The sequence below is a fragment of the Zingiber officinale genome, chromosome 3B (assembly GCF_018446385.1).
Source record: "Zingiber officinale cultivar Zhangliang chromosome 3B, Zo_v1.1, whole genome shotgun sequence".
NCBI lineage: Eukaryota > Viridiplantae > Streptophyta > Magnoliopsida > Zingiberales > Zingiberaceae > Zingiber > Zingiber officinale.
This window is the reverse complement of record NC_055991.1, coordinates 1,856,592-1,997,959: the sequence shown is the minus strand read 5'-3', so window position 1 is coordinate 1,997,959 and position 141,368 is coordinate 1,856,592. Positions and strand designations below refer to the sequence as shown.

At 39.3% G+C, this 141,368-nt stretch overlaps 12 protein-coding genes and 2 long non-coding RNA genes across 20 annotated transcripts; 8 read left to right on the top strand and 6 right to left on the bottom strand.

The window, feature by feature from the left end:
- Window positions 1–35,809: 35,809 nt before the first annotated feature.
- Window positions 35,810–55,643, top strand: LOC121967947. Its single transcript, XM_042518485.1, has 5 exons — window positions 35,810–36,546; window positions 36,638–36,789; window positions 53,906–54,019; window positions 54,237–54,781; window positions 54,912–55,643. The coding sequence occupies exons 1-5, from the start codon at window positions 35,810–35,812 to the stop codon at window positions 55,422–55,424; spliced, it is 2,061 nt and encodes a 686-aa protein (XP_042374419.1). The 3' UTR covers window positions 55,425–55,643.
- Window positions 55,644–58,805: 3,162 nt separating this feature from the next.
- LOC121967998 lies at window positions 58,806–60,363 on the bottom strand. Its single transcript, XR_006107892.1, has 2 exons — window positions 60,130–60,363; window positions 58,806–59,028 (listed from the first exon to the last, which is right to left on the bottom strand). It is a non-coding gene; the product is annotated as an uncharacterized LOC121967998 (long non-coding RNA).
- Window positions 60,364–65,696: 5,333 nt separating this feature from the next.
- Window positions 65,697–69,967, bottom strand: LOC122055476 (TATA box-binding protein-associated factor RNA polymerase I subunit B-like). Its single transcript, XM_042616932.1, has 4 exons — window positions 69,209–69,967; window positions 68,331–69,134; window positions 67,295–67,419; window positions 65,697–66,366 (listed from the first exon to the last, which is right to left on the bottom strand). The coding sequence occupies exons 1-4, from the start codon at window positions 69,864–69,866 to the stop codon at window positions 65,803–65,805; spliced, it is 2,151 nt and encodes a 716-aa protein (XP_042472866.1). The 5' UTR covers window positions 69,867–69,967; the 3' UTR covers window positions 65,697–65,802.
- A 298-nt stretch (window positions 69,968–70,265) lies between these two features.
- Window positions 70,266–77,685, top strand: LOC122055478 (protein SMG9-like). Of its 3 annotated transcripts, XR_006132880.1 has the most exons (9): window positions 70,266–70,577; window positions 70,778–70,886; window positions 72,499–72,614; window positions 73,313–73,432; window positions 73,542–73,631; window positions 74,614–74,744; window positions 75,198–75,441; window positions 76,033–76,264; window positions 77,552–77,685. XR_006132880.1 is itself a non-coding variant. In XM_042616934.1 (8 exons), exons 1-8 carry the CDS (start codon window positions 70,320–70,322, stop codon window positions 76,183–76,185), a joined length of 1,218 nt encoding a protein of 405 aa, XP_042472868.1. In that variant the 5' UTR covers window positions 70,266–70,319; the 3' UTR covers window positions 76,186–76,431. The 3 variants fall into 3 exon arrangements, 2 of the variants coding, with proteins under 2 accessions (XP_042472868.1, XP_042472867.1); XM_042616934.1 differs by lacking the exon at window positions 77,552–77,685 and having other exon boundaries at window positions 74,617–74,744; window positions 76,033–76,431; XM_042616933.1 differs by lacking the exon at window positions 77,552–77,685 and having other exon boundaries at window positions 76,033–76,431.
- LOC122055479 (cell division protein FtsZ homolog 1, chloroplastic-like) lies at window positions 77,673–81,758 on the top strand. The gene is made up of 6 exons (XM_042616935.1): window positions 77,673–77,917; window positions 78,646–78,745; window positions 79,277–79,506; window positions 80,683–80,850; window positions 80,933–81,166; window positions 81,282–81,758. Exons 1-6 carry the CDS (start codon window positions 77,687–77,689, stop codon window positions 81,528–81,530), a joined length of 1,212 nt encoding a protein of 403 aa, XP_042472869.1. The 5' UTR covers window positions 77,673–77,686; the 3' UTR covers window positions 81,531–81,758.
- Window positions 81,759–81,814: 56 nt separating this feature from the next.
- On the bottom strand, window positions 81,815–87,713 carry LOC122055480 (polyadenylate-binding protein-interacting protein 11-like). Of its 3 annotated transcripts, XR_006132881.1 has the most exons (11): window positions 87,173–87,713; window positions 86,983–87,093; window positions 85,037–85,081; window positions 84,887–84,959; window positions 84,682–84,794; window positions 84,531–84,590; window positions 83,681–83,728; window positions 83,517–83,585; window positions 83,067–83,128; window positions 82,119–82,345; window positions 81,815–82,031 (listed from the first exon to the last, which is right to left on the bottom strand). XR_006132881.1 is itself a non-coding variant. In XM_042616937.1 (10 exons), the coding sequence occupies exons 1-10, from the start codon at window positions 87,623–87,625 to the stop codon at window positions 82,288–82,290; spliced, it is 1,092 nt and encodes a 363-aa protein (XP_042472871.1). In that variant the 5' UTR covers window positions 87,626–87,713; the 3' UTR covers window positions 82,033–82,287. The 3 variants fall into 3 exon arrangements, 2 of the variants coding, with proteins under 2 accessions (XP_042472871.1, XP_042472872.1); XM_042616937.1 differs by lacking the exon at window positions 81,815–82,031 and having other exon boundaries at window positions 82,033–82,345; XM_042616938.1 differs by lacking the exon at window positions 81,815–82,031 and having other exon boundaries at window positions 82,033–82,345; window positions 86,983–87,090.
- A 240-nt stretch (window positions 87,714–87,953) lies between these two features.
- LOC122055481 (40S ribosomal protein S20-2-like) lies at window positions 87,954–90,787 on the bottom strand. Of its 2 annotated transcripts, XM_042616940.1 has the most exons (5): window positions 90,649–90,787; window positions 90,390–90,550; window positions 90,188–90,301; window positions 88,733–88,776; window positions 87,954–88,254 (listed from the first exon to the last, which is right to left on the bottom strand). In XM_042616940.1, exons 2-5 carry the CDS (start codon window positions 90,514–90,516, stop codon window positions 88,156–88,158), a joined length of 384 nt encoding a protein of 127 aa, XP_042472874.1. In that variant the 5' UTR covers window positions 90,517–90,550; window positions 90,649–90,787; the 3' UTR covers window positions 87,954–88,155. The 2 variants fall into 2 exon arrangements, with proteins under 2 accessions (XP_042472874.1, XP_042472873.1); XM_042616939.1 differs by lacking the exon at window positions 87,954–88,254 and having other exon boundaries at window positions 88,432–88,776.
- A 709-nt stretch (window positions 90,788–91,496) lies between these two features.
- LOC122055482 (auxin-responsive protein SAUR50-like) lies at window positions 91,497–91,967 on the top strand. The gene has a single exon (XM_042616941.1). The coding sequence runs from the start codon at window positions 91,538–91,540 to the stop codon at window positions 91,874–91,876; it is 339 nt and encodes a 112-aa protein (XP_042472875.1). The 5' UTR covers window positions 91,497–91,537; the 3' UTR covers window positions 91,877–91,967.
- A 2,862-nt stretch (window positions 91,968–94,829) lies between these two features.
- On the bottom strand, window positions 94,830–97,162 carry LOC122055475 (ubiquitin-conjugating enzyme E2 variant 1D). The gene is made up of 4 exons (XM_042616931.1): window positions 96,978–97,162; window positions 95,485–95,624; window positions 95,289–95,414; window positions 94,830–95,205 (listed from the first exon to the last, which is right to left on the bottom strand). Exons 1-4 carry the CDS (start codon window positions 97,012–97,014, stop codon window positions 95,065–95,067), a joined length of 444 nt encoding a protein of 147 aa, XP_042472865.1. The 5' UTR covers window positions 97,015–97,162; the 3' UTR covers window positions 94,830–95,064.
- Window positions 97,163–98,805: 1,643 nt separating this feature from the next.
- On the top strand, window positions 98,806–105,200 carry LOC122055474 (autophagy-related protein 16-like). 2 transcript variants are annotated; one of them, XM_042616929.1, is made up of 6 exons: window positions 98,806–99,227; window positions 101,079–101,219; window positions 101,307–101,433; window positions 102,853–103,034; window positions 103,129–103,324; window positions 104,096–105,200. In XM_042616929.1, exons 2-6 carry the CDS (start codon window positions 101,200–101,202, stop codon window positions 105,116–105,118), a joined length of 1,548 nt encoding a protein of 515 aa, XP_042472863.1. In that variant the 5' UTR covers window positions 98,806–99,227; window positions 101,079–101,199; the 3' UTR covers window positions 105,119–105,200. The 2 variants fall into 2 exon arrangements, with proteins under 2 accessions (XP_042472863.1, XP_042472864.1); XM_042616930.1 differs by lacking the exon at window positions 98,806–99,227 and having other exon boundaries at window positions 101,060–101,219.
- Window positions 105,201–107,073: 1,873 nt separating this feature from the next.
- Window positions 107,074–109,354, top strand: LOC121967997 (NAC domain-containing protein 7-like). Its single transcript, XM_042518523.1, has 4 exons — window positions 107,074–107,347; window positions 108,065–108,261; window positions 108,366–108,637; window positions 108,757–109,354. Exons 2-4 carry the CDS (start codon window positions 108,102–108,104, stop codon window positions 109,312–109,314), a joined length of 990 nt encoding a protein of 329 aa, XP_042374457.1. The 5' UTR covers window positions 107,074–107,347; window positions 108,065–108,101; the 3' UTR covers window positions 109,315–109,354.
- A 2,469-nt stretch (window positions 109,355–111,823) lies between these two features.
- On the bottom strand, window positions 111,824–117,229 carry LOC122055473 (phosphatidate cytidylyltransferase 4, chloroplastic-like). Its single transcript, XM_042616928.1, has 7 exons — window positions 116,824–117,229; window positions 116,458–116,735; window positions 115,594–115,784; window positions 114,916–115,040; window positions 114,053–114,186; window positions 112,612–112,727; window positions 111,824–112,148 (listed from the first exon to the last, which is right to left on the bottom strand). Exons 1-7 carry the CDS (start codon window positions 117,085–117,087, stop codon window positions 112,057–112,059), a joined length of 1,200 nt encoding a protein of 399 aa, XP_042472862.1. The 5' UTR covers window positions 117,088–117,229; the 3' UTR covers window positions 111,824–112,056.
- A 220-nt stretch (window positions 117,230–117,449) lies between these two features.
- Window positions 117,450–121,760, top strand: LOC122055472. Its single transcript, XM_042616927.1, has 5 exons — window positions 117,450–117,635; window positions 118,644–118,717; window positions 118,856–120,505; window positions 120,644–120,770; window positions 120,878–121,760. Exons 2-5 carry the CDS (start codon window positions 118,673–118,675, stop codon window positions 121,540–121,542), a joined length of 2,487 nt encoding a protein of 828 aa, XP_042472861.1. The 5' UTR covers window positions 117,450–117,635; window positions 118,644–118,672; the 3' UTR covers window positions 121,543–121,760.
- A 9,025-nt stretch (window positions 121,761–130,785) lies between these two features.
- On the top strand, window positions 130,786–131,054 carry LOC121967996. Its single transcript, XR_006107891.1, has 2 exons — window positions 130,786–130,938; window positions 131,024–131,054. It is a non-coding gene; the product is annotated as an uncharacterized LOC121967996 (long non-coding RNA).
- The last annotated feature ends 10,314 nt before the right edge of the window (window positions 131,055–141,368 follow it).

Here is a 141,368-nt window from a genome sequence, read left to right as displayed (position 1 = left end):
AAGTTGACTTGGGGGAGACAAGTTGAATTTTGAAAAGTATAAATTTAAAGTTAATCAAGTTTAACTTTTCAAGCGTGTAAAATTTTTAAATCAGGTTTTTCAAATTTTCTTTTCAAGTTTAAGTAACATTTACTTTTCAAAAAGGTAAATTTTCAACTTCAATTTTTCAAAACAAAGCAAAAATTAAACAAGTAAGATTAAATTTACCAAAATAAATTTTTAAGGCTAATTTTGATAAAAGCTAAATTTGGAAAGTTTAATTTTCAAGCATATGTTACAAAACTGAATAAGTTTAAATTTGCAATAGTCAACTTTTTAAATCATGTTTAAAAATTAGGTGGGATTAAACCTCCAATTTTGCAAACACTCATTAAATTTAACTTTTTTTTTTTTTTTGAAAAATAGTGTTCTAAGAATAAATTAGTTTTAAAATAGATTTAAGAAAATTTTAATTAATTTCTCCGCCTGAACTTGACACTTAAAATTAAACAACTGTCTAACCAATTAGGTACTAACTAACTATCAGAAGATAGTAGCTTTCACTTGGTTAGTCAGATTAAGGTGATTATAAACAGTCAGTGTTTGACTTGACTGATGATCTTAATCTGATCACTGTCTGATTTGTATTTAACGTCCAGACTTATGCTGATGCACTGAAATAAGCATCTTAAGTCCAGACAGTTGGCCTATGCATCTCACCCCTTTTTATGTTTGTCAAACACAAGCAAGGTAAACCTAAGGTGTTGGTGAGATGCTCAAAAACTAGTCCTATGGGTACATGCTTTTTAAGGATTCAAAACTAGTCTAAGGCCAAAACTGTTTTTGAAAATCTAAAAATGGAAAGTTTTGAAAACAAACAAGTTTAACTTATAATTTGATAAAACCATTTTTGAAAGTATTTTTGAAAAATCCTAGTCTATCAAGATAGAACATAATCAATGTAAGTCTGAAATATCACTAGATAGATCCAAAATATTTTACAGGTAGTGTAGCTACAGAAGTGAGTCATAACTAGATCTACTGAGATGATGAAGGGGGTGGTCCAGATCCCAAGGATCGGAGAAGCGCCATCAGCTCAGTGTGTCGGATATCCCCGGCAGCTCGTAACTCGGCAACCTCTTGCCGAATGTCCCGATGAAAATCAGAGTTCTCCTGCTGGAGACTCGCCATAGCTCTCTCTAGTCCGGTCATACGATCGACTAGAGTGCGGGGAGCGTGACGTGGTGCTCGAGCTAGGGGCGGTGGTGGAGCCGGTGCGGCTTCCTCTGGAAATAGTGCGAGCATGAACTCGTCCACCTGTGCGTCTGGATCGGGCTGGTGCTGTGCCCCCCTCCGCCAAGACATAGTCTCGTCATCCCTATCTATCTGGACACCAGCTAGGGAGAAGTTCCGAGTTGCTATAACATCGAACTCGGTCATATGGGCAATGTCTCCTCTAGTGACATCAATGTGCAACGAGGACATATAGGCTGTCAAAATGTGACAAAATGGCATGTGGACTCGTTTATCAGTCACGAATCCAGCTGAGTAGATGATGGTGGAGAAGATATGTAGGCTGATGTCAATATCTAACCTATGACTCAGGGCATAGAGTAAGAACGAATGGAATGGGCGCATCACAACGATGTCCCGAGTAGTCAGTGGTAAAATGCAAAGGACTAAAACCCTATAAAGAGCGTAGTCCTGGACCCGAAGTTCTACCGACCTAAACTGTGTCACAGTGGGATCTCGCTCTCCCCCCAAAAAATACAAATAAATCGTATCGAGAGTAATATGTGAGTAGGGATCTCCGAATGGTAGATCCCTGGGAGGATAGCATAAAAAGGAACAAGTAAATGGACGCAACTCTAAAAACTCTCGGATAGTCGTAGGGGAAAATGTGATATCAGTGCCTGCTGCCCTAGTGGTATAGGTGAGATTGTCTACTTTCACTAGGTTATTGCAAAATTCGACACACAGACTTATGTTTATTGGACTGGTACATTCGACAAGGTTCCTTAAGTTATAGTGGTCTATAACCTCTAAAACGGAGGGACATGACCCTAGAAAGAACGATCTATCTATGCAGGTAGTCCTAATGGCCTTATAAATGGTTGACTCAAACTTAATCCTTAGTTCATCTGTGGGAAATCTAGGGTCAATGCTAGCATTAGAGGGTCCAGCACCAGTATTTGTTCGTTTCCTACTGTATATATATAAGAAATATTCTAAGAAAAACTTGAGAAGACAAATTCTAAAAACTTTTAAAGAGGGGAAGAGGTTTTACCGAGGAGCCATCGACAAATATAGATCTGACGACTTCGGTTGAATCGCAGCAGCGTTCACCGCAAGAAAATTTTGATTTAAAGTACTTTCGCACTGAGGTTCGGAGTGAACCTTGGCAAAAGTGAGAATTGGTGGGGCAAAGGTTGGGGGCGTCTGCTGCCCCTAATTTATAGGGGACTCCGGGTGCCCGGGGTTGATTCAGGGCGGGGCGCCCGGATCCCCTTCCGGGCGCCCCGGAGGGGAATACCAGGGGCGCCCGCCCCTGGTTTTTTTTTTTTTTTTAATTTAGAGATTAGGTTTGAAGTTAAGTTTTAAAAATTTTGAAATTAAAATTTTGAAATTAAAATTTTGAAATTAATTTTTAAGTTTTTAAATTAAAATTTTGAATTTTTTTTTTAAGTTTAAAATTAAAATTTTGAATTTAATTTTTAAGTTTAAAATTAAAATTTTGAAATTAATTAAATTAAAATTTTGAAATTAATTAAATTAAAATTTTGAAATTAATTTTTAAGTTTAAAATTAAAATTTTGAAAATAATTTTTAAGTTTAAAATTAAAATTTTGAAATTAATTTTTAAGTTTAAAATTAAAATTTTGAAAATAATTTTTAAGTTTAAAATTAAAATTTTGAATTTAATTTTTAAGTTTAAAATTGAAATTTTGAAATTAATTTTTAAGTTTAAAATTGAAATTTTGAAATTAATTTTTAAGTTTAAAATTGAAATTTTGAAATTAAAATTAATTTTTAAGTTTAAAATTGAAATTTTGAAAATAATTTTTAAGTTTAAAATTGAAAATTTGAAATTAATTTTTAAGTTTAAAATTGAAATTTTGAAATTAATTTTTAAGTTTAAAAATAATTTTTAAGTTTAAAAATAATTTTTAAGTTTAAAAATTAAAATTTTGAAATTAATTTTTAAGTTTAAAAATAATTTTTAAGTTTAAAAATTAAAATTTTGAAATTAATTTTTAAGTTTAAAATTAAAATTTTGAAAATAATTTTTAAGTTTAAAAATTAAAATTTTGAAATTAATTTTTAAGTTTAAAATTAAAATTTTGAAATTAATTTTTAAGTTTAAAATTAAAATTTTTAAGCCTTATTCATCTCACCCGATTTATATTATCAATCAGGGAATCCTATGATTTTGCGAGATGAAATTAATTATGGAGTTTTGGTTTAACTTGTGTTAGATTCAGATTTAGCTTTGGTCTCCACAAATAGGCATTTTTCGGATAAACCTCTAAGCTTGGTGAGTTACATGGACATCATTAGAAGTAACCAACCTTTCGAGGTTTTCCGAATAGTCCTGTCCACGGAGCTTAGTACTCAACCTTGGTCTAACTGATTAGGATCCATTTAAGGGTAGCTTCGGTCAGTTCCACTTGGCCAAATGCACCAGATCGAAACCATATCTTTCTAGACATGCGATGCCCAAGTTTTCCTAACGTACTATCATCCAAAAACTTCACCAGTATCATGATTCAAGTTAAACTTGGTCTCTAATCCTAATTACCCTGCCGGGTTAGTTTATTTTAGATTACCCTGTCGGGTAAGTTATTTTTGGAGGTGCCAGCTATTCTGAAGCCTCCCCCTGAATTATTGACCTTTTAATTTAAATTTTCTTTTTAGGTTTGTGTCTGTTTCTTTTATAGTTATAATCAACTTGGTGATAGTTTATATTTTGTTGAGTTTTAAAGTGTTTAGACTTTGAATTTGATTTAGGTTTGTATTTTGGTTTTGGTTTGGTTTATTTATATAATGTATTTTTTCTTCAGGTATATAATATTGATTAAGTCCTACTTGTGTGGTCAGACACGCTTTTGGAACCCAAGCTTGATTAGTTGATTTGTATTGAGTTATTAATGACTTGAAGGTTTTATTTGAATTCGACTTATATCCCAGTCCGATTTTATTATAGCATGCCTTTTGATTATTTAGGATTAAGTCTAGATTTTTTGATCTTGATGTAAATTTTTCTAGCATTTCTTTTAAATTGTTAATATCATTTTTTAATGATAGATTCTCCTCCTCAAGTGTTGAATTTTGAGTTGGATTTGAGTTTTTGATTTGTTCTTTGAGGTTTTGATTTTCCTCAAGAAGTGATTTGTTTTCATTTTCTATTTTAATTAATTTACTATTTAAACAGGAAATAATTCTAAATTTTTTTTTGTTTAAATTAAAATATACCTCATTCGGGTCTTCGGAAACGAGTACGGACTCGTGGCTTGTTTCGGGTTCAGACCCGTCTTCATCTTCCGACTCGTCTTCTGTTTCAGCTTCGCGGGCCATCAGTGCGAGGTGGCTCTGATGTTTCTGCTCTTCTTTTTCTGATTCGTCCGAGGAGTCGTCCCACGTTGCTTTGAGGGCCTTCTTTTTGGTTGGCTTCGGTTTATCGAACTTCAGTTTTGGGCATTCGTTCTTGTAATGTCCCTTTTTGTTGCAGCCGAAGCAAGTCACGTTCTTTTGATCTGAGGGAGAACTGATCTTCTGAAGGTCCTTTGTGCTGAAGCTCCTTTTTCTCCTGGTGAACATTTTTCTTTCACCAGGTGTTCTTCATCTTCGGAGTCTTGGTCGGAATTTTCTTCATACTCAGGCTTGCTCTTCTTTTCTTTGGAGGAACCTGCAAACAAAGCTATACCTTTTTCGGCTCCAGCATTAGTTTGTTCATGTAATTCTAATTCACAGAAAATCTCATCTAATTTTAATTTAGAAAGATTTTTAGAAATTTTGTAGGCATCTACGATTGATGCCCACAAACTATTACGTGGAAAAGCATTTAATGCGTACCTTATTAAGTCTCTATTTTCCATCTGGTGGCCTATCGCATGAAGCCCGTTAAGGATGTCCTTGATTCTTGTGTGGAGCTGATTCGCCGTTTCACCTTCCTGCATTTTTATATTAAAATTTTTATTTAAAAGCAGGTCTCGTTTTGTTACCTTGGCGTCGCTCGTTCCCTCGTGCAGTTCGATCAATTTGTCCCATAGCTCTTTAGCGTTTTTGTGTGGACCGACTCTGTTAAGTTCTTCTCTTGTCAATCCGCACTGTAGAGTGTTGATCGCTTTATTTTCTGTTGATGCCTTTTTCTTCAAGTCTGCTGTCCAGTCTTCAGGATCCAGTAGATTCCCGGAGTTGTCCACTGGAATTTTGTAGGGTCTTGTAATGCTCATCCACTGGTCGAAGTCTGTTTTGAGGTAGACCTCCATCCGCTTTTTCCAGTACGGAAAATCATCCCTGTTGAAGAGTGGAGGTCGTACTGTGCTGAATCCTTCTGTCTGAGACATTTTAGTCCTGCGCACAGACGAAAGAAAAGAGAAAAAAAATCCCAAGACTTGGTCTTGGATTAATAGTGCGGGAAGACAGAGATAAATAGTAGTAAAAAAATCTAGATTCGTGTTGCACCAATTTAGATTAATTAAAAAATATTAAAGTAATAATACACCAGTTTTAGAATTAAGCGTCGAACTGAAAACAAAAAAAGAAAAAAAAATTTCACCCCCTGTCTGATTGGTGGTTGCACCAAATCAGAGCGGTACCTGCTCTGATACCACTTGTAGGACCGTGATCGTTCGATAGAGGGGAGGGGTGAATATCGATTCGAAAAGTCGAGTAAAAATAAGCAGCGGAAAAGTAAATGAACACAGTTGTTTTTACTTCGTTCGGAGCCTGTGACGACTCCTACTCGAAGGCTCGTGGTCCTTGACCACTTTCGTTGGGCAATCACTAGCAATTCGAATATAATTACAAAATGAATACAGGAAATGCTAATGAAACAAAGTAATACCGATAAAGAAATTAACTAAAAACCGAAGGAGCACTTTGTCGGAGCTTTGTCGGCGTCGCAGGAACGTAGAGCAGCAGGATCAGCAGTAGAAGAGTTCTCAGATTGATGATTGATGATTGCTGATTGATTATTGATGATCTGAAGCTCCTGCCTGGGGCTTCTTTTATATGTTGCTCCGGGCGCCTGGATTCCTTCCGGGCGCCTGAAATGTGACGTAGCTGCTCAAACCGAGATGCTCCACGTGGCGACGACTTGGCTGGATATAATTTGCTTTCCGGGCGCTCGGATCCCCTCCGGGCGCCCGGACCACCTTGTTCCAGAAAACTCCCTTTTCCTGCAAAACAAAGTTAGTCCGAGGCAATATATATCCTGCAAAATAGATTGTTAGCACATTTTATAATAGTATGAATTAGCACAAATAGTATGACTTAGATTCCGTCTTTCCGAGACCGGAATCTAGTCACGATCTCGACTTAGATATCCGAAATGGATCTAAGCCGGATCGACGCCTAATGTTCCCTTCCCGGGAACGCGTCCTCGCAGTCACTCCCCTCCAGTGACTTACCTCACTTACCTGCCAGACGTCCGGTCAGCCCGTCGACCCGTCTGGACTTCTCCTGCACACTCGATCAAAGTGTCAGACAACAACAGAACTAACTTAACCTATTTGTCATTCATCAAAACCTAAGTTAGACCGTTAGTGCTACCCGCACCAAGGGACTAATGATTCCTCAACCATGGTGAAAAATAGAAACACTTATGGAATAGACAACTTACTGGGTCCTTAAAGAAAGAGGGTAGGAGAAGAAGATTTGGGAAGATGAAGAAGCACGGGGTGTTGAGGAGAGTCGGAAAAGAGAATCGCCAGAAAGTAATGGGAGGAAGACAAAGAGTAAAGAATTAAAAAAGATTTAGGGTTTTAGGACAGTATACGAATCTCTGTTAAATTAAAACAGCTCAACATAGGAGAGTCGTTGATCTGCTAAGAGGAATATGTGATAGGACATGAACAAAAAAGTATGATAAAGGTTGCGTCAAGAAATAGGAAAAAATGCTGCGTGGTGTTCATCCAGGAAGAGGCATTTATGATGGATATGACAGATCAAATCATAGGCTGAGACACCATATCTCTTTCCATTGAAGGACTAATTACCAATGAAATAATTTTAAAAAACTGCTTGACTATCAAGGTATAAAACAATAAGTTAGATAATTATAGCAAGTAAACAAAATTGAGACTCGTGTCTAGTCAATCGGTCATACCTCCTTCGACTAGACTTGAAGGGGCGACTAGTGATATGAGTTATGATAGACTGGCATGGTGGATGAGGTAGAAGTCATGGGTGAGTGGATAAGTAATAGGATATGGGATGACCAAATAAAGGCTTTCTGCAAATGCTTGGCCTGGCAAACCCCGATCGAGTATAAAGGTACTTAGCCTTACAAAGCTTTTAGTATATTCCCGGTCGAGTTAAGGCCGAGCGAGCATCCATGTGCTCATATACGCTCAGTCGGGCAAAGCCCGATCGAGCTCAAAGGTACTTAACCTTGTACAACTTTTAGTACATTCCCGGTCGAGTTAAGGTTGAGCGAGCATCAATGTGCTCATATACGCTCGGCATGGCAAAACCCGATCAAGTATAAAGACACTTAGCCTTACAAAGCTCTTAGTACATTCCCAACCGAGTGAAGCCCGAGCGAGCACCGATGTGTTCACATGCGCTCGGTCGAACAAAGCCCGATCGAGTGTAAAGACACTTAGTCTTATATAGCTTATAATATATTACCGGTTGAGTGAAGGCCTAGCGAGCACCAATGTGCTCATACACGCTCGTCTGGACAAAACCCAATCGAGTGTAAAGGCACTTAGCCTTATACAACTTTTAGTACATTCCCGGTCGAGTTAAGGCTGAGCGAGCATCAATGTGCTCATACACACTCGTCCGGACAAAGCTCGACCGAGTGTAAAGACACTTAACCTTATACAACTTTTAGTACATTCCCGGTCGAGTTAAGGACGAGCGAGCACCCATATGCTCATATACGTTCATCCGGATAAAGTCCCACCGAGCGTAAAGGTACTTATCCTTATACATCTTATAATATATTACTGGCCGAGTGAAGGCCGAGCGAGCACCAATGTGCTTATATACGCTCGGCCGGGCAAAGCCCGACCAAGCTCAAAGGCACTTAGTCTTATACAAATCATGGTACAGTCTCAGCGAAAATATGTTCAGCAGAAGGTATTCTCAATGCATATTATGACCGGCTTGAATGACTGGTCGAGACACATTTAACAAAAGGTATTCTTATTATATATGCGGTCGGCTTAAATGACCGACTAGAACATGCTTAACAGAGGGTATTCTCATTATATATGCGATCGGCTAAATGACCGGTCGAGACATGCTCTACTGAAGTACAAAAGTATGACATCTTGGTAAATTTGACGGGAAATATCTTCTAGAAGCTTCTTCAGTTATAGTGACGTGTTCCTATGCATACTTCATCAGAAATACGAGTCACAAACGACAAAAGAGGTACATCTGGGGTACAAAAAGGATTACTTAAAAGATTATTGCACGAAGCCTAGAAGATGACTTCATCTTCTAATAAACTCTAACAAACCGGGGATCACCTTATGACTACGTAGGTTATATAAGATATTATAAAAAGGGGGATCCTCCCTGTTGGCAAAGTAAGTAAGTTCTAGCATTCAAACTCTATTTCCAAGTACTTGAGTTATTGTTCTTCTTCTTTTTCTTCTCTTTCTCTTTCTTCTTCCACCTTCGAGAGAGGAGCTGACTTGAGCGTCGGAGGGCCTAGCCAGGGATCCCCACCCCAGTCTTAGGTCACTAACGCTTTGTTGGCTCTTCTCACTGTGAGCAGGATCGTTGAGGAGTTCTTCCGGATCTTCAAGAGATGGTCTACATCAGAGATCACTGTTCACTGGCACCAGCACACCACCTCGCAGGTTTCAGATAAGATCACTTGTATATGCTGGACCCCGTGGGTGTTTTGATGCGATCAACCAAGTTAGGTTAGATCCTGCTTGTTATTTGATCCATGTGTCTAAGTGTGCAGGAACTTAGGAGCGCAAGAAGTCGAGCGGAAGACGCAGCTAGCGAGAAGGACGGCAAGAGAAGGGAGTCGACGGGTTCGGTGCGTCTGAAGGACGAGAGAGCTGCGGAAGAGTACACCGGTGGATGAGAAGAACGTGCTCGTCGTTCGAGGGATGAGAAGCCGAGACGGAAGCCTGCTCGAGGAGAAGGCCAAGAATTGGGTTCGGGTGAGTCCTATTCCGGTTGGCCGAAATCACCCAAGCAAACGGAGCTTCGGAATCCAAAGCGAAGAAAAAGAGGAGCTGAAAACTATTTATACCATGCAAGTAGGAAACTATTTATACTAGCCTTGAAGGCACCTTCATCAAGCATTGAGGGTGCCTTCAACATTGAAGGCACCCTCATTGCTTGTTGAAGGCGTCTTCATCCAGGTCAAAGTGATCGTTCGAGCACCGGATAGAGTTTTATCCATTCACCGAGCTGGAGGCGCCCTCAAGGCTATTGGAGGTGCCTTGAACCCTCGAGATAAAATTTTCAGGAGCTATATAAAGGCCCCTGGAGCTTGTAATTAATAATTCAACTGCATTCAACTCTTGTATTCCATTCCTAGCAATAGTTCTGAGCTTTTAGTGTGTAAAAGGTTTCTCCGCCTTCAGAGAAGGAGATCGTTAGTGCGCTTTTCATCGCTTTGGATTAACAACCATCATGGTTGTAACCAAGTCAACTCTTGGTCTTCTCTAATTCTTTGTGTTTTATTATTTTATTATTATTGTATATTTTTAGAGTTGAAAGAACGAGGAGGGTATCTTTAATTTTGCAGGAAATTCACCCCCTATTGCTGGCCCCGCTGCACCAACATTATATAGTTGATTTTTGGTTTCACCTTCCTTCATTTTAATATTAAGTAATTGATTTAAAAGGAGGTCTCGTTTAGTTAACTTGGTTTCATTAGTACCCTTATGTGGCTCAACTAATTGGTCCCACGGATCTTTGACGTTGTCATATGGGCCAACTCGGTTGAACTCTTCCTTTGTTAGTCCGCACTGGAGTGTGTTAAGCATCTTTGAGTCGACTTGGATCTTCCTCTTTATTTTGTTAATCCATTTCTCTGGTGGGAGGACTGTTGGATATAAGAGATGTGAATGGAGAAGAGGTGGAAGAGGAAAGAGCCTGCAACTAGCTTGGCAGAAGCCTTCGATTCGCTTGGTCGGCCTTAAATTCACTCGGTAGGCCATTTCGCTCAGTCAGACTCTTCGTTCGGCCGGCCTTAAGCTTCGCTCGGTCGGCCTCTTCACTCGGTTGGCCTCTTCACTCGATCGGCCTTAAGCTTCGCTTGGTTGGCCTCTTCGCTCGGTTGACCTCTTCGCTCAGTCGGGCTTAAGCTTCACTTGGTCGGCCTTTTCACTCGGTCGGCTTTAAGCTTCGCTCGATCGGCCTCTTCGGTCGTTCGGCTTTAAGCTTCGCTCGATTGGCCTAAGCCTCTACTATCGGTCGACCTTAGCCTCTTCGCTCGGTCAACCTAAGCCTCTATTTTCGGTTGGCCTTAGCCCCTTCTCTTGGTCGACCTTAGCCTATTTCGCCCGGTCGACCACTTTAAAGCCTACCTTCAGCACTTGATGTTGGTCCCCGTTGGTGTTTTGATGTGATCAACCAAGTTGGTTAGGTCCTGCTTTGTGTTTGATCCCTGTGTCTGAGTGTGCAGGATCTTAGGAGCGCAGGAAGTCGAGTGGAAGACGCAGCTAGCGAGAAGGACGACACGGGAAGGGAGCCGACTGGCTTGGTGCGTCCGAAGGACGAGATAGCTACGGAAGAGTACTCTGGTGGACGAGAAGAATGTGCGTGGCGTTCGAGGGACGAGAAGCCGGACGGAAGCCTGCTCGAGGAGAAGGCCGGAAATTGGGTTCGGGTGAGCTCTATTTCGGTTGGCCGGAATCACCCAAAAGAACGAGACTTCGGAAGACGAAGCAAAGAAATAGAGCTTTTGAAGGCGCCTCGGACCCGACAGATTTGAACGTTGAGCTTTTGAATAAAGTTTTATCCACCCACTCGATGGAGGCGCCTTGGACCCCTGTTGGAGGCACCCTGGACCCTCGAGATCAGATTTTGAGAGGCTATTTAAAGGCCCCTGGAGCTAGGAATTCAATATCGATTATTCATTCAACTCTGTAACAACTTCCTAGCAATAGTTCTGAGCCGTTAGTGTGTAAATGACTTCTCCGCCTTCAGCAAAGGAGATTTTTCTACTGCGCTTTTCTTATTACCCTGGATTAACAACCCTCTTGGTTGTAACCATGTTAAATTTCTGTCTTCTTATTTCTTTACTGCTTTATCATTTTATTTACTATTGCACTAGTTGAGTTGAAAGCACGAGGAGGGTATAATTTTTATTTGCAGGCAATTGACCCCCTCTTGTCGGCCTCCGCTGCACCTATAATTGGTATCAGAGCTAGACCGTCTCAGAAGGACTAACCGCCGACTGAAGCACAACGATCAAGATGATGGCCGGAGTAAATTTTCATCCTCCAAAGTTCGACGGAGATTTCGCCACATGGAAGCAAAAAATGGAGGTATTTTTTAAAACTGAATTTGATATACTTTTAATAATGAAATATGGATGTGCAGCGCCGAAAGATAAAGAAGAAAACACGTGGAGCAAGAAGGAGCAAGCCGATTTTGTCGCCAACGGAAAGGCTGAGTTCTACCTGCTCAGCGTTCTGCCACCTCAGGAGGTAAATCGGATCGGAAGCTATGACTCAGCGAAAGATCTCTCAGAAAAATTCCTGGAGCTTCACGAAGGTACCTCCGAAGCGAAACTAGCAAGGCGCGATATCCTCCGGACCCAGTTGACGAACCTCCGGATGAACCAAGGCGAGAAGGTAGCGCAACTCCAAGCGAGGATTAAAGAGCTGATCACGCAATTAAGCAACCTTGGAGAAGAAGTAAAGAACCGGGACTCGATCTGGTATGCGCTCAACGCTTTCCCTAGAACTCCAGAGTGGGCCTCCTTAGTAGATGCGTACTACATCTCTAAGGACTTCGAGGTAAGTACTCTAGAACAACTGTTTTCTACTTTTGAACTTCACGAATCTCGAGTTGCAGAGCCCAATGGAGTAGAAAAGACTAGTTAGAACATTGCCTTAAAGGCAAAAATAAACAGTTCTGACTCCGTAGCCTCGGTCGACGAATCTGAAGCAACACTATTGGTAAGATGCTTCAATAGTTTTTTTAAATCTAATAAATTTAGATCGCAGACAAAGAGGCATCAGTAAAGAAAAAGGACGGTCCGTTGCTACAACTGCAACGAAGAAGGGCATATCAAAGATGACTGCCCGAACTTGAAGAAAAAGGGGAAAGAGAAGGAAAAGACAAAGTACAAGAAACTAGAATCCTCCAAGCACAAGAATATGAAGGCCACCTGGTCAGATTCGCCTTCTTCCGAATAAGACATCTAAGTCTTCTCCGGATTGGCGTTGGCAGCCAACCATCTTCCTGAAGATGACTCAAGTTCAGAGATGAGCATAGATGAAGGGGGAGGATCATCAGAAGAAGAAAGCGACGATGAAGGGGGAGAATCACCGAGTCAGGTAAGTAAGGTAAGTAACCTAACCCCGACTCAGTCCTTTCAATTTATTAAATGTCTTTCTAGAGATTTATTCAAATTAGAAAAAGAAAATGCTGAATTGAAATTAAACCTAGCAAAAGCATGCCCACTAGAAATGTATGATAATCTAAAATTAGAAAATGAAAAATTAAAAGTTGAAATTAAGAAATTGAAAGATAATGATGCAAGCCTAAATAGATTTCCAAAATCAAAAGTTAGAATTTATGGGAAATTAAACTGGTATATTAGAAAGTATCAAGGTCAATTTAGGAAAATTCCTAAAACTAATGTACCCCCTAGATTTTTAACCAATCCTATAGGAAGGAACCTTTATTGGGTTCCAAAATCTTTGCTAGTTTAATTTGCTCTTTTAGTTAAAAGCTTCCAGTGAGAAAATTAAACTTTGAGTTTCTTTATGGAAGCTTTGTCTAAGGAAGTAGTTGTTGCTCCAATAACCAAAAATGCCTAGTGACTCGCCATGACTTGGAAGCCGAAATATCGAAATAAAAATGTTTAATTAACTTTTTGATAAAAGCATTAAAATTGAAATTAAATAATGCCTTGAAAAGTTTTTAAACATTGCCTTAGAAATTCTTTACAATTTGTTTTGGAAATTATCTTCAAAATTATTTTTTGACTTAGAATTATCTTAAAAAAAAATTCAAACAAATCATTTTAGTTAGAATTCTTTTATCACTTAGAAATTTTACTTAGATTTTTTTGAAAACTTTTGCTAAAATATTTTCTGTTACCCCATTTTTGCTGTGATCAAAGGGAGAGAGAGAAGTACAAGTTTAGGGGGAGAGTATTTTTTTGAGAGTATTTTTTTAAAAATTACAAAATATTTTTTTGTTAACTCTTAATTAAGTAGTTGCAATTTTATTTATTGCAAACTGATGCTTAACATGTTAGTTTAAGTGATTTTTTAAATTACTTTTCTGTCTATTTTTATCCTAACTTGAACTTGGGTTGATGCACATCAAAAAAGGGGAGATTGTTGGACCCCGTGGGTGTTTTGATGTTATCAACCAAGTTGGTTAGGTCCTGCTTTGTGTTTGATCCCTGTGTCTGAGTGTGCAGGAGCTTAGGAGCGCAGGAAGTCGAGCGGAAGACGCAGCTAGCGAGAAGGACGACACGGGAAGGGAGCCGATGGGCTCGGTGTGTCCGAAGGACAAAACAGCCGCGGAAGAGTACTCCGGTGGACGAGAAGAACGTGTGTGACGTTTGAGGGACGAGAAGTCGGACGGAAGCCTGCTCGAGGAGAAGGCCTGAAATTGGGTTCGGGTGAGCCCTATTTCGGTTGGCCGGAATCACCCAAAAGAACGAGACTTCGGAAGACGAAGCAAAGAAGCAACCAAGCTGGAAATGCTGCCAGCCAGCTTGGAGGTGCCTCCAGCTTGAGGGCGCCTTCAACCCCTGTTGAAGGCACCTCGGACCCGGCAGATTTGAACGTTGAGCTTTTGAATAAAGTTTTATCCACCCACTCGATGGAGGTGCCTTGGACCCCTGTTGGAGGCACCCTGGACTCTCGAGATCAGATTTCCATAGGCTATTTAAAGACCCCTGGAGCTAGGATTTCAATATCAATTATTCATTCAACTTTGTAACAACTTCCTAGCAATAGTTCTGAGCCGTTAGTGTGTAAAAGGCTTCTCCGCCTTCAGCAAAGGAGATTTTTCTACTGTGCTTTTCTTACTGCCCTGGATTAACAACCCTCTTGGTTGTAACCAGGTTAAATTTCTGTCTTCTTATTTCTTTACTGCTTTATCATTTTATTTACTATTGCACTAGTTGAGTTGAAAGCACGAGGAGGGTATAATTTTTATTTGCAGGCAATTCACCCCCTTCTTGTCGGCCTCCGCTGCACCTACACTTAACAGACACCAGCTCCTGCTGGTAGCTTGAGATTATCAACTCAGGTCATTTCAACAGATAAGTTGAATTTATTTCGTGTAATTTAAATTCAACTAAGTCCCTGAAAATCTCCGACAATAGATTATTTTTGGCTAACAAAGACTTCTCCAGATTTGATTGGAATGTTGTAGCTTTGGCAGATGCAGAACCATTGTTCAATGTCCGTTTTGAGGAAGACTTCCATCCTCCTTTTCCAGTAGGAAAAGTCATTTCCGTTGAAGAGTGGAGGATGTACGGTTGAATATCCTTCAGATTGAGCCATTGTACTTGCAAAGAAAACTTAACAGAAATTCCAAGACTTTTATCTTGGGATAAGTAATGCAATAGAAATAATAACACCTTAATACATAAAAGCAAAGAAAAGAAATTCTTGATTGGTGGTTGTACCAAAATCTAAAGCCCTTGCTCTGGTACCAATTGAAGGATCGTTGAGGGCGAGGGGGGGGGGGGGGGAATCTCGTCGCTTTGAAACTTTCTTTTCTTTTATTAAAACACGAGTTCGCAATGGAAATAAAAATAAAGAAGACAAGAGACAAGTGCTTTTTAACTTGATTCGGAGCATTGTGTTTTGTGATCCGATCTGAAATCAAGTTGTTATGTTGACTGATCCACCTGATCTGTCGACGGGACCTTTGCCCTTCCTCGTTTGCTTCGATCTGATTTGTGCAATGCCGGAAATCAAGTTGTTCCGTTGACCGATCCACCTGATCCATCGAAGGGACCTATGCCCTTCCTTGTATGCTTTGATCCAGTCCATCAGTTCCCGTAAATCAAACTGTTCTGTCGATTGAATCACCTGATCCGTTGACTGAACCTTGCTTTCCTTGTATGCTATGATCTGATCCGTTGGATGAGCATGATTCGTCGACTGAACACTCTATTTCATTGACGGAACAATCTGTGGATTCGTCGACTGAACAATACTTTCCGTCGATAGAATACATGTAAAACAAAGTTAGAGAATTTTATCCTGCAAAATAAAGTTAGAACAAATATAGCATTTACAATGCAAAACAATGTTAGAATAGATATAATATGCAATATGAAGACAATATGGACTGCCTTGATCTCAACGTAGAAACCTCCATTGATTTTTTCAGTTGGATAAGTACCTAGGTTTTATCCCTGATGGGGTCGGAGCTCACTGCACTCACTCTAGGAGCTTACCTCACTTACTATATGTCAGATTTTCATGCTTGATGTCTAATCCCAGACCCACCAGCTGGTGTTACTGACCCACCGAATCCTCTTGCTAGATTTGGTCCTTCTGACCTATCTGGGCTTTTTGTCGGTCTAGTCCTCCTAACCTATTTGAACTTTCTGCCTAGTGGCTGGTCTTGTAGATCCATCAAGGCATTTGAGTCTGCACATTTAAGAAGCATATTAGATACATGTGTTCTGATTTTAAACTATTTGTTATATATCAAAATACAAGTTTGATTATCAGTGCATTATACACTAATAGTATTTGCTCCATTTGGCAAATCAAGAAGAAATGATTCTTGTTGGCTAGTTATTTTAACTCCATATAATATTCCACTGGGATGAGCATGAAATCACCCTATATATTTTTAACATTATTTGTTGTACCTGACCCACAAAATCCGAAGAAGTTAATAGATGCTTATATGCAACTATTGATTGTAGAACTGAAACAACTAATAAGTCATTTTAGATTTTATAGAGATAAAGGGGTAGGATATAAGACCTATTTTAGAATACCCTATTTAATTGAGGAGTTGATTGAACCTTTTGTCTTAAGTTCGTAACTAAAACCTAAGTTTCATTTAATCCTTCTCCCATGTGCCGGTTTCCCTTCCTCTCGCACGCAGCGCTCAACCACCATCGCCAACCACAACCTTGGCCCCTCTGTCCGTGCACGACACTTGCTCTTGACGGAGCCGACGTCGCCGCAGCCGCCACCTCACACTGGACCGCCCCGTTGCAACCGGCAACCCTCCTCGATCGGGATCCCCGATCTTGGTATACGGCCTCAACAACCTGCTGCCTGCCGACGTCGCGCACCGCCACCGTCGCGACCCACCACCGACCATCTTCCGCTCTGACCACGTGCCATGGTTGGCTGCTTCCCGCCGTGAGTCGCCACCTCTAGGAGCAATGCCATCACTTCCTCCCTCCTTGGGCGGCAGTCGCTGCATCCCTCTACTCATCAGTCGCACCACCGCCTACAGGTGCCGTCGATCATCGTTCAACCCCCACTGCTATCGATGCCGCCACTGTCATCTCACGCACCACCCTTGACCGTCGCCTGCCTCCACTGCTGAAGAAAAAAGAAGAAACGGTGAACACTAGCTAAGGGAATGGTTAAAAATTTTATAATTAGAGATTAATTATTAATAGGTTAATTAATTAATCAGATTAATTCGATAGATTAATAATTGATGTTAATTGAATTTAATTGGGAAGATAATGGATGATTATATAATTAGCTATGTTATTAATCCTTTTATTAAATGACGTCGAAGTAGATTGAATTTTTTTTTATAAATTGATTAAAAAATTAATGTAGTGATTAACTAGTCCACTAATTGATTTATTTAATTAACACAACAAGGAGTTGATTGAACCTTTTGCCCTAAGTTCCTTAATTAAAATCTAAGTTTCATTTTATCCTTCTCCCGTGTGCCGTTTTTCCTTCCTCTAGCACGTGACGGTCGATCATTGCTGCTAACCACAACCTCGGCTCATTCGCCCGAGGTTAATAAATTGGCAAATTAATTAATAGATTGGTTAATTAATTAATAGATTAATTAATTATCTGATTAATTAATAGGTTAATTATATGAGTTATAGATATATATCCTTAGATCGGCTTCGTGTCGTATACTTGTAGGATTCGAGTCCGATATGACTCCCAGACGTGAAGACAGTTAACATAATCTACAGATCAGGTGGATAATTTCTGCTTTGATATCTTTAGTTCTTTAATTTTAGTATATGATTATTTATTGTCATTTATTGATTAGATAGTTGTTATTACTTATCTTTACTCGACTCTATTTGTTTCTTGAGTTGATATTTTATTGCTTACCCTTATGTTTAGTCTATTTGATATTTATGCAGTCTTTTTTGTTTTCATGTATGTATTGTTTGAGTATTACCGTAGTATAGTTACAAATTTATGCTCGGACATAGTGATACACTTATTGACCATATGTTAGCGGTATTATAGTATAGTTGTATACTATATAAGTGCCTATATGATAGTGAGACCATACTATAGTGTAGCTAGCAAAATTTACTCTTAGAGGTGACTATCATTGTTTATGTATCATTTTTGACTGGTACACTTATACATTCTGTCTGTCCACAGGATCATCCGTGGTAGAGCGTTCTCCCGCAGACAGTGACTGTTACATATCCTGACTGTCCATGAGACCATCCATGGTAGAGCGTTCTCCCGCAGTCAGTGATAGGGGAGTTAGATAACTACCTCATCTTGTCCACCCACGGGACCATCTATGATAAAGCATTCTCTCACAAATAGTGATTAGTTATTTACCCTGACTATACACGGGACCATCTGTGGTAGAGCGTTTCTCCTACAACCAGGGCTTGTTATATGCTTGCTACATGTCGGTCATGTATTTGTTAGTGCAGGTTTGGAGGTACTGTATGCATTCCCGATATATTGGTTGTACTTGGTTGAGCAAGTTAGTGTAATGTTATGTTATTAGTTAGCATGTGATTATATTGGGGCATTTACGTTGGTTAGTAAGTATTTTACTCGAGACTATATCCTTTGATCCTCTTATATATAGTATCATACACTATCTTCTTATATCTACTGAGTTGTTGTACTCACTACCCATTGTTTTTCCTCTATTTCCATGTTTGCAAGTAGAGGATGTGTTGTGTCACTCAGATGTTCAGATTTTTGTTCGAGTTGTTTTATTCTTCTGTTCTGCTGCCTTTGTTTATGGTTGTATTTCCTAGCTGAATCTTTGAGTTTTGTTATAATAGTTTAACTGTTTAGTCTAGTATGATTACATGTACATGTATACATACACGTATTGACATTTGTACCTTGTTAATGTTGTATTGGCTTGAATGTGTTCGGTATCGAGTAGTTTTTATATTGTCACTAGGGGGTACCATCCGGTTTGACAGACAAGTATACTCTTGGGTTATGAAAAATTCACTAAGAATAAAATTGAAAGAGCACCTCCGCCATTGAGATTAACAGGTCAGCAGATTTGGTACAGAGTGCTTAACTTTCCATCAGTTATTGAAAAGCCACATGATACAATATATGAATATGGAAGTACATATAAATGGACTAAATAGAATATATTTTGGGATTTATCATATTGGTTTAGTCATTTAATTCATCATAATCTTGATATAATGCTTATTGAATTTTTTTTTTTGATAATATGATAAATACAATGATGGATCGGAAAAATAAAAGACAATTTGTATGTAAGAAAAGATATGAAACTCCTTTGTAAAAGATCAATTCTTGATGTCGATGAAAGTAGCAGGGGACCAAAGCTAAAGATAATTTATATATTGAATAATGATCATAGACGTGTTATTTGTGAATAATTGAAATCATTGAAATTTTCAGATGATTATGTCTCTAATATTGAAAGATAGGTTGATATGAAGGAATGCAAATTGATTGGTTTGAAAAGTCATGACTGCTATATATTCATGCAAAGGCTTATTCTTATTGCTTTTAAAAAACTCTTACCAAATTTTGTATGGGTGCTATTACGGAGTTAAACATTTTCTACATGATATTTACTTAACAGTTTTGAGACATTCACACATGGAGACGTTAGAGAGAGACATTCCAATCATTTTGTATAATTTAGAAAGGATATTTCCACCCATATTTTTTGATTATATGGAACATTGTTTGATTCACTTGCTATATAAGGCCAAAGTTGGAGGACCTGTCAATTTTCAATGGATGCATCCATTTAAAAAGTAAAATTTTCATCTTCTATATTTTGATAATTGCATAAAATTTGATTAATTTGATCATATATTAATATCTAATATAATTTGTTTTATTATCATCAAATTCTTATATCATTTGAAAAAAAAAAGTGAAAAATAAGTCACGAGTTGAAGTCTCTATTGTTAATTCATTCATTGTGGAGGATGCAATAACTTTTGCATCATATTATTTTGAGCCTCACATTTAGAGCAAAAGATGGAGACCGAAAAGAAATGATGAGGGTTCTATTAATTCCAATTTGAACTCATTCTCAATTTTTAACTATCTTGGTTGACCAAGTGGACAATGTAAGCAGATATATTTAATTGATTAAGAATGATAGATAGCCAAGACATATATTTTACTGAATTATCTAGAAGTTTCGTCATACTATGAGTTAGTATATATTTCCCATTTTTTTGTATTTGTTATGTCGTAAATTTTTTGTGTTATAATTTATTTTTTTATGATAGGGTTTTCTAAAACTTATATTCTGAATTGTTGACACAAGAGTTTGATTACTTATGCGAAAAAGAATTTGCACTATGATTCAAATCATATGTAAGTAGACAATCTAAATTTCACATATTCATTTTTAAACATATTTATTTGACTTTAGATTCATAATAATCAATGTCACCTTGAGCAAGAATTATTATTCCATCTGTCATAAGGCTAATTGTGGAAACAGTAGCTATGATAAGCGATTAAGCAAGGAAGCTTAATCGCTTACGACAAATTCTCACGCGAACAGAAAGCTTCCTAATCGATTAGGAAGACATAATCAATTAGGGTAATCGATTAAGCTTGAAAAACTAGCCGTTCTGAGTAGGTTGCAGAGGCGTAAGCACTTAAGGGAAAAGCTGAAGCAATTAAGGCGCCAACGATAACCCTAGAAAAGGGTTTTTCGTGATCGTTTCACTTACAACTCTCGCAACAAATTTCTCACCGCTCAACACTCGTCCTTGGAGACTTAGAGAGAAGTGTTGCACTTTCAAGTTGATCAAGAGGTGTCTACAAGCAAGAAGTAAGAAGCTAGAGTTTCATTTGTTGTGTGTGAATCTTGTAAGATTTCATATTGTATTAGCTTCTTCTTGTTCTTCTTCTTGTATTTCTGTGTGTGAGCTTGTACGAAGCTTCTCCGCCTTCGGATTGTTTCCAAGAAGGAGCTATTTCATAGTGGATGTGTGAGAGAGGGTTGGATCCTTATATTAGTCACCTCGCTTGAGGTGGATACCAAGTTAAACCAATGCGTTAGCATTACTTCGAATCTTTTCCACTGCAAATCATCATTGAAGCAAAACGAGAGAGCTATTCACCCCTAACTCCGGAGTGCCCCAACAAGTGGTATCAGAGGGAGGCCGCTCTTCACTAGACTCATCGCCGGAAAGGGCAAAGAGCTAGAGGAAGAAGAAGAAGTTGAAGCCTAAAGTCAATATAGTCAAAGACTTCATCAACAAGCTCAACTTCAAGATGGATTTCCGAGATAGACTCGGATATCACACAAGGATGTCTCCACCATTCACATCTACAAGCTTCGATCTTTGGAAATCAAGGATCGAAAATTTCTTGATAGTGGAGATAGAGCAATGATTTGCTCTAATAGAAGACTTTCAAGCTCCAACAAATGACAAGGGCAAGCTCATCAAGAAGAGCAAATGAAAAAGTAACCAAATTATTGGTCAATCTAGTGCCTAGCAACATATTAAGCCAAATTGGGGAATACCAAAACACCAAGGAGTTTTGGAGAAAATTGACAAATATTCATGAAGTTCCCTCCACTGCACCAAGTCAAAAAGAATCCAAAGAGGGAGACTCATTGGATGAAGAAGATTCGGAGAAAGATCCATCCTCAAGAGAGTGTCAAGACAAATGCAAAGGGGTATACTCTTTGTTTGATGTGCATGAGGATTCAGAGGTTAAGAAGTGCTCAACATCCGAAGATGAAGTTGAAGAGCTATCCACCTCAAGAATTGAGGGGGAGTGTAGACCAATCTCGGATCAAGAAGAGACCTCTACATCTAGATCATGAGAAGAAAATGCCAACCCAACAAATGAAGGTATAAAAATTTCAATTGTTAATAATAAAAATCATATTATATGCTTTGAGTGTAGGGAGAATGGACATTACAAGAGTAAGTGTCCTAAGTTGACCAAGAAGAATGGTTAATTGACACCTAAGGGCAAGGAGAACCCCAAAGAGGTTGGCCCCTTAGTACGCAAAGGTAAGGAGCACATTGTGTGCTTCTCTTACAATCAAAATGAGCATTATCAGAGCCAATGTCCGCAGGGGGAGAATTCGGCCAAGAACAAAGGAGGAAGCTTCAAGTGAGGGGGAGCATCTAAGGGAAAACCTAAGGTACCATTAATTAATGCTATTTCTTTTGTTCATGATAAAAAGCATACTAACTCTTAAGGAGAATAGTTTTTGAGGTGTGCCAAAGAGGGAGAATTATTACTGGCGTTTCATCAGCGTCTTCGCAAACGTCAAGTTGAGTTTGAGTTTCACGTCTGGGCAATCGAGCAAAACATGGCGTTGGGGGTTAAATTGTACATATAATTTTTTCTACGACTAAATAAATATATTTAATAATTAAAATTTTATATCAATAATAATAACAAAATATGAAAAAATCATAATCATCTTGATTTAGATCATTTCGATCACCTTGTTGCAGGGGCATGAGCTGTGTGGTCCATGCCGTCATGCCCTAAGCATGGACCGTTGTTGGCGTCTATGGGGGCTACAAGAGCAACTCCCGCTCCTGGCGTCTGTGGGAGGTAGTTAGGTTGGGAGAAGTTGAAGACTCCATCGGCCTCCCCGATACGTCCGCCCCTGCTATCACGGTAGACTTGACCTGAACTCAATTTAAACAGACCAACTCAGTTTGACGTAACCTGAACTTAATTTAAATAGACCAACTCAGTTTGACTTGATTCAAGCCCATCTTGATAGAATCTGAGCTTGACCTAAACTTCTATTTCATTACCGTTGACTTAATAATGCCATGTGTGCTCGACTATCCTTCTAGATAAAAAGTAAAAGTTGAATGTTAAGTGTAACGACCCGCCTTCTACTAACTAAGCTGTAAGGCCGATCGCTACATTATGCTGTGCTAAATTACTATTGCGGAAATCTGGATTGATTAAAATTTTGCTAAACTGATTACTGGAAAATCTGAACTTAATATTCTAGGTGTACCTAGGAGTTGTACACATGCTAGGGAAGATAATCTATGTCTCTCGGATGTCCTGCTAGCTGTAATCAGGCATTTCAATCGATCCATGGATCGATTGGGCTGTCGGATCGATCCCGTGATCGATCCAGCTTGATACTGGCACGGAAGAAGGCTCTGGATCGGTTGGCTGACCGATCCATGGCACGGAGCATTTCAATCTGAACTCGATTGCTTCTGTATGCGGCTGGATCGGTCTACCGACCGATCCAGGAGCACACTGATCGGTCGGCTGACCGATCAGTGAGCTTCTGTACTCACTGTTCGCATCTGGATCGGTCGGCTGACTGATCCATAACATACGCCAACTCTCTGTTCGCGACTGGATCGGTCCGCTGACCGATCCAGCGGCACAACCCAAACTCTGATCAGTCTGTAAACCGATCTAGGTTTTGATTTCGAATCAGAACCCTGATTTCAGCACTAGTTCGTGCCAAAATCTCATATAAGAGTTCTAAAATCAATGGAAATAAGTTCTAGCATCTATTAGCTAGCATTCCAACATAATTACTAACAACTTAAACAAATCTTCCATGGTTTAAACATTCTAAGGTCTAAAAGTGCATAAAAGTACTTGAGAAAAGAAACTAAGTTCTTAATTTGCTAAACTCCCTAAGGATCTTCATTCCAGGTTGCTGCCACACACACCATCACTGCATTGACCTCCAGCTTCCTCTGCTAGTCCATCTTTCCTTTACCCTTATCTGCAGTATAAGGAAAAATAGTATCTGTAAGCTTTAAGCTTAGTAAGAAACCATCTACCTCACTAAAACATGCAACGATGCAAACATGTTTTTAAATAATGCTATTTGAAAACATGCACTGAATTTGTTAAAGCGTGGCATACTGGAGTTACATGGCATAAACACTGAAACATGGCATGCATAATAAAATCTAAGCATGGAGCTATCTCATGATATCAACTAGGAGAAAATAAGCTGAAACTGTAACTGAAACTGGGCTAAAGCTGAGCTAGTGCTGAGCTGAACTATAATCACATGACTAGGTTATGAATTTGAAAGCTATTATCGTAATAAGTAAAAATACATAATCATGTTGCTAGTGGGTCCGGCAACTATACTTTGCTGTGCGCGCATCCCTAACTAGATCCGGGTTTGCAAGTCCCGAATTTAGTAGGGTTACTAGGTTGTCTGAACCTAGGGACGACTGTGGGAGCCCAACCCAATGGATATCTAATCCAGTACAGTGCCACTGAAAATAAAATACTGAATATAGCTACTAATTGCTTATTTTGTCGTTTCTAGGTTATCTGAACCTAGAGCTAGGTTATCTAAACCTAGAGGCGACTGTGGGAGCCCACCCATTGAACCGTAGTCCCATGTAAGCTGAAACTAGACTAATATACTGATTTAAATGCTACTAATGCATTTAACTGAGCTGTTAAAAATATCTGAGGTGGTATTTAGCTACACTAATCATTTTGTCGAACACTTGGTGTGCTCCAACTCTCCCCTCTAATAGGGAGACCACCTCTAGGCACCCGACAACGTCTAGAGCCTCCAACTGAAGGAGAATAATGTGTCTGGCCCATCTAGAGGTGCTCAACTAGATCACTAGTCTGCGAGGAGGGTTTAAACACACCCTGGGTGCCGAAAAGTCTGCATATAGCTAAACTAAAGGCATGCAATCAAACGAAAGCTACTTATACTGTAGGTGAGGGGTTTCTTACCTTCTATTCGTAATTTCTTACGATTCTAATCGCTAGGTTTCCTGAGGAGACGATCCTTTCGACGATCTTCTCGCGTCTAAGCGTTCCTCTCGCGAAGGGGAACGTCCTCGTGTCGGAGATGTCGCCGGAAGGTGTCCTTGAAGCCCTAGGAAGGGAACCCTAGGTTTCTTCTTGTGGTTGGCGCCGAGAGAAGGAGAGGGAAGGGGAGTCGGCGTGAGTTAGGGTGAGGAGAAGAAAGTTGCCGAACCAAACCAAAAATAAACCAAACCCCACTTAAATTTTCTATTTATATTAAGTGGGTAACTCGGCCCAACTTATATATAAATATAATTGATTCCCCTTTCTTTCAGCACGGCCCTGCTGGGTTCAACTGGTTACTAGAATTATCCGTAAACCATAGGTCTCGGGTTCAATTCCCGCTTAGGCCGTTTTCGTTTTCTATTTGTTTTTGTCACTTCCGCTACTCTAAAAATTCTGTAAAAATATCCTAAAATTCCAGAAAAATCATAGAATATTTCTAAAATAGTTTTGAGAATTTTCGAGCATTACAATCCCCCATACCTTATAAAAAGTTCGTCCTCGAACTTAGAATAACTCTGGGTACTTCTGTCTCATGCTGGCCTCTGTCTCCCAAGTTGCCTCTTCTGCTGTGTGACTGTGCCAAATGACTTTGACTAATGGTACTTCCTTGTTCCGTAATTTCTTAACTGCTCGGTCTATTATCTGAATAGGCCGACTGTCATAGCTGAGGTCTTCGCGGATCTGTACCGACTGGGGCTCAATCACCTGGGTGGCATCTGAGATATGCTTCTTCAGCATAGAGACATGAAATACGTTGTGGACAGGTGACATTTCTGAGGTAGCTCTAGCTCATATGCTACCTTGCTAACTCTTCTGGTGATAAGGTATGGTCCCACATATCTGAGACTCAATTTGCCCTTCTTTCCAAAACGCATTACTCCCTTCATGGGAGCTACTCTGAGGAACACTGTATCCCCAACTGTAAACTCTAAGGGTCTGCGCCGTGTATCAGCACTGACGGCTCTGAGCTGTCTCTATCGTCTGGCGGATCTGATGTATAGCTGTTGTGCGATCGGGTACTTGATCTGTCTGAAGCTCTAGTTCTTCTGCTCACCACTCTCATACCCTAGATTGGAGATCTACACCTCTGCCCGTAGAGAGCCTCGTAAGGTGCCATACCGATAGTGGCCTGATAGCTGTTGTTGTATGCAAACTCTGCTAAGCTCAGATATTTGCACCAACTTCCCTTGAAGTCTAGGGCACATGCTCGGAGCATATCTTCGAGTACCTGATTTACTCGCTCCGTCTGACCATCTGTCTGAGGATGGAAAGTTGTGCTAAACTTTAACTTCGTGCCCAAAGTTGTCTGTACACACTCCCAGAAGTGTGACGTGAACCTGCTGTCTCTGTCTGAAATAATGGTTCGTGGGACTCCATGCAGCCTGACGATCTCCTTGAGTTACAACTGAGCTAACTGCTCCATGGAATAGGATATTCTGATAGCTAGGAAGTGAGTTGATTTAGTCAACCTGTCGACTATTACCCAGATGGTGTCGAAACCATTCGTGGTTCTGGGTAGTCCCACTATAAAATCCATAGAAATGTCTTCCCACTTCCATTCTGGAATCTGAATGGGCTGCAGAACTCCTCCTGGTCTCTGATGTTCTGCCTTGACCCTCTGACAGGTCAGAGAGGTGCTGACATATCTAGCGATGTCCCTCTTCATCCCAGGCCACTAAAAACGTTTCTTCAAGTCCTGGTACATTTTGGTGGAGCCTGGATGCATCGCATAGGGAGTCTTGTGAGCCTCATCTGAAATCTTCCTTCTGAGTTCCTCCTGATCTGGAACACATAATCTGTCGCCAAAATACAACACCTCGCTAGCTGACACTCTAAACTCTCCACTTTCTGTTTCTGCTAATCCTTGCTTGATTTTCTGAATTTCAGGATCCTGTTCCTGAGCTGTCTGGATGTCACCAAGCAAGGTCGACTCTAAGGTCATAGTAGAGAGCTGTCCAACTATGAGTTCGAGACCGAAATCTGTGATCTCTTTCTGTAGGGGTGGTGACATGGCTGCTAGAGATAATAAGGTAGCACTGGACTTTCTGCTAAGTGCATCTGCTACCCTATTTGCTTTCCCTGGGTGGTAAAGGATGTCTATATCGTAGTCCTTGACTAGCTCCAACCATCTGCGCTGTCGCATATTCAGATCCTTTTGAGTGAAGAAGTACTTCAGACTCTGATGATCTGTATACACCCTGCACTGAGCTCCATACAAGTAATGTCTCCAAATCTTGAGAGCGAACACTACTGCTGCAAGCTCAAGGTCATGGGTAGGATAATTCCTCTCATAATCCTTGAGTTGTCTGGAGGCATAGGCGATCACCTTGCCATCTTGCATCAGCACTGCTCCTAGTCCCAACTTCGAGGCATCACTATATATATCAAAGCTATCTGCGTTCTCTGGTAGAGTCAGAATAGGTGCACTGGTCAATCTTCGTTTTAGCTCGCTGAAACTGTTCTCGCAGTCCTCGGTCCACTGAAACTTTCTGTTTTTTCTGGTAAGAGCTGTCAGTGGGGAGGCTACCCTGGAGAAGTTCTCTACAAATTTTCTGTAATAGCTTGCTAATCCCAGAAAGCTTCTGATCTCACTGGCGTTCTTGGGTCTTTTCCAGTTGCTCACAGCTTCTATCTTACTGGGGTCTACCATGATACCATCCTTTAAGATGATGTGACCCAGGAAGGACACCTGATCTAACCAAAATTCACATTTTGTGAACTTGGCGTACAACTGGTTCTGCTGGAGGGTCTGCAGTACTATTCTCATATGCTCTGCGTGTTCTTCCTGAGTTCCTGAATAGATAAGAATGTCATCGATGAACACGATAACGAACTTATCTAAGTATTCTCTGAATACCCTATTCATGAGGTCCATGAAAGTAGCTGGAGCATTTGTCACGTCAAAGGGCATGACTACGAACTCATAATGTCTGTATCTGGTCCTGAATGCTGTCTTGGGTATATCCCCTTCTTTAACCTTCACCTGATGATAACCTGATCTGAGGTCTATTTTAGAGAACACTGCTGCTCCCTTTAGCTGATCGAACAGGTCATCTATTCTGGGAAGAGGATACCTGTTCTTGATTGTGACCTGGTTCAGTGCCCGGTAGTCTATACACAGGCGCATGCTCCCGTCTTTCTTCTTCACGAACAATACAGGTGCTCCCCATGGTGAGTGACTAGGACGGATGAAGCCCTTGTCAAGCAGCTCCTGTAGTTGCTCATGAAGTTCCTTCAGTTCTGCTGGAGCCATGCGGTAAGGTGCTTTGGAGATAGGGTTTGTACCGGGAATGAGCTCTATCTCAAATTCGATCTCCCTGTCTGGTGCTAGGCCTGGTAACTCTTCAGGAAAGACTGCTGGGTAGTCATATACGACTCGGACCTCTGCTAGCTGTTGGTCCTTGTGCTGACTGGTACTGACTACGTGTGCTAAGAACCCCGTACATCCTGAATCCATCAACCTCTGTGCCTTCATAGCTGAGAGAAACTTCTTGGCTTTTCTCCTATGTTCTCCGACAAATTCGAACTGTGCTTCTGCTTCGGGTTGGAATATGACTTTCTGTTTACGGCACTCGATGGAAGCACCGTATCTGATCAAGAAGTCCATTCCAAAAATGACATCGTAGTCAGTCATATTTAGCACGATCAGATCACAGAAGAGTTCTCTGTCTGCTATTGATCCTGTCCGAATCGGTTATCAGTGGACGCTGGGCACGTGGCGCTTCCTGCTAGATCCTCGAATGCTCCGGTGAACCTGCAACAAAATCGAGCCAGGAGGGGTGTCCCGGCGACGGCCCTCCGACGCTCAAGTCAGGCGAGGAATAACAAAAAGGTGGCTTCAAGATGAAGATTTTTTCATACCTCCAGTGGAGAAATGGAAGCCTTATATAGATCTCTCAGAGAAGCCTGGGCGTGCCAATCAAAGCAACCACCTGCCTTTGACCATGCCCAGGTGTGGGTCTGTCAGAAGGGCCATGTCTGAATATGGATCTGTCAGGGAGACGCCCATGAGACCATACTGTTACTGTATCAGCCTCTCCGTGAGGTGACGGCAAGATCGTGCGATCTTGTGTACGGCCTAATCCTCAGACATGCTTCTGCTTATATCTCATATCCTGAGCCGAGCGCATAGGCCGCTCGGCACCCTTTATACCCTCGCCCCTATTTGGCCGAACGGACAACCCCCTCGGCCCTTGGCCCCGGCCGAGCGGACTCCCGCTCGGCCCTTCGGTCTTCCTGCCCTGGCGTCGGAAACATGAGCCCATGGATGGGCTTATCTCTAGCTCCGTTCGGACCTACCCATCCACTCGGTTCGGCCATCCTCCGCACAGCCTTTCATCGGTCCTCAGGTTGATCCCCTTCAGGAAGTGGGTTCCCCATTCTTACTGCCGGATCAGCTATAATGACTGGCACTGCTCTGAGCCAGTGCGTGGATGCCATAATTTTCTCCTGAAGGCAGTGTCGTCAGAAACTGACTACTGAGTACCTCTGGAGGTATTGCTAACTTCTCGGCAAATGCCCTGGATATATATGAATGGGTTGCCCCAGTATCGAATAAGACAGTTGCTATTTGCTGAAAAATATTAATCTGACCTGTAACAACTGTCGAGGCATTTGCTACGTCCTCTCTGGTGAGTGAGTAGATTCTCGCATTGGTCATAGCTGGAGGGGCTTCTAATCTGCCCTGGCTGATGTGTGGACCATCTAAAGCGGCCTGCATCTGATGTAGCTGGCCTCCGTCTTGAATCGGCTGTGGCTGAGGAAGACTGGTCTTGTTTGGGCACTGCTTAGCCATGTGCCCTTCTTGTCCACATTCAAAGCATCCTCGTGTGCCCTTACGACAAACTCCAGGATGGAATTTCCCACAAGTAGCACACTTTGGATAACTGGGCTGTTTGCTGGCTGGTCCTCCTTTTGGGTAACTCCCTGGTTTGCGCTTGTTGCTGGAGTTCCCTTTCCAGTTAGAGCCATGAGAGCTGTAGCCTTGCTGCTTCTGGGTACCTGAGCCTCCTTGACCCTTAGGTTCTGAGAGGATTTGCTTCTGCTGCTTGATACTATTCTGGTAGTGCTTAGTGGTCAAGGCGTTGCTGACTAGTTCTTCGGTGGTTTGCGGCCTGTGGATGCCGCCAGCCACGTTCATTGCTATTTCCGGCCTCAGCATCTTGAGCATCAACCGGACTCGTTCTTTTCTGTGCTGACTAGTTCTGGGCATAGACGAGTCAACCTGTTGAATTTCTTCACGGCTTCCTCCACTGAAAGGTTGCCCTGACGAAACTCTGTGAACTCGTCGTAGTGGCGGTTCGTGACCCGCATGTGAAAGAATTCCTCAAAGAACTCCTTCTCAAGTCAGCCCACATCCGGTTCACTGGGCGCTCGCTCGATTCTCTCCCACCACATGCGTGCATCCCCTGCAGAAGGAGGCACACTTCACATTCGTGTTACGGCGGTCCGAAGCTCCATCGTACTCTCGATGTTTTGAACCGGGCTTGCGATCCCATGGTTCACTAGTGCAGAAGTTCTCGGCTTGACTCTCTGCCACCTGGATCGGATAGACTTCTCTCCTTGCCTCTGCTGCTGAGGCTGTGCCGTAGGTTGGTGGTGGAACCTCTAAGACCCGGAGTCGTCGATTTCGTTAGGTGTTGTGGGGTATTCTCACGATTAGCCCCGAGAGTGGTTATCTCTGCTCTGCAGAATCGAGCCACTAACACTGTAAGGTCTGGGGGAGGCACTGAACTGCCTGTCTCATGCTGGGGCTCAGTAGCTGGTGTCCTTCTAGCTGGGCGTCCCCGTGCCATTTCTAAAGACATGGAGGACATGACATGCATAACTAATACAATTATAATTGTATAACTATTGCTATCATGTTATATACTATCACATACTAACATGCATCAATTATTTATAAACATGAGCTATAACAAGAAAGCAAGAAACATAAATAAAGCAGAGGTATTCTTACTTGGAAGCTGCAGGTTCAATGCTGATGTGTGTGAAGGAAGTATGGAACACTGCTCTGATACCACTCTGTAACAACCCGCCTTCTACTAACTAAGCTGTAAGGTCGATCGCTACATTATGCTGTGCTAAATTGCTATTGCGGAAATCTGGATTGATTAAAATTTTGCTAAACTGATTACTGGAAAATCTGAACTTAATATTCTAGGTGTACCTAGGAGTTGTACACATGCTAGGGAAGACAATCTATGCTTCTCGGATGTCCTGCTAGCTATAATCAGGCATTTCAATCGATCCATGGATCGATTGGGCTGTCAGATCGATTCCGTGATCGATCCAGCTTGATACTGGCACGGAAGAAGGCTCTAGATCGGTCGGCTGACCGATCCATGGCACGGAGCATTTCAATCTGAACTCGATTGCTTCTGTATGCGGCTGGATCGGTCTACCGACCGATCCAGGAGCACACTGATCGGTCTGCTGACCGATCCAGTGACTCACTGTTCGCATCTGGATCGGTCGGCTGACCGATCCATAACATACGCCAACTCTCTGTTCGCGACTGGATCGTTCCGCTGACCGATCCAGCGACACAACCCAAACTCTGATCGGTCTGTAGACCGATCTGGGTTCTGATTTCGAATTAGAACCCTGATTTCAGCACTAGTTCGTGCCAAAATCTCATATAAGAGTTCTAAAATCAATGGAAATAAGTTCTAGCATCTATTAACTAGCATTCCAACATAATTACTAACAACTTAAACAAATCTTCCATGGTTTAAACATTCTAAGGTCTAAAAGTGCATAAAAGTACTTGAGAAAAGAAACTAAGTTCTTAATTTGCTAAACTCCCTAAGGATCTTCATTCCAGGTTGCTGCCACACACACCATCACTGCATTGACCTCCAGCTTCCTCTGCTAGTCCATCTTTCCTTTACCCTTATCTGCAGTATAAGGAAAAATAGTATCTGTAAGCTTTAAGCTTAGTAAGAAACCATCTACCTCACTAAAACATGCAACGATGCAAACATGTTTTTAAAGAATGCTATTTGAAAACATGCACTGAATTTGTTAAAGCATGGCATACTGAAGTTACATGGCATAAACACTGAAACATGGCATGCATAATAAAATCTAAGCATGGAGCTATCTCATGATATCAACTAGGAGAAAATAAGCTGAAACTGTAACTGAAACTAAGCTAGTGCTGAGCTGAACTATAATCACATGACTAGGTTATGAATTTGAAAGCTATTATCGTAATAAGTGAAAATACATAATCATGTTGCTAGTGGGCCCGACAACTGTACTTTACTGTGCGCGCATCCCTAACTAGACCCGGGTTTGCAAGTCCCGAATTTAGTAGGGTTACTAGGTTGTCTGAACCTAGGGACGACTGTGGGAGCCCAACCCAATGGATATCTAATCCAGTACAGTGCCACTGAAAATAAAATACTGAATATAGCTACTAATTGCTTATTTTGTTGTTTCTAGGTTATCTGAACCTAGAGCTAGGTTATCTAAACCTAGAGGCGACTGTGGGAGCCCACCCATTGGACCGTAGTCCCATGTAAGCTGAAACTAGACTAATATACTGATTTAAATGCTACTAATGCATTTAACTGAGCTGTTAAAAATATCTGAGGTGGTATTTAGCTACACTAATCATTTTGTCGAACACTTGGTGTGCTCCAACTCTCCCCTCTAATAGGGAGACCACCTCTAGGCACCCGACAACGTCTAGAGCCTCCAATTGAAGGAGAATAACGTGTCTGGCCCATCTAGAGGTGCTCAACTAGATCCCTAGTCTGCGAGGAGGGTTTAAACACACCCTGGGTGCCGAAAAATCTGCATATAGCTAAACTAAAGGCATGCAATCAAACGAAAGCTACTTATACTGTAGGTGAGGGGTTTCTTACCTTCTATTCGTAATTTCTTACGATTCTAATCGCTAGGTTTCCGGAGGAGACGATCCTTTCTACGATCTTCTCGCGTCTAAGCGTTCCTCTTGCGAAGGGGAACGTCCTCGTGTCGGAGATGTCGCCGGAAGGTGTCCTTGAAGCCCTAGGAAGGGAACCCTAGGTTTCTTCTTGTGGTTGGCGCCGAGAGAAGGAGAGGGAAGGGGAGTCGGCGTGAGTTAGGGTGAGGAGAAGAAAGTTGCTGAACCAAACCAAAAATAAACCAAACCCCACTTAAATTTTCTATTTATATTAAGTGGGTAACTCGGCCCAACTTACATATAAATATAATTGATTCCCCTTTCTTTCAGCACGGCCCTGCTGGGTTCAACTGGTTACTAGAATTATCCGTAAACCATAGGTCTCGGATTCAATTCCCGCTTAGGCCGTTTTCGTTTTCTATTTGTTTTTGCCACTTCCGCTACTCTAAAAATTCTGCAAAAATATCCTAAAATTCCAGAAAAATCATAAAATATTTTTAAAATAGTTTTGAGAATTTTCGGGCGTTACATTAAGGTATCCATAATCGTAAATCTCTTATGAAAATTTATTCTCCACTATATCACTATTTTATTAAAAGTTAAAAATCTCACCCCTTTTAAAAATCTCTCTCTACTATCATAAACCTCTCCAATAATTTTTTTATCATCCTCAGGATTATGGTGCGTAGTAGAACATGAAAGTTATCATCTAGGCATCCGTGGTTCGATCCCAGCTATGACTTATTTGTAGGAATTTTTCTTCCAAATGGGGCACGAAAACAAAGGATACTGGGCGTCTGAGCTGCCCATCGTATACGCTTCTCGATTTACACTAGTTGCCAGTGGAAAACTTCCGTGGGACTGAACCGATGACTCTAAGGATAGTCAATGAAACTAACTGAAATTATCTCTTTTTTTCCAACAAGATTTTATCACCCCATTGTCATTTACTTATTTTTGTTTAAATTTAACAAAAGTATAAATAAACAAAAAAAAAAGAGAAAGAAAACATTAAATAGGGCAACGGGCCCTTGCTGCCTACTTCCCTCACGTGCACGTCGAGAGGGAGAACATAAACCCTCTTTATAATTTTTCTTTTAAAAAAAATATAAATTGATACAAAGATTTTAAGATCGGTTTATAAAAAATAAATTATAAATTTCACTCATATAGGGGGTGGGGTTTATAATGGAGGGTTTAGAACATCCCCATTAATATGAATCAGTGTTATAATATCCCATATTAACATAATTGAACACGGTTAATGAATGGATTTTATAAAAAAAAAATAAAAATAAGAAAATGAATTTTAAATATAAAAAATAAAAATGAATAGATAGATAGTAGATTTATAAATAATTAAAGTTAATATTAAAATAAATATAAATGTACGTTAATGATGCGGTGATACAGAGGGGGGTGTCCACCCTGCTGAGGATATTATGCTACGATGGTCAAAGTTAAGATGGTCAACGCTCAAATATTATCGACCGGTCGGGCGATCGTCTCGTCCGACCGGGAGGGAGATTGCCTGATCCGACATCACCTTTGACTTGGCAATGTGTCGAACAACCGACGCTCAACAAAGAAAGATTTCATGTCGAGCGGCAGGACTCGGGACAGACGTAGCGGAATCTCGGCAGGTGCGGTGGAGTGCTAGTCGAACGAGCGTGTGTATCAGGTCCGCTAAAGTGCAAGCCGAGTGGCGTGCCCGCTTGGCCTAACGACGGATCTATAAGGTCATCCTTCGATATCCTTTTGGGAATTAGTGCCGCTGATAGGTGGCATGGTCAGACAGAAGATCGTACGACGAAAGCTTCCACTGTCACTTCAGAGATATGCTCGGCCTGTTAAGATACTGTGTTAGGGACACTTTACTGATAAATCTTTTCAGGAGAAGTTTGGGGATGCGTGCTCGCCTTGGGAAACGTGCGTGCGCGCTACAAGAACTCTATATAAAGGGGGTCCAAGCATCAGCGGAGATATGTGCAATACACTGTTGTTGCTACTATCATTATTATTATTGCTCTGCCTTCCATTTCATTATCGGTGACTGACTTAAGAATCGGAGGACTAATACCGAGGATCCCTTTCCTAATTTGACACTGGCATAAACTATATTACAAATTAGAACGAAGTCAATCAACAGGAGCGTCATATCTTTTGCATTTGTCTCGTTTACTACTAGATAGGATCAGTTAATAAAAAATAAAATATTAATATAATAGTTCCGTGACATGTTATTTCAAAATGTGATATATATTAACATTTAAATTAATATGCCGTAATAATAACAAGTCGCATAATACTGCTGTCGGAATCACGCCAGCTGGCTGCCCACATAATAATATTGCCGATGCCATCGCGACAGCTGGAATCACGGCCGCTGCCGCCCACATAATAAAGAAAGATTCCACGCCGAATGGCAGACTCGGGACAAACACAGCGGAATCTTGGCCGAGCACATGAGACACAGGTGCAATGGAGCGCCAGTCGAGCAGATGGATATACCAGGTCAAAGTGTAGGTTGAGTGACATGCCCGCTTGGACTAACAATGGATCTATAAGGTCATCCTTTAATATCCTTTTTAGAATTAGTGTGGTTGACAGATGGTATGATAAAATAGAAGATCGTATGATGAAAATTTTCATTGTGATTTTAAATATATGTTCGGTCTATTAAGATATTATATTAGGAATATTTTACTGACAAATATTTTTAGAAAGAATTTAAAGATGTGTGCTCATCTTGAAAAACATGTACGCGCGCTACAGAAATTCTATATAAAAGGGATCCAAGCACCAACGGAGATATATGCAATACTCTATTGTTGTTATTATCATTATTATTATTGCTCCGTCTTCTATTTTATTATTAATGACTGACTTAAATATTGTAGGACTAATACCGAGGATTCCTTTTCTAATTCGAGATTGATATAAATTATGTTATAAATCAGAACGGAGTCTAGAATAAAATAAAATATTAATATAATAGTTTCGCGACCTGTTATTTTGTGATATATATTAACATTTAAATTAATATGCCCTAATAATAACAAGGCGCCGCCCGTCCATGTAATAATACTGCCGTAGGAATCACGGCAGCTGGCCGCCGATATAATAATATTGCCGTTGCCATCGCGACGGCTTGGGGAGGATCGAGCTCAATAATTTCATATGGACAAATACGTAAAAGTCGCGGAGCTCATTTACGGAGGGATAAAAAGTAAAAGTTGAATGTTAAACAATGCTCTATATATATACACATCAGTCGACATAATAATAATAATATATCATTCCGTTAGTTACATCCATGACGACGCCGCCATCGCAATCGCCGTCGCCGCCATCGCCGTTGCCGTCGCCGTCGCCGTTGCCGTCGCCGTCGCCGTTGCCGTCGCCGTCGCCGTTGCCGTCGCCGTCGCCGTTGCCGTCGCCGTCGCCGTCGCCGTCTAGCCCGCAATCGCCGTCGGGGCCGCTGTCGCCGTCTCCATCTCGCCCGCAATCGCAGTCACGGCCACTGTCGCCGTCGCCTTCTCCATCTCGGCCCCAATCGCCGTTGCGGCCGTTGTCGCCGCTTCTATCTTGGCCGCAATCGCAGTCGCGGCCGCTGTCGCCATCTCAGCCGCTGTCTCCGTCACGGCAGCTATCGCCGTCGCTGCCACTGCCGTTGTCGTCAGAGGAGGAGGAGGAGGAGGATCGACCTCATAATTTCGATCAGGACACGTACGAAATTGTGCTGAAGCGCATTGATGAAAAAGAAACAATGCCTTTTGATGTTCTTGCGAGAAATGTGGTCGGGGAAGTGCATGGCATCAGGAAGCCCTTGAACCTAATGAACGACTCGGTGCTCCATGTGGTGATCGCCAGTAGGAAGATCAACTTGGCCGTCGCCATCATCGGCCTCCCAGATGACATCAACCGCAACATTCTCTGCCACCGGAACTACTTCGGCGACACACCGCTGCACATCGCGGCCGAGATCGGCAACAGCGAGGTGGCTAAAGCCTTGGTAGCGGGGGACGGAAGCCTCGCGCACAAGAAGAACAAGTATGTGTGTGTGTTAACGAGTCAATCGCCGCTAAATATATGCATTTAGTGTCTTGTTATTCACATAGCTGGCTGCTTCGGTGATTGATAGGAAGGGGGAGACGCCGCTGCACAAGGCGGTGCAGTTCGGCCACCTAGACGTGTTCAACATCATCATCGATGCGGGAGGCGACGAAATGGCCTCCCTTCGCACCGGCGACGGCTTCACCATCTTGCACTACGCCATCGTGCGCAACCAGCCAAGTACTCCATCTCTTCAATCACTTCGCTAGCTTTGATAGACGGTAATTTATCAAAAGCACATTTACGTTTCCGAATTAACCAGGGAATGCTACTTTAATATTTATAAAATGACATATTTAATTCCGTACTCCCGTTTTGCCTTCTCTGTCAATTTTTTTTTCCCTCTTTTATTCTTTCCTCTCTCTTATTTATAAGACCTCTACCTCTAATCTCTTTCCTCTCCTTTCTCTCTTTCCTCCGCTTACATTTCTCCTCCTTCTTCTCTCTCTTTTTATACATGCATAAATATTAAATCAATGTTGGTCTGACTCCAACGTGAGCCTCATGTATATTTATATCAAGCTCAATATAAGTTTGATATTTTATATCAGATCTTGTACTAACTTGATATATATTTATACGAGGGGTTGATGTGAATTTGATATGATTCATATTAGGTTTAAAGTGAGTTCATATTAAGATTTAAAATTGATTCTTTTTTACTATATTTTAATAATATTTTGGAAGAAACTAAAATAAGTAATGAACGATATCATTGGACTTTTTGCAGTCTTAGAAATCCAAAAGACCTGAAATATATTCAATTGGACATATCTAGGTCTATCAATGAATTTTGACCAAAATCTACTAATTGACCTACACACCCATTGATTGACCTACACATGTCTGATTGGACTCATTTTAGGTCATGTTGATTTCTAAGATTGCAAAGAGTCCAACGGTGTCGTCCATTGCTAATTTTGGCTTCTCTAGATATGTTAAAATATAATAAAAAAGAATCGATTTTAAATCCCAATATGGACCCACGTTGGGCATGATATGAATGATATTTATGCATATATAAAAAACGAGAGAGAGAGAGAGGGGGGGGGGGGGGGGGGAAGAGAAATGCAAAAAGACACCGGAAAGAAATGAAAAAGAAGAGAGGTTACCTGGATAGGAGAAAAGGAATAGGAAAGAGAAGAGAAAAAGTTAGATTTAGCAGAAAGGGTAAAACAAAAGAGTATAAAATTAAATGTGTCATTTGATAAATATTAAGTAGCATACCCCTTTTGGTTTATTTAAGAATGTAGATGTACCTTTTGGTAAATTGCTGTTTGATATATATTTCTCATTTGTAATTAATAATATAATTAGACAAATTTATTTATTTATTCTTAAATATAGACCTGTAAATGAATCAAATATTTGTGAACAAGATTAGTATTCAGCTTGGTAAGAGCTTGTTTATATTTGTTCAATATACACAATCGATTGAATGAACAAGCTTGAACAACTCATTAAACTAAATAAACAAATTTGAATACATGTGTTCAGTTCGTTAACATTTGCTCTTATCAACATGCTAAATAAATGAAAATAAAGTTTCAAAATAAATAAACGAGTTTGTATTACTAATCCTGTTTGAAATCCAAGAAAATGAAGCACCGGGTACATGATGTCAAGGTGGCTTTGTTGTTGATTGTGTGAAAACCTTGAACAATAAACCGGATGGCCGAGTGAACCTGGGGCTGGAGATGTAACGACCACCCTTCTTACTACTACTACTACCTAAGAGTGACCGTTACTTAACTACTAACTCTACTTAACCGGTATGATTAAAATCACAAGGAAACCCTACCGAAAAATTTCGGCAGAATCTCCCCTGTACCGGTGACCTTAAACTGACATACATACATAATATACACAGCCACAGGCGGCTGGAACATGTAACAGACTCTCACGTAGTTTAATAAATCCAAAACAAAAGAGAACAACACCAGAAATCATCACACAAGATTACAATTTTTCTACTATGTCCTAATCACATCAAAATAACAAATACTATCTCAAATACTCCTAACATAGCAAAAGACAATGGAAACTAAAATAAAACTTCTTTCCTAGTCCCAAGGTTCCATAGTCCTAGCATCACACATCCTTCGAACACCTCCTTGTCGCCTTCCTTTCTATATCTTTTCCTTTCCTGTATCTGCAGTAAGAGGAAATGCAATCTATAAGCAAAATTTGCTTAGTAAGAGCTATCTAACTCACAAAATCACGAATGTGCATGTATACGAAAAGAACTAGAAACTATATGCTCTAAGAAGAAATAAAGCATAAACATAACTGCTCATGTCAAACTAATAGCAAAGAAAAGCTAAGGAATCTACTCATGTAATTCTAATAGCTAATCATGCTGCTTATCTAATAGGTAAACATGAAAAACTACTCATCTACTAGATAAACATGGTAGAATAAAGAACTAAACTTACTGATTTTTAGAACTATATGAACCTTATTTCATTTGTTCTAAACTTAATCTTTAATACTTTATGTTTATGTAAAACTCGTTTTACTTGTTCAAAAACTTATACTTATAATACTTCAAAATAATAATCAACTTCTTCTTGGGCCCGACAACTGTACTTGCTATGCGCGCATCCCTAACTAAACCCGAGATATCTGGTCCCGAATCTAGTAGGGTTTACTTTGTAACGACCCGACCCATTTGGCCGCTCATTTGGCGACCCTCGGGTCGTCGACCGTCGGCCGTCGGCCGTGCCGTTACTACTAGGTTATCTGAATCTATGGACGACTATGGGAGCCCAGCCCAAGGACAACTGAGAGTCCAGCACAGTGCCACTGATCAAAGTAAAATACTTGTTATCTTCTAATACTTCTAATATATAATGTCTCGACATTTTCTTTAGCATCTTCTGTGCCAAAATCCCTAAAGTCTTGACTTTGGGATCTTCTTAAGGTCTTGGCCTTTTTCTTTCTTTTCTTTATCTTGCTTAAACTTGTTAATACTTCTAATAGAAGAATGCTTCCTTAAAAACTGAAATGTTTAAACAACTTCTAACATCAGAATGCTTAAACCAAAAATCTGCATACTATGCTACTAAAATTCTATATATTAAGCTTAATAAAAATCTGTTCTAAGATTGGAGTTCTGCAGGCAATACTTATCAAAATCTGCATGTCATACTTATAAAAATCTGCTTATTAAAATCTACATGCTATACTTATAAAAATCTGCATATTTAGTTAACAAGAATCCGCATACTGTGCTAACAAGGAAACTTAAATCTGTATGCAACTTAACCAAAATTCTACATATAAACTTTAACAAAATCTTTAACATGCTACAATGGAAATCAGAAGAGAGGAAATCAAATCACGCATGCTATTCTTAACCTCTTCCAAATTCTAATTTTGTACATAAAGTAGCCATCTTTAACAAAATCTTCAACCAAGCAAAGCCTAAGAAAAAGTTACTACTGCTATCAAAGGTCGACTCGTGATATACTAAAACATGCACTCAATGGATCTACACATGTTGAATTGTTTCCAACCGAACAAAGCATAAGAACATGTTACTGCTGCTATCACAAATTGAAACATGATACACTAGAACAAAAACTACCTGTTCTTCCTTTTAACTCACGGCAGAAGACTTAAGTCATTTGGTGAATTGAACTTAACTCACGGCAGAAAGCTTAAGCAACAAATCTTACAGCTTAAATCCGAATTCTGAAAAACTCAAACCGTGTACTAACCCTTTACAACCTATTCCTTACAGCATGTTTCAAAATAAACATCAAGAAGATACAAGGATTTAAATCCTCAATTCGCGGCAGCAACTTAAGGAAGCAAACCTTCTTAATAACATGCTGCAAAAATCAGAAAGAAAAGGTTAACGGGAAATCCAAAACTACTCTTCTGCAGGTGAGGAAAGCACTTACTAGGGTTCTTGGATTCAAACCGAAGAGGAAGGACTTCTAGGGTTTCGGAGGGCTGAAAATCTCTGCCTCTTTCTCACCTCTATGTGCTCTCCTCGGCAAGGTGACCTCAACGATGTGAATGGCTCTCGGAAAACCTTCTCAACCGGCCGCCGGAGTAGCCCTAGCTCTTGTTGCGGATTTCGCCTGAGAGAAGAAAATCGCCGCGTCGGGAACGAGAGAGAAGAGGAAGAGAGGGATTTAGGGTTTAGCCAAAAACCAATATCAACTTATCTCTCTTATAGCCTAGCGTTTCTGTTATGGTTTAAGACCTAGTCATTGTAAATTTGTTTACGAAACATCCGCAGCACACTTGGTTAGCCACGACTTGGCTCGTGATTAGAGTTACGGGTTCGAATCCTGCCAACACCCTTTTTTTTCCTCTTTATAACTCTAATCTTCCTATTAACTTCTTTAAGTAAGTTTGTTACCCTTTCCTAAATAGAACCGGCCGCTGGATCAGCTGGTCAGCCGCTCCGCTTAAAACCCGGGTTGAGCCGGAGATCGTCGAGTCGAGCCTCGGCTCGGCCTTTTTTTCCGAAATCTTTTTATTAAAAGCTCCTAACTACTACTTAAATGTATTTCATTCCATAATTGGTTAACAAAACATTTGCAGGCCAGTTGGTTGGCTGAGTTCGGTTAAGACTCGGCCAAGTCCGAGGTCTTGGGTTCAAAACCCGGCTTCAACATTTTTTTTTTTTTAACTTCTTCCTCTTGGTAAAAATATCAAACGAACTCCAAAAATTAAATAAAAATACTCTAAAAATTTCTAAAAATCTCTAGAATATTTCTATAGCATTTTAAAATATTTTTAAATTACTTTTATGACTCTAATTGAGGAAATTTGGGGCGTTACAGGAGACCGCGGGCCTGCACACGCCACAGAGAGAGTTAATAGGAATGTTAGAGCGAGAACCAAGGAATGGATCCCTAACGTAGGCACTCAGATACTCAAGTCAAAAATGTAGCCAGAGAAGATGATGAACAGTAAAATAGTAGAACAGTAGTAAATGTGTGTGTGTGCATGAGTGAGAGCATACCGAGCTAATAGAGAGGACCCTCTTTTTTATAATGTCTCTCATAACCTCCATAGTAATGAGGCATCAAAGAATGTATGGTGTTAGAGTATGTCTGGTGTCAAAGTATGTCGGGCGGTGAAGGATGTATGGAAGCCTCTCATTGGGTAGAGGAAAACACCATTGTATTAGACCAGTGGAATATTTCCTGACAAGTCGTTGTGATTCTCTGACAGTACTGTCTCCCAGAAGAAGGATCCGACCGGCGCTATGGTTGACCGGGTATATGTTGGGAGTCATACCCATGAGAAATGAGGAGCAGAGTCCTGGAGGATCCAACCGCTACTGGGGCCGACCGGGAGTAGACTGAGAGTCATGCCCATGAGGAATGAGGAGTCGAGTCCTAGAGAATCCAATCGGTAATGGGCCGGTCGGGAGTAGACTAGGAGTCATGCCCATAAGGAATGAGGAGTTGAGTCCTGGAGGATCCGACCGACATTAGGGTCAACCAGGAGTAAACTGGGAGTCATACCCATGAGAAATAATGAGTAGAGTCCTGAAGAATCCAATCGGCAATGGGGCCGACTGGGAGTAGACTAGAGTCATGTCCATGAGGAATGAGGAGCTGAGTCCTTGAGGTTCAACCGACGAATGGGACGACCGGGAATATACTGGGAGTCATGCTCCAAAGAAGTGGAGAGTTGATTCCCTGAAGGTCCGACCGGTTATTTGGCCGGTGGGCTTTATGATGGGATTTGATCGGCCAAATTACTTGGTAACCCGAGCGTTGACCCTTCCTTGACTTTGACTGCCACTTCAGCCCGCTTTCTTGACTTTGACCGCATTCTGGGGGCCCTGCCTTATTTGCTATATTGTTGGGATATGCCTGATACGGTGTATTCTACAACATATTTCGTAAACATACGCAGCAGAAAATAAAACAATAATAATTCCTAAATTATTACATCACACGCACCACACACATACAAGGATACAATATGCCAAACATGGTCGCATAATTAAATTTGTATGAAAAGTAAATTTACGCTAGGTGTACCTTACGGATGACCTGTAACGAGAAGGGCATCAACCGTAGCGACGTTGTCGAACCTCGCCTCTATTCGTATCCACGTCGAGCTCCTCAAGACAACTCCTTGAGTACAAGCCTCTCATTCAGAAGTTACTAACCATGAGCGAAGAAGAGGAATTAAGAGGAAGAGGTAGAGAAGCACACAAGGAAGAGATTTTTTCCTTGTGGTGATCATGGCAACAAGGGGAAATTGGCGGCGGCAAAGAGAGAGGGGAGAGAGAGAGGAGAAGAGAAATTGAGTTAAAATTTTCCAAAAACCTTACAAGCCAATTAATGATCTCATGTGTATAATCTTCTCTCAACCATATCAATATATAGCCCTCATTAATGAGTTTGATTAGAAAGTCCAAATCCAACCCATTATCCCTTAACAAAAAATTAGTCGATTAACCCCTTGGTTTGGTTCACAACTAAACCAACTTGGTTCATGACTAGTTCATGATTAAACCAAATATGGTCCAACTCTTCCATAAGAGATGTGGCACATCCGTGCTTCCATTGCGATAAATATTTTCATATTTATCTTATGTATGGTCCAACTAAACATTTATCTCTTGATCTAAGAATCCTATTCTTTAACTTATTTTACATATTTTAAAGACTCGTTAGTACGTGTGACGTAATAGGTTCTCGGTTTATCTTTGCCATTCATAATTAACTACTTAATTATAGAATGATTATGAGTGACACCTAGTAGTACATCATGATCTCTAATTAACCAAAAAATCATAGTTGATTTTAGAATTAATTCTAAATCCTTCAGCAACTACAATGAGTCATGTCTCGTTCCTTTTACTCATCTTATATTCACTTAGTTCAGGACATGGTCTTAACATGTGATGCTTTAGCCAAAGACTTTGAGTAATAATCCTAACAAGTGGTCATAAGGTATACATCTCCTCGTAAGGAGCGGTGAATCCTCTGTGGGCTATCCAAATATCTTCAGACACTTCAACTTATACTCAATCATCTCGGGTCCACACATCAATGAGATATTTACTTAAGATGTCAAAGTATAAGTCTTTATGACCAAGATGACTTGTATATCTTAAGTCGAAGGAAACTTGCACTCGTGCTGCAGTAAGAACTTCACATACATATCTATATATATGTAGAGAACCATATGAAGTCTTACAACGAGTCACTCCAATGAACTAGTTACAATAACCAACATCCACGTTTAACTCTCGACATCCCAATGTCTTCATCCAGTGAGAAAACATCTGTTTGGCCGAACCAGGGAGTATAACCCGTGCTAATCTTATAGAATTAATGGTGTCTTCATGCATCAATTCGATGACTAGAGAAACTTTAATATATTCATAGTTGCACATGCAAAGATAATCACTAGTTGCGATCCAATCACAAATTCTCTCATGCTATTAATTATATTATAGATATTCAGTAAATGAGTTTAAGATAATCAAACATATAATATGCAATCAAATAGTAAATATATGCTTATCAAATAAATAAATAAAAAATTGTAAGGCGATTACCTTAGGACATCCCTCAAATTCTAACATATATCACAAGCCTCCCCTTCAAATCTAGTCAAAATAGGCGCGAGTCTGACTGACTAAACAACCTATCGCAAAGGTTGAATCGCTCCTGACTACAAAGTCTAGTTGTCAAGTATATTATAAGATGTCGAGTGAGTAGCTATGGCGATGCCGAGCGGGCGGTGATATATGAGTACCAAGTGGACGGCGAATGAGGAAGGAATGCCAAACAGGCTAAAATTAGTAAGGAATGCCAAGTGAGCGGCGATATACGAGTGCCGAGCAGGTGGCGATATATGAATGCCTACTAGGAGGTGATATATGAGCGTCGAGCGGGTGGTGATATATGAGTGTTGAGCTGTACAAGAATCTGAGATTTGGGCATGAGGGCATGCTCACTTATAACTCGCTAGAGCAGTATGAGAGTTTGGGAGTTGGGGGTGAGGGCAAGCTCACTTATAACTCAACCGAGCGATATGAGAGTCTAGGACTTGGGCGCAAGAGCAGACTCGCTTATAACTTAGCCAAGCAGCACGAGAGTTTGGGACTTGGGCGTGAGATCAGACTCACTTATAACTCGGTCAAGCAGCACGAGAGTCTGGGACTTGGGTGCGAGGGCAGACTCTCTTATAACTCGGTTGAGTGGTGTGAGAGTTTGTGACTTGGGTGTGAGGGTAGACTTATTTATAACTCAGTCAAGCGACATGAAAGTCTGGGATTTGTGCGCGAGGGCAAGCTTGCTTATACCTCAGCTGAGCAGCACAAAGGACTTGGGCGTGAGAGAAAGCTCACTTATAACTCGACTGAGCAACATGAGAGTCTGGGACTTGGGCATGAGGGTAGACTCATTTATAACTTGGCCGAGCGATACGAGAGTCTGGACTTAGGTGCAACGATAGTCTGGGACTTAGGCATGAGGGTAGACTCGCTTATAACTTGGTTGAGTGATACAAGAGTCTAAAACTTGAGCGTGAGAGCAAGCTAACTTATAACTCAGCTGGTTGGCACGAGAGTCTGGGACTTGGGCGGCACGATGTAGACACCCATATGCCTTGGATTTTAAAGGCATAGTGTATGACCCAAATACCCTAGAGAATGGAGGCTTAGTGTATGACCCAAATACTTTGGAGCTTATGCCCGAGAACAAGCTCGCTTATAACTCAACCGAGCGACATGAGAATCTAGGACTTGGGAGTGAGAGCAAGCTCGCTTATAACTCGACAGAGCGACACGAGAGTCTGGGACTTGGGCGATAGGGCAGACTCGCTTATAACTCGGCTGAGCAAAATTAAACAAGAGTCTGAGACTTGAGCGTGAGGGCAGACTAGCTTATAATTCGGTTGAGCAGCACGAGAATCTAGGATTTGAGCGCGAGGGTAGGCTCGCTTATAACTTAACCGAGCGACACGAGAATCTGGGACTTGGGTGACACGGTGTAGGAACCCAGATGCCTTGAATTTGGAGGCACGATGTAGGACCCGAATGCCTTGGAACTTGAAGGCACTATGTATGACCCAAACGTCTTAGAGAGTAGAGGCATAGTGTATGACCTAAATGTATTGGAGAGTGGAGGCACGGTATATGATTTGAATGCCTTGGAGCTTAAGGCACAGTGTAGGAACCCAGATGCCTTGAATTTTGGAGGCACGATGTAGGAACCCGAATGCCTTGGAGAATGGAGGCATAGTGTATGACTCTAATGCTTTAGAGAGTGGAGACACGATATATTACCCGAATGCCTTGGAGAATAGAAGCATGGTGTAGGACTAGTAGAAGATTTGGTTGAGGGTCTCTAGGGCATAGTGGAGGTTGTGATGATTTTCGATCGGCTTGGCTGGCCGAATCTGGGACAGTCACCTCCTTCTTTCGAGTGACATAGGTTTCCTCTACATTAATGTATTTGACCGCTTTCCCCAGCAGGTTGTCAAAGTTCTTTATGGGCTTTCTAATGAAGTCCCCGAAAAACTTTCCTTCAAAAAGGCCTTGAGAGAAGACACTTATTAATATTTCGGAAGTGGTGAACGGAACGTTTAGCGCCACTTGGTTGAATCACTTGATGTATGCTCGTAGAGATTCCTTGGGCCCTTGCTTGAGGAAAAATAGACTCAGAGTAGTCTTGTGATGTTGGTGACTACTGGCAAAGTGGTGGAGGAACGCCTTACGGAAATCCCTAAAGCAGCGAATGGAGCCGGTCGACAGCTAGTTGAACCACCTTAGTGCAGAGCCAGAGAGGGTGTTTAGGAACACTCGCACTTGACCCATGAGTGTATTGGTGTAGCATGGTGGCATTTTCAAACTTGTACAAATTGTCCTCCGGGTCGGTTGTGGCTCCGTACTCCCAGATCGTAGGAGGTCGGTAGTGGCGAGGTAGCTTTTCTTCTAATATTTCCGTGGAGAATGGCATGCTTATCCACTCGGGCGAGCCGCTAGCAACTGGGGCTTTTCACTTCAGTACATCCCGAGCGGGCGTGTCTCTAGAGGAAGATTCTTGGGGCCTCTCCGCTCAGTCTATATCCTCGCACGACCTGTGAAACAACACTCAAGGATATGCGAGCAACGATGGTGGCCCAGGTGAGAGGCTGGTTAGTCGTGGCAGAACTTGGTTGAAATCGACTGGAAGAGAGGCTGGAGGGAACCCAATCGGTGAAGCAAATAATTCAGACATGGACGGATAGAATCGCCACGGTCTGCTGCACCTGGAGCACTCACCATATTTTTCTCCTTCCGTCTCTCGCACAATGGTTTTTCTTCATTAATCGGTTTTATCGTTTCCTATTTTTAGGGTATGAGTCATCCCTATTTTTAGCTTCAAATTTTATCATTTGAGGTGTATTTAAAGGGGTCGAGTCTCTCGGTTGTAATGTGGATCACAGTAATAATATTCTTCTCCAGTTTTTATTTTCTTCCCCCAGTTCCCGTTTTTTCCCTTGCAACTGTGCGTCGGTGTCTAATTTTTCCCTGCGCAGTTTCTTTGTTTGGAATGCTACAGTGCATCTTTATTATCTCTGCGCACAATTTCTTTTCCTTGGTACTATGCGTTCGTTTCTGGATACTGTGCATTTAGTTTTCTATAACTATTGTGCACGGTGTTTTTAATCGTTTCTCAGCCCATCTTCTCTCCTTGTGTTATTTTTCTTTTGCAACCTGTGCTATCTGTCGATTCTGTGCCAACATTTGGTATCAGAGCGTTGGTAGTATAAGACATCCAAGAATCTACGATTCTATAAAATGTCGAGCATCCCAGTAAAGGAGAACGGCGGAGTGTCATTTCCCTATCCGATGCTAAGTCCTCACAATTACACTGTGTGGGCGATAAAGACAGAGGCGATCCTTGATGCCCAGGGAGTCTGGGAGACGGTGGAGCCAGTGGAAGGAGCACAGGTGGATGCAAAGAAGGACAAAAAGGCGCGCGCATACATCTTGCAGTGTGTCCCCGAAGACATCCTTCTCCAAATTGCAACAAAGAAGACGGCGAAAGATGTCTGGGACAGCCTAAAGACGAGATATCTTGGTAGTGATCGGGTGAAGAAGGCACGTGTACAAACGTTGAAGAGCGAGTTTGACGCCCTCCGGATGAAAGAGACCGAGACGATTGATGAGTTTGCTGGCAAACTCAGCGCCCTAAGCAGCAAATTCTCCACCCTTGGAGCCACACTTGAAGATTCCTCGTTGGTAAAAAAAATTGCTCGATTCTGTCCCTGATAAATTCTTCCCTATTGTTGCCGGCATTGAGCAGTTCTACGACCTTGAGTCTATACCATTTGAGGAGGCTATAGGGCGACTGAAGGCGTACGAGGAACGAACGCTTCGATTACGCAGCAACACCAACGACACTGAAGGAGAGCTCCTACTTACTCATGCCGAATGGCAAATGCGACAAAAGGGGAGTAGCGTGGACACTTCGTCAGGAGGCAAGGAACGTGGGTCCAACAGCTCTAATCGTGGCAAAGGGCGTGGGCGTGGCCGAGGGCGCGGTCGTGGTCGTGGTACACAGCGCCAAGATAGTGCAGGAGGCACGAGCGGCAACAACAGTGGCACTCATGACAAGAGACACATAAAATGCTTCAATTGTGAGAAAATGGGGCATTATGCGTCTGAATGCTACAGCAAGCGTCGTGGAGATGAGGCTCACCTCACTTGCGCCACCGATGAAGAGCCAGCACTAATGATGACCATGTTCCACGAAGAATCTCAGCGGCAGGATACCATTCTGCTCAGTGAAGAGAGGTTGCTACCGGAGGTGTACCGGGGCGTCAAGAAAGGTGAAGACAAAGACGTTTGGTACCTTGACAATGGTGCCAGCAATCACATGACTGGACATCGCGAGAAGTTTCAAGAACTAGATGAAACTATCACCGGGAGGGTGAGGTTTGGCGATGGATCAACCATTGAGATCATGGGCAAGGGGACGGCTGTGTTCGAATGCAAGAACGGCGATCAGAAGACCCTCCACGAGGTATACTACATTCCGAAACTTTGTAGTAATATCATAAGCCTTGGTCAGTTGACAGAAGCTGGGAACGAGGTGCACATGGAAGGAGATACCATGAAGGTGATTGATAGGAGCGGGAAGCTCTTGATGCTGGTAAAGCGAACGCAAAATCGCTTGTACAAGATAACCTTGAAGACATTCAAGCAAGTCTGCCTCCAAGCAAGTCTAGAAGACCCCACCTGGTTATGGCATGCAAGGCTCGGACATGTAAACTTTCATGACTTGAAGCTGTTGGGGGAGAAGAAATTGGCGGTTGGTGTGCCACTATTGCCCCAGACGAACAAGCTTTGCGAGGTGTGTGTGATCTCCAAACATGCAAGATCGTCATTCCCGCACCAAGCAAACTTTAGAGCGACGAAGCCTTTGGAACTTCTCCATGCTGATATCTGCGGGCCAATTTCACCAAGTACACTTGCCGGTAACAAGTATTTCTTTTTGATTGTTGATGATTACACAAGGTGGATGTGGGTATTTGTCTTGACAGCAAAGTAAGATGCATTCCAAGCATTCAAGAAGTTCAAGTCCGTGACGGAGAACACAACTGAGTACAAGATCAAGACACTTCGGACAGACCGTGGCGGTGAGTTTCTATCCACGGAGTTCACTCGATTCTGTGAAAATGAAGGAATTGAGAGGCACCTTTCGGCTCCCTACACACCCCAACAGAATGGCGTTGTGGAGCGTCGTAACCGCACAGTGATGGCTATGGCAAGATCTCTCCTCAAGGGTACACATATGCCGGCAAGGTTCTGGGGAGAGGCGGTTAGGCATGCTGTCTATCTGCTAAACCGTCTCCCAACTAAAGCGCTAGGAGAGCGTACTCCATTTGAAGCTTGGATGGGGAGAAAGCCACATCTTGCCCACTTGAAGGTGTTTGGTTGTATTGCCTATGCAAAAAATACAACCCCTCACCTTAAGAAACTTGACGACAGAAGCTCACCTATGGTATACTTAGGAGTCGAAGAAGGCTGCAAAGCTCATCGTCTATTTGATCCAAGGCATAACAAGCTACAAGTAAGTAGAGATGTAATATTTCAAGAAAATAGTGAATGGACATGGAACGCAGGTGCTGATAAAGAAGACTTACCTGAGTTTGTGGTGATGAATGCATTCAACACCGACGAGGTGATTGTTACTGCAGACATTGAGGCAGCGGCGGAAGATGTCACACCATCATCAAGTCTAGCTACCCCATCTTCGACAAGAGCATCAAGTCCGTCTACACCATCATCGAGCACCCAAGCAACTACCTCACCCGAGTCTCATGAAGGGCCAGTCCGTTATAGGTCCATTGCCGATATCTATGCCAACACTGAGGAAATAATTGGTATTGATGAAGAGGAGAATGAGGTAATGCTGATGATGTCAGAAGAGCCGACCTGTTACCAAGAAGCTGCAACCGAGGCTTGCTGGTACGAAGCAATGGAGGAAGAACTGAAGACTATTGAGATGAACAAGACCTGGACCCTAACTGAGCTCCCATTAGGCCACAAACCTATCGGCCTAAAATGGGTGTTCAAACTGAAGAAAGATTCAGCTGGAAAAGTGGTTAAGCATAAAGCAAGATTAGTTGCTAAAGGCTATGTGCAAAAACAAGGCATCGACTTTGAAGAGGTATTCGCACCTGTCGCTAGACTTGATACTATTCGAGTCATTCTTGCACTTGCAGCAAATCAAGGCTGGGAGGTACACCATCTAGACGTGAAGTCGGCATTTCTGAACGGAGAGCTGGAAGAAGAAATATATGTCACTCAACCAGAAGGGTTTGAAATACAAAATCAGAAACACAAGGTGTACAGGTTATCCAAGGCCCTCTATGGACTGCGGCAGGCTCCACGAGCTTGGAACATGCGGCTGAACAGGAGTCTGAAAGAGCTCGGCTTCAAAAAATGCAATCAAGAACATGCAGTATATACAAGAGGTAAAAGAGAAGCTAGTATACTTGTTGGAGTGTATGTTGACGATCTCATCGTGATAGGAAGGAGCACAGAAGGAATAAACAAGTTCAAACAACAAATGATGACAGAATTTGAGATGAGTGATTTGGGTCTTCTCTCCTACTACTTAGGAATTGAAGTGGAACAACAGAAGAGCCGAATTTTACTTAGACAATCATCCTATGCTAAGAAAATTCTATCTCAATTCCAGATGGCAGACTGTAATGCCACAAAGCAGCCGATGGAACCCAAGACACAATTGCATAAAGACCTGGAAGGGACTCCAATTGATGCCACGGAGTACAGGCGCGTCATTGGCTGTCTAAGATATCTGTTACACACACGGCCAGACCTATCATATTCTGTCGGCATGGCGAGCAGATACATGGAAAAGCCTACAAGCATGCATCATAAGGTGGTCAAACAGATCCTCAGGTATTTGAAAGGTACAATCTATTTTGGACTTGCTTACACAAAGGGACCCCAGGAAATTAGTATATTCGGCTACTCGGACAGCGATTTAGCCGGTGATCTCGACGGGAGGAAAAGCACAAGTGGAATGGCTTTCTATTTTAATGAAAGTCTGGTGTCCTGGAACTCACAGAAGCAGAAGACAGTGGCGCTTTCATCTTGTGAGGCAGAATTCATGGCAGCCACAACTGCAGCCTGTCAAGCTTTGTGGTTAAGAAGCCTTGTCAGTGAATTAACCGGTGAAGAGCCAAAACCGATGACTTTGTTTGTTGACAACAGATCTGCTATAGCTCTCATGAAGAATCCTGTCTTCCATGGTCGAAGCAAGCATATAGATACAAAGTTTCATTTTATCAGAGAATGTGTTGAGAAGGGACAGATTATGGTTGAATTCATTAATACTGGAGAACAGCGAGCCGATGCATTAACTAAAGCTTTGTCAGGAGTGAAGTTAGCTGCCATGCGACAATTACTCGGCATACGTGACTTAGAGCCATGTCAGAATTAGGGGGAGTAATGAAGCAAATAATTCAGACATGGACAGATAGAATCGCCACGGTCTGCTGCACCTGGAGCACTCACCATATTTTTCTCCTTCCGTCTCTCGCACAATGGTTTTTCTTCATTAATCGGTTTTATCGTTTCCTATTTTTAGGGTATGAGTCATCCCTATTTTTAGCTTCAAATTTTATCATTTGAGGTGTATTTAAAGGGGTCGAGTCTCTCGGTTGTAATGTGGATCACAGTAATAATATTCTTCTCCAGTTTTTATTTTCTTCCCTCAGTTCCCGTTTTTTCCCTTGCAACTGTGCGTCGGTGTCTAATTTTTCCCTGCGCAGTTTCTTTGTTTGGAATGCTACAGTGCATCTTTATTATCTCTGCGCACAATTTCTTTTCCTTGGTACTGTGCGTTCGTTTCTGGATACTGTGCATTTAGTTTTCTATAACTATTGTGCACGGTGTTTTTAATCGTTTCTCAGCCCATCTTCTCTCCTTGTGTTATTTTTCTTTTGCAACCTGTGCTATCTGTCGATTATGTGCCAACAATCGGTCCTTCCACCCAGGTTCTCTTCTCAGTGTGTGGGCCCATCATCGACATGGTCGAGTTGTTTGGCAAGGGCTCCTGATTGGTGCTTGCTACTGCTGCACCAGTTACTGCGATCGGGCGACCACTAATAACTCTAGGTCTTCTTGTGATAAGGTTATATAGTGGTGAGTCGTCCAACTTCTTCCATTCTCGTGTTTCATATTCAGACAGAGTTCCTACATACGGTGTCAAAATTGATCCTGTCTGAAATCAAGAAAAATGGAGCACCAGGTACGTGGTGTTGAGGTGGCTCGATTGTTGATTGTGTGAAGACCTTGAATAGTAAATCGGATGGCTGAGTGAACCTAGGGTTGGAGACCGTGAGCTTGCACGCATTACAAAGAGAGCCAATAGGAACATCGGAGCGAGAACTAGAGAAGGGGTCTTTGGTGCAAACACACCGACGCTCAAGTCAGAAATGTAGCCGGAGTAGATGATGAACAATAGAATAGTAGTAGATCTGTGTGTGTACGAGTGAGAGCATACCTGGCCAACAGAGAGGACCCCCCCCCTCCCCCCAATTTTTATAGTGTCTCTTATAACCTCCACAATAATGAGGCGTTAGAGAACGTCTGGTGTCAGAGCATGTCTGGTATCAAATTATGTTGGACAGTAGAGAATGTACGGTAGCCTCCCATTGGGTAGAGGAAAGCTCCATTGTGTCAGAGCAGCAGAATATTTTGTAGCAGCAGAATATTCCCTGACAAACTGTTGCGATTCTTTGATAGTGATGTCTCCCAAAAGAAGGATCCAATTGACACTATGGTCGACCGGTATATGCTGGGAGTCATACCCATGAGGCATGAGGAGTTGAGACATGGAGAATCTGACCGACAATGTGGCCGACTTAGAGTAGACTAGGAGCCATGCCCATGAGGAATGAGGAGCTAAGTCCTAGAGGATCCGACCGGCACTAGGGCCGACCGGGAGTAGATTGGAGTTATGCCCATAAGGAATGAGGAGTTGAGTCCTGGAGGATCTGACCAACACTGGGGTCGACCGGGAATAGACTGAGAGTCATGTCTATGAGAAATGAGGAGCGAAGTCCTGGAGAATCCGACTGGCAATGGGGCCGACCGAGAGTAGATTGGGAGTCATGCTCATGAGCAATGATGAGTGGATTTGATCGACGAATGGGCCAACTGAGAATATACTGGGAGCCGTGCTCTGAAGAAATGGGGAGCTGAACCCTGGAGGTCCGACCGGCGAATGGGCCGATCGAGAATATACTGGGAGTCGTGCTCCGGAGAAGTGGGGAGCTGAACCCCTGGAGGTTCGACTGGCTATTTTGCCGGTTGGCTTTATGATGGGATCTGATCGGCCAAATTACTCGGTAACCCTTCTTTGACTTTGACTATCATTTCAGCCGGCTTTCTTGACCTCAATCTCATTTCGGGGGCCCTATCGTATTTGACATATCAATTATCAAGCTCAATAACCAATCAAATAAGTTTAAAATGTAAAAGTTTCAAATAATCAACCAAGCTTGAATTGAGAGTTCGATAAAATCTAAATAAATTAAGTTCAAGTCAAGCTTGAACTAAGCTCATGCTCGTAAAAAATGAATCAAGTCCAGCTTAAATAATTATTTTAATAATTTAATTATTTTGAACTCGACTTGATTTAACTTAATTATCTTATAAAAAAATTAAAATACTATAAAACTTTGACTCAACTTGGTTCGTTTACTATCCTGTTGTTAAACAAGTGCTAGCTCTCCATCATCTATTTGACGAGGCCAAGTCATTTACGCGCAGAAGAAGCTTTGGACATCGCAGAGAAATTTCCTGAGTTGATATGGACACGAAATGCTGATGGGGCCTCCCCGTTGCAAATGATGATGGTCTATTATTGGTGGCCGCGCCTGCCAGGTACTTATCGTATCTACACACAGTAGTAATTGTGTATTTGTATAATAACATGGTTTTGTATATTTTTGCTATCAACTAATTATTTGTGCTTTTTAATTAATTTCTACTAAATTTATTAATGCTATGTGAGTTTCGTTTCCGAGAAAATTAAAACTAATTATTTGTTTAAAACAATAATTAGTTATGTAATTGTTTATCAGCTGCTGAAACTCTGCAGGACAAGTGAAAGTGAGAGATAAGTCAAACTACGAAATGAGCATGAAACTCCTGAAACTCTTAGTCCAGCTCGAAGACTTCGAATTCTACATCAAGGGATTCACATCTGACAGATCAATCAAAAGCCATACACCGATTCATTCTGTCGTCTTAAAAAATTCCGGGGCGCTGCTTGCCGAAGAAGATACTGATGATCGGCTGGACAAGGAACCGGAAGTGAAGAATAGGATAAGATGGGATGAGTCTCCGCTGACCTCCGGCGTCAAGCTCGGCCTCGACGACTTCGTGATTAAAATCCTCCAAATGCGCCCAGAGTTGGCCACTTACCTCAATTACGACGGCACGAATGTGCTCCAGGTCGCCGTCAAGTATGGCCGGAGGCGGGTTGTGATGGCCATCAAAAATGATAATTGGCTGCCGCGGTGGTTGCTCACCGATCTGGAGCCCGACACCAACAACACCCTTCTGCATATCGCAGCTTCCAACAAGATCTCCAGTAATGAAGCAAACCCCCTACGGCTGAGAGATGAACTCGAATGGTTTGAGGTAGCAATTATAAATTAGTAAAATCTTCAAATATATCACTCGATTAACTTATAAATTCATCATCAAATCAACGATGCTAAATAAACGTCAAAAGCGATGTTAAAGGGCTGTGTCTGTGGTGTTTTCGTAGATGCTGGAAAAGATCGTTCCTAAATACCTGTGGAACTACCGAAACAGAAGACGGATGACCGCCCGGGAGGTGTTCGACGAGACGCACGAGGGGACGCTGAAGGAATGCAGTGAAAAGCTGAAGCAGAATAGCCAGAACATCTCCCTGCGGTTGACAACGATGTTGTTCACCTCCAGCTTCTTCATCCTCCGCACCAACAACCAGGAGAGAAACCGAATGGCCTTCAAGATCTCGTCCCGAGTGTACGTGGTGGGGTTCTCCTGCGCCGCCACCTCGCTGGTCTTGTTCAGGCTGCTGGTCGCGTGGCGGTTCAAGCAGCAGGACTTCCGGCGGAAGGTGCCGTTGTGCTACCGGATGGCGCTATTCTTGATGGGCATTTGTCTGATCGCCTTCGTTGTCGCCTACGCCTGCATCGTCTATCTGCATATCTACGCCGAGTCCGGCGACGCTACTGCTCCAGGTCCTCTTCCTCCCCTTCCTCCCCTTCCTCGGGGCCGCATTCCCCCTCGCTAGAGCCAGCTGGACATCTCGTATGAATGATATTAATTTGTAATCTTTGACTCATCAATCAAGATTTAAGTGGAGCGGAGTGGTCAAAGCTCGGAAAATGAAGAATTGCTTCGGGAAATTATGAAGAATTATTTCAGGAAGCTATCAAGAGCTAATAAGGTTGACTAATTTTAATGTATTCTTCCATTTTATTACAGGCCTGTAGCAATTCTTGTGATGTAACCGTTCATAGAAGACATAATGACATCTAAAAGGGTCAACATAGAAAGTCGGATGTCAGTTAAAATTAGAGTTGGAGAATGAAGATACATCGCTTGGATGATGACCAATCTAATCGGGAGTAGACACCTCATTTATCAGGATAAGCTCTTATGATTTTTAAACCTTCTCGAGCAGATTTTATAGTAGAGTTTCCATTCCCACTCGGACAAACATCTGAGCGGCCATTCGAGTACCTTTACAGGTCTCGAGGAATCGTGCCTTAACTTTGGGCACCGCTCAGGTAAGTAAGTTACCGATCAGAAAAATCATCACATTAATCTGATGTATTAAATACCCGACTCTACCTATATTATATGAGCTCATAAAAGCATGAGAATGGGAAACGGGTGGAAGAAGCAAACTCATATTCTTATTCATTTATAACGGGTTTATTAATAGGACAATGTTAAATGGCTAGAACTTGGTCAGTCAGAATATATTTTGTAAGTCATTATCAAGGATATTTTAGTAATATCATCTCTACATATTAATTGTATGTATGTATTATAATTCAATTCTGACCAACCAGATTCTGGCCAAATAGATTTACTGTTATTAATAATAGCTATATTAAAGCTAGAGGGAGACAAAACGAAGATTCCTTGTAATTCATGAATCAATAATTGGTTCATTACTCCTTTCTCTTGTAATAAATGTAACCTTAATAATGAGGAAGGCGAAAGGTGTGGGGAAAATGTATAAAAAGACCATAATAAGAAAAGAACAGGGAAGGTTTTTTTCTCTTTTTCTCAATTTTTTCTACAACTTCTACTGCCTCCCCTAAAACGTGACTATTTACGTAATCTTTATGGTGCATTTGGTTTAAGTTATCATGTATAATCTTAGTTATGTGATTACCAGATAATCACATAACCAAGGTTATGGGGAATAAAACACATAACCAAATGTTGTTTGGTTCAATCTAAGTAATGCAACAAAAACATGTTTGTTTGAAGGTTTTAATAAATAACTTAGTTTAGTATTTTACTAGATTACCCTTAGTTACAAAACCAACTATAATCACAATAATAATCATAATAATAATAATAATAATAATAATATTATTATTATTATTATTATTATTATTATTATTATTTAAACTCTATTCTATTTTACTATATTTTCACGTTTTTTATATATATTTTTATGTTTTTTTATGTTTTTTAATATTTATTTTTTTTATATTTTTAAAGTTTTTTATTTTTTACTTTTTTTTATTTTTTAAAGTTTTTTACATTTTTCTATTTTTTAAAATTTTTTAATGTTTTTTAACATTTTTTATTATTTTTTACTTTTTTAAATTTTTTACGTTTTTTTTTTAATTTTTTTTTATGTTTTTTGTATTTTTTTTTAATGTTTTTCTATTTTTTTATGTTTTTTTTATTTTTAAAAATTTTAAAAAAAAATTCTATTTTAAAATTTTTTTTATTTTTTTAAAGTTTTTTTACCATTTATTATTTTTAATGATTTTTTTAAAAAAAAAATATGTTTTTTTATTTTTTTTCTTTACATTTTACTTTTTTTCATATTTTTCTTTTATCCGAGGATATTTTGGGTAAAAAAAATTCAATAACCCCAGAATCAAGAAAAATCTCAATTTTCCGAGGTTTTCCGATTCCTGGTTGCATGCCCCTTTTGCTGACGTGTCGGGCATGTAACATTACTCGGGAATCATCGATTACCTAAACCAAACAAGGTTTTTGTTGATAACCTTGGATGGATAACCAAGGTTATCAAGGATAACCCCCAACCAAACGCACCCTTAGGGTATTCCTTTACCTGAGCACCAGAGAGTCAAGCTCGAGAATCTCGGGGCAGGATCAAATTAGCGTTGTCTGTGAGAATTCATTAACCTGAACCCAGACTCATAGAAGACACTGATAATATTACTTTGACGTAAGCAGAGTTAGCTAAGATTGTATCAGATGATGTGAAAGATGCCTTAGAGCAACATCTAGTAAACCAAGTACTACAACAGCAAATGAGTCAAGAGCAACCACCACTAGTGACAATACAACAAAAGCATGTTCATCACCCTCCTCATGGAACCCTGCCTGTTGGCAAATGGAGCATCCCCATCTATCGCAACCCACAGAGAGGCACAATGGAGGCATGGGCACACTCCGATCAGGAATCTTGGGGTGGGGGCGATCGCTTGAATCATCTACTGGAAATATTCCTCCTCGCGACCTTGTTCAACAATAAGTGCTACCAAAAAATAAAGCAGAAACTTTGGTGGTTTCTTCATTCAGTGTGGATGTAACGGCCACCCTCCTTACTACTACTCTGAGGTGACCGCTACTGATTCTACTAACTACACATAACTGATACCACTTACTTTAAGACCAGAGATACTTTAAACTAATGGAAACATATCACATATCAGAATGTGTCTCTAAATAGCAGCATAAAATTTTCTTGATACATATATTTTTTTTTTCTTTTCTTTCTTTCTGGTTTATTCCTTTTTTCTTTACAGGATTAAACATGCAATAAGTGAAACAGCAAGTATAACGTACAGACATATGGAGCTTAAATACCTCTACTGCTTACTACACCACTTGTTATCTTGCATTCATTTCATTCTACAACCGAAGAGAAATAAAAGGAAGTCAATTAAACCTACTGCTCATTTTATTGCACACAAATCCGAAACTCACATATTTTCCTTCCATAAAACAAATACTTCTACAAGAATGCAGAAATACTAGCATGTAAAGCAGTTACCAAGTGAATATTCCAAGCTAGCAGTAGCAAAATAACCTAGCATATTCACAAGAATACCGAGCATATCACTTCACCCTTCTAACAAAATTTGCAAACTACAATCAACCAGGAATTCACGGCAGACCAAAAATTCAGCAGCAATAAAGAATGCTGAGCACACTACTTCACAGCAGATTGAAATCCCAGCAGTAACAAAAGGAATACCGACCATAGGAAATTGCTAGCTATTCATGTATACCACTTACTGTAATAAAAAAAGTCACTACAGCAGAAGTTAATCATGTTGCAGTGTTTCCATTAAAGCAAAACTCATATAGAATACTAACATGCACATAAAAGTACTGAGCTTATAACAACCGAACATCCCATGCAAATTTCTCCATAGAACAAAACTCATATAGAATACTAACATGCACATAAAAATACTGAGTATATAACAATCCTTAGCATGGCAATGTAGTTCCACTATAGCAGAAATCAAAAGAACACTAGCAGAATATTTCCAAAATCATCTAGCAAGATCCCAAGCTTCCATATCAGCCACCACACACACACCATCGACGTCTCCTTGTCGCCTTCTTCTACACCACTTTAACTTTTCCTTTATTTTTATCTATATCTGCGGTAGGAGGAAAAAGTAGTATCTATAAACTAAAAGCTTAGTAAGTGCTTTCTACTCACAAAATCCGATAAGGAATGCGTAAGCATAACTGAAAACAGGGAGTACATGCTCAACATGAAAATAGCAGATAGAACTACATCATGCATCTCTAAAGGAAACAACAATTTAACTTGCTAGAATTTGCAACTTAGATAAATGAACTTGTTCTGTTTGTTTCCAAATTAATACTTTTATACTTTAAAATAATATTCAACTTTACTTGGGCCCGGCATTGTACCACTTTGCGCGCCTTTCTTAATGAGAATTGAGGTAGCTAATCCCAAAACCATTAAGACACTTCTAGACATTATGTCTAGGGGCAACTTGGAGCTCATCCCTTGGACCTTGTGTCCGGTACATGCCCTTTTAAAAGTAAAATACTTTTCTTTATATCCTTCTTTAAATACTTCTTGTAATAAAATGTCTTGGCATTGATTTAAGCACTTAGTGTGCTTTGATTCTAAATTCTGAAATTTAGGATCAGATTGTGACTTAGTCTTTCTTTACTTGCACTTCTCTCTTTTATTCATTATACGAGAGATTCTAAAGCATATATCACTAATATAAGCCAATACTTATTCAAACTGATCTCCACAGAGTTTTAAAAACAACTACACTACTGATAAGTAACATGGTATATTGCAAACCGAATTTCAACAGTCAATAACAAAACTGTATGGAAAAGTTTTTCCTAGTTAGGCTCATGGCAGTAAAAGTTTTCACATCTCAAGCTTGTATAAACTAACCCTATTTCGAGTCTTAACAGACCCTTAATCATGCTGTAACTTGAAGGGAAATCTACTACTTAATCATGCTTGAATTGTAAGGTAACCCATCTAATTAGCATGCTGTGGTAATCAAAGAAAACCCCAAAAAGAAACTTCTGCCCGTGCACTAAAAACATCAACAGATTTAAACCAAAGACCTAAACCAATTTGCTAGATCAAGGTCAAAATCCGAAACTACATACCATGATAAAAGATTTCTGTTGTTCATCTTACAACAAAACGCAAAATAAAAACCCGAGAGCTACTCCTACCGCAGGTGAGAAGCACTTACATCGGGTTCTTGGACTTACAACCGAAGGGAAATGCTTTAGGGTTTCGGTGGAACCTCGATTCTACCGATTCCTTGTATTTCCCGAGTTCTCCTTGTCGGAATGGTCACCCACGGGTGGAAACCGGCCGGAAAACCCTTCGTCGACGCCGGAGGAAGAAAACCCTAGCCTTGGCTGCGATTTTCGCCCGAGAGAAGAATCGCGCCGTCGGGAGAGGAAAAAGAGAGGAAAAGGTTAGGTTTAGGTCACGGGAAAAACACTTAACCCTTTATAACTTAGTTTTAATTCGATCCCAACTATGCTTAACTCTATTTCTCTCCATACTAGGTTAGTAAAACCGTGTAGCTCAGCTGGTTGGCTGGGTTCCGCTGAGATTCGGCTCGGGTCAAGGTCTCGGGTTCGAGTCTCCCCTGCAACGTTTTTATCAAAACTTCTTTCTTTTTGTAACCCTACTAAACGACCTCCAAAAATTACATAAAAATACTCTAAAAATTCCAAAAAATCTCTAGAATATTTTAAAAGTATTTCCAAATATTTTTATGGACTTTTAGAACTTAAAATAAGGAAAATTGGGTCGTTACAGTGGAGATTCTTGAAGATCCAGCATCTCGCCATTATAGCCCATCGACTACGAGGGAATATAATGGCTCAACCAATCTCGAGGATCACATCTGCAAGTTTGAGAATATGTCATTGTTGCATCGATAATCAGAGGGGATAAAGTGTAGAGTAGTCTTAACTACTCTATCGAAACATGCGCAAAGATGGTTCACCCGACTCCCCTCAGACTCGATTCATTCGTTCGAGGAATTCAGAACTATATTCCTACACCATTTTACCAGTAGTAGGAGGCATCACGAAACTTCCATGAACCTGTTTGCCTTGAAACAGAAATCGAAGGAAACATTGAAGGATTATATTCAAAGATTTAACAAAATGTCGCAAGATGTTCCCTCAACCACCTTTGAAGTACTAGTAAGTGCCTTCTCACAAGGCTTTCTAGAGGGGGATTTTTTAGATCTCTCGTAAGAAAGCCTCTAGCCAATTTTGATGATTTGCTTGGCCGCTCAGTCAAGTATGTGAATATGGAGGAAGTTTAGTCAGCTCGAAGCAAATATCCTGGGATGTCGAGCCAACATGATGTTCAGCCTGAGCGGAAAGCACCTCCTCCCATTGAAGGCAAAAGAAGCTTACTCGTACAAACTAAGGGATCATCAAGAAGAAGCAATTCAGAATATAGAGACAGCTCCCGCAGCTCCGCATTGTGGATCACAACAACTTCCCAAGCAAGAGCATTTCTGCACTTATCAGCAGTCTCGGAGTCATGCCACCAAAGATTGTTACACTCATAGGAATAAGCAAAAATGAGCTTCCGCTCAGACATGGCATAGAAAGGTACCATATAATTCCTCTTGGTTTACGAAACCTAGTCGGGGTGGCAGCCGATCTGCATGGAAGGAGCAACAGAGCAGGAGCCCCCAAACCAATCGGGAGTGCCCCCATCTTCTAGATAAGAGGAACGGAGGAGACAAGAAAAGGGAAAAGTAGTAGCTCGAGAGCCTGTAAAGGGTCTTATTGGAATCATCTAGGGTGGACCAACCGACGGTGACTCAAACCGTGCTAGGAAAACTCACGTTCAATGGTTAGAAGTCCATGTAGTGGGAATTAGTCGCGAGCTGAGAGTCGGCCCTTCTGTCAGCTTTAGGCCAGAAGACCTAGAGGAGGTTGAGACGCCGCATGAAGACGCTCTGGTAATACAAGCTTCAATTGCAAATTATACTATCAAAATGATATTTATGGATACAGGAAGTTTGGTAAATATCATCTTCAAGAAAGCTATGTACCAGATGTAGATCGATGATGAAGAGTTGCTACTGCTTGGGATGATTTCTCTTTCTGTATCGCTAGGCGACGCTGCTCGGGATCTTGAGAGGACTAGAAGAACATTGTTTGTAATGGTGGACACTGCTTCCTCGTACAACGTCAGCCTTGAGAGGCTGGCTCTGAATGGCTTCCAGGCAGTTGTTTTAACTTATTACCATAAAATCAAGTTCCCGATTAGCGACTAGGTAGGGGAGGTAAGAGGTGATCAGCTGGCATCTCAGAAATGCTATGTGGATGTGGTCCGGCTTGAATCACGAAAAGCTCAGAAAACCATGGAAACTCTACAAATTGCTCAAGATTTTCCTTTACCCTTATCGAAGAAAGAGGAGAAGCCTCACCGACCAGAGGAAGATGATCAAGAAGAGATTTGCATTCATCTTGAGCGGGAAGATGACATCGCAAAAATCTCCACCAATCTGAAACCAAGATTGAAGCAGCAACTGCTAGATTTCTTGAGGGAGGACTATGGTATTTTCGCCTGGTCACCAAAAGAGGTCAAAGGTGTTTTTCCTGATCTAATGGTGCACCAGTTGAATATCTTGCTGGATTCCCGACCGGTAAAACGAAAGAGAAGACACTTCAATGCCGAGTAGAATAAAATTATTCAAGCATAAGTGGACCAACTATTGGAGGTGGGATACATAAAGGAGGTATAGTTTCTTGCATTATAAGTCCCTTGCGGGCGGCTAGAAGGGGGTGAATAGCCCTGCACAATAAAAGAAAACACCTTTCTCGACTTTGAAAATAATAACAAACCACTTATACAAAAGGATTAAGAAACTAATTAAAAAGAGAAAGAAACAGAGGTTTACTTGGTTTGCAATAAGGGGATTGCTAATCGAAGGCATTTGAAAGCTCACTATAAATCTCCTTCAGACGGAGAAACCTTTTACAACAGTTAAAACACTCAATTACAAAACTAAACAGTAGATGAATTGCTCACAAGTGTTCTTTAACTACTGAAAATATGGCTGTATTTATAGCCCAGTTCCAGGCTTCTGGAAGGGTTCTGGGCGTCTAAGTGTGGATAAAATTTTATCCCCGTCACAATGGATTGTGACAGTTGGCTAACCGATAAGGTTTCTGGTCTGGGTATCCAGACCGGGCTAAATCAGCCTGTGGGCAGGGCTCAATCCCGGGGTGCCTTGGCTGCCCCGACGGGTCTGGGCGCCTGGACCAGGTCCGGGCACCCGGACCAATCTGGCCAGTCAACAGGCTTGTTGACTGTCTCCCGTTCCGGCTCCGTTCGCTCTGGCTCTGTTCACTTCGATGATTTCGGCCATCCAGAATAGGGCTCACCCGAACCTATTTTTCGACTTTCTCAAGTAACCTTCCACTCCGACTTCTCGTCCCTCGGAACCGTCGTGCGCTTCCTTTTTATCCGCCAGCGTACTCTTCTGCATTGCCTCATCCCTCGGACACACCAAGCTCGTCGACTCTCTCCCATGTTGTCCTTCTCACTAGCTGTGTATTTCGCTCGACCTCCTATGCTGCTAAGTTCCTATACACTCTGACACAGGACATCAACACATAACAAAACCTAACTTGACTTGGTTGATCACATCAAAACTACCACGGGGTACTTATAATCTCTCTCTTTTTGATGTGAACAACTCAAGTTAAGTTAGGGTAAACCACAAACAAATAACAGTATGGTATAAATTTTGCAAAAAAATCAAGATGAAATCAAGATTTACTAAAAAATATATCTCCCCCTAAACTTAACCTCTAATTCTTCTCTTTGATCAAATTAAAAATAGAGCATTTCATGAAAAGAACTTTTAAAATAAATTTAAATCAAAGTCTAGGGGATAAAAATCATGAATTTTTAAATTTTAAAAAATCATAAGCATAAATCATGAATTTCGAAGGGATAAATTTAAATCCAGAAAAATTATGAATTTTAAATTTTGAAAATCTGGATTTTTATAATTGATAAATTATTAATGAAAAAAATAATTTTAAAATTATTTTTAAGTATCCAAAAATTCTGAGAATTTTTATAACTGTTAAGCATAAATATCTAAAATAAAATTTTCACGAAAAGTTTAATTGAATTTAAGCCGTTAATAAATTTTTTTCTATATAAAAAATAAATTTTCTTACAGATAGTTTCTGAGAAGAAAAAAATTGCTGAGAAATTTTTTGATAATATAATAGAGTAAGTATTGTTACATAAAAAATAAATTTTAAAGAATTGAATTTTCAAAAATTCAATATATTAAAAATTTATATTTAGATAAATAATTCATAGAAAAATCATCTATGGTCAAAAAAATTTTAGAAAAATTTTCGTAGATAGAGAAAATTATAAAGTTTCACGAAAAAATAAATTTTAAAAAAATTTACACTGCAAGATATTTTTAAATAAAAAAATATAAAATTTTGTTAAAAAATTCATAGAAAAAGAATACAACGGTAAAAAAATTTAAAATTTTTTCTATAGATGAGTAATAAAATCCTCTTTCCCGGAAAATTTTAAATTTTAATTAATTTCTAACAAAAATTATGAAAAAAAAATTATTTGATAATTCTAAGCAAATAACAAAAACTAAATCAATTAAAAGTACGACATGCATAAAATAAATTTAATTTAAGCATGATTTTGGAACCCAAAATAAGTTTCTTCTAATCGGGTTAATCAAAACTTTTTTAGGAATATACATGTGTTTTAATCATGTATTTAGGGATTATATTCATATTGTGAAGTACTTATGTGAATTTGAGGATTTCTAATCATAATGAATTTATTTTTTTAATAATTCAAATATTCGAGTTTGGCACGATTAACTATATATATATATACTTTGGATTGAATCCATAATCCATTAATATTAAAGACGATTAACTAGTTCTATAAAAAACTTTCAACGATCATTCAAATAAATAAAAATGCACGAATATCTCATTGTTTGATAACTAGCGTTTCAGAATTATCTTCCACGGGAGAAAATTAATTTCATAATTGACCATGAAAGCGTCTTATACAGTAGCTTCGGGGGCACAGATACATAGCAATGGGGGCAAATTGAAAATGGAGATATGGACAAAATAAAGAAAAAAATAAATATGTTTGGGGTAATTATTTCACATGTTCTGGATAGGTTAATTTTTTTAAAAAAAACAATAAAGGCAGTTTTCATGTAAGATTTTTATTAAGAATGACAATAAAAATTATTGGAATATGAGGTTTATTTTGATAAGTTTGTATACTATTTTGATATTTATATTTATCAATATTAAAAACCATATTAAGTAGCACACTGGTTTCTGTACATGAAGATCCTCATTACTAAAGTTATAAAGACAATTTGCTAATTAAATAAGATAATGAGAGGAAAATTTTAATTTTTTTTTATGATTAATATACAGAGAACTTATGGTAATAACTTGATAGATTTTGAAAAGATAAAAAGTCAGCTCCCTCCTTTTTAAAAAAACTTATTTTTTTTTTTCATTTCACTAAAAGGTCTCAGAGTTTAAGGAATGAGATGCAGCTTCAGAGAGTTAGTTGTGTGATTATCTAACATGACAGCTTCCAGGCTTGTAAAAAGGATTTGTTGAGGTGATGTAACCAACTTATTTGGAAGAACGAAGATGAATTAGTGCTTCGAATAAGAAACTGTGAGCCTCACTTCACCACAAAAAAGAAGTTTCATGAAGTTTCCACCCCTAACCACTTGACTGTTAGTTATAAATTAATCCTATAATTTACCTCTTTTTACATAATCTGAGGAGTGATTAGTATCCAAAAAAAAAATAAATACAAACTCTAGTTTTCGGTGTAAGCATTATTCATCATGCATCTTATGCAAACGATCAGCTAGTCCATTCAAGCTCATATCAATTCGTTGTTCGAGCCAAGCAAGCCTTCTCTCAAATTTCTGTACACCAAGATGCATTAGCTTGATGTCAGCCTCAGCAATCTTTGCACAAGCCCTTAGTAATATGTAATAATCAGCATGTGCAGCAAAAGTAAGTTTGCTATCTATTTTCTTTCTACGGTAGCTAAGATAACCATCTGCCCTACGCCGAACTCTTGGTGGAAGGTAATGAAACCCATGTTCCTCCATGATTATTTTCATTCTTTCAACTGCAACATTTCTCAAGGGTTTCAATGATGAATTACTAACTTCAGGTTTCTGGATTGGGGCAGCAGAGTTACATGGGATGCCATTTTGATCGGCTGTACCAACATAATCTTCATGGACTCCCTCTCTGCTTGCATGTTGGATGGAATTGTTTTGTTCTTTTGGCTTCTTCAAGTCAAAGAATGAAGTAGCAGGTACTTCGTCTCTCTGTCTCTTACCATTTGATGCAAGAAAGTCAACTTTTTCATCCTTATGAGTATCATCCTGCGATCGGAGTAAAATTAACTTTAGAAGCAAAATCACAATGAAAAAATCAAGGGAAGAAAAATGTATATTGTTTTAGTTGGTGACAAGCAGATTTGCAGTGCATGAATATGCATACCAGAAGATACTCATCAAATTTAGGTATGTTTAGTTAGAGAAATATTAGAAGGCATTAGCTGCTGATATATAAAACAGCCTAATGCATAATTATTACCATTTGTAAGATTCATTCATACTTTTATAATAATGTTTCTAGAATCCAAGAAATATCAAATTTGCATAAGAAGGCTTAATCCCAAGTGCAGAGCTTGTTTTTTTTTATCATCAAATCCTAGAAGATACACTTCGAATATTTGTAATTTTTTAAGGAGCACCTGGTTCATGGAATGCCATATTCCCATGAGGGAAAGAATATTCCAATTATGATGCACGAATGTATTGGATGACACCATAAATTGACAGTGTAGGAATGCATTCTTGGTTACATGAATACATTGATAAGAATACGTTTGACAAACATGTCATGGGAATATGCTTTAGTGTCTGATATTACCTTAAATTGCATCATCATGATGCAGCTGTGTAAATCTCAACTATTTAAGGCCAGCTATAAAAAGGATATCCCTCCATCGAATTCTATGCATAAGATTAAGGTCTCTTAAACTCGCCTTTGATTACATTACCTAGAATCTTCTTTGGTGTATAATCTTTGTTGTTTTGAGCATATTCATATTATTTAATCATTTTATCACCTTATTTAATTATTCACAAATGGTAATATTTTTTTATTCTTCTAGTAACCTCATACATTCATCATAGCGCAGAAAATATTAAGATAGCAATACCTCAGTCAACTATTTCAATTGTTATGCAAAAGAATCTGTAGTTGTCAAGGAGAGAGACAAAAGAGCTGCTGAGTAATGAGTACCTCTTCCTTCGCATATATTTCCCACAGTCTTTCTATTAGCGTTTCTTCGTCATATGAGTTTGTCATTCCAGCCAAAATAACATTACCGGAGTACTTGAGAAAGGATTTGAAGTCTCTTGAATAGTCTGTCAATAATATAGCACATGTTAATTGATGGAGCACTAATACCAAACTGCTTTGGCTATGCCTGATTTGCTGGTAATCAAAGAGTAAAAATGAAATGACAACATGCGAATATATAATGGCAAAGAATGACTGATATAACAAATAAACAAAATTCTCAAGAAAGAATTCCACTTTTCCTATTGCTTTTGAAGAAATTCTAGTTGCTCAACTTTTCATTTGTTTTAATATAAAGAATACTCAATCAACTTAGACAATTGTATCAAACAAACTAGAGCTTAGACATAAAAGCCTAGGACATCAAATTTGAGTCAATTCAAACATAAAAGCTTAGATCTAAGCATCTTAATCAACTCTGACCATTCTATTTAACAAACTAAACTGAAACACAATGAATGACGAATGGGGAAAAAATAATGCCATGGTTGCAGCACAGCCAGGGAAGTGAGTGATTACTTGACTAGCTAAAAAAGAGCTGGTACTCCTTTATCGAAATAAACCAGCTTAAAGAGTCAACTTTCGTTCAATCAAAGTTCTTTTGATGTTGCATTTCAACAGGATCCAAACCACTAAAACTTTCATATTTCATTATCAAGCTACACCTTGCACTTGACAACTATATGTTGTACTAATTGACCAGTTTTAGGAACTATAGCTAATGTAATATTCATTTCACCTGGTTTAGGAGCTACTAGCAGAAGGTAAGTAAACTCCAGGTTAAATCTACTTAAGAACTATAGCTCCAATTATACAAGTTGTCTAAAAATATCTTACTATTTTATGAACTTAGAAATGAAAATTTTCAAAATAAATTCAACCTACAGGAATGGAAACTGTTTGAAGGACTCTTGCAGGTATCTGTAATGTAAATATTAATCAACTATTAACAGGACAAATGCTTTAAATTAGTTACCGTGCACATTTCTGACCCTATCATAAGTAGCTTGAAGAATGTCCAGCAGCTCGTTGACATTGAAATATGAATTTTTTATGTATGGCAAATGGTTAACTTCGGAAGAAACTTCTGTCGAACCACATTCTTTAGCATCAGAACTCTGACTGAAGCAATCATGAATGGGAGTTTGATTGCTTGGAGTATCTCTTACATCTGACAAAGTCTTTTCCCAGAATCCTTGCCCGTGTATGTTATACAGCATTCGTATTGTGACAATTAAAATTGCCATAACACAAACACGAGTTGGTAACTTAGAAACATTAGAAGACAACCAAAGATCTGGAGAGATCGACCACTCATAAAGACGGCATGCGTGTGGAAGTATACTCTCAATTGGAAGGGAGAGATCTTTCAGGTACCGAGATGCAAGAGCATAGAAATTCACAGAGGGGAGGTGTAGTCCAATTGTTTGAGCAATAGAACCGGCTATGCTCTCCATCTGCCAAGCTCCAAGAAGTCGGACAGGTCGGAACATGAGCCTTGAACTCAATGGACAAGAACTTTGAGGATTTCCGAGGTATTTATCAAGTAACATATGTGCTGCGAGATATGGAAGTTTTGCCTCTGCTGCCCATCTGTGAATATCAGTCGGCAGAATTGCTTCTCGTGCAATATGGCAAACCAAAAACGAAATAGACAGTGAAGAATATACAGGTACTGTCTTCCTCAATGCACGAAGCCAAATATATACAGCTTTCTGTCCATATGCATTCCGTGGATCTATGCATTTAGTTCTATCGCGCTTCACAGTTTTCTTCTCTTCTGTAATTGAAACACACATTATCTAAGTTAAAACCTTGCTTGAGATGAAGCATACAGATGGTGAAAACCTATACCTGGTCTTCCTTGGTGTGCTTGGGCAAAAGCAGCCTCGGACACCTCAATCGTCTTCCGTGCCCAACCTTCATCGAACACTGCAGATGAGGCCACATAGCGCAACCAGATAGTCCCTGCGAGACCGCAAATTATGGGGCTCACGCCGAACTTCACTACGAGCGCTTCGCACTGAAGCTGAAGGATCACCTGTAACCCCTGTATGTATCGCATCCGGATCCCGCTTGCGAGCGCGTCCGCGTTCGAGCACGGGCCCGTTGGGAAATCCCTAAGCGCTGATGTCTCTTCCTCGAAGCCGTACGGAGTCCCCTTCTGTTCCTCCTTCTTAGGGTTTCTTCCGGAGGCGTGCGAATTGGCGAGTGAGCGAAGGATGTCATCTTTGCGGACCGCGGGGGTAGGGGTCTGCGACTGGGTCCGGGCGCGGCTGCGGCAGAGGTTGTAGAGCGCACCGGATCCATGGTTGTCGCCCAAGATGTCCTCCATAGCAAATCCAGTGTCGACGACGTCCTTGCTCTGGTAGCCGCACATCTGACAGTAGTAAAAGCCATCGTCGCCGCTGGCGAAGTCGGTGCTGCCGCAGGAGTCGCAGTAGAGGCGGGGACCGTCCTCCTCGGCCTTGACGCCGGAAAAGGCGGATACGTCCCAATCCATGTCCTCCATCGCCGGCGAAGAAGGGCCAGAAGAGGGAGGATGGGAGGCGGGCGGCGTTGAACGCCGTTTCGGTTCGGGTTTCCGAGGCGATGCGGCGTAAACCTCGAGGGTATGGCATTGATAGTTATGAGGTAAGATGTTAACAATTTAAAATGTTTAGAGTTGTTTTAGTAAATTTAAAATTACGGGTTGCCTTTTGAAAACGTGAGAAATTACCAGAAGCATTTTGACGTAATTTCATAAAATCAAAAGGGTTACAACATAATATGAAACATAATTAAAAATTAAAGATGGGACTGGGCTCAGCCCGGGAAAGAAAGTTTATTCGGATTCGGATTCGGATTCGGATTCGGATTCTGTCTCTTATCGATTTTATTTGCGCAACCGGATCCAAAGTAGCAGTCAAAATCCCTCCCCTTCTGCTCGCGGCGGACGTGCCACTTTCGCTCTCCGCTCGCCGGAATGTCAGGCGGCGCGCCTCCTACCTCAGGGATCCCTCAGGCTCCCTCTTCTTCGTCTTTGTCGTCGGGGCTTCCTCCTCCCCCACCTCCTCCTAAGATTCTCCTCGCCAAGCCAGCGGGCGGTGCAGCAGCAGGCCAGAGGCTCGGCCGGGAGGACGATCCCTCCGCCGTCGTTCACCGGTCCCGAAATGCCCAACAGCCTGGATCTTTAAATCTTCTCTCCGAATCCTGGGAGTTTCACACCGAGCGGATCCTTCCGGTTCGCGTTTTTCTATACTTCGCTAGTTCGCTAGCATCCTTACTCGTTAGTACTAGGTAGACGAGGTTTGTTTAGCAGTGGCGAAATTTCAAACTGATGCCTTCTTCATTGCTGGATTACCCCCCTCGTAGTTCATCGTGAACAGTGATCACTGATGAAGGACTCTGACCCGATGATCGTTTTTTTTTTTTTTTGTGCAGTTTCTAACTGAGAACACCGATTTCACTGTAATTGGAATTATTGGACCACCTGGGGTTGGTAAGTCTACTATCATGAATGAGCTTTATGGATTCGACGGAAGCTCCCCAGGTATAAATCTTCCTGTTTTTAATGTGTTAACTGTTTTTATAGTTTGAAAACTCTGGTTGAAGTAAATAATGTGATTTGGAACATTTTGTTTCTTCTTTGGTTGACCCTTTAGGAAGGTATCATCAAAGAGTCTTATAAGCTTATCCTTTTTAAAATTCATTAATTTTTCCATAAACAAGGCGCTGAATGATGAGTTTTGGCATAAAAAATCAAGATAAAAATCCAGTTCTGCTTGTCTTGTGACATAATGAAGTCCTTGTATATATTATTTTGTTATCTATTTAATCGCATAGATAGAAATTTATTGTGTGATTTGTTATGTCTTTTGTAGATCCAGGTAGCTATGTTGTTTGTTTTTTTTTTGGATTTTTTTCCTGACCTATCCTTCTGGATTTTCTATAAAGTCCACAATTGGCCTTTTAAGAGTACGAAGCTGAAACTTTAACAACTGAAAAATGGACTGATTAAAGTATTATTTCTCCTTATTTTGCAATGTGAACTCTTGGTTTATTTCAATGCAGGAAGTTTTATTACTATTATTATTTTAAGGTTTCAGTTTTCTTAATAAAAAAAAAGCCCCCAGATTTTGTGAAAAGCCTAGCTGTTAGAAATGAATGGGCACTGTGCTTCATATTTTCTGAACTTAGATGCAAGGGAAAGAAACTTTGAAGCTTAAAGAACACTCATCCAAAACACAAGCTAAAAGATTGCTTAGCTATCTTGAACTTCGTATGAGTATAATGCTAGAAGTACTCAAGATATTCCCTACACATCTGTTAATAATACAATTCTGGCCCTTTTTTATCCCCATGTTGCCACTGAACCAAAAGCATTTTCTTGACAAGTTGGTTTAGAATGTGGAGTAATTCATTATTGTAAGTTTATAATTCTAGACCCAGCAACCTTAGCAAATTCATCAAATGAAAACAAATTACTACATTATAGTACTCAAAACCCTGGCATGACTATCAGATACGATTACAGATTTAGATGTCTTATATTTCATTTTATATCGAATTTTACACATGATCAATTGAAATGCCTATAGCAAGTTGGACTTCTAGTGTCAAAGTGTCGGATGTGTACTGTAGGTATTAGACATAAAGACTTTTGAGTATCAGAGTTCCTAGGTAATAGAAAACACTGTGAATAAATACTCCTAGATGCAACAAAATTTGGAAAATAATCTAAAATAAATCAAGCCCGTGGTAGGGGAGAATATTGCTTCATACTTTCTTTAAGTGTTCAATGTTGATCATATAATATGGTATCTCTACATGTAAAATGACCATGAGCACAGAAATGTCATTTCTAAATGCTGTGTAACAAATATCCTCCATGCAACATTGCTGATGCCACACATGCTAGGGTATCGTTTGCTTTGGGAAATTTTAGCATTCTAGTGTATATTAAGTATTTTCAGATTAGATTTTTTTTAATTTACATTTGTTCGTGTATGCACTGCTGCCCAAATTTTAGCATTCTAGTGTATATTAAGTATTTTCAGATTAGATTTTTTTTAATTTACATTTGTTCGTGTATGCACTGCTGTGGACAACTGCAAAGTGTGGATAATTGACTGTCTTCTGAAAGTGCAAAAATGTTATTGCAGGAATGCTTCCGCCTTTTGCTACACAGTCTGATGAAAGTAGAGCAATGGCAAAACATTGTACAGTCGGTATTGAATTGAGGGTATCATCTGAACGACTGATACTTCTTGATGCCCAGGTTAGTTGATGTGTGAGTTTTTTGGTAACTTAGATGCATGCATGTGATAGGATCTGCACTTGGAGCATCATACCTTTCATTTTTAATTCAATTTCATGACAGAATATGATTGATTCTAGAACAGTATTCACCCAGGTTTTTAATTGTTCTTCTCATTCAATTTTCTGCTTTAAATTGCACATAGAGGGAATTAACTATTCATCTTTTCAGAGTTCATATAATGCTTGATAATGTAAACTATCTCCTCTTTCATCTTTATACAACCTAGGAAAATTTTGGAGGTTGTCCTTCGCTTGCTCATGTTCTCTCTTCATACTATTTAGTGTTTTGATATGGCAGTCAAATCATTCAATTTTAGTAATTATAGAAACTTGATGATTATATTGGTGTACATTGCACCTCTTGTCCCAAAGGGCAGCATGATTTGTAGCATATGGATTATCACTTCTGTTTGAAGTGTAACCCTTATCAACATTGAAGTTTCTTAGTTTGGTTGTTTAGTATAGTTTCATAGAGATCACTGGAGGTATAAGATTCATGTAGTCAATCCCATATGGTTGGGCCAGAGACGGCTTGATGATGAGCTGCATAGCACTTTAATTTGTTTAAGAATGCTTTGGTGCTGTTTCATTTACTAATTTTCTGCTCTTTTAATATCCTTTTCTGCTTATATTTGTCAAACTTTACTCTATATGCAGCCAATATTTAGCCCTTCTATATTAGTAGATATGATGAAGCCTGATGGTTCATCTGCTATTCCTGTTTTGACTGGAGAGTCCTTACCTGCAGATTTAGCTCATGAACTGATGGGAATTCAGGTTAGATATAGAATCAAATCCATTTATATATATATATTTTATTATCTGTTTTAGTGGTTTCTGATTTAGCATTTTTTCTTTTGTTGGGTGCTGCAAGAGACTATTCTAGCTGGGTGTGTTTCTAGCATCTGTTTGCAATGTTTTGATGGTCGTCTCAGAAGGGATTCACGACTTCAGTGTGTGGCAGCTTATGCTTACGGTACACATTCTATCTCAAATCATCATGGTAGTTCTGGAGTGGGTAGCAATAGGTAGCCGTTGCTCATATTAGAGTCCGTATGTGAACTTTAAGATTTAGTATGACATAATTTCATAGTTGTATCATCATTGAATTTATTACTTCTGATTCATAGTATCTTTTTACAAGTGAATTTCTGGCAGTCAAAACTAAGTAATTCAAATGTGTTTCTAGCAACTGTTTGCAATGCATTGCTGGTTGTGTCTGATGGGATTCATGAATTCAGTATGTGGCTGTTTATCATGGTAGTTTTGGAGTGGGTAGCACTGGGTAGCTATTGCTTGTACTGGGTATTTGTTGCTTGTACTCGACTCAAGACATGAGCTTTAAGACTTGGTATGACATAATTGCATAGTTGTGAGCGTAATTAGATTTATTACTTGAATCCATTTACACTTTCTTATTATAAAACAAGTCTCTGAGAACATTATCCAAGTATCTAATTGCATGGCATGTAATGACAGACTGAAATAGATATTCAAATATACTTATTCCATTTTAAACTAGTGGATGCATTCTAAATTATGGGACTTCATGCAAAAGTTGAATGCCACATACAATAGCAAGATCATATTCCACGAGTTAACAGTCTAAGAACTTGGGGGAGAACTGAGAAAATATTCACATGCATGATCATTCATTCATGATATATTTTGCAATGGTACTTTAAAGTTACTGCATGTACTAATTTGTAAGAGCTGATTATACAAACCGACCCCTTCTTTCTAGTAGGGTTCAAATACCTTGCTTCTGTCCAGTAAACTAAAAACTCTTTGCTAGTTCTCAATCAAACTTCATTCATTGACTTCTTATAGCAACCTGTAAAGGCAAGCGCATTCAACAGCATTCCAACATCTCTAGAACTTTGTTTTGCTTCATTTTATTCAAAATTCAGTCAAATTGCTGCACATGTCGGCATTATATAATGTATTCTATATTTTAGCAGGTTGATTTATTGAAGCATGGAATACCAGAACCATCTTTACTGAATTCTGCACTAGAGAAGGAAGTCAGAGGCAATCTTCTGGCTACTAGTGAATATTTGTCAGCTGCCCTTGTTTTTGTTCATTCAAAGTGAGCATCATATTCCTTGTTCGTTCTTCAACTATCTTCTACACATTTGTCCCACCTTTTTTTTAGACAGGAATAAATTACTATTGGTGTATTATCTACAACATTCAACCTGGATAGTCCTGACTTTTCAGTTTATTGTTGTAAAGTTCACGTGCACACATATAATATGAATCAAAGAGGATTACAAAAAGAAAACTGGTATTGGTCGTCTCTTGTGCTTGTAAAATTTTCTATTCAACTTTCCATGGATTTTGGTGATTTGCACATTGCTTGAATTGGTAGCTAGAATGTTTTCCAAGGTCATTTTTGTTTTTATCTCGATCAACTAATACTACTCGTTTATTTAATTATATCGTTTAATAGCTATGACTCGCATTGGGACCTTCACTTGGGGTCTTTGCCACCCATATGCTGTTAGAATCTTTTTCTGACTATTTATCTGATTTTTTGTAGACTACAAAATCAAGATTTATCTCATCTTAATGGGCCACTGTTAAGGAAAGCATTGTTGCAGTTCTTCCATTCATCCTCTTTCAGAATCAACAAATCGGGAACTAGTTCTCTGAACTCAACGGCAAAGGATTCGGTCTCTGAACATCCTGATGTGTTTCTGCTCCCTGCAAGAGAGAAAAACTTGCAAAAACCCAAACCACAATTTGAGAGCTATTTTTCTGCAGTAGGAAAGCTACGGGATCAAGTAACACTCTCCACCCTTTAATCTATTGTTTGTCAACCTATTGATTTTTGTTGAAACCTCGAACTACATCATGCACTTGTTTCTTGTTTTGACACTAAGACGACGATAACAACAACAAAGCCTTTTCCTACTAAATGAGGTCGGTTATTTGGATTGTTCTATGTCATTAGACTCTATCTCCTATTATATTATCATCTATATTTAAATAAATTTTATCTTATTTTATTATGGTTAACCAAACATTTTTTGGTCCTTTTCTTGTATATATTTGTCATAGTTTCATATTGCTAATTGGAGCATTTATTGCTTGTCTAAGTACATGTTCGTACCATTTTAAATGTATAGTTATCAATAGATGTAATTTTGACTCTCTCTAATGTTTTCATTTCTTACTCTATCCTCGTATGTCTACACATTCACTTTAATATCTTATTATACTCATGTGTTGAAGTTATAATATAACATTCAACTCTATATAATATAGCAGGTCTAGTTGTCATTTTGTATAACATAGCTCGACACTAAGCATGAGGGGAAAAAAGGTGCTTGATTTGTTAGTGTAGTTTATGACTGTTTTATCTTTTCCTATAGGTATTGTCGATGAATGGCCATCCATTTGGGAGAAACATCTCTGAGCGTGAATGGTTGCGGAACTCAGCTAAAATCTGGGAGTTAATAAAGAAATCCCCAATCATTTCTGAATACTGCAGGACGCTTCAGGGTTCCGGATTGTTCAGGAAATAGCTTTACTCCTTGCTTTCACTGTCTTGCTTTGGGCATTAAAGTTAATTTCGTTCCAAAAACTGTCTTCTACGAAGCCCAGGTACAGTTATCGGTTACTTACGACTTTGATCGTTTTTGTTAGATTCTAAGCTCACACACATTCATGGTCTTCGAGTGGTTCTTCATCAGTTTTTGGTACTCATCCAATCCGATAATTCTAAGACTGTAGAGATCATCATTTAAAGTCAAGTTCTATTCTCATAACAAGTCCAAGGAAGATCATTGGGACAAGTAAGAAATTGAAGAATAGATGTCTCAATATTTTGATTGAAGAATAATTATCTCCATATTTATAAGAAAGTTAAACATGATGAATATCATCCATTGTTGATCACTAAAGAACCATAATAATAGAAAAGGATAGCTTTGTCCTTGAGCTTCACTATTAAAAAAAAATGATAAATGTAACATTGAATATGGGATGACTAGTTCGGTCTCGTAAAAGTTTTCAATCAACTGTTAAGATAAATCGAAAAGCGCTTGTGGTAAATGACCTAGAAGTTCAACATTCTTAGTTGGCGTGTTCCATTTGGAGAATTTGTTTTTACAAATACGTTATAGTTGGGATTAAATCACGGATGTCTTGATGATAATTTGATGTCTTTTTTGTTGCATCTTAGTCTAGGAGTTTAAGGTTTGTGATGTTGAGTGGACCCTTAAAATAAATTTACAGTGATCATACTCCATGAGTCGAATAATAATCTCAGATTTTTTTTTATATATAATTCAGATATTCAATTTTTAATGAACTGATTAATGAATTCATAAAAAAAAATTTACTTGTTATCAGAGTAAATCAAGACGAATGGATTTTAACGGACTTTAACGGTCCAACATTATAAGTTTTTCATATTTTATTTTCTTATTTATTTTAATGACTGATAGAAAATATTTTTAGGATTAGATTGGTCACTTTCAAAATTAATCAGTTTAAAAAGTTGAATATCTGAATTTAAAAAAATCATATTAATTTTAAAAATAAATTAAAATGTATTTAAATATTTAAAGTAAATTTAAGTGGATTGATTATAGTTAAATTAAGCTATAATACAATGCAATCCCAAAATAAATAATTAAATTATGTGATTAATTAACTAGTTTATATGGATAATATTAAATATGGAAAATGTTATTTTAAGTATAATTCAGAATCTTTTTTAATAAATAGAATTATTCATTCTGTTTAAATTCGTTTATTATAATCTAACGATCGATTGGAAAAAAATAAAATTACATTTTCAACCTTCAGTTTTTGCAAAGATGGTAGAAATAGAAACATTAATTTGGTAGATTTATATGTCACACCTAATATTTCTTTAATTTACAGTTTGAATCTACAGGATTAAGCGACGATATTTTGTTAAACGTTTGGGAGCTAGCTGAAATATTCTCACTTCATAAACCCTAAACTTCGGATCTGAAAGTGTCGCACTCTGTTCCTTTCTCAGCTCTGCCCTCGTCAATGGCTACCACTTGGTGCCTCCATTCCGCCTTTCCTTCCTCCCTCCCCGCTCTCTGCGCTCCCTCTTCGACTCCGGCGTCCCAGAGGAAGGCCCTCCGGCGGCCAGTGTCTGTCACCGTCGTCCGATGCTCCTCGCCGTTCGTCCCGGTGGAGTCGGCCAGGATTAAGGTTGTCGGTGTCGGAGGGGGTGGAAACAACGCCGTCAATCGCATGATCGGGAGCGGCTTGCAGGTGCCTGTCCGTTGTCGTCTAGCTGTTGTTACTTGGATTAGTGCTTTGTTCGTTACCTTCAGATGCAATTTTTGTTCCCGCATCCATGTGGCTGATTCAGAATACCTAAATTCGTGCAGCTCCTTTTTCTCTGCAATTGGTTTTCTGCAATTTGCTTGGGGTTAGAGTGTCGGTACTACAATGTCATGCGTTCTTGTCTTTGATTTACCTGCGGATTGATAATTGGTATTCTCGAAAGTAATTTGTATGTATGATAAAACGTAGCAGAGCAAACTCAAATGACTTGCTCTCTTTGCAGAACTAGTCTAGACATATATTTGGTGAGTAGATTAGGTATGTATTTAGAGTCCGAATGCCAATCAGATAATTCTTATTGGTTACCTGAACAATTTTTATTTTGTGGTAAACTTATGCAGGCTGGACTTGTAATTCCATTTCCCTTAGATAAGCTGGGGATTTAGACTTATGCTCGATTGAGGTGCAATTCTAAGTGAGCAAAGGAATTTTGATTCAAATGTTCAATAATAAGCTCACATTCCTTTGTGTCTGATTTAACTTTTGCATCTGCAATAATATTCAATTATAACTTTCTTTGCCCGATCAATAGATGCTTAGGTTTTTGAAATTTCTTTTGTTTGATGATTTACATTTCAATAAATGCTTCCATGAATAGATTCATTAATAAAGTGGAATCTAATGCGGGTTTCCATTGCCTTGTTGATTGACAGGGGGTTGAGTTTTTTTCAATCAACACGGATTCCCAGGCACTTTTGCATTCTCAAGCAAAAAATCCGCTTCAGATTGGAGAAGTCTTGACTCGTGGATTAGGTTGGGCACTCTTTAACTTATAAATTAATATTGATTCAGCAACATCATATGTTAATGGGTACCAGATTGGTAGATGCATTACTCTGCCATTTATTTTCTTTCTATTAGAAATTAGGAAATATTACTAATGTAAGTATCAACTCTTTGTAATTCTACATGTTTTTCCTATGGATACCAATTCATATAGTTAGTTTGTCTTGCATGTGTGGTTTTTAGAGATTAATAAGATGCTAAGGACAAATTGATAGTTTGATTTAGGAAAAGATGTAAATCCTGTCGGGTCTGTGTGTCATATCATTTCACTTTTAATGTTTAACCACATCTAGTTAGGTTTTTTTATCACATGGCTGGAGAAACAAAATGATGTTGGTTATGCATGATCCGTTTAGACTTCTATATGTGAGAATAGCATGAAAGCAAAAAAAGAAGCATATAGGACATTTTTTCCTTGATTACTTTCTTTAGTGATAAATTAATATGTAAAATTTGTATAAATTCATTAGAGAAGCTAATTCATCACTTGAAATGCAGGAACTGGTGGAAATCCCTTTCTTGGAGAGCAAGCTGCTGAAGAATCAAAAGAAGCCATTGCAAATGTTCTTAAGGATTCAGATATGGTCTTTATAACAGCTGGTATGGGTGGGGGAACTGGTTCTGGTGCTGCTCCTGTTGTTGCTCAGATTTCAAAGGAAGCAGGATATCTGACTGTTGGCGTGGTCACGTATCCATTCAGTTTTGAAGGTCGGAAGCGCTCTTTACAGGCAGGTTCACTCACTTTCTTTCTTTATATCTGCACATAGAATAATTTTTTTTAAACTTCAGGAACTATAAAAGCAGGGTAAGGCTGCGTACAATGGATCCTTCCCCGGGACCCCGCATAGCGGGAGCTTCGTGCACTAGGCTGCCCTTCAGGAACTATAATTTCTGTGTTAATAATTCTCTAATTACGATTATTTCTGTTCATATTCATTTTTCTTTTCATTTGGATATGATGTGTACTTTTCACTTGTGCAACAAATACGGTAGCTTGCGTTGTTTGATTTTATGAAATGTGTGTGAAATATTTATATGCTGCTTGAAGATATTTGGCTACAGAAGTTCTTATAACTAACTGTGTTACAGTTTCATTGGTTGCCTCCAATATATAAAGTCTTGACATATTACTAACTTATAGTGAGATGAAATTTATTAAAGATAGAAGGATAAAAAGAAATCCTTAAATAGAGCACCATATGCAATATTGGAAGTACTTCAGTACTTTCTCCTCAAACAGATATGATGTCTTTTGGGGGCCCCCTAAAAATATCATATCTGTTTGAGGAGAAAGTCCCCCCCCAAAAAACATCATATCTGTTTGAGGAGAAAGTACTGAAGCACTTCCCATGTTGCATATGATGCTCTATTTAAGGATTTCTTTTTACCCTTCTATCTTTAATAAATTTCATCTCACTGTAAGCTAGTAATATGTCAGGACTTTACATATTGGAGGCAACCAATGAAACGGTAACACAGTTGGTTATAAGAACTTCTGTAGCCAAATATCTTCAAGCAGCATATAAATATTTCACACATTTCATAAAATCAAACAACGCAAGCTATTACCGTATTTGTTGCACAAGTGAAAAGTACACATCATATCCAAATGAAAAGAAAAATGAATATGAACTGAAATAATCCGTAATTAGAGAATTATTAACACAGAAATTATAGTTCCTGAATTACTGAATATGCTTTATATTTTTATGCACTTGGGTGAGGGCTTCATTGTTTTCTTGTCCCTATTAATACTTCATATGGTATGTTCCGTTATTATGATGGTAATTCTATTTAACATTTTCTAGTTGACTCGGAAGTCTGAATGATGAAACATGTTTCTGAACTGCTTTCATTGTAACTCTCACCTAAATAGTTTAACTTGGTGCTTTTGTAATTTTCAGGCTTTAGAAGCTATAGAAAAGTTACAGAAGAGTGTCGACACTCTTATAGTTATTCCAAATGATAGGTTGTTGGATGTCGTCGATGAGCATACTCCTCTTCAAGATGCATTTCTCCTGGCTGATGATGTTCTACGTCAAGGGGTGCAAGGGATATCGGACATCATAACAGTGAGTTTTTTATATTTGTGTCAAATACACCTTGCAATTTCCGGGATAATAATGATACAACTGACCTTTCCCAACTTTGCAGATTCCCGGGCTTGTCAATGTCGACTTTGCAGATGTAAAAGCTGTCATGAAGAACTCTGGAACAGCTATGCTTGGAGTCGGTGTATCTTCCAGCAAGAACCGTGCGCAAGAAGCAGCTGAACAAGCTACACTAGCACCTCTTATTGGTTCTTCAATTGAGTCTGCTACAGGAATTGTGTATAATATAACAGGAGGAAAGGATATCACATTGCAAGAAGTAAACAAGGTCTCTCAGGTAAGCCACAAATTATCATACATTTTGAACTCGTTCTTAGTATATATATTGTATGGTTTACTTTAAAAAGTCCAAGATTTTGTTCGAAAGTTCATTTTTAATCCACAATTTGCAGGTTGTAACAAGCCTTGCAGACCCTTCTGCAAACATCATCTTTGGGGCTGTTGTGGATGACCGTTACAGTGGAGAAATCCATGTGACAATAATTGCAACAGGTTTTTCTCAGTCATTCCAAAGGACTCTCTTTGCGGATCCAAAGGCAGCTAAGGTTGTCGATAGTCACGAGAGTAACAATGTGGTGCATCCTCTGAAGTCAGCAGCAACTGCTTCGCCCTCATCTAGGTCGCGAAAGTTGTTCTTCTGAAGTCTGAAGGATGTTCTCTTGCTTGATCCTCCAGTTATCGGATAGTTTTATTGAATGCTATATCGGGGATCAGTTTTGTTTTAGTTTCTGTTTTTCTATTCATTTACTTGTTTTCTTTTTTTGAGTTTCATGATGAACAGCACTATGACATGACGTCATGGTTGGTGATAATAATGAACAGTGCTTGAGTAACATATCTATATGGATGATATATTCACCGTGATCTTATTTCGAACTGTCAGCATGCTTGATACTACAATGCAAGATAGAGCCACTGTTGAAAATTGAAATAACTAAATCACATTTATTAAAATATCAAAGCTTAATACAATCCTCTGTTTTTTTTTATTGGCTATTCAGCTTGGGATCCACAAGGATCCACATTGAAGGTTTTGTTGCAATAGACTTCTATCAATAGAGCAGAACTCAAAATCAAGACTAGATAGCAAAGTTTCGACGACTTCTGAAAAGCAGTGTCCAAACAGACATCTCAGTCTCCAACTGGAGATAAATAGACATTTATATGATGAGGACAGAACTAATAAAATCAATCTGAAAAAACAGAAGTAAAATGTGCTGACCGCTTACATTGCCATGTGAGATTTTTCAACATGACGATATCATATTTCAAAGATCTATGTGCAATAAGTATCTCTTCATCGGAAGAAATATAACTTTAGAGCCAGAATGTATAATAAATTGTGTATATGCATATCTTGTAGTATAGCTATGGAACACTTCTTCAACCTACAAAGATTCAATGGATGGGAGGGCGAGAAGAGCGAGGGCGCACAGGAGTCTTGGAAGGGCTTAGCCTGCAACATTAATAGCTGGGTTAGCTTAAGACGGATGTTTCAACTGATTAAAAGAAATTAAGCCACAGAAAAGTGATATCAAAGAAGGGCGGAACACATACCTTGAAATCAATACCAAACCAAACTAAATCAATTCAAATTGAAAATTTTTATACACAGTTTATTTGGTTTCGTTTAGATTTGCAAGATCGGTAACCATCAGTTTGGGCTTGATCTTGTACAAACCAATAAAACAGAGCCAAACCATACAATTAAGGTTTTATTACATATATACACATGTAAGTTAATATGTTAGTTAACATACCTTTTATTTTTATTACTATATTTTCAATTTTTATTGTATGAAAACTAGTTTTTGATTGATTTAAGGTAGCTAAAATTATTGGTTTGCCTTGAGCTTGAACAAATGGTTAAAACCGAATTTAAACATTAAGATTCTAAATATATATACATGCATATAGATAGACAAGTTAGCATATTAGTTAGTATGATTTATTGTTATTACTTGTTATATTCATTAATCAACAAAGATTTTAACTTGCAAAAAAGATTATTATTATTTTCACAAAATCTTGCTTTAAAGGATATATAGAGACAATAATATAATATATAAATATAATTTACAGTTTCAAATAAGATGAATTGGATCTTTTGAACTCAAATATTTCAGTTTGGTTTTATATGTGATGCTATGACCAAAGAGATAGCATGCAAACTGTACCTGATTGGCAAGGATCCTAAGACAACCCCACTACAGTGCAGTGCAGCAGTTGCACTCTCAGCCTGGAAAAAAAGAGTTTGAAGCAACAAAACTTCAAATTCTGACACTGTTATTTTATAATCAAATAATATAAGATAAAAAAAAATGGTATAATTAAGAAGGATATGCAGAGTTCAGAAATTTGTTAATTCTAATTCTGGGATTGAATATTCAAGTAGTTGAAGAGAAGCTATTGAGACAAAAAAAAAACAAAAAAAACTTTTTGACTCTCCCCTTTCCCCCAAGGTTTAATTTATTTTTCAAAATGCCCTTATCTTAAAAATCATTAAAACGGCCATGAGTTTGGAAATTCTTGTCATTGATAAATATCTTGGTCTAATATGTGAAAATCAAGGAATTTGAATCATAAAGTTTAGTGTCGTCATGTTGAGCAAATAGAATAGTACTAACCCTTACAAACTCAACAAAAGCAATCCGAGTAGAATGATGATTATCTCCGAGAAGCCTTAACCGGTAAACCTGAAGCATAAGAGTCGTGATTTGCATTGGAAAGTTATTCTAAGCAGAAATACTTTAAAGAGCAAAACTGAATATGATGAACAGAGGATACATACCTCTCCACATATGGACTCAAAGAAGAGTCTAAGTTCAGCTTGAGATACCTGAAAATACAATAGTGTAAGAAAAAGGAATGCATTGAGGCACAAGATGTTCAGCCGAAAGATACCAACAAAGAGAACACCTCTTAAGTAATTCAGAAGTTGTTAGAGGTATTAGCATCAATAGAGTTATTGGAGAAAGTAGAATAATTGTATTGATATATACAAGACTCTAGAAAAATATTAAACCTAAATACTAATACAGAACTAAACCCACCAGCAATAATCCTATTGATACTAGCATATTAATATGGTTTTTTTTGTACATAATGAGAACTCATCTATATATAAAAACAGTTAACTCATACTTATTGATGAGATTGTTTAAGCCTTTTGTTTTCTGTTGCTTTCTTATTCAATTCTTTTGCTTACATTCTGCATGATGGAAAGAGAAGTTTTTGATGCAATGGATGGAGAGGAATTGCTTTAGCACATAAGAAATAAAAGCTGAAGAGAAATAATAGCACAAGAGATACCTAACAGGTGAAAATAAATGCAATGTTTTATGTTCAAGAGACACCTAAAATTATAGTGACTTAGACAACAGGGAAGCTAGTGATGAACACATAGCTACTGCAATTGTAATCAAAACAATAAAATAGTGATATTCATTCTAATATAAGGCCAAACTTCTTTGTTTGTGAAAGTAATTGACTGAAATTGTTATTTCCACCTAATGTTCAGGTCATAACTAACCAAAGGTGAGAAAATTTAAAATGTACTAATCTGTAAGCCATTAAAAAGAAAGTTGTATTAAACTGCTATTAGAATGATGGATTGACTAATGTGAGAATGTATCGCCTACCTTCTTGTCAATATTTGTGCAGTATACAGTCCTTGAGCACATCTCACGTTCATCATCCGACTGAAACAAGAGGAATGCTCAGGCAGTCAGATTTAAAACAATAGAAGTATAGAAAATGCTTAAGAAGACATGAAGGACTTATTTCTCCTACCCGTGGCAAAAATGTAGGATTCACAGGCGCAATTGCAGTCTTTGAAGGAAGAACCCTTAGAGGGTAAAGCCCAAGCATGGTTCCTGACAGATTTAAAGCAGCTTTTGCACCCTCTGGATTTGCATAATCACAAATAATGAACAGCAACATGAATAAACAATTTAGTTGCAGACAAACAATGAAGGATATATTGAGCTGTACATGCCTTCATCATTGAACTCAATGAAAGCAAAACGAAGAATAGTTTTTGGGTCGCCACACATTCGACAGTCAACAACCTGAAAGATAAAAATGGTTTGCATTTTAAACAAATGAATTGAATTGAAGTGGCTTGAAAAGCATTAAGGAAACTTACAAGTCCACAGCTGTTGAAAAGTGTTGCAAGCTCTTCTTCAGTAACCTACATATCCAGGACACAGATTTTAGCCATGTTTTAAATGCATTAAGGGAAAGGCTTGCACAATCTGGTATTAACTAGTTACATATAACCAAGCAACAGAATAAACAAATAAACTCTTTGCTCATAATGCATAAATCCATCGACTGTGAAACAACATTAGCTCAATTTAAAGATTCTCAAACAAGTCACTTGGTGTAATTCTGTAGCTCTTTTAAAATACCAAAATAAGAGGAGTAATAGTAAAAGCTATATGGACAAACAACTCAAAGCATGATATCAACCATGACCAGGAACTGTATGGTATCACTCATCATCAGAGATATACTCACTGAAGTTTACTTGTCTTATGAATCCATTAGGAAGTTTACAAACACAATAACAATTATGGATAAAATATCTCCAAATCGATAAGAGTAAAAATATGAATGAAATAAAAGACTGAGGATCTAATATTCTTAGTTTTTAATTCCATTTTTGCCAATGTTTGAAACTTCGTATTTTCAGTGTTTTATCAGCAAACATATACACATTTTGATGATTATTTAATCTACATTCTAGAGGAAGCATAGGCACTTAACACACATGATTCATCAAACAAGGAACAGATAGACTCTTTCTTTCATAATGCTATAATGGTAGATCCAGAAATAAGGAAATTTTCTACTCATTATTGGAACTAAGAAGGTACAGCTCTATTTCTTGCATATGATTTTAGATGAAAGAACTTCATCTTTGATTATTTAGCAGCTATTACCACCTGAGATGGGTTATCCTCGCACATTTAAAAGTTCTCTCTTTCTGAATCTATATGCATGAGAATGTACAGAGCATAATGTCAAATACATAAGCAGATATGTGCACTATTTTTTTTCACGAGGAACTGTATGGAAGCACTGTGAGTTTACTTCTCACATGAACAAAGACAACAATGGCTAAAATATCTCCAAATCGATAGAAAAGAATAAACGAAATAAAAGATCGTGGATCCTAATTCCTAGTTTTAGATTCATTTCATGTGAACATGGCAATGTTTCAATCTCATATGCAAGCCCATACTTCTTTCCACGATTAGGTTAATCTACACTCTACAAGATATTTAGGCTCCTGAAACCATCTAACAAATCCAGTTGAAAACATATTTGAATTGGTTAGAAGCTACAAAGCCAAGGATTGATAACAAGCCCTAATATGTAACACCCATGAAAATTAAGAATGGTGCGTGTCTATCTTATTGGTTTTCCAGATTCTAGAACCACTGGGCGAGATGCCTTGCTGAATCTCAATCTATTTAAAACTTGAATAAAATTCTTCAAGCACTTGAATCAAATTCTTGAAGCTAGTTATCAGAAGCCCACATTAAACCTGTATGGATAACATGAAGTTTGAAATCATTGTCACATCAAACATCTTTGGAACCAAAGGTAAGAAAAAAGCTAGATTTACCAAATTATAGCACACTCAAAATTCACTTCATCTCTATCAGAAAGATTCCGTCGCAGTGCATGACTTTTTCTTTTCACAGATCACCAAACATCTCAAGCCCATTTCAACTGGTTCTTGTGCGCCCTTGTGATTAAAGAGACTTGGTGAATATGTTTTTTTTTTCAAAATATACAGAAATATTTACCTACAAGTTACACTTACAAGAGCCAAAATCTATAGGCACATAACCCAATTACAATGTGATTCATCTATTTAATTCAATCCCTATGGAACTCTTTATGAAACCTAAAATAATCAAAAGTCATCCTGCCAAATAAAATATAACAAAAGCAGCATAACAGAGAAAAGAAGAGCATACAGTAAAATGGGAAATAAGTCCTAGTTCATAAATAACATAGCCCAAGAATTGCCATCGCACAGCCAACGCAAACAGGAAGGATGTTTTGTAGTTTCTACACCTGTTGATCTATATCTGCAACGTAGACAGTCCTTCTGATCACCTCATCTCTCTGTGCTTGACTAGTCCGGTTATTCATCCGACGCTTCCCCTGACCGTATTCGTTCTTCTTCTAATCAAACAAATCAAACCAAATAAGAGATCGACAAAGAGAGCAATAGAACAACATAACGCAGGCAAAACCTTTTTACCCTCCATCCACCGCCTCCATCGAAGCCGCCATTCCCCAAAGCAGGGCTCGCCCCAAATCCAACCCCATAGAACCCACCACCAAACCCGACGCCGAAGCCTCTATAGGGTGGCGCTGGCACTCCGCCGCCGGTAATCGACGGCGGAACGAACTCCTCCGCCATCGGATTCAACTTCGACAGGAGCTCCTCCAGATCCCTCATCTCCTGCTCCGCTCCCTGGGATCGCTGCGCCACCGCGGGCCGCCCTTGATCGGAGTCGCGGTGCAGCTGCTGATCCTCGAAGAGGAAGCCATTAGGGTCGACGTGAGGGCGGAGGAAGGGGAGAGAATCGCTGACGGCGAGGACTGTGGCGTCGGAAGCGAGATCCGTGAACTTATTGGAGTCGGGCGCTTCCTTTCCGTCGAGATCGACGGCGGCTAGATCAACGCCGTTTGCGGTCTCGGCGACGGCCATGATCCGCAGGTGAGCAGACCAATTCGTGGTGCCCCTCTCTCTCTTCTCTCAGTCGTCGGCTGCTTCGCGTGAACCATGAACCGTTGTTAAACCGATGGATGTCAGCCATGATGTCACCCAAAGATCATCCAATTTCAGCAGCAAGGGGTTTTTTACAATTTGCCACCGAATTTTGGATCAATTTTTGTTCTAATAAATTTATGGATTCTATTTAAAAGAATATATTTCTTAGAAAAAATAAATATAGAAATAAATATAGAAATAAATATTTTTAAAAATTGAATTTAAGAACCTATATGCACGGGTGTTTAAGAAGAAAAAAACACTATTAGAAAAACAAAAACTCTATTTAAAATCAAAGATTCCAAAACGGCAACGAGTGTTCAATGCTTCTAAAGGAATTATTAATTGTGACTCGTTCCCCATCCTTTTTACGGAATGGAATGACGCAATAATGAAGAGAAATACATACATAATTTAGAATCATACTATTTTTCAAGAAAAATAGCAGTGCATATCTATTAAGCTTTTTATGACTCTGCAATTGTCACTTCAACCTCAACACCAGGTTCAATCGTGATGGAGGTGATCTGCTTCACAACCTCAGGAGAGCTGAGGAGATCAATAACCTCTTAATTTGCCACCGAATTTTGGATCAATTTTTGTTCTAATAAATTTATGGATTCTATTTAAAAGAATATATTTCTTAGAAAAAATAAATATAGAAATAAATATAGAAATAAATATTTTTAAAAATTGAATTTAAGAACCTATATGCACGGGTGTTTAAGAAGAAAAAAACACTATTAGAAAAACAAAAACTCTATTTAAAATCAAAGATTCCAAAACGGCAACGAGTGTTCAATGCTTCTAAAGGAATTATTAATTGTGACTCGTTCCCCATCCTTTTTACGGAATGGAATGACGCAATAATGAAGAGAAATACATACATAATTTAGAATCATACTATTTTTCAAGAAAAATAGCAGTGCATATCTATTAAGCTTTTTATGACTCTGCAATTGTCACTTCAACCTCAACACCAGGTTCAATCGTGATGGAGGTGATCTGCTTCACAACCTCAGGAGAGCTGAGGAGATCAATAACCCTCTTGTGAATCCGGAGCTCAAACCGATCCCATGTGTTTGTTCCTACAAGAACAAGTTCAACATTGAATTCCTGATTTAGCATTCCATATTGATCTATTTACTTGGAGAGAAATAAGAGAAAAGAAAAGAAATGCAAACAGCTGATGTTTATTGAGACTTAATTTAGAAACATGAAAAAATAGATAGATAATTTTAATATTATCTCCTACACATTAGAACCAGTGTCTATTGATTTCCTCACCAATGTCAACAGACAATCTCCATAAGAACAGCTCTCTTGCCATATGATGCTGCTGTTACCTGGTCATGGTTGGTGGGCGTTGGTTTGAGGTTGAGAGACTTGCTCCAACTCAACTTATTTGGTTACCACAAACACTAGCTTCAACTCTTTGGTAGTTCTGCACAGCAGAACCACTCAACTTATTTGGTTACCACAAAAACTAGCTTCGACTCTTTGGTAGTTCTGCACAGCAGAACCACCTTGCTACCTCAGAACTCAACAGCAAAGCAACCACCTTCCTTCAAATAGAGACAATCAAAAGACACTGCAACTCATTCCCTGTCTTTCATTCAACCACAAAATCAATTGTCAACCAAAAAGATCTAGTTGGCAACCCTTGTCGCTGCACATCTAAAACCAGGTGCTACCCGCACCACACACTTAGCACTATATTTATCAACACTTGCTACTACTGAACTTTATAAATATCTTCCAAGCTCAATCAATCAGACTCAACCCAAAAAGAAAATTAATTCAAAAAATTAAAAAGTTATACCCAAACCTGTAGTTGTTATATCAAAGGATACTTAGTAGAGATAACCAGAGAAATTGAACCATGCATGAGTTATAAACAGCTTGATTTATTGAAAAAAAAAAATCGAAAAAATAACACCTTGATCATCAAGATACTTATTGTATCGATAATGTATAATTGCTTCCTATATTTGGGGCTCTCATATTGTTACTGTGTGTTTATTACTATAACTTTTATTACTGCCTACTTTTAAACTTGTGATTATATCTTTTTAATTGTATAATCACTAGACTAAATATTCTGATCAATTGCAATACTACTAGCAATGAGAAACTCGTACCTTGCAATGGGTTACTTATACCTTATGTTGTATTGAATGTGCCCAAGACAAATTGACTACTTTTACAATACATACTACTTCAAGTCATATAATACATAATTAAAAACTACTTAAGGCACTAACATTAAAATATTAGTATATATGTCGACTAATTTTATAATACATACTACTTCAAGTCATATAATTATGTATTAATAACTAATTAAGACACTAGCATTAAAATATTAGTATATATGTCGACTTAGTACACACTTGCATTAGTAGCATGGCATTAATGGTACACAGAGAAACCAACTGCCTACAGAAATGACGAGAAAAAAAACTGTAGGAAAAACCCCCAGAAGAGGGGTCATAATACCTTCGCCACAAGGAGATTTCCTGGTGGTGATGTGAAGAACCTTAGTGGGCATTCTCACAGGCCCCTTCACATTCAGCCCCTTGTCCTTCGCTCCCCTTACAAGATCCGCGCACACTGAACAGACAAAAACACGATCAAAATCCCGAAACAAACAACAAAACATAAGTGTTAACCGCTTGAGCCAGATCAAACATCGCCTCACCCTTCTCTAGATTCTTCACGTTCTTGGAGGACAGTGTAATCCGGATGCGGTGCAACTCCTCCTGGGGCTGTTCCAGCCCTATCTTAGTCCGCTTCATTGCTCCATACGCCGCCGCCGCCGTCTCCATCGATTCAAGTTTAAAACGAACTTATACGCACAATCTAAAACGAAAATTCGAACGGATCAATGAGCAAAAGTTTCAGATAAGAAATGGAATTCATACAGGGGAAACGATTCAGAAGAGAACTCATTCTCCTACCCCGCCCTATCCGCCGTCGCGCTGCCCTTCCTCCGTCCCGCGCACCAGAGAAATCAAACGTATCTAGGGTTGGACTCGATAATTTATAAATAGAGCTGGGCTTATTCGGCCTCCAGAAATAAATCTCCCAGCCCATTAGGAGCCCAGCCCAGATCCCATAACACTCACGTGTTTATTACATCATCATCTTAAATGTCAAAAATACCCTCCAAGATGGTAGCAATTTTCACATAATAAGTAATTTTACTGATATGGAATAGTATGTTCAAACATATTTATAAATGCTTATTAAAATTATGAAATTTAAGGGATCTATCTATAAATATATTATATATTTTTCTATGCATAGATATTGTGTACTCTCAAAGTTGAAACATATCATGTACTTTTATTGATCAATGATTTGAAGACATTACATAGAATCATGTCATAGTCAAAGAGGCAAAAGACATCCATGGAAATGGAGGTAGCACAAAGACTTCTTTAATGGGCAACATATGATGGTTCTTAGGAGATGTTCCTTGCAAGGAGGTCGAGAACCACCCTTTAGCAAAGAAGTTTGGCTACTCTCGACCAATTTAATTAAAGCCAATGATAATGCTTAAACATTCTAAAGTATAAACAATGAAGGATTCAATTCAATTTTATATATATATATATATATAAACTTTTTTTGAAAAAAAAAAAGAATTAAATTATAAATTTATATATAAAAAACAATCTTTCTAATTATTATTATTATATATTTTATTTTTGAATCCAACTCCACCTTATTGCATCCATAAATAAAACCCCCCACCCAACTCTCCATCCCAAAGCATACAAACTTGCTCTGTTTCCTCTTCTTCTTCTTCTGCTCTGTTCTGCTCGCGCTTCCTCTGCTTCATCAATGGGAATGAGGAGGCAGAGCAAGATGATTCAAAGCAGCCCGGTGCTGAAGCAGATACTGAGGCGGTGCTCGAGCTTGAAGGGGCGGGATATGGAGGAGGAGGAGGAGCGGCGGCCGCCAGCGGACGTGCCCAAGGGCCACTTCGCGGTGTACGTAGTGGGGGAGCAGCGCCGGAGCCGCTTCGTCGTGCCCATCTCCTCTCTGGAGCACCCTGAGTTCCAGAGGCTGCTCCGGTTGGCGGAGGAGGAGTTCGGCTTCGAACACCGCGATGGGCTCACGGTCCCCTGCGACGAGGTCGCCTTCCGCTCCCTCCTCGCCTCGGCGATCGCCGGGAAATGACGGGCTGTAGTTCGATTTCGTGGGATTAATTTGTTGAATTGTGAGTATTTACAAGGGCCGAATTGTTAAAAAAAACGACATAATTGGGAACCTCGTTATTATGGATTCAGAATTATAGTATTAAGAAGGATCAAATTGTTAAATTGATATATATAAACGAGATGTTTAATTGAAATTATGAATTAAAATTTAAGAATAAAAAAACAACATTTTACTCAACTGCGCAGGCACGTACGACAATTTCTTCTGAAATTGATTGATAGATTTAAAAATTTTGGAATCTCTTCGAACCAAAACCAATCAAAATCAGTATATTCCAATAAATCTCCTTAAAATGCTTATGCTTTTATTTCTTAATTGTATAAATTAAGAGCAATGAAATTTTAAATTTATTACATGATATTTGCCGCGACAATTCGCCGCGACAACTTGCCGCGATAACTCATCGAGAACTACTGATCGGTCTGTAACAATTCGCCGCGACAACTTGCCGCGACAACTCATCGAGAACTACTGATCGGTCTACAGACCGATCAGTAGTTCTCGATGAGTTGTCGCGGCAAGTTGTCGCGGCGAATTGTCGCGATAAATATCATTTCTTTAATATTTATTAATCAACACTATCGAACATCCACATCAATTTCTTATTACTATATCTAAAATTTAGAATAAATAACTCATTTTATTAAATTTAGACAATCATTTTTCACTATACATTACATCAACTACCCTCCAACTTTCATCATCCTTAATTTTTTATTATTTTCTTCTCTTTTATCTATTTTTTATTATTATATTTATGGAATAAGTGGAATGAGAAAGATGGAAAAAAATGAGTGGAAAGAGAGAGATTAAAAAGAAATATTATTTTATTTTAAGATAGAGATTTCATTCTCTAAATTTAGAGAATTATTATTCATCGAATCTAAATTTAGAGAAAGGATAGGTTAATTGATATAAAGATTTTTTTAACTATCCTATTCAAAATTTAAGATAAAATTTTTAAATAAAATAACTGATTTGGATACTCTAAGACTCTCCATATTTGAAAAATATAATAAAAGTACTTCTAGAAACCTCCTCAATGTCTCTATGCTCTCGTGATAAATCAAGAACAATGAAGTTTATCTAATTAAACTTTAACCTAATTGTCGCGTTTCTCACATGACTTATCGACATCAACGTGTGATGCTTCTCACGAGCAGCTTTCAAGCTCATTTTGTTAGGCTTTAAAACTACAACCACCTTATTGCCTAAAATACCCCACTTTTATGAATTCTTATTTATTTCAAATAATACTCATTCTAATTGTCGCAATTAATTGCAATACATTGTGTTATTTGGAGTAAATGCAATGTAAAAAATAAAAAATATGGAACCAAATAACATCGTAGGACGATTGATTCAGCTCCACAAATTTTTTCTGGTCGTCAAAATAAATTGGAAAACACTCACGGTAGACGACCCAAAAGTCTAACATTCTGTGATTGTATTCCTCATTTAGAGAAAAAATTCATACAAATGTATCGTAGCTAAAGATTGAACCACGGACACCTGAGTGACAACTTAACGCTCTTCTACTACACTGCACTACAGCACTAGGGGCAATGTATATATGGGGCATTGCCAATTTGCCATCAATCAATAGAATCGAAAACAATGATAATAGAGGAGAGACCAAATCAATATATCTAAATGCTTTAAGCATATTGGAAGTCCAACAATTTTGTATTCTAAAGTCAGTATAGACGCACTCGTCGCCCTACATGTATAGATTTGTATACATTGTGAGCGCGTACGCTAGCTTGTTTTATGATTCACATAGGATCATAGTTAAGAGGACCTTGAGGAGTTTAAGTAGCTCGAGTTTACTATGGATCTTTACTGCCATTCCCATTCAAACAGCGCGACTAGTTACAAATTTCCACCAATGCCCCATATCACAGTCATCCTTCATCCCCGTACCTATCGCTAATGAAGCGACAAGACACTCAATGCTAATGGCAGCTGGAGAAAGCAGGACAACACATGAAAAACCCAAACTCATAATTGAATCTTATCTTTAGTGCTGATCATAAAACCTTACCTACTAACAAAGATTAGAGAACAATGATGCATGCATCTGTGCGATCTAAGTTTTTCGAGCTCAGGGAATGTTATGAGAAGCAACTCCAAGAAACAGTTGCTGTCGAAATCTGGCACTATGCTTTGCTAAGCATGGTCAAGGCCATGAAGGGTAGCATGTGCTGTGTCCAAGTTACCATCATAAGGTGTAACGAAAGCTCTGATTCCAGCCTTATGCAATCAATTACTAGACAAGAAATGGATGGAATGTCCATTTCTAGGGAATAGAATGTACAAGGAATTGAATAGGAATGATGGGAACAAGTAAATGTTAAAAAGGAATAGACAAGTAGTAGTTTTCATAACAACGTGATGTGTCTAAGTGCGACCCATTACCTTTCTTACCTGATCAGACAGACCAACAACCACCTCTGGTTCTCCTTCTCAGTCTGGCTCTGAACCATCTAGCCCAACCAGCCTAAGTGGTCTGCCCACAAAACTTTTCAGCCCATCCGACCCACTCAATTCATCTAACTCGCGAACCCAACGGACACATCCAACCTAATTGGTCCATTCTAATTGCTTGCCCTTCTCAACTCAACTCAACTAGATTGTCTGTCCCTGCAGGCACAACGATAAGCCGAGTCTATGTTCATAATATATATTATTTCAAGGGCTGAATCAAGTAAGAATATAAAGTATTTCAAGCATAAACTAGATAAAGTGGAATAGAAAGAGAAATAGTTACTCCTTGTGAACTTGTGTCATTCCATGTTCATTTTCACAACAAATATAATATAAGAATGCTTATTTTAACAGAATCCATGGCGAATGAAATAGTTGTTCCTATCAACCAAACCCACTTTATGCCAACAGAAGTCTGAGAAGCTGACCAACAATGCAAAGATAATAGATTTTCAGATAAGAAAAGGTCAACAGAACAACGAGTTTGATGATAGATTATAACAATTCGTTGCAGTCAACTTTTACAACACACTCTACACTGACATATATATATCGAAAGTTCATTATGCAGCACCCAATGAAAAGCTTCAGTTCAATGATTAATCGAAACACTGATAGTCACCTTGGAACTAGCATTGTCGTGCTTGAAATTCATTGTCTCAGAAGCAGGTGCCCTCTGGAGGTTGAACCAGTTTGCGATTGTGTGATGTAGCCATTTCCTTCTTGAGTTGGGTCAAGATATATTCCATCGTGTAGTCCCTTTGCCAGTTCCCTAGAACTGCAAATTTCCTTGGATCAACCTGTTTTTATTGATCAATCATCAGGGCAGATCAAATTATTGAACCACCATGAAAATATCACTCTTTGAACAGATATTGATTACCACTCCAGTGTCAGGATTGACACAAGTCATGTTGACGCGTGAATGGAATCGGACACTAGGTGGTTTCTCAGGATAGTCTTTATCACAGAACAACTTGAGTTGATAGATGCGACCCTCGTGGACAGTCTGTGAGAGTGCTAGCAGAATAAATCATGATGGCCCAAATATGGCAAGGTGTTAAACTAAAATATCTTACATTATGAGGACCTATTATTGTTCCAGTCCAAGATCGCATATAAATGTCATCTCCATCATCCATACCATAGCTTACAGTTCCATCTCCTATGCCCTTTTCTCCTCGTTCAAGCTCTTCCAGCAATCTGAAGTTCCGAGGAACTGCAAGCGAAGTAAATGAAGGTAAGATTATGGCAATTGATGAGTGTGACCAAACTGAATGATTGTATTCACTAGAGAAGGGGAAAAAAGGTATAAGAAAAGAATCTGTATCAATATGCCTGAAGCACATGTTAACATTGTTTAGCAAAAGTTACCAACTCTACTGAGAAAATGTTAATCTGCCATGAACAGAGAAATTAATAAATTATGCAACATTTCAGAGTGAAAAAAAAAAGAAACAAATTTCTAGATAACATCAATCAAGGAATGCTAGCATTGGCAATAACCTAGATAGCATCATAGTGGTGCATTGAGCTGACCTCCTTTACCAAAGAACCAAAGTTGCACAAAATCACATAATATAAGAGTTTTAGGATTCAAATAGATACGAGATGGAACAGTTCAGTACAAGAGAATGTCTTAGTCAACAGTGGTTTGTCATCGGGTCTAAATTGTTATCAGATTGGTGTCTGAATGTTTATTGGTTTCTCCTGGTATACAACTTTACACGATAAAGAAACAATCCCCCAAAGGTAGGCCCGAGGAGATAAACTACAAGAGGAAAGAGGAAGTAGAGAAATAAGGGAATAACAAAGACACCCTTAGGTCGAGATGGGTTCTTCTACAACAACACGAGCACCATAAGAAGTAATCAATATCTCTGTGGCTCCACTAATTCCTGATAAATAATGAACTGTCAGTTTCACAAAGAAACTTCAATTTTGTTTATGCTGATGTCAGGCAAAAGATTAATCAGAGTATTTTTTTCTATGCAATTTGAGCAAAAGGTTTTAAAATAGATAAGTGGGAAGCATACTTCTTTTCAGTGGAACAGGAAGTATGAGCCAGACCACAGGCAGACATAATAAAAAGGGAGTCTCTTTACCAACTCGACAACAGCGATCAAGAATACTTCTTTGAAAGAACAAATGAGTCTAAAATAAGGAGTGCATGGAACAGACTTTGAATATGATACTTGTAGGAGTTGATAGATCACTCTCTATTAGATCTAACATGACTAATTACACTTAACAATTGTTAGCAATGTCAGGGCTTCTCTCAACCGGATAGCACAGCAGCCTGGGGTCGATATTGAGTTTGAAAAATCTGCCGAAAGGCAACAAAAAAAAAAAAACTACTAGAGATCCAGCAATTCAGTTCTCATAAATCTATGATTACGGCCGGCACGGCCACAAGGAGAAACAATCGTGCCGATCATCGATTCCTAAACCAGATCCTACGATCTTGTTCCGAGAAAACCCATGGATGAGGAGTTCCCAGCAAAAGTTTGACCGTTTGGTCAGCGTAAAATACCTAATTGTCTAAATTAGAATAGATAAGCGGAGAACTCACCGACGACGCTGGATCCACCGGAACCACCGAGCGTCATTGAAGGTGAATTCTTCTCCGGCGATGGATGATTCGCCCTAAAGCTTCGTCGTCGCCTGATGGGACACGGTCGATGGGAGAAGAGGAAGAAAGTAGGCGATTCCAAGGATGTCCAGCAATGTTCTGTGGATGTTGGGCCTTCGACGCCCGCACGTGATTTACGAGTGTTATCAGAATCCAAATCGCATTTTGACCGGGTCGAGTCAAACCGGAGGTCAAACATCCGAGAATATCTATGATGATCGATAGACAAACTCATTAATTTATTAATATTCTCAATAACGAAGTTATATTTATGGTTTTTTTTTTAAAAATGATTTTGTCCTTATAGATATATATTATATATTAGTATTTACGCATTATATGGGACACTAATCAAATAAAATATATATATTAAATAAATACATTCAAATTTATGTCCATTACACCATTTACCGGGACTTCAAGTTTATCTGTGAAGTTATTAATATCCATACAAATAAAATTAAATTATTAATTTGAGAGTTTATAATAATAAATAACGATGTAATTATTTTTATTTTTTTTAATTATAATAAATTTATTTTTTTTCATGGTAGCAGTAATTATACTCAATCTAAGTGTCTCTCGTAATTCGTCCCACGAGCGTCCCTTATAACCCATCCCACAAGATCAGTTTATAGTTGTTCATTAAGTGGATAGAAGATGGGAGGAATTTTTTTCGTAAAAGAATAGGTCTATCGATAATTAACCTTCTGTCTAATTGTAGTAAAGTTGTTACTCTCTAGTTAATTGGATTCCTATGAAAATTAACCCCTTCCCTCAGGATATGTGTTCGTCGGGAATTAACCCTTCATCCTAAGCGCTCCTCATAGTTAGAGCTGTCAAACATATCAACTCATGGTAGGACATATCAACATGTGGTGCCCAGTGACGGATCCAGACAAAAAAAGAAAATGGTGCTCAAAGAAGGGAGGTAAAGTTTGTCTTTCTTCTCGTTGCCCCTCGGACTGCAACATACTGATGGAATTTTCCGAGAGCAAGGGGGTGCTGAAGCACACACCCGCTCCCCCCTAGATCCGTCACTGTGTGGTAGGGTAGTCATTTGGCAGGGCGGGGTGAGTTAACTCGTCATTTTGACAGATTAAAAAATTTACAACCCAACTCAGTCCAAAGTGAATTATAGTTTAGATGGGTCAATCCATAGGTCTATAAAAAAAAGTTACATATTTTATTTCAGAAATATTTCATCGATCACGTGTATTTAAAAATAGATATTTTAAATATAAATACACATAAATTAGGATGAAAATATTAATTTTATAAAGATAATAAATTGATATAAAATTTATCTAATATGTATTTCTCAATAGATCGGCTATGCAAATCACATGTCTAGAAATGCCTGTACCTAGTAGATTTAGATTGATAAAATTCTAACACAATTCATTTAGATTATTCGATGGGATTAACTAATTTAATCGATGAATCCAAATTCACGGCTATAGTCACATTTCGTCTCCGGTTTTTTTTTTCCCAAATGTTAATGTTGGAGAGTTAGCATTATAGATGTAATTAAGTGGTATTTTTTTTAAAAGAAAATAGAGTTCAAAACATTTTAGATTTTATTAAAACAGTATAGATAGTAATTTAAAAATAAAAAATAGTTTATTTTAGTTTTAGATTATTTCAATTAGTATGACATATTTTAGAAAAATGAAAATTAATTGATTTAGAGAAGTGTTAACACAGTAATTTATTTATTAATTATGATGCCAAAAAAGTAATTGATATTTATTTATTTCTATTTTCTTTTTGTTTTTCGCGTATTTGCCCCGACACCCACCGCCGCCCTCGTCCCCTTCCCATCGTGATCTCTGTACCTCGCCGTCGTCGCCCAACTCAGTCGCCTCTCTCGGAGGCGATTCCTTCTCCTTTCCTTTTCGATCTCGTTTATCCGATCTCTCTGGATAGTTTTCCCCTTCTTCCTTCCGACTGCTCTCCGTCGGTCATCGCCCTTTCTCTGGCGAGTCAGTTTTCTGTTCTTTTCACGACCTTTGTTTCTTCGTCCTCGCACGCCAATACCGTCCCTTGATCCCTCAGATCAATCTATCCTGACCGCGGGCTGTGCTCTCTCTCCCGCAACATCCAATTTTCAGAATCCAGCGGCTGGAGCTTCCTTTTCTCCTAGACGACGTAGTTGTTCCTGTTCGACTCCATTGATGCAGGACAGAGGTCAGAAAATCATTTGTGTGTGTGTGTGTGTGTGTGTGTTTAATTTCCGTTTTTGGAGTATGTATGTTCAATTATCTTTTTGATCGAACAGTCGATGATGTTTTTGGAAGAAGACTCGTGTTGATTTAGATGCTTGGAGATATGGATACAACATCATTATGTTGATTGTATCTCTAGATGCAAATTAAATAGTTTAGGCAGATTTATCATGAAAATCTTTAGGTTTATCATCTAGGGTAGCCATTTTAATTTCTGAGCTAAAATTTTCCCTTCTTTTTCTCTCTCTCTCTCTATCTGTTCCACCTTTTATTTTGATTCTTTAGCTTCACCTCTAATGGTTTTTGGTACCCCATGGATGTGCGCCTGTAAAGGAGCTAGCTTGACAATGTTTTAACTTGTTTAATTATCTTACTGAGATTGCACAAGCTTGTTTATTAAAAAAGCTTAGGGAGATCGAGCCATTCTTGAGCTTTTATCAAACTCAATCAGCGATATGGTTGTCCTTATAGTTTAGTTTAATCATTGACCCAATAAATAATGCTATCACTCATTTTAACTTATTATATTGAATTTGTAACGCAAAAATGTTTAGGATATAAAAAAAATAAACAGACGAGATATTGTATATTTTGATTGAAGTCTAAAGAAAGGCCTAATTGAGCCTCGTATACGTTTGTGAACAACTGTTTATGAACTGTTCACAGGCTTTGTTTACAAAAGTTGATAAGACAATTTCACTAGTGATCAAGCATGTTTGTTTTATGTTGAATAAAGCGTAAAATTCTTTTCAAGTCACATATCGAAATTGTGGGTGAACATTCTGTCAAATAAAGCATGTTTGTTTTACATGTGTGATTCATCAAGGTTTTGCCTCTATTGGATTTTAATCAAAACTACAGTGAAGTGGAATCTCTCTATCATATGGTTTTCCATTGAATTCATCCATCAATCTAATTGTAAGAAAGATGGAAAATTTAGAAAATCCACCCACTGGACTTTCCATCCGCTGAATTTTCTACCCAAGTACTCTACCTAAGGCTCATGAAGAATGTCTACTTGCTTTGTAGCATTCTATTCAAAATTCTCATTTGCATTCATCTACATATTCTCATCTATCTCTATCTGCCAATTATCTGTTCTCTCTAGTATACATACTTTTTGGACAATCACATATATAAAAAGAATAGGTCCAACTATCTACTACATTGATTTAAATTATTAATCATTATCATTTCAAAGATGTATTATATACATAGAGTAACATTAAGAATATAGTAATCAGTAATAAGAGAGAAAAATAATATTGGGAAATGCCCAAGTTAGACTTCTCTGTTTCAAAGAGCCGAAAGCAAGCCCCTCCTTTTATTTTTTATTTTTTACCAAAATGCTCTCTATCTAGTTGGTGAAATAGCTTAAGTGATTGAAAAAATATCAAAGATTTTTTTTATTAAAAGAGAGAGAGATAAATGCAAATTTTAATTGATAGATAAATATATCTTTAAATTTTTATAAATGGCCAAATTGATTAATTTCATTCCATCAAACTAATTTCATTCAATTAAATATATGTTTACCTAATTTTAGCATTTCTTATTTTTGATATTTTAAATTTATTTATGAAAATTAATTTACTGAAATGATTTTTCTTGATAACTATAATGTATATAATTGTTCATTATAATAAATGCATACAGATATTTGTCATTTAAAATTATTTACATTTCATATTTTTTAAATTAATTATTTGAGAATATGATTTACTTGAGAATATGATTTACTTAAAATTTCTTATTTTGTTTAGAAGGCCATTATACTTTTGTGATTTTACCTCGCTGATGATGAAAGTTGCAGCCAACAAATAGGTTCCTTCGCCTTTTCTTGCTTGCTGCCTTTGCTATCCTCCCTGTCAATCCGCTGCCTCAGAGGAAGACAAAGATTCATCAATGATTTAGATCCACGTGATTCGCTGTTGATGCTTAGATTCAGTGACATGTAATCTTTCTTGTTTCCTCTGAGTAGAGATAGTTATCTTGCTACAGTATGCTACAACATTGTCCTCATATTTTCTTGCTTTTCTAGGAATTCAGAGGAGATTGGGAAGGCTGCTATTAGGTGTGCCATCCAAGCCCTTCGTAAACGGCACTTGGCTGAGGAAGGCGCCCATGCTCCAGCTATCAATGCACTCTCCAGACCCCTCGTGGCACAGGTATGTCCATATTATTAGATCATGGACCTGGGAAAAGACTGATTCTTTCTTTATTTCTTCATCTTTGGGCTTTGAGTGTTCAAATTTTCTAAGGATTTACAAATTATAAAATCAACAATATATGATTTTATTTGGCCATTGTGCTAAAATTCATAGAATTCTGACTTGATTTTGTTGTTATGGTGAGAAAGTGAGAAATCTATTCTGAATAGTGAGTACAGAAAGTAAAATAGGCTGATTATCTGAAATTCTTGTGCTGTCTTGAGGTTTAGAAATTAATGCAGCTAGATAGTCTGAATGCTTCTTCTCTCAAACTTGTTCTGTTCTGGATATATATAATTTCATACCATAAAACGTACAATTTATTCATTTGCTAACTTTGTGTATGGTCTAAGTATTAATTCTTAAATCACTGAGCTACACTACTACACCTGATGAAACTAATCAATAGACTACGAAAGAGGTTGGATTTTAAGACCTCATTAAGTCATTATAGAAGAAGTCAAATTTTTCTATGTTGGGCTTCAAACGTGACTAATGCCAGTCTAGATATGTTTACACAAGCATCTTATACTTGTCCTTGATTTCCAAAATTTGTCCATTTAGTTGGTTGATTCCTATTATTTCATACTGAAAGGTCCCGTCACATTTATATGGCTCTGTTGTCATTTCTCGGTTAAACCACTTGGTTTATCAGTATGTTAATATTTTTCATTTGCTAAAATATAGATCTAATAATGTTAATTATTTTCATCCAGTTGTTTTCAATTATAACCTTGCAATCTTTCAAGCAGCCAATTTGCCGCATGAACTTATACATAATGGCTCATTTTTTGTTGTCATGTAAAAAATGCTAATTTGAGTATGTATATATCTGTACAATTATGGAGATATTCAATGTGAGGGCATCTAGTTTCTCAAGGAAAACACAAAAAATTCACTTTAAGAAACAAGATCAATGAGACACAAACTATTTGAGTCATCTATGCTAATTGTTATCCTCCCTATTCTTCATTAAAGGTTAATTTTTCATTTTTCACCGCCCAAACTAAGAGAAGTAAGAAATTTGTGCATTTTCAATAAGGTTATTTGGGTTTCTGTCCTTTCTTAGATTGTGGTAGGAAATAGAAGGGAGAATATAAATAATGCAGAGGGATAAAAGACCTTCAATCTTTATGAAACTCCACGTACTGTTTGCTAACGTACGCTGTTCATCAATATCAACATTACTCTTTTTGCTCTTTCTTACCACATGACAAGGTTTCCTCCCACCATAAACTTGGTCATCTCAATATGATGATGACATGTTTACTTGATTGTCTCAATTCTTCCATGTAATGCAGATTGTGGAAAAAAAATCAGCTTCTCTAGGTTATTTTTGTTTTACTTTATTTATTCTTTGATTAATATCACAAGCAGGGCTTGGAGTGGAAGGAGAAAGCTGAAAAGCTTGAACTAGAACTGCAACAATATTACAAAGCTCATACACGATTGTCCGATCAACTTGTCACTGAAATTGCAGAATGCAGGGAAGCAAAAGCCCTTGTTCAAGAGAAAGAAGAATTGCTCACCAATTTGCAAATTGAGATGTCACAAACAAGGTTGCTTGAGTGCTGCAGTATCTTCTACTTTGAAGTGAATGCTATTGTTAGCTGACCAAAGTTCTAATAAACCTGATATAAATTAATATTTCAGGGAAGAAAACCTACAACTTAGTCATGATTTAGAGGAAAAGACAAAAGCATTGGATTTGTTAATTAGTGAAAATCAGTCAATTAAGGCACAACTTGAGGAGATTAGAATAAAGCTGATAAAAACAGAGTCAGAGAACAAGGAATTAATTGATAGATGGATGCTGGAGAAAATGAATTCTGCAGAAAAGCTGAATGAGGTATTTAATCATAGCATATACATGTGCCAAATGTTCTCCTATCTTAATGTGTTTTATAGAATATTTAGTCGAATGAGTTAAAGTTTACTTGAATTTTTGCTATCTCATGTATGATTACTTATATAGCACTTTATTCCAGTTTATACCTGAAGGTTTTCTACTTAGTCTTCATTTTGACTGCAATACTCCAAACATTCACTAGGATCTTTATAAATGTCTTATAGATGTATTCAGCTTACTGGACAATTGGGAAGAAATATTTGAATCCTTTAACATTTGTTAATAAGCTATTGTCCAACTTCCTCTTTATATTGTCTTCAGCTTTAAAATCCATTATATATATATGTATAAGGGGTTATGCTAGACTAAAATCTGGCAACAATGGCCAAACAAAGCCTCTGAGTAGGTAGTTTATTGGTTATTCCTTGGGCTCTTTTGGTACTTGAGAAATTTTATTTTGTCTGTTACCTACCTATGGATCATGCTAGATAAATGTTTGTTTATGTACTTAGGCTCATGAAACATTGGTTGAATCGAGAACCAAAAAAATGTTTTTGAATTATTCATTATTCACTTTTGATATTCTCCAAAACGTTACTTTTGTTTGTATGTATGTTCTTGATCATAAACAAGTTTCTTGCATTGAGTTTTCTACCTTGCTTAATCTGTCTCACATTCATTTTTCTTCAAATTTGAGTTGTTTGAATTTGTTCAACATCTCAGGCTATAAAGTCTCTTCATCAGTTCATATAATGCTCATCATGTTAACAGGTTAATGCAATGTATGACTACGTGATGCAACAATTCAAGATGTCCAGCATCGAACAACTTGCCAAGCAACAAGTCGACGGAGTAGTTCGCCAAAGGGAAGCAGGATATGTAGATCATGTCGAGTCAACAATTCCGTCTTACTGCAAGCACACCATCCAGAGTCATGAAGGTGGGTGCGCTGCCATTTTGTTTCAAAACAATTCCGATAAGTTGATCAGTGGTGGTCAGGATCGAACAGTTAAGATCTGGGATAGCAACTCTGGAACCCTAGTATCCACTCTCCATGGCTGCCTTGGGTCAATACTTGACCTTGCTGTTACACACGACAACCGATCCATCATTGCAGCAAGCAGTTCAAATAACCTTTATGTGTGGGAAGCCAGTTCTGGTCGGGTACGCCACACACTGACTGGCCACACCGAGAAAGTTTGCACTGTCGATGCTAGCAAAGTCTCTAACCGCAATTTAGTCAGTGCTGCCTATGATCATACCATCAAAGTGTGGGACCTAATGAAAGGTTACTGCACTAACACCATCATCTCCCAGAGCAACTGCAACGCACTTTCCTATAGCTTGGACGGGCTCACCTTCTGCTCCGGTCATGTGGACGGAAACCTTCGGATATGGGACAGCCGGATGGGGAAAACGATAAGTGAAGTAGCTGCACATTCTCAGGCAGTCACATCAGTTTGCGTATCACAAAGTGGTAACCTGGTGCTGACTAGTGGGAGGGACAACCTGCACAATTTATTCGACCTGAGAACATTAGAAGTGTGTGGGACATTCAGAGCCAGCGGGAACAGAGTGGCATCGAACTGGAGCAGATCGTGTATCAGCGCCGACGAGAACTGCATTGCGGCTGGGTCAGCTGATGGATCAGTCCACATATGGTCGAGGGTAAAGGACAACGGTTTGAGCATTTTGGAAGGGCATTCGTCGCCAGTCGTGTCATGCTCGTGGAGTGGGCTGGGAAAAGCTTTGGCTTCTGCTGATAGGAATGGGAATTTATGCATTTGGTGTTGATTGTTTGATTAATTGGCTGATAGATCTTGTGAATTGTTTAGAAGTGAAACTTTGTTTCCTAATTAGTTTGCTTGTGATTACATATTTACTTTTTTTTCAAAAAAAAAAAATCATTCAACAGCATGCTTGGTGGATCTTAAGGATGGCATGAAATCCAATCTTGGGTTGGTTCATAGAACAAGAGTTGAATTGATGAGGAATAGAATAGCAATACTTATTTCTTAATTTTGTTCAAGAAACCCTAAATGATAAATAAAGAACAGTGTGTATATATAATGATAGAATAGCTCTTGGTGAAACAATTTACAATTGGTCCATTCGGCTTATAATTTGTTTGGCATAATCGCCTTGTTTAGTGTTTTTAGGTAGATTTGTTCCTTCAGCATCATCGACTTATATGATCGATCTGAATCACTATAATTAGATTAGAGAACATGTTTGATCTAGTCAGCTTGATCGACAAATTGGTTCATCATCAATTTGTATATGTCAACTCAATCGGCTAGCGATTGGACTCTTTACAAAATAAAATAAAGAAAGAATAATTACTTTTAGAATAAATATAAAATGGTGATCTGACGCTTACTTTCCACTGAATTCGATTGATCTTTGATTCTCCGACCGGGCCGAGGTATCCGGTTCGGCTCAATTCGACCAACTCACCCTGATCGGCTAGCAACGTGTAAACCGTGGCCCACGTGTTTGGTGCGGGGCCACCATCCAAAGACTACAAGGGGCGTCCTAATGATCGGGGCCAGTCCACGCCGGGCCCCACGCTCCCATCATATATCCCTCTTCCGTGAGTGGGTCCCTTCGCCCACTCACACTCAGACTGACCCCCCGTTCCCCTTCCTCCTTGCTACCTTTGTGCACTAGAAGCCACTGGCCAAGTCAACTGGATTATATATATAATAATAAACAACAACTTTTACTACTATTTTTAAAAATTTTTTTTCCAAAAAAAAAATGCTTTCACGAGAGCAACAACAAAGTCACACTCCTTTCAATAAGATTATCACCATGCGAATTTTTCCTGTCAATTAATTACTGTTTTGAAACTTTTATTTATATTGTTGCATGCTGTTGTGAAAGCTGAGAGATGGGAAGAAGAAGCATGCATGATGTTGGAAGGTGGAAAAGGCATTAATTAATTAATTAATTAATTGATTAATTAATTACTTAATTAATAAAGAAAAGGGCGAGGAGGGTCCCACGCATTCAGGGGAAGGTGGTATATACGCTGTGGACGGAGGGCCCTGTTCAGTTACGTTTCCGTCAATATGCCTTTCACTTTCGTTCTTTCGGTCTTCCTTTCCTTCCACACTCCTTGCGTCCTCCACCTCCCCTACCTTATATACTAATCTTTTTAGGTCAGATAACGCCGAATTTAAGATCAACAATTTGATTCTATAAAATTTTTTCAACGGACAATTCAGAAACCTAGCATTCTAAACTATAGTACTTGGGAATCTCTATAAACATGCTATAGTTGAGAATTAAATCGTGAATACCTGGGTGACAATTAGACATCCTTCCACTACACCATAATCTCGGGGCACCTTATATACCAACCTTGTACACACTCAAAAGATAATATTCAATATGATCATTAGAGAAAAATGATATTGTTCATCGTAAGTAATTTAATATCACTGACCCATGAAAAGATACAGACAAATAAATCATGGTTCATCGGGTGAACTTGCTTCTTATACTCTTCGAGCTCGAGCCAGACAATGCTACCGACCTGTGATCTTCTAGTAGAAGAATTAGTCGATTGAATCCATTGATACAGACTTAAAAGAAATATATAATTTCTGGGAGATATTTAAGGAGTGAATATATATACATATATATATAAAAGTAAAATGTGTTGTAGGGTAGAAAGAATGATATATATAAAGACAGGCCTGTTCTTTCTTTGTTTTCTTTATGGTCATATAATTATAGGCAGCAAGAAAAGTTGAGGGAGGTGGTTGCAAGTGCAAGTGCAAGAGGCCGACCGATCGACCTTCAAAACCTCAACCACAAGCTTTACTTATTACACTCCTTTCACTCTCTTCTTCCGTTTCCCGTTCCTGATCTCCATACTCCTCCTCACCCCGATCGATCCTCCTCTTTCTAATTACCTCCTTCCTCATCTCCTTCTTCTTGGTAGCCAATTGTAGTGGTGTAGATCGTAGGTATAGAGAGATCGGTCGAAGGCGAAGAGTGGCACTCTGATTGCAGGTGATCACTCTCTAGCTAACAACAAATTCATGCATGCAAATATATATATTTCATCTCTCCCCTTTTATTTATTTTTAAATTTTTAATTTTTAGCAAAATGTTCTGCTGAGATCTATATAAGTTTCAGTTTAATGATCACTACTCATTATCACACAAGTAGGCATCTATGCATGTTTCAGAATATTGTGCCCACACTTTGATCATAGATCATGAGTTTTGTTTTTTTAATTGTGGATCTATTCCTTTAAATTACAAGTGTTTTTTGTCTTTGAGTTTTATGAAGAATATTTCATATGATATTCGCACATTTTCTTGTTTATTAAATTCATGTTGTTAATGCAGAGCTTAACAGTTATTTAGGTCAATAAGTTCATATGATTCTTTTATGAAGATATCTTTAATTTCTTTTTGTTAATTATCTCTAATCCTATGTATTGTAACTGAGATGAACATAATTAGCCTGATATGTAGAGCATTAATTATGATGATTAGAAAATTAAGTTATTTTATTTTTATTTCATCTATTCAACATAAATGTAATAAGATTATAGTGAATTTTTATTTACATAAAATGAAGAAAAGAAATTAAAAGAAGAGATTCATTACATGTGATAACATACAACTAATTATATTGGAGATCACATTATTTATTTAGCATTACATTAGATGACATGAAGAACAAATATACTTAATTTTAACATTTGATGAATTTTACAGGACTCAGAAGTACTACAAGTATCTCTTAAAGATCAAGATGAACACTGTCTCGCACATTCCACCGGGCTTTCGGTTCCACCCCACTGACGAAGAACTAGTCGACTACTACCTTAGGAAGAAAGTGGGTGCCCGAAGAATCGACTTAGACGTGATAAAAGATGTTGATCTATACAAAATTGAACCTTGGGATCTTCAAGGTGCTTCACTATAAGTTCATAATCTACTTATGTTTGTGGGATCTATCTATCTATCTATCTAGCATTTGCATATTGCAATTGATAATTTTCAATAAATCGTGTAGAGATATGTAGGTTTGGAGCCGAAGAACAAGATGAGTGGTACTTCTTTAGTCACAAGGACAAAAAGTATCCAACCGGAACTCGAACCAACCGAGCAACAACCGCCGGGTTTTGGAAGGCGACCGGGAGAGACAAGCCAATTTACTCCAAAATTAGGTTGGTAGGCATGAGAAAGACTTTGGTCTATTACAAAGGAAGAGCGCCGAATGGACAAAAGTCGGATTGGATCATGCACGAGTATCGCCTTGAGGTGAATGAAAATGGACCTCCACAAGTAAGTTTTGATTTTTGTTTTTGAAGGAATTGAATAGATTTAGGAACAATTTTTTTTTATGAAAAGGAAGAATTGTTAATGTTTGAAGTACTTGAATTTGAATTTTGAACAATTTACAGGAAGAAGGATGGGTGGTGTGTAGGGTGTTCAAGAAACGATTGCCTACCGCTAGAAAAGAGAGCGACGATATGCCGTGGTATGACATTGAACAAGGATCATTCGTTCAAGATATCGACTCACCGAGGGCATTACCAATACCACTCTTCTACAAGCGAGAGAAGAAGATCCAATACCACTTGCCAAGAGAGTACTACACTTATCATGAAGCACTCCCACCAATTGAGAGCCCTAAGGGAAATGCTAGCTACATGAACCTACGATTCATCTTCTCGGAGAGCGATGAAGCAATTGGGCAACCTAGACATCAACTTGAGGCAATCAAGATCAACGACAACAACAATAATAACAACAAGAACATTAGCCAAGCTTTTGATCAAGTGACGGATTGGAGGGTTCTCGATAAGTTTGTTGCATCCCAACTAAGCCATGATGCTTCAAAGAAAGCCATGTGCTCAGAAGAAGCTGAACATCTACTTCAAGTCAGCCAAGAACAAGAACACGGCATGGAACTCCCATCTTCATCTTCCGCGAGCTGCCAAATTTATCCATGGAAATGATTCAAACATCAAAGAAGAACCGAATTCATTCGGAGTTCTAGAACAATCAATATATATACTACATAGCTAGCAAATTATGATAATGAATCATATGTGAAAATGACAATCTATGATGGTATTGTACATACGAACAAGACGATTGCTAGCTTGCGATAATTAAGCTTGTTTAATTTCCCTAAATATTCCTACTTATCGATCGGTTGTGTGCTAGACCAAGCTTTAATATATCAATAAAGTTCCAATGCTTATAGTGCCACTCAGCTATTTTTGCAATTGAAAGCAAAAAAACAAAAGTGTAGTGTTAATATTTGTAGAGAAATAATGGAACTAAATTATATACACATCTCTTTAATTTATCTAACTAATCATTCCTTTCATAAAAAATAATAACACTATTGTAATTTAATTTAAGGAATTATGATATGGGTACAACACCTACTTTTTATTCATACATAATCAAAATAATACAAGTTTTTGTTCATACAGATGGAAATAATCAAATATAAAAAGTATTTATAATTGCAGGTTATGGTAGCAAATGAATGAACAATGCCCATGCATATATATCTTGACAATATTCAAGCATAAACCATGCTTATCTTCCTTAATTGATGACACAAACCCATTTAACCATCAATCAATACAAATATATTCTGCCATACAACACTAAGAGATATGAACATTATTTACCTTTGAGTACTCTGTGTCGAAAAAACTTCTTGCTCATCAATGGCAGAACTTCCTCAGCTACTTGCAGTACATGGAAACACCTTGTGCTCGACTATCAGAAGGCTACATACTACAGTACTTCTATGCAGTAATGATCAATATATATGTGCAACTAGCTAGACTACCAAGAAGAGGAAGAAGACTGCAACTAAGAAGAGATGTTGACGACGTGAAGAAGAAGAAGAAGAAGAAGAAGAAGAAAAGAAGAAGAAGAAGAAGAAGAAGAGGTGTCCATGCAGGGAAGCAAAGCTATGAGGCTACATCACTTTCATATTCCTTGAAAGCAAACTAACTGTCTGCATGTGTGTCTATATATATATATATAGGTCAGAGGGAATATGAGGGTTGAGGCTTGAGAGAGAGAGAGGGGGGATCCAAACATTTAGGTCAAAAAAGGCAGGCTGTTGGGGAGGAAGTGGACATGGGGTATTAATTCTTGCAAAGATGAGTATTAATTATAATTAAGGGTTGAGGAGGAGGAGGAAGAGGTAAGTTAAGTGTTTGTTTGTAGAGGAAGATAACATGATGTGTGCGTGAAACTTCTCATGTGAAGGCTCATCATGCCAACCCTAGCTATCATCTTTCCTTCCACGCCTAGAGTGCAACTTAATTGATGCATGCATACGATTTTGTGGCTAGGGTTTTTGAAACTAGTTTATTCATAATGTATTATATATAATAAGAGAATTAGGGTATGAAGTAGAGGATATAATTTATGGTATTTAATTTGTGTATTACTATTTTAAGTAGGTCGTTTTATTATTATGTTTTTTTTTGTTTGTAATTATTTTGTTGGGGGGGGGAATGAATTGATGGAAGCAGAGGCCAATAATTGTGTAGATAAAGGTGCATGATGATGTATGTTACTTGTGAAGGGAAACGTATGATGGGGGTGGAAGAGCATCTGTGATAATTTGCAGTGGTGGAATTAATGGAAGTAAAAGTGAAGCTAAGGAAAGGATTGGAAGGCAGTAGAGGAGACAATGCTTCTGACTCCACTGATTAATGATGCTCTCACTCTCTCTCAACCTACTCCGGACAGCAATGGGATCACCCCGAACCCTAACCTCATCATCATGTTGCTTTTAAGCTTACCTTGATAACATTGGCCTTTCAATAAAACAAAACAAAATAAAAAATTGACCACTTTGAAAGCTAATAACTCCTCCTTAGGGTTACTTAAAGTTTTCTCCCCTCGAAACTTATAGGAATTAGGAATGATAATTCAATGATAATCGTATCATAAGCGAGCATGGTGACAAGAGATAACCCTCATTAATCCGTCTAAGAACTAACACGGAAAAGATAAATCACGGATAATTACTAATTTTTGGAATAATGATTAGCACATGAAAAAGATATTTATATTAATATGCCGAAATTCAAACCTCAGACCTCATGATGATAATACCTCATACACTAGCCACTAGTTTATCTTGAGAGGGTGTATCATAAGCGAGCATGTGATCAACATAAAAGCTTGTTTTACACTTATTGGGATAATATTACTCTGGTATGAGATGATAGAATGTGAGCATGGAAGCTTGTTTTACACTTGTTGGGATAATATTTCTCTTGTATGAGATGATAAGGGTTTATATATTTTTTTGTATAATTTTAATACGTTCAATACAAGTGTTAAAGTGTTACTATTCTCATCTAACAAGTCAAAAATCATAAAATAAATTAAAATAATTTTTTACTTAAAAATAATAACAATAAATAAAATTATTTACTTTCAAATAGATCAATATATAATAGTAGTTAAAATATAAATGAGTAGTTGAAAATGATTTTTTTAGCCATTATTACACTTTTATATATTACGTATACACAAATGGAAAAAAGAAAAAAGAAAATCATGACATTGATCAAACTTATGCCCTTTGGCCTAAAAAAACAAAATACATAAAATATGCTATAGATTTGCCTTTATTCTGCAGTGTGTGTTTTTCCTTCTTCAAACATCTGGTGAATGATCGGTTGCATTCTACCTCTAGATTCAACGGTCGATCAAACTCCGAAAAGGGGAAGTCCGATCTTGACGAAAGAGTAACAGAGCGCGCCGGTGAACACATAGCTGTCCAGCCTATCAAGGATGCCTCCTGCATGAGATAGTAAGAGTGCTTTTTACGTCGGAAAATGTAGAATGTTGCAGATAGTAGTTATGTTCCATATTGTTGCTTGAAATTCATAGTCAATTGAGATGCATCAGTTTAAAGCGCAAGAGTTTCGAGTTTCAGTGTTTGGGATTTGAAAGACAAAAATTACTAGTAGGAAAGATGGAGTAGGTCAATGGCGTGACAAAAATGAAGGTGAATCTCTCCAGCAAGGTACTCAGTCCAAGCTAGCGGACGACCCAACAGTGACAACCCACCACCTAATGAGATACGCCAGAAAATTATTATATGATCTAAGAGAAGGGCTTGAGAGTTGTTTAGTGACTAGATACCATACTGGGAGCATTCCTTTTCTCCGCCATCAATATGCATTATATGCTCAGTTAGACAGTTACTATAAAAAACAGCAGTTACCACATGCATGTGTTACTTGAGGAAAGAAATGTACCGTGCCCAGGTATGAGTGATCCTGAATCTTTAACGCCAGCATCGCGTTTGATCATGGACTCAATAAGATCACCAAACAAAGACCCAACGAAGTTTAGAACTCCAAAACATGCAGCACTGTTGAAAATATAAAATGTTAACACCACAAGATTTTACATCAACAAAACATACCATCCCCACCGTAAAATTTGAAGTGATTCTAAATAAGAAAGATGCAATACAAGTATCAGTAAAGAATGAGGTGATAAGTAGGGGTGTAAACGAGCCAACTTGCTCGTGAACTATTCGGGTCCGGTTTGAAAAAAATTTCATTCGATTAAGTTAAGGAGCCGAGCTAATGAGCTCGAACCTGATTTAGAGCTCGAAAACATTATCGAGCCCAACTCAAGTTTAACAATATTTAGTTCGTAAGCTCGCAAACATATTCATTAAAAGACTCGTTTATATATATATATATAATAAATATAATAATATATTATCAATTATTATAGCTATTATCTTAAATGAGCTCGAACAAAGCTCATTTAATTTTTAAACGAACTTTTTTTGAACCGAGCTTGAGCTATTTAATTTTATTACGAGTCGAGCTCAAGCTTAACAAAAGCTTGAATTGAACTTGAGCCGAGCTCGAGCTTAGGGATAACGAACCAAGCTTGAGCTCGAGCCTCTTACTATTTGACTCGGCTAGGTTCAATTACACCCCTAGTGATAACCAAGGAGAACCTTAACAAATAAAAAGCATTCATACATTGGGCAAGGCGACTACGCTTGCCCCCAGTGCCCCGTCAGTCCGCCTCCGGACCATCGTGAGGGGGGTAAATCACGGTGACTTAGAGGTAAGATGGATGGGAGGGTGAGTTGTGTAGGGGTGCAGGGATTTACACAAATGCTTGAAGATGGTTATGCCTCATTCATTGTTGAGGAAGACATCTTAACATTAACTCCCACTTTCTCCTATGAATGTAATGAGCACAAATATGGACTGAAACATAAATATTACCAAAAAGATGGAGAAAGTAAACAGAACCAATCTAACTAATGTATGATCTACTACTTGTTGTTGGGACTCCTAACTTATTGCTGTTATCTACCAGCTTCTTGTTGAAACTGGTGGCCATTTTACAAATTAATAGTTCAATATCAAATTGAAAACAAACTAAAAAAAACCAAGAAAAGATTCAAATTAATATGGATAGTCAAATAATCAACATTAACCATAAATCCTGTAAATCCTGCACGATTTTTTAGATCTCCTCTTAAAGTAATTGACACCTAATCAGTACATGCTTTTAGTAACTTCAATTAACACCTTCAGTCAACTATAAGGATATTTCACAAAAATAAAAAGAAAAGGGGGAAAAGCTGACTGTGCATTCAAGTCAAAATAAGAATGTAGGTTATTAAAAACATTAGTATGTCACCACACAACATAAGTTATGTACCTTAATGTTGTTGTAGGCCAGCATAAAATCTGTGACAACAGTACAGCAGTCATGGTGCATCCAATTAGACCAGCAAGAGCCCCTTCGAAGGTCTTCTTTGGACTAATACTAGTAAGTGGCGTACGGCCAAATGCCTAAGAATTACAGAAAATTACATTGTTATGAAGCTTTCGTTGAAAAAAATATCCTATCTCATAAATGTCTAGCAGTAACACATTTCATATGAACATACTAAAAAATACACTCAAGTTAATGTTAAGGGACCTTTGCATCCTATGACAGGGAAAAAAAGGATGGAAATTCAGCATGGATGTGTTGAAATAAAGAAACAACTACAAAAGGAAAATGATGTACCCTTTGAGTTGTAGTTCATAATTAATATAGAACCTCAATAACATAAACACAAATGTATTTCATTAAGTAAATATTGACTAAACAGCTTGATAAACATGCATAGCCTACTACATAGACTAGAAAGCGAATTCTTAGGGGAAGCCAGGAGGCATGCAGATTTGGAATCTATTATAAGAATACTGATTGGTGGTTCTATTTGCTTTAATTTCATCAAAGGTCAATTTCAATAAAGATGTAATATATCTTAACGGATAGGAGAAACTATATAACTAGTATAGACGTAAAAGAAATTAGACAAATGGTCAATTGAATAGTTGTAACTAGTATGACATCAACATTCATAGAGAACTACTCACCAGATAAGTACTTGATGCAACATATAATATTCATACTATATATGTTTTAAAATATAGCAACAGTTTATGAAGTTCAACTAAAATAGTATGAAATAACCACTTTGAGAGAAATGTGTTTCTTAACCTGCATATATCTATGAGAGAAAAACTTACCCTTCCACCTAGAAACGCAAAGGTATCTGCTGCAATTATGCTGCTAATAGATATCAAGGTTGCAACAAGTCCAACTGTCCAATGAGCCTGCCCACCAAGAACAACAGGCCATCCATGTCCTACTTCTGCATACCAAAAGTATCAAGAGAATAAGAACTTAAGACAATTACATGTGTGAAATATATGAGACCCTTGGATCAGCATCTCTTGTTTAAAATATAAACTGTGGTCCATCAAGCTAATGACTCAATAAGTTGAATATAATGAGGTATTCAACAACTTGGCTAAAAATCCAGATGGATCAGGTTTAATTGACTGCATTTCACCTCGCATGGCTCAGAGCAAATTTCAACAGGTATCCAACTAGAAGAAAGGGAACATTTATGTAGTTCCACACCTCAGGCTAATTTTTACAGTATGCCCAATAGTTAAAGCATTAGTTCAATATGATGATATTTAAAACTAAGAACTTGACTAATTATAAGCTCCATAGTTAGGCATTGTCATGTGATAGATGCTGCACCTCCATACTTAGAAAACATAAAATCAGTTGCTCTACTATGCATAATGTACTCCAGGCCGCTAAATTGAAGAAGATAGAATTTGGTTTATAGATCTTATGTGAAGTAATGAATAAGAATAAAGAAATAAGAGGAAGAAGAAAAGGCATTGACATACTAGTATTTAATGCAGGAACTGAGAGACCACAGCGGAGCTTAACCCAAAAACTAGGAAGATAACCACAGTAAAAGAGCCCAAAAACAGCACTGCTTAACTGTGCAAAACGTGGATTTCCTCTCTGTAGCACCAGTGCAGTCGCAACAATAAATGCAAATGATGTCGCTGACACATCTATGTTTCCAAAATACCTGTCCATAATAATTGAATAATCAAGAAGCAAGAATAAGTTGCGAAAATTTAGTGTGCATGCTACGTGTTCTTAATCTAAATCAGATACCACGCAGGTAGAAAAGTGCCAACTCCAGGTAACAGCATATGGAAATCTCAATGTAATAAGTCTTTCTTCTACACATTGTGTTGCAAATTTTGATAATAAGAGTATGACAAGAAGAGTAACAAGTTTTATCAAAATCATAGAGTCGTGTTACTCCCAACTATCTGGGACAGCTAAATGAATGTTATCCTTTGTTGAACTCTATGCAATACGATATCACTAATAACATTAAACCTCTTACTTTAAGGAGAACATGATCACAATATAAAGCAATTAATCACAGTATACTGTAGAAGGGCAAGAAGATGACTTGGAAATTTAAAAAAAAAAAATTGTACATGGCAAAGCATTTAAATTGATCTCAACAGAACTATGAGTCTGAGAAATTCATTCAATCTACAGCAGTTCACCTAAGAGAATTGCTGTCTTTCTTCTTCCTCTTTTCCCCCTTTCGTTTGACATAATTCTAACATGAGGTATCTTTCCCCACCCCTTCTGATCCACTAAACAGCTCTAGCTCAGAAACATAGAATGATCGTGCTATTTGAGATGTAAAATTGAAGAACATCCAGGGATAGAGAACTTACAGAGTCAGTACGGGCATGAGAGCATAAATAACCGAGCAAACCCTCGATACATATCTTGGGGGCGGTGTCATCCCAGCAGCAATCCCCCGACTTCGGACCAACTCAAAGTACTCCCTACCTCCAAGGAACGCCGCAACAGCCACCCCTGCCGTGAACATCCATCCCCCAGCCAGCACAACTCCACCAGCACCCAGTCCGATGCCAAGGCCAAAGGTCACCCGCTTCGTCATCTGGCTGCTATTCTTCCCTTTTGGGCTCACGACCGCTGCCTCCACAGCCTTCCCCAGCAAATAGCCAAGTTAATTATAGGTCTACAAAATTAACACAGATAAAACGCAATTTCGTGGAAAAGCGAAGGAAGATTACCTCGACGGAATCATCGTGTTCGGAGCCGGACTTGGAGGGGACGAAGGCAGCAGAAAGACGATAAGGACGGAGGCGGCTAGAGGGGATGAGGCGAATTCGGCGAGATGGAAGAAGAAAGCAGAGGCTCGGCTGTGAGTGGAAGCGAAGGGGGAAGGATCTGTCGCTGAGGGGGAGTGGGAGGCGGAAGAAGCCACATCGGTCGACTTCGAGGAAGGAGGGCGCGGCCATATGAGGCATCGAGAAGGTGAGCATCGGGTGAGGCATATCAGAACGACGTCGTAGAACGCAGAGGAGGCATTAGGGCGGAGGAGGAAATGCAGATCGCCGACGAAATCGCCAGGCGACGCGAAGGTTATCCTCCGTCTTTCTCCAGCTCTACCAATTTGCACGGTTTGTTTTTTTTTCCTGTTTTGGTAAATGTAAATTTTAACGGGGAAAATATACATTTTTTTTGTAAATAAATAATATAGATAGATAAATAATTATTAATATAAAAAATATTTAGATTTAAAATTTGTTAGGATGAATATTTTATTTTATTAAATGTAAAAAAAATGTAAATGGTATATGGCATCCTCCCGTTTGTTATAAAGATGTAAATTGGAAATTTTAATACCTTCGGAGGCAAAGTGAAATTTTCTCCCTACTAAAACCAATTCGCTGGCCTTCATATCTCCGCTCTCTCCCTCCACGCAGCGATTGAGAGCACGGCGGCAGGCGGCAGGCGGCAGGCGGCAGGCGGCAGGCGGCGGGCGGCGGAGAGAGCGGTGGCATTGGAGGTTAAGCAGCGGCGATAGCCGGAAGGGAGTGAGGTCGGTCATGGATCTCGGTTTCTTTTTTTACCTGTTCTCCCTTCTCTTTGACCCATGCTTGCCTCTCTTTTTTTTTTTTTTCCTTCCTTACTCCTTTTGGACTCCGATCTTGATAATCGGAGCTCGAAGATCTCATTCCCAGGAGGATTGCAGCATTCCCGTGGGTGTTTCGGCGGTGGATTTTGCTTCGTGTGCTCCGAGTTTGAGCACTTCGTGAATCCTCACTTTTTTTTTTCTGGTTGCCAGTGTTCTGTAACAATTTCGTTGAGTGATTGATGTGCATACTGCTTATTCTCTTGGTGACCGTGGAACAAGGGGCGAGCTTTTTCGTGTTTTTCCGCTTAATTTGTTGACATTTCGGATGATGTTTGAGCTCGGTTAGCTTCTGGGTAGTTTACTAGATGTGTTTTTTTAGCGATTCTCCTCGGAATCATTCTTTAGGTTTAGCTTTTCTGGTTGCAATTTTTTCATAAGAAGACACATTTTCTACTAAGAAATTGCAGCATAGTCTTCTGTCTTCCTGTTCTTTCTGTTTGCTTTCAAATTGCCTCTGACGGATTTGTTGGTTCTTTTTGTTTATCGTCAATGTTTCTTCTTTTTCTCCTCATTCTATTCATTTTGCATCATCCTTCTTCCTTGTGAATGATTTTTATTCTATCAAAGACTAATTCCAGAACTCCTGTAGCAGGAGGGATCTCTATGCCGCCCCATAATTTTCGAGTATTTTTCCCTTCAGAAAAGGCATGAAATCGCTTCTTTGGTAATAGTTATCGTTGTTGTCGTTGTGGGTGCGGAATCCTTTGCTTGTTTCTTGTTCAATGCTTTAAATTCCTGCTTTTTATTCCATCCTTATTACAATGTTTCATCATTACATATTGTTCTATCTTTTTTTCTTTCACACATGTAAAGTTTCCTCTTTTACATCTTCTACATTGAAATTTCTGATCAGGATGAACTGTAATTTCTATACTCAGCTGCTATTAATATCAATATATTAATTCTTTGCAGCTGGTAAAGATTATGATCCAATAAGATAAATGAGGTCGATATATCCTGTCCTGGAGAATATAGAAGGAAAGCAAGTATGCAATCTTAAATGTTTGTAATAATTTTTATTCTAATTTGTACCTAACCATAGATAAACAGTGATGAAGGAGTAGCTCTGCTAAAGTGCTAATACAATTTGGGATTGAACACCGACTAATATGCTTATATTCCAGGAAATGCCGGGAGATACTGAATCTAGAAAGATAGCACCGGCTGTTGTCGAGCAGAATTCAGTGACAAGCAAGGCAAAAGTTCAAAACTATAACAATGTAAGCAATGGTTTGGCGGGAGAGCATCAACAGTGCCAACAGCAGGAGGAGGGTGACTACTTCGGGAACCCAATGGCATGTGAGATTCAATCTTTGACACATGAAGAAGAGTATAGAGATATATATGAACTAGATCAACCACCAAAGGATACTTGGTTTGAAGAGCAGTCCCTGCAGAAGTTAAGATATGATGAGGATTCATATCAGAGACAAATGTCCCTTGTTCGGGAGAAGTTCATAGAAGCAAAAAACTTGGCCACTGATGGCAAGCTTCTTGATTCAAAGTTCCAAGATGCAGTTGAGGTTCTGAACTCAAACAGAGATTTGTTCCTTAAATTCCTGGAAGAACCAAACTCACTGTTCACAAAATGTATCTTTGAACCAAGGACAGGAAAGCTAACAGACCCATGGAGCCTTTCTCAACCTTCTCAGAAAACTCGTATTACTGTGCTGAAACCTTCCAATACCATGGACAGGAAAGCTAACAGATCCTTGGAAGGACTGGGACTATCAGATTCTGACAAAAGTGTGGGAAAACCAAATGAGCATCACAGGAGCACCAGTTCCACTGAGGCTAGACCTGATGCTTTGTCTCAGCCAACAAGGATAGTTATACTGAAGCCTAGCCCTGGAAAACCATACAACACAATGACTATACCTGCCAACAACTTCCCAACATTACGTAGCTCTAGTGGAGGTCTGGCATGCAATGAATCAGCAAGTTCAAGAGAAGCAGTTGAGGGTTTAAGGCAGCAGGACCAAGACAGCCTAGGTAGAAACATAGAAGATGAGGCCATGTCGTCTTCTGTATCATCAAATGGATGCACTGGTCATGAAAGCTTGGAAGATGAGGTTGAAAGTGCAAGCCGCTCTGAGATTGTAACTTCAGCTGCGGAGTGTTCTTGGGGCATCAATAGAAGCGGCAGTCCACTATCAGCCTCATCCTTTGATCAATCATTTCATTCTCCGGAATTGGTTATTATAGAAACCAAGAAAAAGCTTTCAGAGCAGCTAGCTTTGGTAGCATCAAACGGCAATTTTCAGGAGCCAAGATACACGAAGAGATCCACAAGCACATTAGGGGAGATGCTTGCCTTTCCCGAGTTGAAGAAAGAAAGAACCAATGGGGAACTTATTCATTCTAACTTTGATGCAGAATATGACCTGAATGCGCACTCTGTGCTTTTGTCAAAAAATAGTCCCAAGGATGAATACACTGAAGAAAATTCCCAGAAGAACTTGTCTACATCGAAATCTCTCCCCATTTCTTCAACTCATGGAGCTGATGAACTTAATGGTGGGATGTCTAGTTACTCAATCTCCAAAGCAACTGTTCGAAAAGTGGCTCACAAGCCAAATAATAGGTCATCTTTGAAGGATAAGATCTCAAGTTTTTTCTTATCTAGAAGCAAAAAGCCAAGAGGATACAAGCATTCTATAGTTCCCTCAATTGGTGATGTTTTATCGTCTTTTAACGTTGCTTTCACACAACAAACCCTAGGTGATTCTGATGAATCATATGGCAGATCAACTGAAACCTTAATGTTTCCTGAGGTAAGAAATTCCCCCTCCTCATTTATTCTTCCTTTATGTAGCAGGACGCTATACTAGAATCCCTTGTGTTTTATCTATAATTCATCATAGATTGCTAAATCATTCTTTTTACTCCTTAATGGTGCACATGATTTGCAGGCTCCTGTCAAAAAATCTCAAACATCTGGAAACTTTGCAGAACAACAGAATAAGTCTAACAGCAGTTCAGTTTCTCAAGCAACATTACAATTTGATCTCAACATTGGTTTGTCTCTGGCATCGGGAGGTACTACTGTTAGATGTCCACTTAAGTACTATACACCTAATTCTACTTCTAGTTATGCACATACTCTATCAGAATTTGCTTATAACGCCAATCTAATTAAGCAGCAGTTTCTAGGTCCCCACCAATTGCATCCATTGCTCGTTCATTATCGGGTTACATCTCCTGTTTGGACTTGGCATCACCAAAGTCCTTGAATCCTTTAATGGATTTCACAAAGGCAGATGAAGAGCAAGAGCAATTTGCCTTTCTCCAGAACTTGTTATTGTCCTCCGGACTAGACAGCGAGGAGAGGATGGTTTACAAAGGGTGGCATTCGCTCGACAGTCCTTTGAATCCATCTCTACTGTATGAGTCCCAGCACATGGAAGACAAGGAAAAGAAATGCCAAGAGAAGCACTCCTGCCGGAAGCTGCTGTTCGACTCCATAAATGCTTCATTAATAGACATCAGCGAGGCTACATTGTTCGCAGCATATCCATGGACCCGAAGACGACACCACAAGCCTTGGAAAGACGGAGATGGTGATGCCACGGTGGCCGAGCAAGTCTGGTCAATTGTCAGAAAACGTTTGGTATGCAATAAGTGGGTGCCTGAGGAGCCAGGCCACATTGGCATTGTGGCAGATAGGTTAGTTATGGACGAGGTGGCTGGAAGGAAATCGGATGAAACAAGGTGGCTGCAAGTGTGTGAACTGAGCAAGGAGATTGGAAGGTGGGTGATGGAGGAGTTAGTTGAAGAGTTAGTGTCTGAATTATCTTTTTCACTGACCTGACTAACCAAGGTTCTCTCTTCTTTTGTGCTTGTGTATTCCTCCCAATCGACATCCATTGTTGAAGGACATCATAAGATGGTGCTGTGATGGCCATTACATTTCCGATAGAACATCAATCCAATTGGCCTAACTCCTAATGTGTGCCTCTTTTTTTGTGAGTCGCTTTTGTAAAAGAAACTGGCATGAATGCAGTAGTTGGGAGTAAAGATAAAAGAAAAAAAAAAAGATTCATGGGAATCCAAGAAGCATACCATTATGCAAGGGATGTGTTTGTCTTGGGCAGAATAAGAAAAGAAAAGGGCAAACAATTAATAGTTTCATTGCTTCGTCATGTGGTGGGGGAGAGCAAGTGGTGCAGGGCAACAGAAGAAGGCTTGAAGACGAGATTTATTTATGTTGTCGGCCAGCTTAGCTTGGCTTTTTTTATACTGGCAGGATAAGGCTGGTAACCATAACTCATGGAACAAAATATTATGGGCAAATTACCAAACCATGTAGATGAAATTTTAAAATATTTAAATAATGTATTCAAGTTTTAAAATTATCAAATAACACATCTTATACCTATAGCATATCTACCAATTGATTAGAATGATTCTGTGGCCCTAAAAATAAATTTTAAAATTTGATTCGTGTTCATAAAATCATTGTTCTTAATATATTTGGTCAAATTGATGTTTAAAATATGAATATAATTTGAAGAACTAGACGAACACATATGACGTCGTTCTATGTTATTTCGAACTCTCTATGACATGGAACTAGGTTTCGTGTGTTCGGTAGTTCTCGTGATTATATTTTCATACTCTCAAATATCAATTTAACATACTATATTGAGAACAGTGATTTTTTAAACATGAAGGTGTCTAAAAAATCTGATTCGAGTTCAAAAAATCAATGCTCTTAATATAGTAGGTCAAATTGATGTTTGAGTGCATAAATATAATTAAGAGAACTAGACAAATACATATAACATAATTTTATGTCATTTTGAGTTCTCTAGGTCCATCAATCGATTTTAGCTGAAATTGATCAAAATTGACCAATGCATATAGAGAGCTCAGAATAACATAAAATCAAGTCTTATATGTTCATCTAGTTTTTCTGATTATATTCATACTCTCAAACGTCATTTTCATACGTTATATTGAGAGCACTAATTTTTTAACACAAATATGTTAAAAAAAATCCGATTCTTGATTTTTTTTAACACGAATTAAATTTTTTACTCGATTACTAGGGATGACAATTTTTCCCGTGGGTCGGGGCCCCGCGGGAAAAACCCGAAATAGGGACGAGGATCCTCGATTTATTAGGGAATGGGGATGGGTTCGGGGATTTTTTTCAAGAATGGGGCGGGTTCGTGGCGGGTATAGGGATATTATCTCCATCCCCGAACCCGCCCCGAAAATAATAATAATATTATTATTATTAATATAATAATATTTGATGGGATGTAGCTAATGGCATAGGAGTGATTAGGAGGAGGGAGAGGGGCAATTCGGTCTTTTGGCATGTTAAGGGTTTGTGTTGTTAAAGTGGGCACTGTTCACTCGAGAAAGGGGGCTTTTGCTCTCCGCCGCCACCACCATGAAGAGTAGGCGCTTGTTCTTCTTCGTCGCTCGCCGTCGCCTTCGAGAAGGGTGCCGACAAGCCACTTCTTCCTCCCTCCTCTTCTCCCGCTGAGGCCTCCGGTAGCCACCTCCTCTTCGCCTCACGCACCCCTCCGACGCCGCTTACACTGGAGCTACTTCTTCCTCTCCCTACTCACCCGCCGGTAACCCGCTCGAGCATCATCTCTAGCACTGGGGTCGCCACCGTCGCCTCCCTATCGCCGACAGCATCTAGCGCCCTAACTCACGCGCTGGTCCTCTTTAGCCGCCGCCTCTGTCGGCCGACTCACGACCTTTGATGGCTGCACAGTGTCACAGTGGTTGGTGGCACTCCCAATGTCACCGTGGTTGGTTGCACTCCTGCCGCCGGATCAGGTGCGTCCGACTTGCTAGCTCATCTTCGTCTTGCGACTCCTCGCTGACGGCCTGTCACAGCTTCCACGCGCAGCAGCCCTCTAGTTGGCAGCCAGGCGCCACCTCCAGTGCGCTCTCCTCCAGCGGGCGTCACCATCGCTGCCTCTAGCGGTCATCGCCGCCACTACAGTCACCAGCTGGGTAGCCCCCCGAGTGCTTACGCTCCTTACTATTTGTCTGCTCCGACCTTCGAGTTGTGAGGGTAGGGTGTTCGGCCTGCGAGCTGATGTTGTCTTCCGACCTGTGAGCCATTGTTGTATTCTGACCCTCATGCCGCTATTCCGGCCTACGAGCTGATGTTGTAGTGAGACCGTGCATCATCTCACGAATCCATACCGCATCCGGATCCGAGCCGCCGGAGTCAGCTATTATTTGGTGGACGCTTATCCACTCTTCAGGGTCACAACGACTCGATCAGCATCACAACCAGCTCACCGATCCATCCGAGGGCGCCCCCGGGGCCAGGGTACGTCGTCGCACTCATTTTGTACTTATCTTATTGTCCTGTTACTAGTCGATCGGCTGTTTATATATTCGTGAGACTCGATTTGAGCATCGGGGTACCAGAGACCGGGGCAACCCGGTCGTTGGCTGCAGGTAGCGTTGACCGGAGGACTTCTGATGACTTGGTCAACACAGAAGGCACCTCATCATCCGGGTCATGAAGATGCGGTCAACATTCCAGACACGTTATTCCAGTAGGTTCGCCTTCTCAGCTTCCCGACATGAATAATATTATTTTTAAAAATATTAATAATAATATTGATAATAATATTAATATTAAAAAATTTTAAAATATTAATAATATTATTATTATTATTACTGATATTAATATTAATAATAAAATAATAATAATATTAAATTAATTTGGGGATGAAAGCGAGGATGGGGTCGGAATGGGGATTTGATCCCCGATGGTTTGGATTCAGGGATTCTCTGAATTCGAAAAAGTGGAGATGAGGGCGGGGATGAGGACGGAGATGAAATTCGGAGACGGTGATGAGAATGACAACCCCGTCTCCGCCCCACCCCATTGCTAACCCTATCGATTACTATAGTATAACAATAGATTTGAAATCTCACTATATTATATTGATACATGCACAATATCCTGAATTGATTGTTACACGGTAACAATCTATTGGAATAAATGTGGTGGGATAAAATGTATATGGGATACATAATTTGATAATTGGATACGTAATTTAGGTATTCCAAAATTTTATCTACGTAGTTAATTTACTGAAATATTATTTTATGTCAATTAACACTGGTTGATTTTTTTTGTTTTTTGAGTTTGGATCGACACACGGAGCGACTCAATATCGCGACACAGGTCAGAGTCACTTATCGCAATTAGTCGCAATGAAGGAGATTCGAAGATGAAGCTAGAGGGATGTACAATTATTATATAGATACAGAGAGGAGTATCAACGAGTCATACCTTACCATAACTCGAGCCCACCACACTAGGTTAAGTACAATGAGCAAGCCGCAAGGGTTAGGGATAAGACAAAACGTGACCTGCGGGCCATGCCGAGCACAATCCATGGTACCATGTCAAGTTAGGTCAAAATCAGTCCGACCCACGCAACACTTCGATTTGCATATGTACATGCTAATTAATCTAACTAAACACAATCGTATTTATTCATAACCACAGCAGTATGCCACCCATTCAGATTTTAGGCAGGTTAGCCTCAATACCTAACCCTGTAGTGTACTCTCAGCACTAGGGTGGGTGCCCTATCACTTATTTCTGAAGTAACCTAACCCCTTTAATTCGATAAGGAATCCACCAGAAACGAGAGCAGCAGCTGCAATAAACACTCTCTACACTGAGTACCAGTAAAGGAATTTCAGTAAATTACTGTTCCTTGCTTTCAGGGTGCCAAGTATTTACCCGATGATAGTGCAAGAACTTACCTTCCATCAGTTCCATGCCTCCGAGACAAGGCCGTTAATGCAAACGGTACGTCTCCGACTTTCAATTAAAGGTACAAATAAATTAAATTGAGTCGAATAATATAAAAATATTAATATTTGAATTTGAATTCAAAAATATATATATATATATATATATATAAACTTAAAAATATAAATAGTTTGGACTCGAGTTATATTCGAAATAAAATTGGAGTTAGAGCTCGATTCATATCAAGATTCGAGCACATTTGAACTATAATTCAAAATGAGTTAAATTCGAATTCAGTTTGAATATTTGAACCTTAATTTGAATATATTTATGTAAAAATTATGTAAAAATAATTAGAATTTAATTGGAGTTTGACTCGCTAACGACTCGTGAATAATCAAACAAAATATATAAGTTCAAATTCGGCTCAAAAAATTATTCGAATATGTTCAAGGTCGGCTCAAATTCAATAATTTCGAATACGAATTAAATAAATTTCGAGCCGGCTCAAAAGGCTCACGAACCCGTTCAATTCGTTTGCACCTCTACTTCTAACCGATAAAGATTTTGGGAAACAATTCTTCTACACTGAGTAATTTCATTGGGCAAAAAGCAATTACACTTGCCCTCAGCGTCCTCGTCAGTCCTGCTCACCTTTCGTCAATCCGCCTAGGATCATCACGAGGAATGTAAATCACGGTGATTGAGAGGTAAGATAGATGAGAAGATGAGTTGTACTAGGGTGCAAGGATTTACACCCTGTCAACCTTAGAATTTGATCCTTTGCTCATTGTATAAATTTTTCATTCACTTACTATCTAGGGCTACATGCTGAGTAATTTCATTTTAAAGAGAATATCAACAACACAAAGGAAATATAAACAACGTGACACATGGAAAGTTCTAAAAAAAAGTTTCACTATTTTTTAGCGGCGAATAGCGCGCTACGATCAACGAACGCTCTGCAGCGTTCGCTAATTAGCGCTTGTCTCGAATAGCCCACGCTATTCGGGACAAAAGCGTAGATATCACACATAGCGTGCGCTATCATGACTTAGCGGCCCATAGTGGGCGTTATAATTGTAAATGCTTACACAATAGGTAGGGCAAAGGCATCGAATCGTGATCGTCGAGGTAGGGCAAAGGCGACAGGAGGCGAGCGGCGAGCAGAGACCTGTGAGCGGCGGCGAGCGGCGAGCAGAGACCTGTGAGCGGCGGCGAGCGACGAGCAGAGACCTGTGAGCGGTGGCGAGCAGTGACCTGTGATCGGCGGGCGACAAGGCGAGCGGCGAGCAGTGACCTGTGAGCGGCGGCGAGGAACAACGATTAGAGGTAAGCTTTTCTCCTTCCTTTCGTTTTTTTCGTTTCTTCGTTTTTTCTTTTTTTTTCCTCAAAGGAGTAAAGATTTCACGAGTCAGGTATCTGGATCGATCGAGTGATCGATCCAGATCCTTTCTGTTTGAACAGAAAGGATTTGGATCGATCCAGTGATCGATCCAGATGCCCTGGATCGATATCCAATTCCTTGGATCGATCCAATGATTGATCTTCTAGATGCCTTGATTGATTCCCATTTGTTCTGATTGATCGATCATAGCTTTTATTTGTTCTAATTTTTTTCTTTTGTTTTTCTAGGATTTTGATTGTCTGGTTAGAATTTGCAATGTCTACGAATTTGTCAAAAAAAGATAAAAAAGATATTGGTTGGAAATATTGTTATCAAAATGAAGGGGAAAAATCTGTTCGGTGCAAATTTCGCCATCATATATCGAATGGAGGGATTACTCGCTTGAAGGAACATTTAGCTCAAACTCATAAAGGGGGTGCACCTTGTGTTAGTGCTCCAGATGATATTAAGAAAGAAATTAGAGAATCACTTGACAAAATTAGAGCATCTAAAAGCAAACAAACCGAATTGTTACGAGAGATTGGTGAAGGCCCCTAGAGTATGAATACGCAATCATCAAAAGTTGGAAGTGTAGGGGGAAATTCAATTGGATGCTCTGGTAGTGGTAAACCAAAAGGTAAAGGTACCCTTCATGGATTTGTTAGTTCTGAACCTCGACAAACAACTCTAAATTCGACATACAAAAAAGATTTACTGGTTGATGTGAAGCGTAAAGTTGGTCGTTTTATTTACTTTGCAGCACTTCCGTTTAATGTTGTGAATGATCCTTATTGGTTGCCTATGGTTGAGAGCATTGCGGAATATGGAAGAGGGTTCAAGCCTCCTTCAATGCATGAGTTAAGAACTTCGATACTTAAAGCTGAGGTTGATGACATCAACATAATATATGAGGAGCATAAAAAAGCATGGAAAAAATATGGATGCACTATTATGTCCGATGGTTGGACGGATGGAAAGAATAGAAGTTTGATTAAGTTTTTGGTAAATAGTCCCGCCGACACTTTTTTTTTTAAATCTATTGATGCATTAGCTTTTATTAAAAATGGGGAATTGATCTTTAAATATCTTGATGATGTTGTTGATGAGGTGGGAGAGGAAAATGTAATTCAAATTGTCACGGATAATGCTTCGAATTGCATTAAGGCGGGGAAAAAAATTATGGAGACTAGACATAGAATTGTTGGATCGAGATGCGCTAGAGGGGGGGTGAATAGCGCTTGTGGCTTTCACACATTTCGGATTCGTAAAACAACGAATAACAAGCAGTGGAATAAATAAAAATAACGCGAACACAAGTTATTTACTTGGTTCAGAGCCTGTGGCGATTCATACTCCAAGGTCCACGCTCGTTGAGCGTTTACGTTGGGCAACAATTATAATATCGTTAAAATGTTTACAAATGAAGTACAATCAACAGTAGTAAAATTTACCGACGACAAACAAGAAATAGTAGAATCGGGGCTCCGGGTCGTTGGCGTTAAGTTGTAGCTTCGTCGAAACTTCTCATTAGCAGCTGGTTGCGTAAGGATTGCTTGGAAGGTGATTCTTTTGTTGCTGCCTCGAGATGTCCTTTTATTGGACGTTGAGGGCGCCTCCAATGCCCCATGGAGACGCCTCAAACCTCAAATCTCATCCCGCTTCCTGCGCTGTGATAAGTCTTCGGGTCGCTGCCTCTTATCCGCCTGGAGGCGCCTCCATCAACCACTGAGGCGCCTTCAAGCCAGCGTCCAGGGCGCCTCCGAGCCCACTGCGTAGCCAGCTTCTGCCTTGCACCCGAGGCGCCTCCAAGCTCCATGGAGGGCGCCTTGGGTACTGTTCATCCGAGGCAAAAGTGTCTCCTTCATCCCTGCAAGATGTGTTAGTCCACAAAACAACCATATACTCTGCAAGACAAAGTTAGCACATAATAAATATAATAAATAAAATATTTGACAACCTTCGGGCTATCCGATTCTGACTTCGGATTTCCTATCGGAAACCCTAGGTCGAATCGACGCCTACTGTTCCCTCTTCCGGGGAACGCGCCCTCACCTACTCCCCTCAGGAGAGATTACCTTATGTCAGTCCGGTCTTCCAAACTGATTGGACTTTCTGCCTAAGGTTACCACCCCTAGGACCTAGGGTTACCGCCCCTAGGATTTTTCTCCACCTAGGGTTATCCCCCCCCCCCCCCCCCCTTAGGATTTTCCTCCACCTAGGGTTACCGCCCCCTAGGACCTAAGGTTGTCGCCCCTTAGGATTTTCCTCCACCTAAGGTTACTACCCCCTAAGACCTAAGATTACCACCCCTTAGGGTTTTCCTCCTCCTAGGGTTACCACCCCCTAGGACCTAAGGTTACCACCACCCCTTAGGATTTTCCTCTTGCCTAACCGCAGTTAGGACTTTCCTGAAAACTCATTTAAGCACGTTAGATAACAAAAAACTTAACTTTGAATCCCTTTTCTATTATCAAAACTTAGGTTCGATCGTCGGATGCTTCCCGCACCAACAAGAATTTGGTGGACACCTTGTGCGACGCATTGCATTGATCTAATGTTGGAGGATATTGCAAAGTTGAAGATTTTTTCTGATACAATTGAGCAAGCTAAGATGGTTGTGAAGTTCCTTTATGGTCATGGGACTATACTTTCTTTGATGAGAAAGTATACAAACGGTAAAGAAATTCTCTGTTCCGCTGCTACTCACTTTGCTACTTCATTTCTCACTTTTCAGAGTATGTATAAGGTTAAAAGGCCACTTGAACAAATGTTTGCTTCCGAAGATTGGGTTAGTTCACCACTATCTCAAACAACTCAGGGGAAGGTCGTGAAGAGAATTGTCATTAATGATCCCAACTTTTGGCCATATGTTGCATTTTGTGTTAAGAGTGTTGTTTCTCTTGTAAGTGTGTTAGGGGAAGTTGATTCGGAGGAGAGATCGGCCATGAGATATATTTATGAACTTATGGATAAGGCAAAAGAGACAATAAAATTTAATTGTGGGGGAGTTGACAGAAAATACAAGCCCATTTGGAAAAAAATTGATTCACGATGGACTCCACAACTTCATCATCCTCTACACGCAGCCGGGTACTATTTGAACCCGCAATTGTGTTATGAAGAAACATTTTCTGATTGTGATGAAGTTAGAGATGGATTGTATACTTGCATGGATAGGATGTTGTCTTCTAATGATCATCTTAAACCATACATCCAATTGGACTTGTATAATAAAGCTGAAGGAGAATTTGAAACTCCAATAGCAAAACGAACAAGAATATTGTGAACTCCGGGTAAAATTTTCTTCTTGTAACTATTCTTGTAAAATTATACTAGCATTCATATTTTAAAATTATATACATTCTTGTAATTTTTTTTAATGTTATTACTTATTAGTCTTGTGGTGGGAACGTTTTAGAAGTAAGACACCCGAGCTTACTACATTTGCAATTCGACTGCTTGGTCTCACTTGTAGTGTTTCGGGATGTGAAAGAAATTGGAGCACTTTTGAATCGATGAGTATTCTAAATTTCTAACTCTACTGGAATTTTAATTGTTTTATAATTTTTCATATCATTGTTTATTTTTAATTTATATATATATATATATATATATATATATATATATATATATATATATATATATATATATATATATATATATATATATATATATATATATATATATGTTTTCTTCTTTGTAATATTAGATTCATACAAAAAAGAGAAATAGGCTTGAACATGCAAAGTTGAATGCATTGGTGTTTGTGAAATATAACTTCAAGCTTAGGGAGAGAAGCATTAGGAGGAGAGACAAGATTGATCTCATTGTAGTTGTTGAAATTAATTCGGATGATGAATGAATAACTGAGAAAGAAGGTCCAGTTCTCTCTGTAACTACTAAATGACTTGAAGATGATGAATTATTTGAAAGTGATCCTATTGTGAGTGTGTCGTCGGCTACCTTTGAAAGTCTTTTCGACTCAGATAAGCGAATCGAAGATGTTGAGGATATAGTTGAAGTTCCTCCTACGAATTCAAAAAAAAAAAGAGTTGTTGAAAATTCAAGTAAGCACTAAGCATATGCAAACTATTTATTTATATCTACTTCACCTATAATTGATTCTTAAATGTCGTATCTCTTATATAATAGGTGGAAGCAAAGACAAACAAGCAAGGTTGAGTCTTGTTGATGTGAAAGATAATCATCTTGATACTGAAAATTATGGAGTAATTCCAACAACTTTGATAGTGGAAATTTTCCAACCATAGACACTATTGATGATGATATTGATATAGAATTGGATGATACTGATTATAATTTTAGGTTATGTTATTTTTATTTTACTTATATAAGTATATTTTATTTTATTTTTTAAATTTAAATATTGACGTGCATAAAAAGCTTGCGCTATACGCTTCGCTATTTACGCTATGCGATGACAAGATAAAAATGCTATGAATCAACGCTACGCGATTTAAAATACTGATTGATATATATATATATATATATATATATATATATATATATCAAATTGATGACTTATTATGCATATAAAATTTTATATAACCAAGGATATAGGTTTCTATTTTAGACTTAGTATTAATTTTTATAAAAATAATATAAATAACTTAGCATTTATAAATCTATAACTTACGAATTTTATATATGTGGATATATATGGAATTATATAATCATGGATATAATTTTCTATTTAGACTTAGCATTAAGTTTTATAAAAATAATATATGGGACTTAGCATTTATAAAATCTATCTAGTATTAAATAAAAGTATACGAACTTATATGTGACTCACGTGTATATACATAATCTATAAAATGCATATGTTGTAGATAATAACTAAGAACTATAATATTATCACATACAAATTATATATGTATATATAAAATTCAGATAATTATGAATATGGATAAAAGACAGGGATAAAGGTTTAGTAGATAAAAATCTAGACAAGTCCTAAAACCTTCACCTTATATAAAACCCTTACCTAGAACACCACTTATTCTTCTTGTTGCCGCTGACCCTAAGAAGATTTCCCCATCCTTTGTTTCTCCACCGGTGCTAGAGTTGCAAGGGAAGACAAGGAGTAATAGCTAAGTATTTAAGGCATGTTCCCAACCATGTTATTGTTGTAGTTAGCCTCTATAGTCTTGTGTAGTTTTGGGTTTTTTCCTTTTTATGATATCATGTTTCGGTTTCAATGAATGATGCATGTTTCTATTATGTTAATGCTCTTAATTAGTTTCTAAATTCTTTGAAGTTTCGGATTAGGTAGGTCGTAAGGTTAGGTTTGTTTCCTTATTATGATATCATGTTTCTGTCTCAATGAATGGTGCATGTTTCTATTATGTTAATGCTCTTAATTAGTTTCTATAATTCTTTGAAGTTTCGGATTAGGTAGCTTGTAAGGTTAGGTTTGTTTCCTTATTATGATATCATGTTTCGATTTCAATAAATGGTGCATGTTTCTATAATGTTAATGCTCTTAATTAGTTTTTATAATTCTTTGAAGTTTCAGATTAGGTAGCTTGTAAGGTTAGGTTTGTTTCCTTATTATGATATCATGTTTCAGTTTCAATGCTAAGGCATATTCCCAACCATGTTATTGTTGTAGTTAGCCTCTATAGTCTTGTGTAGTTTTTGTTTTTTTTTTCCATTTTATGATATCATGTTTCAGTTTCAATGAATGGTGCAGTTTCTATTATGTTAATGCTCTTAATTAGTTTCTATAATTCTTTGAAGTTTCGGATTAGGTAGCTTGTAAGGTTGGGTTTGTTTCCCTATTATGATATCATGGTTCGGTTTCATATGAATGGTGGATGTTTTCAATTATGTTAATGCTCTTAATTATCTTCTATAATCTTGTGAAGGTTGGAAATTTTATAGCTTGTAAGGTTGGCTTGTTTCCTTGTTATGATATCATGTTTTGGTTAAATGAATTGTGCATATTTTCAACTCTCTTAATTAGCTTCTATAATCTTGTGAAGGTTGGAAATTTTATAGCTTGTAAGGTTGGCTTGTTTCCTTGTTATGATATCATGTTCCAGTTAAATGAATTGTGCATGCTTTCAATCATGTTAATGCTCTTAATTAGTTTCTATAATCTTGTGAAGTTGGTAATTTTATAGCTTGTAAGGTTAGATTGTTTTCTTGCCATGATATCATGTTTCAGTTCATATGAATTGTGCATGCTTTCAACCATGTTAATTTATAGATCTTGAATGTTTCGGACATGATAAAAGCAAGTTTAAATTCTATTTCTAGGTTAAATATCATGATGTAGTTTCTTCAAGACTATCTCATAGTATGTTTATGTTAGTCTTTCAAGTTAGGATACCCCATGTAAGTTTTGGTTTCTGATTGTATATATGGGTTAAGAAGATGATACCCTGTTAACTTTTATAGGTTTGTAGGGTTCGGATTGTATAAGTCCTCATGCTCTTTTACTACTGAGAAGTTGATATCATAGCTCCTAGGACTTGTAACTTTGAGATTTCTAGTTTAAGTAGGCTTGTGTTTACTCTTGCTCCACATCATGAGGGTTTAGTAGACGGTAGATATGATACGAATTTGCATGCTTATGTTTAGATTCATGATTATGCTATGTTTATGTGATGCATGCTCACACTAAGTTTATGCACAGAATTACATTGAAACTCATGCTTAAGCTTATGTATGAATTTGCATGTTGGTGTTGAAGTTTATATTTATGTTCTTCATTGTATGATTATGATACTTTAAAGTGATAATGATAATGATAAAGATTTAATAAGAATATCGTGAGGAAAAAGACACCAGAGGGAGCTCGTTTAGGAGAAAAGGCTCCAGAGGGAGCCCATTTACGGTAAAAGGCCCCAGAAGGAGCCCAATATCGGGTAGGCTAACTGTAACAAAGTGATAATGATAATGATAATGATTTAATAAGGACACAGTAAGGGAAAAGACCCCCAAAGGGAGTCCATTTACGGGAAAAGACCCCAGAGGGAGCCTATTTACGGGAAAAGACCCCAGAGAGAGTCCGTTTACGGGAAAATGCCCCATAGGGAGCCCGTTTATGGGAAAAGGTCCTAGAGAGAGTCCAACATTGGATAAGTCAAATGTGACAGAATGATGAGGTTTTTATGGGAATACTGTGAGGGAAAAAACCCTAGAGGGATCCCGTTTACAGGACAAGGCCCCAGAGGAAACCCAATATCGATTTTCATGATATGTCATGAATAAGTTAGGTTCAGGATATGCTAAGTTCAGATTTATGTTATGCTATGAATATGTTAAGTCCATAATATGTTATGAATATGTTAGGTTCATAATATGCTATAAATATGTTAAGTTCATGATATGTTATATTCATGCTCACAATTAAGTACATTCGTATGCTTATGTACATACTCATGATTATGTTTATTCATATGTATGCTTGTGTTTATTCTCTCTTCCTTATGTCGATGCCAATGCTTACGTTCATGGTATATTAGTAGGAAGGTCCTAAGGTACCTAGCATGTGTTTCTTTTAGTACACTAAATTATAGACGTTAACTATTGCATGACACAGTTTGAACATGCTGAGTCTTTTGACTCACAGATGTTGTTCTTTTTCAGATAATGGGACAGATGAGACGGGAGGTGTCGACCAGTCAGCTAGCTCGGGACAATGACAGTACAACCCGAAGACTCTCTAATTTAAATTCTGCATTTAGCTATGCTTTCTTTTGAACCGTCTATGTAATTTTATTTGAACTAAGAAACTGCTATGGAAGTATGAGTAGGTTATGTCTGTAGTCATATTTATAAATTGTAAAAAAAAATCTGGGACGTTACACCAAGTCTAGTTCTGTATAACTCATCAGGTACATCAAACTTTCAATCACTCGAGAATACTTTATCTGAGAGATACTTTCACCTTAATTTTTCGATATATATTAACTCATATTTATCGGCATTCGTGTCAATGCAATATCACACTTGGTAAATTTCTCAATAATTTTATCCACGTAATGGGGCTGACTAAGAATAAGTCCTTCTATTGTTCTAAGAATTTTAATTCCTAGAATCATATCAACTAGGCCCATGTCTTTCATATCAAATCTTGAGTTCAACATATCTTTAGTAGATTTGATTATTTTATCATTTCTCCTAATGATAAGTATGTCATCTACATATAGACACAAGATGACGTAGTTATTCTCTGTGACTTTCATGCAGACACATTTAACACATTCATTAATCTAAAATTCATATTCATTCGTGGCATTATCAAATTTCTCATATCACTGCTTTGGTACTTGTTTTAAGCCATATAACAACTTTACTAATCTACAAACTTTGTCTTTCTATCTTGGTACAGAAAATCCCTCAGGTTGCTCTATGTAAATTTTCTATTCTAAATCCTTGTTTAAAAAGACTGTCTTTGCATCCATCTGATATATTTCGAGATTCCATAGAGCGACTATAGCCAACAATACTCTAATGAAAGTTATTCTCGATATCGGATAATATGTATCAAAGTAATCAAAGTATTCTTGTTATCAGTATCTTTTGATTACCAATCTGGCTTTATACTTATCAATTGTGTCATCTACTTCATTTCCTTCATCTACTTGCAACCTAATGGTTTGCTTCCTGAATGAAGATCTACAAGTTCCCAAGTACAATTTTACAAGATAGATTCTATCTCAGATGCAATTGTCTCTATCTAGTGAAATCCATTAGAAGAGTTTACGACTTCTGAGTAACTTCAGGGCTCACTTTCCAACACGAAAGTAATAAAATCCAATTCGTAGGATTTTTCTACCCGAGCTCTTTTACTCCGTCTAAACTCAACCTCGACTGGTTCATCATTATCTTCTTCACCTTTGTGTTTCATATGTCCATTTTGAGGAGCTAGCGTTCTCTCGGATCTTATACGGAAACACATGCTCAAAGACCAAGACATTTCTTGATTCTATTATTGAGTTATATATATCAGATATTTATGACTCATACATAAAAAAATTGATACGCACTGCTATTATGTGTATATCCAATATATAGGTAATCAACAATCTTTAGTCTTATCTTAATCCTTTTTGGATTAGGCACCAAAATTTTAGCAAGACACCTCCATTTATAATATTTATAGGACGGTTGTCTTCCATTCCATAACTCATAAAGACTCTTATATATTTTCTTTCAGGACACCTTATTTAAAAGGTAATTAGCCGTTAACACAACTTTCCCTACATGAACTCTAGTAATCTAGAGCTCAATAGAAGAGCATTTATCATCTTCTTTAGAGTTCGATTCTTTCGCTCAGCAACTCCATTTTGCTGAGGAATATAAAGAGATATTATTTCATGTCCGATCTCATGTTCAGCACACAACACAACGAACGGTTATACATATTCACCATCTCGGTCACTTAAAACCACCTTAATCTTTTTATTAAGTTAGTTTTCAATCTCATTCTTATAGAAAGTAAATTTCTCTATAGTTTCATCCTTATTTTTGAGAAGATACACATAACAATATTTTATATTATCATCTACAAAAGTGATAAAGTATTTGATCCTGTCTGGAAGCTAAGAAGACGAACCTGCCGGTGTGACGTGTCTGGAAGGTTGACCGCATCCCCATGACCCGGTGGATGATCTGTCCACTACGTTGACCGAGTCGTCTGGAGTCCTCCTCCGGTCAACTATACCTGTATCCAGCGACCGGGTCCCCCCGGTCTCTGGTACCTCGGTGCTCGAGGCGAATTCCACAAATGCATAAATATCCGGATAATAATAGAATATTGAAATAAATGCAGAGAAGGTACGAGAACGTACCCTGGCCCAGGGGGGCGCCCTCGGATGGATGAGTGAGCTGGTCGTGAAACTGACCGAGTCGTCGTGACCCGGAAGGGTGGATGCCTCTGAACCGACCGAAGAGGAGCTGGGTCCGGAGGTGACAACGCGGAGCCGAATGTGGCATGGATCTGAAAGGTGACACACAATCGGAATACAACGGCGACACGACCGGCGTACGACATCGGCTCGCAGGCCGGAATGTGACAACGGCGCGTAGGCCGGAACACTAGGCAAAGTCGGCGCCAGGACTGCCGGTAAGTGCCGGAGGAGGGCTGCTCTGCGTGTAGAGGCTGCCTACGAGGGAGGCGCTGTGCGCGCGGAGGCTGCCGGCGAGGGAGCTGCTGTGCGCGCTGAGGCTGCCGGCGAGGGAGGCGCTGTGCGCGCGGAGGCTGCCGGCGAAGGAGGCGCTGTGCGCGCGGAGGCTGCCGGCGAGGGAGGCGCTGTGCGCGCGGAGGCTGCCGGCGAGGGAGCTGCTGGGGAATGATGGCGACGGCACAGCGCCTACGTCGCGAGGAGGAGGAGAGCAACGGAAGAAGTTGCCGGCGAAGGCCGGCGAAGGCCGGTGATGACCCCGGCAAACAGTGCAAGATGGAGAGGAAAGCTCCCCCTCCGTTTCTCTCTCTCTCTGGCGGCGGAAAAAACCCCTGCCCTCTCTTTTCTGTATCGTGCCCTTAAAGAGCAAGAAACCCTTCCCCCTCAAATGACAAAACTGCCCTCCACTTTCCTCCTAATTTCTTCTCTGCCCCTTTCATATCCGGATCACAAGCCTCCCCTTCAAGTCTAGTCGAAGGAGGCGTGAGTCCGACTGACTGGACAGTCTATCGCAAAGTATTGAACCGCTTTCGATACCAAAGTCACATAGTTGAACACAATGTACGCTGTCCTACGAGCGGTCGCTATAATAACAATGTCGAATGAGATAGTACTCGTGCCGAGCGGATCAAATCTGTAACCGGACCAATGCCTAGTATGCAGCCACGAAGATACCGACCGGACGATCGAAGTGATGCCGATCGGGTGGATAGACGCTGAGCGGACAACGCCGAACGGGCGACAGAGAAAATGACGATCAATCGATCATGAAATACTGGCCTGACGCACTGAATGAGCAGCATCGAGAATGGTCAACGAGCGAACATAAAATGCTGGTCCGGCAGTCGAGTAGCGAGGAGTTGGCAATGCTGAACGAGCGATCGGAGTGATGCCGATCGGATGGATAGATGCCGAACGGATGCTGTCGTGCGAACGATCGTAATGCTGCCGATCGGATGTATAGATGCCGGGTGAACGATGCCGCGCGTGCGACCGGAATGATGGCGATCGGTCGGATAAATGCTGGGCGGATTATACCGCGCGTGCGACTGGAATGAGGTCGATCGATCGGATAAATGCCGGGCGGACGATACCGCGCGTGCGACCGTGGTGACGCCGATCGGTCAAATAGATGTCGGGCGGCCGATGCCGCGCGTGCGACCGTGGTGACGTCGATCGGTCAGATAGATGCTGGGCGGACGATGCCGCTCGTGCGACCGATCGTAATGCTGCCGATCGGATGTATAGATGCCGGGCGGACGATGCCGCGCGTGCGACCGGAATGATGGCGATCGGTCGGATAAATGCCGGGCGGACGATGCCGCGCGTGCGACCGTGGTGACGTCGATCGGTCAGATAGATGCCGGGCGGACGATGCCGCGCGTGCGACCGTGATGACGTCGATCGGAAGAATAGATACCTGGCCGCGACGACTGCTCGACCCCGAACGGGGGAGATAGATGCTCGCGACGGCTACTCGACCCAAACGGGGGAGATAGATGTATGATATACTGGTCCGATATACTGGTCCTCCCGGCCGAACGGCTCGGGGGCCTTCGGCTTCGAGCGTGTGGCTCGGATATAAACCTCTTCGAGCCTGTGGCTCGAATATAAACCTCCCGGCCGATCAGCTAGGGGGCCTTCGGTGATAACTCGACCCTGAACAGGGGAGATAGAATATATGATATGCTGGTCCGTGCAGAGGTCTTCAGCCCGGAAGGTTTATAGTCGCCGGCCCGACTGCGTCCCGACTCTTGGTCGGTCGCCCGGGAGGTTTATAGTCGCCGGTCCGACTTTCGATTTTTAACGACGGTGCTCGTCGGCGCGGATATTTATAGCCGGTCGGCGCGGCTCTCGATTTTTAACGACGGTGCTCGTCGGCGCGGATATTTATAGCCGGTCGGCGCGGCTCTCGATTTTTAACGACGGTGCTCGTCGGCACGGATATTTATAGCCGGTCGGCGCGGCTCTCGATTTTTAACGACGGTGCTCGTCGGCACGGATATTTATAGCCGGTCGGCGCGGCTCTCGATTTTTAACGACGGTGCTCGTCGGTCTTCAAGTGATACCATATACCCGGCCGAACGGCTCGGGCCTTCACATCGAGCGCTTGGCTCGGATACCATATACCCGGCCGAACGGCTCGGGCCTTCACATCGAGCGCTTGGCTCGTATATAATCCTCCCGGCCGAACGGCTCGGGGGTCTTCGCCATCGAGCCCGTGGCTCGTATATAATCCTCCCGGCCGAACGGCTCGGGGGTCTTCGTCAACGAGCCCGTGGCTCGGATATAAACCTCCCGGCCGATCGGCTCGGGGGCCTTCGTCAACGAGCCCGTGGCTCGGATATAAACCTCCCGGCTGATCGGCTCGGGGGCCTTCGGCTTCGAGCCCCTGGCTCGGGGGCCTTCGGCTCCGAGCCCCTGGCTCGGATATAAACCTCCCGGCCGATCGGCTCGGGGGCCTTCGGCTTCGAGCCCCTGGCTCGGATATAAACCTCCCGGCCGATCGGCTCGGGGGCCTTCGGCTTCGAGCCCCTGGCTCGGATATAAACCTCCCGGCCGATCGGCTCGGGGGCCTTCGGCTTCGAGCCCCTGGCTCGGATATAAACCTCCCGGCCGATCGGCTCGGGGGCCTTCGGGACTTGTACAGATCATATAACTGACAGAACAAATAACAGAAAAACTGACCGTGGTCATGAGGATGGCAGAACTATCCGGCGTCGTTCATCTTCACGTTCCAGATCAGGCGCGTTCCCACAGACGGCGCCAATTTGATCCTGTCTGGAAGCTAAGAAGACGAACCTGCCGGTGTGACGTGTCTGGAAGGTTGACCGCATCCCCATGACCCGGTGGATGATCTGTCCACTACGTTGACCGAGTCGTCTGGAGTCCTCCTCCGGTCAACTGTACCTGTATCCAGCGACCGGGTCCCCCCGGTCTCTGGTACCTCGGTGCTCGAGGCGAATTCCACAAATGCATAAATATCCGGATAATAATAGAATATTGAAATAAATGCAGAGAAGGTACGAGAACGTACCCTGGCCCAGGGGGGCGCCCTCGGATGGATGAGTGAGCTGGTCGTGAAACTGACCGAGTCGTCGTGACCCGGAAGGGTGGATGCCTCTGAACCGACCGAAGAGGAGCTGGGTCCGGAGGTGACAACGCGGAGCCGAATGTGGCATGGGTCTGAAAGGTGACACACAATCGGAATACAACGGCGACGAGACCGGCGTACGACATCGGCTCGCAGGCCGGAATGTGACAACGGCGCGTAGGCCGGAACACTAGGCAAAGTCGGCACCAGGACTGCCGGTAAGTGCCGGAGGAGGGTTGCTCTGCGTGTAGAGGCTGCCTACGAGGGAGGCGCTGTGCGCGCGGAGGCTGCCGGCGAAGGAGGCGCTGTGCGCGCGGAGGCTGCCGGCGATGGAGGCGCTGTGCGCGCGGAGGCTGCCGGCGAAGGAGGCGCTGTGCGCGCGGAGGCTGCCGGCGAAGGAGGCGCTGTGCGCGCGGAGGCTGCCGGCGAGGGAGCTGCTGGGGAATGATGGCGACGGCACAGCGCCTACGTCGCGAGGAGGAGGAGAGCAACGGAAGAAGTTGCCGGCGAAGGCCGGTGATGACCCCGGCAAACAGTGCAAGATGGAGAGGAAAGCTCCCCCTCCGTTTCTCTCTCTCTCTGGCGGCGGAAAAAACCCCTGCCCTCTCTTTTCTGTATCGTGCCCTTAAAGAGCAAGAAACCCTTCCCCCTCAAATGACAAAACTGCCCTCCACTTTCCTCCTAATTTCTTCTCTGCCCCTTTCATATCCGGATCAGTATTTATTCCCACCTTGTGTTGCACACGTCGATATGAATTAGTCCGAGTCGTTCGTTGCTTCTCTCAATATGTTGAAATGATGACATTGTCATTTTTACTTCAATACAAATCTCATACTTATGTTTTGGGTTAAGCTGGAATGTAGATATACTTTGCATGTTTATTAATTTATACAACACATCGTAGTTAACCTGTCCTAGTCTATCATGTCATAAATCTGAAGACTCAAGCATATAAGTGGAAGAGATTTCATCTTTATTTATCTTAGGCTTAATGGTCATTACATTGAGCTTGAATAGCCCATCAGATACATAGTCTCTTCCTACAAATATTTCATTCTTGGAAAGTAGAACTCTGTCTAACTCAAAAATAATATGAAAGTCATGTTTACTTAATAGTGATCAGAACACTAGATTCTTCTGAATCTCCAGAACATGCAACACATTATTCAAAGTAAGGTCCTAGCCCAAGGTCATCTTCAGCACCACTTTTCCTTAGCTTATAATGTCCGAGATACTGAGTTCC

Bases quoted from the DNA above. Each gene is read 5' to 3' on its own strand.
- LOC121967947 (XM_042518485.1), top strand. From the start codon at position 35,810: ATGACGACGCCGCCATCGCAATCGCCGTCGCCGCCATCGCCGTTGCCG. The intron at 54,020-54,236 runs GTACTTATCGTA...GAAACTCTGCAG, and splicing joins TTGGTGGCCGCGCCTGCCAG to GACAAGTGAAAGTGAGAGAT. The intron at 54,782-54,911 runs GTAGCAATTATA...GTGTTTTCGTAG, and splicing joins ATGAACTCGAATGGTTTGAG to ATGCTGGAAAAGATCGTTCC.
- LOC122055476 (XM_042616932.1), bottom strand. From the start codon at position 69,866: ATGGAGGACATGGATTGGGACGTATCCGCCTTTTCCGGCGTCAAGGCC. The intron at 69,135-69,208 runs GTATAGGTTTTC...TTTCAATTACAG, and splicing joins AGCACACCAAGGAAGACCAG to AAGAGAAGAAAACTGTGAAG. The intron at 67,420-68,330 runs GTAACTAATTTA...TATTATTGACAG, and splicing joins TAGGGTCAGAAATGTGCACG to ACTATTCAAGAGACTTCAAA.
- LOC122055478 (XM_042616933.1), top strand. From the start codon at position 70,320: ATGTCAGGCGGCGCGCCTCCTACCTCAGGGATCCCTCAGGCTCCCTCT. The intron at 74,745-75,197 runs GTGAGCATCATA...GATTTTTTGTAG, and splicing joins CTTGTTTTTGTTCATTCAAA to ACTACAAAATCAAGATTTAT. The intron at 75,442-76,032 runs GTAACACTCTCC...CTTTTCCTATAG, and splicing joins TAGGAAAGCTACGGGATCAA to GTATTGTCGATGAATGGCCA.
- LOC122055479 (XM_042616935.1), top strand. From the start codon at position 77,687: ATGGCTACCACTTGGTGCCTCCATTCCGCCTTTCCTTCCTCCCTCCCC. The intron at 79,507-80,682 runs GCAGGTTCACTC...TGTAATTTTCAG, and splicing joins GTCGGAAGCGCTCTTTACAG to GCTTTAGAAGCTATAGAAAA. The intron at 80,851-80,932 runs GTGAGTTTTTTA...CCAACTTTGCAG, and splicing joins GGATATCGGACATCATAACA to ATTCCCGGGCTTGTCAATGT.
- LOC122055480 (XM_042616937.1), bottom strand. From the start codon at position 87,625: ATGGCCGTCGCCGAGACCGCAAACGGCGTTGATCTAGCCGCCGTCGAT. The intron at 83,729-84,530 runs GTAGGCGATACA...TTGTATTTTCAG, and splicing joins GCACAAATATTGACAAGAAG to GTATCTCAAGCTGAACTTAG. The intron at 82,346-83,066 runs GTACAGTTTGCA...TTAATGTTGCAG, and splicing joins TTAGGATCCTTGCCAATCAG to GCTAAGCCCTTCCAAGACTC.
- LOC122055481 (XM_042616940.1), bottom strand. From the start codon at position 90,516: ATGGAGACGGCGGCGGCGGCGTATGGAGCAATGAAGCGGACTAAGATA. The intron at 90,302-90,389 runs GTGAGGCGATGT...TTGTCTGTTCAG, and splicing joins CGTGAAGAATCTAGAGAAGG to TGTGCGCGGATCTTGTAAGG. The intron at 88,255-88,732 runs GTTATTGATCTC...GCAAATTAAGAG, and splicing joins AGCTCCGGATTCACAAGAGG to GTTATTGATCTCCTCAGCTC.
- LOC122055482 (XM_042616941.1), top strand. From the start codon at position 91,538: ATGGGAATGAGGAGGCAGAGCAAGATGATTCAAAGCAGCCCGGTGCTG.
- LOC122055475 (XM_042616931.1), bottom strand. From the start codon at position 97,014: ATGACGCTCGGTGGTTCCGGTGGATCCAGCGTCGTCG. The intron at 95,625-96,977 runs GTGAGTTCTCCG...CTTCGCTTGCAG, and splicing joins CGGTGGATCCAGCGTCGTCG to TTCCTCGGAACTTCAGATTG. The intron at 95,206-95,288 runs GTAATCAATATC...CAATAAAAACAG, and splicing joins TCAATCCTGACACTGGAGTG to GTTGATCCAAGGAAATTTGC.
- LOC122055474 (XM_042616929.1), top strand. From the start codon at position 101,200: ATGCTTAGATTCAGTGACAT. The intron at 101,434-102,852 runs GTATGTCCATAT...TATCACAAGCAG, and splicing joins CCAGACCCCTCGTGGCACAG to GGCTTGGAGTGGAAGGAGAA. The intron at 103,325-104,095 runs GTATTTAATCAT...TCATGTTAACAG, and splicing joins CTGCAGAAAAGCTGAATGAG to GTTAATGCAATGTATGACTA.
- LOC121967997 (XM_042518523.1), top strand. From the start codon at position 108,102: ATGAACACTGTCTCGCACATTCCACCGGGCTTTCGGTTCCACCCCACT. The intron at 108,262-108,365 runs GTGCTTCACTAT...TAAATCGTGTAG, and splicing joins TGAACCTTGGGATCTTCAAG to AGATATGTAGGTTTGGAGCC. The intron at 108,638-108,756 runs GTAAGTTTTGAT...AACAATTTACAG, and splicing joins ATGAAAATGGACCTCCACAA to GAAGAAGGATGGGTGGTGTG.
- LOC122055473 (XM_042616928.1), bottom strand. From the start codon at position 117,087: ATGCCTCACCCGATGCTCACCTTCTCGATGCCTCATATGGCCGCGCCC. The intron at 115,785-116,457 runs GTAAGTTCTCTA...TATTATGGACAG, and splicing joins CTCATGCCCGTACTGACTCT to GTATTTTGGAAACATAGATG. The intron at 115,041-115,593 runs GTATGTCAATGC...TTTGGTATGCAG, and splicing joins AGTTCCTGCATTAAATACTA to AAGTAGGACATGGATGGCCT.
- LOC122055472 (XM_042616927.1), top strand. From the start codon at position 118,673: ATGAGGTCGATATATCCTGTCCTGGAGAATATAGAAGGAAAGCAA. The intron at 118,718-118,855 runs GTATGCAATCTT...CTTATATTCCAG, and splicing joins AGAATATAGAAGGAAAGCAA to GAAATGCCGGGAGATACTGA. The intron at 120,771-120,877 runs GTACTACTGTTA...ATTAAGCAGCAG, and splicing joins TTTGTCTCTGGCATCGGGAG to TTTCTAGGTCCCCACCAATT.